Genomic DNA, 144,179 nt, shown 5'->3' on the forward strand with positions numbered 1-144,179 from the left:
TCACCGTCTGAGCCACCAGGGAAGCCCAAGAAAAGAGAAGGGAGATTCAATATGGTTTCAAGGGCCTGCGTGGGTGACTAGGAGAATGTTAATTCAAAAACAAGGGAGGATGAGTTTACTTTTGTACAAGAGGAATCAAAGGCATTTAAAGAGATACCCAACAGATCCCAGGAGAAAGACCTGAGTTTCTTATGTAGACTTGGGAGTCATCGTCATAGAGATGAGAAGTAAATCTGATAGGACTCAATGAGAATCAGAGTTTAGAATCTACAAAATAATTATAGGAAAGAGTCTTAATAAATGTAAACACATTTACACAGGACTAAAAGGACAGAGGTTGGCTAAATAAGTCTCTACCAGCAGTGGACTCAAAAAGACGTAACACTGTACAAAAATGAGAACCACTGTATCTACAAAAATCTTATTAGTTTACTACATTTGTCCTTTTTACATTAACCCTTAGAAATAAAAGCTAATAAAACCATCGGCTTCCTTCATGCATATAAATTAGGACTGGCCAAAACTCAGTGCTTCTCTGTTTATAATAGCTGGGACATGGAAGCAACATAGATGTCTATCGGCAGACGAATGGATAAGGATATTGTGGTACATATATACACAATGGAATATTACCCAGCTATAAAAAAGAAAGCATACGAGTCAGTTCTAATGAGGTGGATGAAACTAGAGCCTATTATACAGAGTGAAGTAAGTCAGAAAGAGAAACACCAATATGGAATTTAGAAAGACGGTAACAATGACCCTATATGCAAGACAACAAAAGAGACACAGATGTAAAGAACAGACTTTTGGACTGTAGGAGAAGACGAAGGCAGGATGATATGAGAGAATAGCATTGAAACACGTATATTACCATATGTAAAAGAGATGACCAGTGCAAGTTTGATGCATGAAGCAGGGCACTCAAAGCTGGTGCACTGGGACAACCCAGAGGGATGGGGTGGGGAGGGAGGTAGGAGAGGGGTCCAGGATGGGGGGACGCCTGTACATCCAAGGCTGACTCACATTGATGCATGGCAAAACCACCACAATATCATACAGTAATTAGCCTCCAATTAAAATAAATAAACTAATTAAAAAACTCAGTGCCTCTAAACTTCTGCTATGAAATTCAACAAAATCTTTTCATATCAATAAATATTCAAAGGCAACTAATTCAAAAATGTCAGTGTTTATTTACACATTGCATATTGCAAAAAGCTTGAAGAAAAAAAAAAAAGAAGTTTCAACAGGAAGTTAATTAGCAAATTCTGCCTGTTTCTAGCACTTGAGGGAGGTTGAATCTCGGCGTTATTAGAGACTGGAATCCTGATGGCAGACCTTCAGATGTTCTAATCACTTGCCAAGGAAGTGCCACACTTGATCTGCATTTAAAATGGGGGAAGCAGGGTGTTAGGGACGGGGTGAAGAGGGAGGGAGGAAAGAAAGGAGAAGACAAATTAAATTTAGACTTTTCAGAAATGTTTAGGCTAAAAACAATCAGAACTTAGGGTGACACATTTCTATACTTAAAGTCACTCACCTTTAAACTCTTGTTCTAAGTTCTCTCATTTGGCTCGGGTCTGATATTCTAGAGGCTCCCACTTTATTTCATACATCTTGCTGGGTTCTTTAGTCTTTACTGATTAATACTGAAGTTAAGTATCCTAGCTGCGGCATGAAAGGTCTAGGCAAACCCTGTACTGTAAAATGTGACTGCCTGTCAAACAGCCCAGATGGGATAGTATTGCAAAAACACAATCTGTTACTTCCCCCTATAAAGAATAGAGCTTGCCTCCCCATGAAATCATTATCTATAGATTTGCTCCTTTCTAAACATCTTAGAACTTGGACTCACAATAAATAGTTCTCATTTTTTCCTCCAAACTTGCAAGTTGAGTATTCTAATATTTTATATTAAAACAAAAAGACAAAAAGCCTTGCAATATTTTAAAAGACAAATGATACATACATATTTTGAAATTTTTACTACAGAACATTTTTATTTGTTTCTCACAACAGCTTTAAATAATGGTAATTTAAGAAGTCTATTTTTAATTCTACTTTAAATTTTGATTTTAACATCTTCAGTTAAAATGAGTGGGGACTTCCGTGGTGGTTCAGTGGTTAAGTATTCGCCTTCCAATGCAGGGAACACAGGTTCTACCCCTGGTCAGGACCAGGGGAACTGAGAGCCACATGCCACAGGGCAACCAGGCCCGCATGCTGCAATTAGAAGCCCAAGTACCACAGCAAAAACCCCGCGTGCCGCAACCAAGACCCGATGCAGCCAAATAAACCAACAGTGAGCATATAAAATGAGTGATTCATTAAAATAATGATAGGTCATAAATAAAACCTCGCCAATGCAGACACTACAAGTCTTAAAGTTTATCCGAACTAGCTGGAAACTTAGTACTTCACCGACAAAGTCACTGCACAAACTACTTTCCAGACGAAAAGTAATAAACATGTTCCTTATTTTCTGAAATTAGAAAATAACTGATTTTATCTGAAAGTTTTAATGACTATTTTAAAATGTACTTTACTTAGTTTATATCATTTTTAATCTACTGTATTTTTTTGGTCTCCACTACTATAAACAAATAAATGTACATATCTAGCTCCTTAAGAACCAACATATACCATACCTTCTTCATTACTTCCTTTATTCAATGAAAATGACACCTGAAAGATAAGAACAGAGTCTCTGTTATAACAAATATTTAGATGTGGAAACTAAATACTCAGAATGTTTTTTTTTTAAAAAAAACAAAACATAAAATTATAGAACAAAGTTTACACACAATGGTCCTCTAAGCTGAAAAAAGTGAATACTCCTCTTTACCTTTTTATTGTTACTGCCCATTCTTTTAAATAAACAAACCATAGGCTTAAGAGTCAAATAAGATAAAAACCATTCTTAAAAATATTTTCTCTCATTAACCCATGGGAACTACTGAGAATATGAAGAGACTTTTATTTTTCAGTTGCTTCCTTGGCTGGGTCTTTAGAATAAAAACCCAACACACACGTTCATAGACAGGCATGCAGAGGTGCAAAGAAGCACACACATTATTTAGCTGTCTCCTAGAGTACTTAAATTAATTTTTCTATTTTGATGACTGTGCCAAGATTCTTAGAATAGATATAATATAATCTGTGGTTCAGTTCAGTTCAGTTGCTCAGTTGTGTCCGACTCTTTGCGACCCCATGAATCGCAGCACGCCAGGCCTCCCTGTCCGTCACCAACTCCCGGAGTCTACCCAAACCCATGTCCATGGAGTCAGTGATGCCATCCAACCATCTCATCCTCTGTCGTCCCCTTCTCCTCCTGCCCCTAATCCTTCCCAGCATTAGGGTCTTTTCCAGTGAGTCAACTCTTCCCATGAGGTGGCCAAAGTATTGGAGTTTCAGCTTCAACATCAGCCCTTCAGTGAACACCCAGGACTGATCTCCTTTAGGATGGACTGGTTGGATCTCCTTGCAGTCCAAGAGACTCTCAAGAGTCTTCTGCAACACCACAGTTCAAAAGCATCAATTCTTTGGCTCTCAGCTTTCTTCACCATCCAACTCTCACATCCATACATGACCACTGGAAAAACCATAGCCTTGACTAGACGGACTTTTGTTGGCAAAGTAATGTCTCTGCTTTTCAATATGCTATTTAGGTTGGTCATAACCTTCCTTCCAAGGAGTAAGCGTCTTTTAATTTCATGGCTGCAATCACCATCAGCAGTGATTTTGGAGCCCAAAAAAATAAAGTCTGACACTGTTTCCACTGTTTCCCTATCTATTTGCCATGAAGTGATGGGACCAGATGTCATGATCTTAGTTTTCTGAACGTTGAGCTTTAAGCCAACTTTTTCACTCTCCTCTTTCACTTTCGTCAAGATCATAATCTGTGGTAGACAATATTGAAAGAAAAGTTTTTCTGGGATATAAGATTTTTTCCTAATTATGAATACATTTTTAAAGTTTTTTTTTTTTTTAAACTTTATTGGGAGATCTATTACCCACAGAGAAGAATGTAGAAAGCTCCATATTAGGATCAAATCTATGTAACCATCACCCAAGTCAAGAAATGGAACATGCTAGGCACTTCCCCAATCATAAGCTCTTCTCCCTGAGGAATAACCACCACCCTGATTTTTGTAACACACTTTTCAGATTTCAAATTTAATCATCAAGTTCTAATTCTCTCAATCTGCTCAGCCTTGGTAAGAGAGAGGCTGATATTTGAGTTTAGTGGCAAATGTACAAATGGAACCATGAACCACACACTGAGTATTCAATCTAAAAAGCATTACAGAAAAGAACAAACTATTCTAACTAAAACATTTATCATTACATTTAAAAAATAATTCTAAGAGCTTGTTATTTATTTACTCTTAAAATAAATTTCTTGGTTGGTAGAATATATTCAGAATGTATAAAGCCCCATTTTGTAAAAGAAAACAAACTATAACATTCAGAGATAGTAACTATGAAAGTATGGGAATAAAGTTTTTTCACATTTTTCTATAATAATATTAATCTATGCCAAAAGAGAGACCAACATTAAATTGATTCTTCAACATAACACTTACAGAAAATGGAAGAACAACAACAAAAATGCACAGAGCAACATTGTAAAGTGACCTAATCCCAACCCTCACTCTCAGGAGTCACCGTTACTACATTTTCCTTGTAAGAAATAAAGGGAGGATTTTCAGTTACTTCCTTCTCCTAATTTCTCTATAGGGGATGAATGTGGGCACCCTCCACTCATCGAAGATAAATTCTCCAGGAAAATGAATTACTTTATGAGTGAGTGAGTGAAAGCTGCTCAGTCGTGTCCAACTCTTTGCGACTCCATGACTATACAGTCCACGGAATTCTCTAGGCCGGAACACTGGATTGGGTAGCTTTTCCCTTCTCCAAGGGATCTTCCCAACCTAGGGAATGAACCCAGGTCTTCTGCATTGCAGGCAGATTCTTTACCAACTGAGCCACAATATACACTCATTCTAAACATGCGATCTCCTCTCCTTTCCCGCTCCAAAAATATTTCTCATGAATAATCATTTATTTAATTTCTTTCAAACAAATCTAGTGTTTTCATTACTGAAATATTACTCTTTTAATCAACCAAAGAAGGCTTACTCTGGCCTCTGTTCCTATTCATGTGTAAACTTTATGTTAAATTAATATAACTTTAATACAACTGCTTTGTACTCCTTCAGATAATCCCACCAGATCCCTGTGAAAGTATTTTCACTTGTAGGTTACATTTGTTCAAATTAATAAACAAACATGATACACTCAACCAACATAAAATCTTGCTTTACTATATGATATGAGGATTCATATTCTTTTACTTTATTGTAAGGATTCAAAACAAAAGAGAAAAAAGTTTCTGATTTTTCATTCAAGTGCAGTAGGGCTTCAGTTGAATTACATTACCTTGGGTATTCTCTCCCGGCATTATGTTTCCATGGCTCATAAAGCAATTACTCTATATTCATGTTTTTCTTCTTACAGTTTTATTGAGATATAACTGACATACAGCATTGTATAAGTTTAAGGTATACATCATAATGATTTAACTTATATATGAAATGACTACCACAATATGTTTAGTGAACATCCATCATTATCATATAGATACAAAATTAAAGAAAAAATATTTTCTCAGGATTTACTTTTTTTTAAGATTTTTTATACAGACCATTTTTAAAGTCTTTATTGAATTTATTACATTATTGCTTCTATTTTATTGTTTTGTTCCCTTTGGCCATGAGACATGTGGGATCTTAGCCCTCCAACCAGGGATCAAACCCATACGCCCTGCAACGGAAGGAGAAGTCTTAACCACTGAACTACCAAGGGAGTTCCCGGATTTACTCTCTTAACAACTTTCACATATAACAGATAGCAGTATTAACTATATTTATCATGCTTTACATTATATCTCTAGTACTTACTTATAACTGGAGGTTTGTACTTTGTGCTGCCTTCATTTAATTCTTCCTCCTCTCACTTTCCACCTCTGGCAGCCACAAATCTGATCTCTTTTTCTATGAGTGTATGAATGACCTACCACACTATGTTAGTTCCTGGCACATAATATAGTGATTTGGTATTTCTATACATTACAAAATAACCACCACAATTAATCTAGTTACCATCTGTCACCACACAAAGATAATACAATGATACTGACCATATTCCCCTTGTTGTACTCTTCATCCCATGATTTACCTATTTGGTAACTGGAAGTATATTCACTTTATTTTCACAATTTCTTTTCTGATTTACGAGTCAATAAAACATGACCAGTTCTTAGTTATCCGTAAACAAAATGTAAGAGTATTTTAAGTTTGTCTAAGTTTAATAAACATTCTCTTCCTTTCACGAACATATACAATTGGCTAAAATATTATTTTACTTTCACCTTCTTTGTTCATCTTTGAGTGGTAACGCAGTGAAGCTTTTAAGCAAAAAAGGAAAATGAAGGAGGAGATATAAGTTGACTAGAATTGGATCTGGACTTATCAAGAAAATACTTTAAAGTTTTTTTAATAGTGAACTGCCACAACGATGTTTATTTTCAGAATCACAAATAAGACAGATCTGTATGGCATGAATATTGTAGTGTGACCTCATTAGAAAAATCACACCCACAGAAAGTTTCCACTCTAAAGGGAAACACAGTCCTCTTTGATAGAGACATAAAGTGAATACCCAAGGAGGGAAGGTATCTTGCGGAGGCAGTCCAAGCAGTCCAGATAAGAGAACCTCCCAGTCAGACTGACTTCAGAACTTAGTTCTGAGTTGGCTTGATTTCAACAACCAGACTCCAAGGATGGTCATCTTGTTCTGAGATGTGCAAGGAAACTGTGGCTGTCGTCCTCAGCAGCTCTAAGCAGAGATGAAGTGCATGCCCAAGGGAAATCATTTGAGAAGCATGCAGCTAAAAGTCCTATCCAACAACTCTACTGAACTGCAACATTATTCTGCTGGTTATTACTTCTCATATTTGAAACTATTTAACAATATTCACTCACTGGTAATTTCCTATTAGGGCACAGAACCCCAAAATACACACTTCTAAACTACCTAGTCTATCGATTATCTTTGTTGTGGGCCTCTAGAAAAATGTAAATATGGCTTTGGTGTGAATTTTTTAAAAAAGACTCAGACTCACATGAGACACTGTTGATGACGGATTTAGCTATAAAGTCCTTCATCTGGATTCATCTTTGACTTAGTATGTAAATACAAACATGCATTTATAAGACTGCTGGTAAACTTTAGTGATGAGAGATGGCTAGCATATATACTGATGGCGTTAACTGCCACTGGAATTCCTTCTAAGGCCCTGGTCTCCTGAATGCACTGCTCTTTACAATTCAGCTAAGAAGTCTTGACATCAAATATAAAATGACCATCCAAAATTTCACACAGCGCTGTGGATATACTGATTTACTGAATAAATAAGATCTACCCAATGTAGTCAGAATAATACTTTTAATTAAACTTGAAATTTCTCCTCACTTTTTTCCTTCAAAGCACTCCTCTCCATGCATCCATGCACCATCAGTACTGTCATCTCCTAGCTTGCTGTGCTCCAGATTTGCACTCCGGAGACTGCTTGCAGTGGAAGTCTGGTCAGGCGAAGGCGAAAACAAGTCAGACTGAGACAGCCAAGACTTCCCTGGGAGGCATTCTATCCTCCCAGTTTTGGACGTCTTTCCCCTTTTGGGAAGTTTTCCATCACCACTGTGATCTAAAGGTGCACAGGATCACAGGACTGGATCCCTGCAACTAAGCAGGAGTGTGGTTACTTATTCTCCTTGGCCTGAACTGCAGATTCTAACAGCTTTAAATCTCTGCAGCTACCGGGCTGTGTAGGGTCTGAGGCTAGGCTAGGATTCCATTGCAATGAGTCTGGTTCTCTCTCTCAGTCCTGTGTGCACTGAGATTGTGTGAAGAATCTCACGAAGTTCAAACTTTGTTGTTGCTGTTTTCTTCTTCCAGTAAAATAACTATAATCAGCACATACTAAGTTCTTACCAAATAACCTAATTCAAACTTCTCCCAACTTTCCATGCTGCCCAGAGGGTGTCCATTTCCAGAGAGAGCAGAATACAAGGAAAGTACTTGAACAGAAAGAAGTGTGTGGGAGAATTTTAGGGCAAAAAATTCCCAGACAGGATAAATGGTTAAGTACTACACTGAGTTATTATGTTGTGGACACTAACTCACTCTTTCTCCTAATCCTTTCTGCTTCAGTCTCTAAAAAAGTACTACTTTTCATAGAATAATGTAAACTAGGTTGACTTTTCCACTGCCCATGCATTAATGGAACTGGATACCTCATGAAGAAGTGCTTTCTTCATCACTGGAAGTAGTCAAGAGGCTGGAATACCCAAAAAATATTCAAGAAGGGGCTTCTCTCTGTGGTCAAATTAGTTCAACAATACTATTAATACAATAGGGACAATAAAACCCAATATTTAATTAATACTTTCTAGCTGCTCTCCATTTTACCTGGACTATCTCATTCAGTTCTCCACAACAGCCCTCAGTACAAGGAAGATACTATTATTAGCTCCTTATTGTATAAATAAGGAAACCAAGGCATAAATAAGTTAAGCAATTTGCTTCCAACTATGAATAAGAGTTGGAATTTGATGCAGACAGTCTGATTCCAGAAAAAAAATTTTTTTTCCTTGAAGTTTTACTGGACCAAAACTGACATGGGACAAACTGCACACATTTATAGTGTACGGTTTGATAAGTTTTGATATATACACACATACACATACTCATGAAACCATTATCACTATTATGACAATAATCATAGTCACTGTCAATCCCAAGTTCCTTCCATCCCTGGAAGTGATTGTAATCCCTCCAACCAATCACCTGTTCTGTGTCAGTATACATTAGTGTCTGCATATTCTAAAATTGTAAACGGTATGATACATGTATATCTGCCTTTTTCTAGTCCATATAATTTTTTTTTAATTCAGCCATGTCATAGCATGTATCAATAATTCTTTTTATGGCTGAGTATTTCCTCATACGAATATACCACAATTTATTTCTATTGATAGAAATATGGTTTGTTTCCAATTTTTGTCTATTACAAATAAAGTCAACATAAATAAGTCTCTGTATGAACAAAGACTTCCGTTTCTATTGGGGAAATATCTAATTAAGAGTGAAGTGGCTAGATCATATGGTAGGTATATGTTCAACTTCCTAAGAAAATGCCAAACTGTTTCCCAAAGTAGTTTTACCATTTTGCATTCCAACAAGCAGGGTGTGGGAGCTCCAGTTTGGTTTTCAATTGCAGATATGCATCCTCCTAATGACTGGTAAAGTTGAGCATCATCTCCTGTTTTCAGTATATCTTCTTTGGCAAGGTAACCATTCAAATGTTTTGTAATTTCTGTAGTGGGAGGGTGATGTTTTGTTTTCTTAATATTCCATTATGAGAATTCTTTAAGCTCTAGATACAAGTCCCTTTATATAATTTTCAAATATTTTCTTGCAGCATGTAGCTTATTTTCATTCTCCTAAGAGTGTCATTTACAGAACAAAAATTAATTTTGATGAAGTTCAACTTAACATTTAAACAAAATAGATTGTGCTTTTAGCATTATATCTAAGAAATCTTGCCTAACTAACCCAAGGTCAAAATTAGTTTAGTTTTCTGTTTTAAATTTTGTCTTAGGATACACTTTAGAGAATTATAATATATAGTGCAAGGTATGGACTAAAGTGGGGTTTTTTTCCCCATATGGAATAATCAACTGTTCACGAACTATTTGTTGAAAAGATTATTGCTTCAAAAATCAGTTGTCCACATATATGTAGATCTATCTGTGGATTTGTTTTCACTGATCTCTTCTCTAGTTTAACACCATTACTACACTCTTTTCATTACTATAGTTCTGTAAAATGACTGTAGTCAGGTAGAATTAGTATTCTAACCTTGTTCTCCACAAAGTTGTTGAGTCTATTTCTAGGTCGTTAGTATTTACATACACGGTTTTGTTGATTTCTACAAAAAAGTGTATTGAAATCTGATTGATACTGCATTAAACCTATAGATCAATTAGAGAATTGACATCATAACAATATTGAGTCTTCCAACTCACGAACATGAAATATTTTCCCATTTATTTAGTTCTACATCTAGGGGCTAAATGTGATGGTTTTCAGGGTTCACGATCTTCACATATTTTTTTCCAGATTTATTCTGAAGTATTTCACATTTTTGAAGCCATTATAAATATTGTATTTATTTTTAGTTTCTAATTTTTGTTGCTAATACAGAAAAACACAACTGTTTACTGTGTACTGAACCTGTCTCCTACAACCTTGCTAAAATCACTTATTATAATAGCTTTCAGGTTTATTTTATTGAATATTGAATATAGACATTCATGTCATCTCCTTTTACAACCTGGATGCCTTTCCTTCTTTTTAATGCCTTACTGTAAGAACCTTACTGGCTCAAACCTTTGGTAAATGCTGAATAAAAGTAGCAGGAATCAAGGCCCTGAGTTGTGTTTACAGAAAGATATTTTAAGTGCAGATTTAATTTGTTTATACCTATTTCTTCTTCAGTGAGCTTTGGTATTTTATGTATTTCAAGGAATCTGTCCAGTTTCATCCAAACTCTGAAATTAACTGATGCAAAGTTTTTCACAATATTTCTCTGTTGTTCTCCTGTTATCACCCAAATCAGTAGTGATGTCGCTTGTCTCATTCCTGACATTAAAGATTTGTCTTCTCTTTTCTTTCCTGATCATTCTAGCTAAAGGTTTATCAATTTTGCTGGTCTTCACAAAGAATAAAGTTTTGGTTTCATGAATTTTATTTTTTTTCTGGGCATTCAAATTCTGTTAATTATGAAATACTACAAAAACACAGAAAATGTAAAGATTGTTATAACAAATATCTATTCTCTGGATTTTTTTTTAGAGTTAACATTTTGTTATTTCAGAAACTTTATAACTGAAGTCTCTTTTTCTCCCTATTCATCAAAAATAAAAACCTTATTTATTTTTATTCCTTCTCAGAAGTAACTTCTTGTAACCACTAGGAGAAACACTGGCTGAAACCAGTGTTTATTGTTCTTATTTATGTTTCAAAAATGTGAAAAACATGTCTGTTTATATTCACTAAAAATCTATGGTGCTACTTGGGGTGTTTTAAAATTTACTTCAACAATACACACAATGTTGTAAACATTTTTTTCATCCAACATTGCACTTTCAGATTTTATCCATGCAGAGTTATACAGTTTTAATTCACATATTTTACCTATGGTATATTATTCCACTGTATACTACAGTTTATTTACCCAGTTTTCTATTGACAGACATTTGTTCAGTTTCCAACTTGCCCATGTCTGATTATAAAAAGATAGGTATTAGGGTCTCTATAGAATGTATATCTAGAAAGGTAACTTCAGAGTAGTGGGTTATAAGCACCTTCAAAAATATTAGAAATTACTTAACTGCTTTTCAAGGTAGTTATACTAATTTATACTCCCGCAAGCACATCAACTAGTATGAGAAGTCTCCTCGCCAATGCTTAAAAACACTTAGTAAATGCTGGCCAATCTGATAACCATGAAATTGCACTGTCTTAAGTATGATTTCACTCATCACTGCAGAAATACAGCAAATCTTCACATGTTTTCTGCTAATATAAATACCCTCTCTCATGAGCTGCCCATTCATACTGCTTGCCCATATTTTCCCCCTACAGGGTTATTTTCTTGTTGATTTGAATAAACTGCTAATCCTTTTGTCACTTCATGCAAAGATCTCCCAATCAGTGGCATATCTTTTAACTTATTCTGTGGTATCTTTACTTGTTTACAGATTAAAAAAACTTTGTTTAAATTTATCAGTCTTCTTTAGGTTATCCCTGCCCTTTAATATTCCATATAAACTTTAGGATTATCTTACCAAGTTCAATGAAAATCCTATTGGAATTCTTATAAAAACAGATTGACTTCTTTAATTAACATGGGAGATACTGTCATTTTCATAACTAAGTATTCTCTTGAACTGCTGATAAGGCTAGTTGGGTTGTCTGTTTGTTCTTGATTTAACACTGTTATTTATATTTTAAACAAGACTGTCAATTCATCTATGTTTAGAAAGGTATTGCCAAAAGCAACTTAGAGTATTCCTTCTGATTACCTATATACTTCCTATGTCTGTAATGTCTTTGTTTTAATTTTGGATATTGTTATTTATGTCTTCTCTATTTCACGGTCCTTCATGTAATGGTGGTTTAGTCGCTAAGTTGTGTTCAACTCTTGCGACCCAGTGGACTGTAGCCCCCCAGGCTCCTCTGTCCATGAGATTCTCCAGGTAAGAATACTGGAATGGGTTACCATTTCCTTCTCCAGGGGATCTTCCCAACCCAGGGATTGAACTTGGGTCTCCTGCACTGCAGGCAGACTCCTTACCGACTGAGCTACAAGGGAATTAAGTTTGTCCATATTGTTAGCTCTATATGAAGAAAACCCAGCTTCTGTTTTAACAGATCCTTTCCATATCTCTTTGTTTTCTATTTCATTAAATATTTGCTCTACCCTATATAATTTTCTTTCCTATAATGTGAAAGACAGGAAAAAAACAGAAATTATTGAGTTGGACATTTAGCCTCTCAACTTTCTTTCTTCATTTCTGCTGTATATTTAATTTCTCTCAAAAACTGTTTTTGCAGCATCATGCAAGTTTTCACACAGAGTGATTTAGTTGTCATTCAATTTTAAATATTTTATAATTTGTTACAATTCATTTTTTTGGCATGACATATAGTAGTGTTTTTATTTTCCAAACAACAAAGATTTGGGATTTTTTCTTTCAATATTTTTTAACTGATTGGTAACTCTGTTATGCTACAGACAGAGAACTGGTTTGCATTACCTCAACTCCTTGGCATTTTTTTTCCAACTCTCTTTGTGGCCTAACATATACTTAATTTCTGGAAGTGTCCACATGTACTAAAAAAACAATGTATTCTCTAATTCTATATGTCTGTTAGATAAAGCTTATAAATACTGTTCCTATCTTCTCAACATATTTTCCAAATACTTTAAATATAGTAAAGGACCCTAAAATTAGCATCTTAGATCCCAGTCATCAAATCAACTGTCATTCAATATTAATATCAGATCTGAAAGGAAAACTACATAATGTGTATGCACAAATGCACACTCATGTGTGCACACGCATACACAAAGATATATTCTTTCTTCCCTATAAAGGCTCTGAACCTTGTTCCCTGAAATAAAACTCCAATTTCTAGTCACATAGTATTTAAAAATTGGGAAAGAGTTCTACACTTTTGGCTATAAAAAAAAAAATGACACTATCCAAAAAAAATATAATTGGGTGGTTCAGTTGGTAGCCAGTGGTCACACACAGTACCCTGGACACACAGAGTAACAATCTGTCTCTGTGGATCCCAAGTGTGTTCAGGTCTAGGTAACAAACCTTGTTTTGGACACAGCCATGACTTGCATGACTGTATATAATTCAAGCATGTATATTTATAAACAAAATTCACTAACCTTCCTGACCATTTAAACTCTCCTTATCGTCCTGAGATCAACTATCTTCCTTAAGATCTCTAACCTAAGTATGACAAATTACTTCTGTAGATATTTTCTGTTTTGTTTCTAAGATGCTTCCAAGTTATAGTCATCAGGTTGTCGGCTTTTATTTTTCTTGGTTATGGTAACACTATTTTTCTTAATTGATCTGTACATATTTTTGGGTGACTACTTAATGATTTTAGGGGGGTCTCAATGCTACTACACTTAACTGTGTTTTGATCAATACATGTTGAAAAGTATATGCTTTCTGTAACAGTTCTATTAATCACTCAAAAGCTTAGTCCATTTCTTTTCTTTTGGTGCTTTAAGAGAATTTGTTCATCAAAGCAATATTTTACCCTAAAATCTCACCTAATCAATAGACATGACTGAGCACACACACAGATAAATCTAGAAAGTGAAAACTTAATGCTATCTGGCTTCGTTTTAACCATTACTTCAGACTCATTTAACATCTACACATCTATCTTAAGATAATATTACCTAAGTTGATTAACTTGTAAGAATGAGTTCGCTTATTCTAAGCCCACTAATAAACCTTGGGGTTATAGTTTGTTTCCATATACGCCCAGGATTGATGTGGTCTGAATATGATCAAATTTGATGGATGACTGTGATGTCTTAAGTTATTCTGAGCAAGCAAAGGACAAATAAAAGTTGACAGTACTTTGAAGTCATTGCAACATTCAGGATACAGCAATAGAGAGATATGGGAATCTATACCTAAGCAATGCTGATTCAAACATCTCAATGTGGTTTTGAAGATATAAAGTGAAAGTCGCTCAGTCATGTCCAACTCTTTGCAACTCCATGGAATGTATAGTCCATGGAATTCTCCAGGCCAAAATACTGGAGAGGATAGCCGTTCCCTTCTCCAGGGGATCTTCCAAGCCAGGGATCAAACCCAGGTCTCCCACATTGAAGGCGGATTCTTTACCAGCTGAGCCACCACGGAAGCCCAAGAATACTGGAGTGGGCAGCCTATCCATTTTCCAGAGGATCTTTCCAACCCAGGAATCAAACCGGGTCTCCTGCATTGCAGGCGGATTCTTTACCAGTTGAGCTACCAGGGAGCCCTCAACCAGCTGAGCTACCAGGGAAGAGATAAAATGCCAAGTCAAAATGCTCTGAATACAAAAACTTTCATTATTACAAGCTGATAAAATCCTCATGACTAAGTGTTACCTAATCTGAGCTCCCAAATCACTAATGAGGCTGCTAAAAGAGCAATTTTTTGACTTACAAATTTTTAGTGGTGAAATGCCATGTACGGTAAGTTCCGCTAGAGCTGATGAATGACTGCTTTCTCTGCATTTTTATTTTCTACTACAGCTTTCTTGGTGAAAAATCAGCATAGCACCTTCTTCATCATTATGAAACAGAGCAAAGCTACCAAACCATATAATTAAATCTGGATGTTAATGTTTCTGAATTCTAATCTTATCCCCCAAATCTAACTACCTAGACCATATCCATGTTCTCCAATTTTTTAAGAGGACTTTTCCTACTATGTTAGGAAATATTTTTTTTAAAGATGTAAAACAGAAACTTTCATCTTGAAGCTAACTTTAAAACAAAAGTCTGTTATACCTATCATTTATAAATTCAAAACTAAAAAGGAATAGTCATTTTTTGGCTGCATGTGAGATCTAGTTCCCTGACCAGGGATCGAACTCTGGTCTCCTGCACTGGGAGTGTGGAGTCTTAGCCATTGGACCACCAGTGAAGTCCCATCAAGTGGAATGGTCTTAATCTAAGATTAATGGGAGACTACATGAATAAAGATAAAAAGTTATTAACTTGTTTTCCTCTATTTTTTTCTTAAAGAATAATAAATGAGAACTAAGTTCAGAATGTAATCGATACAGATACAAAACTGAAAATTTGGAGAAAATAAACTGACATCATAGTGTGCATGATTATCAGGGCTCCCCTGCACCTTCCTTGCCTCCCTGGAGCCCATTCTTGCCAACACAGCCAGAGTGATCTTGTTAAAATCTAAGTCAGATTACATCATCACATCATACTTTTGCTCAAAACCTTTCAATGGTTCCATCTTATTCAGAATAAGAAATGAAATTCTTAAAATAATCTTTACAGGGTGTTTTTCACAAGGTCTTTCATAATAATTTGCCTCCATTTTCACCCCAGATACAAATATTTTCAATCTCAGCTCCTCCTTTCTCCCCTAGACTCCCCTACTCCACAAGTTACTGTGGTTTCTTGGGTATTTCGTGAACACTTGCCCACAAGTACCCATTTGCCTCATGGCCTTCGGTCTGCGGTGTGGAATGCTCTTTGTTCAGACAGTCACATGGCATAGTCCCTTACTGTCTACAAATCTAGATTCGGGTCAGTTCTCGGTTCATGCGGCTGTCCCCCACTGCTTCCCAGTCACTACAGTGACCACTCCCCCAGGCACTGTACCCCCTCTTCCCTGGCTCATTTTTCATCATTGCATTTATCACATTCAGAAACACTTTATATTTCACTTGAGTATTTATTATCCATCACTGCAACTAGATTGTTAGCTATACAAGGACAGGTTTTTGTATCTTTTCTGTAATACTGCATTTCCAGTACCTAGACTCCAACCACACATAGCAGGCAATAATTAAACAGCTGATTAATTAGTGAAAAACAATTCAAAGCAGCCATTGTGAGTAAACATTTTTGTTGGTCCTGAAGTAAAGAGCTAAACTCGCTACTTTTCTATCAGATAATTAGTTTAAGAAAAAAAAAAAAAGAAACCTTTTAATTTATAAATGGGATTTCTAGCCTAAGATCACTGCTGAACATGCTTTACACAGCAATATTACTTGATTATCTGAATTTGAATTTTCTTATTTAGTAGTCTCCAAGTCAAGTATTACTTTACTAATAAATTCAGTTGCCTCAAGGCAGCATTATCACTAAGACCTGTAAAAATCTGAAGATATCCTCCTTAGAGAAGGAAAGTCTGTGAGGTAACCAAACTAACTGGAAAAAATAAAAGGAAAAGAAATGTATTTATTTTTTCTTGAGGCAAAATGCACCCGTGGCAGCAGCCAGTCACAATTTAGACACTGAGTGGTGGATAACTTGTGAGGACAGGTTAGTGTAGAGGAGTGCAAATGGATTTAAACAATAATACACTGGTGAAAAATAGTATCATATGAAATTAGTTAAATGGTTAAAGTACTTCAGAACACAGAACAACAATAAAAAGTTTTAAATCTAAATTCCTTGGATAAAAAATAATTTTAATGTTATTTTTTAATGTTATGCTCCCCAAAAGACATGATACATTTCACTGATAGATTTTTCAGAATTTCCGTTAGACTTCCCCATGACATTTATTAGAATAAAGGATGCTTTGGACATCTGTTGCTTACCGATTCAACTAATGATCTTGCTTCCTCTTGAGAGCAATGGAAAGGGCTATCACATACCTGCACATTTGTGCTGGAGAGGAAAAGAGAATATAACTGTTAAACAGGATAAAAAAGGAGCAATTACCAAAAATAAAACCAACTCTCAAACACTTTACATTTAAGTGTATGATCCCAGCCAATAGTTACAGAGTCTCCAGATCTCACTTGATAACATACACTCTCTCTCTCTCTCCCCTCTAATCCCACCTCAAAAGGAGACAAGGGATCTTCTGATGTAGAATGCTACAGCACTGTAGGAATGTGATTAAGATACCCTAAAAAAAGACCTGTGTGAATATAAATTAGGACGAATGAGAGTCTTGTACATTCCTTCAGGCAAAGTTATAGAGTGTTCCACAGCACTGCACTCTTGAGAACTTGAAAAAAAAAATCAAATGATAGTATACAATTTAAATACTCTTCTGGTATAGGTAAAAGGCTATTCCACTACCCTTCACCTTTACTGAAGAAAAGAAAAACCAAATTTGACCCACAGATTGAGGATCATAAGGAAGAATTTTCCTCTAAGTGAGGTGATAAACACTGTAGAGTCTCAGACAGGTATGAACGACTAAGCTCAGCGTGGTGAGAGGAAACCACATGAACAGCAAGACTGAGCTTCTGTACAAGTAAGGAAGTTCAGCACGGCGCAGACAGCAGCTCTCCCACGATCAGTAAAGGTTCTGTAAGTCCAGAGCCTTCAAACACAATGGGGACCATCCTACTCTCTCCACAAGTATGCCGCCCACGTCTTTCTTTCTTACTTCCTAGATGAAAGCATAGGCATTACTCCCCTCAAACTTTTTAAGTCTGATTTTTTTTAAAAATTTCATCAAAGAAATCAGATTAAAGTGGATACAGAATAAGGTAACAGAGAAAGGAGTTAAAACCAAATTAATTTTTTCAAAATTGAAGAAATAAATGATTAGCAGATCCCTAAAGGATATAATTAATAGATGAAACACACACACACACATACACATACTCACATATAGATGCTCCCCAAGTGGATCTTAGGGATACACATTATCAGATTTATTTTGGCAATGGCTTTGTGAAATATGCTGGGACATATATGATAAAAAGATCTATCTAGCTATTTATCTTTTGAATTACATCTGTCTATAATAAGATACTGGGTACACAGTGATTATGAAAGTGGTCATTTTGCTTCCTATTCAGACTCAATGTGGAATATGTTTTCATTCCTTGAATGAATGTTGATGTTTGATGAAAGCTGGCATTATCATCTTTAAGACTAAACTACTTTGAACTCTCTTCTCCACAGCCCTTGTTTAAGTAAGCTAAAAACTGAAAAAGGTAAGGTCTTATAAGTGAGATGCTTCTCTAAAGAAAATCTAAATTTAAAAAGAAGAAGGCAAAAAAACAGACACTGCAAAGTCTTAAGTGCTACTCCTCTGAAGAAAGCATGGTGTATAATAAATATGCTATACATAAGGTCTTACGTAGATACACATGGCATCCAGTCATATCACTTCATGGCATACACATGGGTAAAATGTGGAAACAGTGCCAGATTTCATTTTCTTGGGCTCCAAAATCAATGCAGACATTGACTGCAGCCACAAAATTAAAAGATGCTTACTCCTTGGAAGAATAGCTATGACCAACCTAGACAGTATATAAAAAAGCAGAGATATCACTTTGCCAACAAAGGTCTGTCTAGTCAAAGCTATGATTTTTCCAGTAGTCATGTGCAGGTGTGCGAGTTAGACCATAAAGAAGGCTGATCACCAAAAAATTGATGCTTTTGAACTGTGGTGTTGGAGAAGACTCTTGAGAGTCCCTTGGACAGAAAGGAGATCAAACCAGTCAATTCTAAAGGAAATCAATCCTGAATATTCACTGGAAAAACTGAAGCTCCAATACTTTGGCCATCTGATGCGAAGAGCTGATTCACTGCAAAAGACCCTGATGCTGGGAAAGATTGAAGGCAAGAGGAGAAGGAGGTGACAGAGAATGAGAGGGTTGGATGGCATCACTGACTCAATGGAAATGAGTCTGAGCAAATTCAGGGAGATAGTGAAGGACAGAGAAGCCTGGCATGCTGCAGTTCATGAGGTCGCAAAGAGTTGGGCACAACTTAGCAACTGAACAAAAGCAACACAAGGTTTTTAACATTATAACTACACCAAAGGGAAACATTCAGTAGGGATTCTGGGAAAATGATGATGAGAGAAAAGGGAGTCTTCTGTAAAAATGGTTGTCAGATAAAATACAGAAAATCCAGTTAAATTCAGATAAACAGCAAATTATTTTTTGTATAAATATGTCCCAAGTATCGCATAAGACATTTAGATTAAAGTGTTAAATTTAGATTTGAGTGGGTATCCTATATTTTTATCTGTTAAATCTGATAACCTATTTCTAAAGTAAACTTCTACTCCCACAACAAAGCAAAACCATCAACAGAAATGTTAGGCAAAAAAAAAATATTCAAGCCAGAACTGTAAATTTTAAAAACTGAGTAAGTTAAAAAATATCCCCAATAAAATATCTCGACAAGTAACCAGCAAAACCTAAGAAAGTCAATAGGCTTTGTCATTTTTCACCCTGGACAAATTATTAGCATGGCTGTTTTAGGAATGAAATGGAAGGTATATACAAATGGACTTAGGAGATTCTTGCATGATATATAACATACAAAAGAGGAGAGATAAGGAGTAACAAAGCCCCTTGTTATTATTGCTGCAATAGTAACCACAACAACAATAGCAACAACAATAATAATAGCATTTTATTGCTACAAATAGTGCCACCTTCCTCACTAACATCCTGCTAGTTAATGAAGAATATAACCTGGCATGCAATATGCTTTCCTCAGGATTTACTTTGGATGTCTGAAGGTGTGATAAAAGGCAAGTTATCAAGAAATATTTTTATTTCCTCTGAACTGGCCCTTATATAAAAATAATTTACACTGATTCATATTTCTTGATTCAAAAAATTATTCTTATACCAACGTGTTTAGGACATTTTTAAATGCTGGGGACACAATACTGAACCATGGAACCTCCCTGGACATTAAAATATTCAGAGTTCTTTCTAGCTATGTCTATGCCCTACAGGAGGAAAAGCAGTATAACCCCTTCAAGGAAAGATGACTAAACTGATGGTGCTTACTATAAATGAGATTAAAAATAAAGACTAGGGGGGACTTCCTTGGCAGTCCAGAGGCTAAGACTCCATGCTTCTTATGCAAGGGCAACATGTTTGACTGCTGGTTGAGAAACTAAGATCCCACAGGCTATGCAGTGCAGCCAAAAATCATCATCATCATCACAAGGAAGAATGTGCTGCTTTCCTTTTAATAGTAAGACATTCAATATTTTGCTCTAAATTTATAATCATTGTATAGCCTTTGCTGACTACATCATTTGCCGACCAAAACAAGCAGACGTACTAGACCAAAAGATCAACAACATCAAAATTTCTGTGCACAACAAACCAAATTTCACTTACAAATAATAAAAATATATATTAACAGATACATAATAAGGAAAAATTGGAGAAGGCAATGGCACCCCACTCCAGTACTCTTGCCTGGAAAATCCCATGGATGGAGGAGCCTGGTAGGCTACAGTCCACGGGGTCGCTGAGAGTCGGACATGACTGAGCGACTTCACTTTCACTTTTCACTTTCATGCACTGGAGAAGGAAATGGCAACCCACTCCAGTATTCTTGCCTGGAGAATCCCAGGGATGGCAGAGCCTGGTGGGCTGCCGTCTATGGGGTCGCACAGAGTCGGACACGACTGAAGTGACTTAGCAGCAGCAATAAGGAAAATTAGTGATTAAATAAAAAGAAACAGAAAGAGAAAGTTACCTGCAGGTAATAAAAAATATCTAAAAGATGAAACTTACAGGACCAGCATTATGGAATTTTAGTAAAGAGAAAATTATTTTCTTCAAGACAATCAAATCAGACAAAGGCCCAGACTGATGTGAATCCCCAAGGACAGTGTCCAAGGTTCAGACTGGTCAAGGCTTTTCTTTCTAAAGCAAAACAGTCAAGGACAAAGGAGAGAGAAAATTTAAAGAGATAAGAATGATGATGATTTGGGACCATAACCTCCAGAGTTCACTGAAGAAAACTAGCATTGATGTAAGTCTACATAAAGGTAAAAGAACTAGAGTTATATATGGACTAAATATATCTTTCTCTGGAAAGGTAGAAAGAAACAGCTTCAAGACTTAAATAATTTGGAACAATATACATATATATGAAAAAACAAATATATATATATGTTGAAAACTTCATATAAATGTTTATATAATTTTTTTCATTCAGTAAGCATGTTCAAACTACCTAGTATGTGCCAAGTCCTATCACTAGGGCTAAAATACAAACTCAATTTAGAGCATAAAAAAAGTAATAAAACACTCTAAGCTCTACCTAGAGGTGTGGAAAGCAGTGATATGAGAACACAGGTGAGGGTACAGTTAATGATGCCCCAAAGAAATGAAACGACTTTGCAGAAGTAATATCTAAACTGTTTTTTTGATGATGGGGCAGGCATTCATGGAGGAAAGATAATGAAAGAGGAGGAAAAGAACATGAGGCTGGAAAAGGAGGTTTAGACACACTGTTTAATACAGAGAAGAGTTGGATTAGATCCTATAATTGAAGAGAGTCACAAGAAGATTTGAAGCATAAAAATGACAATCACATCTGTATTTTTCAAAGATAAATCTAATGGTATGTCTTGTAAAGACCATGTTAAACAGAGTAGCTACAATATAAAACAATTAATGAGTAAAGAAATTAAAGCAGTTTTATAATTAGAAGGGCAGCTGAGAATCAGTCAAAACTTGAAAAATCTGGATCAGAATAATGATCAGTGACATAAACTGGTGAAATGAAGAGTACAGTCCTGATTTCTTAGAATAAGGTAGATATATAAATCATGATTAAAGAGAATCTGAGAAGAGTTGAAGAACAATAAAACCAAATGACAAAAAACTGTATTTTTCCTCCAGAGAATTTCAAGCTTTTTTCAGTAAAAACAGAAATAACTTAATTATCCCTGCTTAAAAAATATGCAGCTTCCAGAGTAAACAGTAAGCTGTGGTGAAAAAGAATAAAAATAACAACAATAAAACTTATTGGGAAAAAGAGAATTAAGTAATTTAGTAAACGCAGGGCTCCTGGAAACAGAAGAGTTACTACTGGACTTAAAACACAACATATATTTTTTGACTTTAAAATATTATCCAACAATCACTCCAACATGTATTTACCGAGTGGCTATTACATGTCAGGCATGTAGAATATAAATATGAATATTTATGAATATAAAGATGAATACAGCATCTTTATTCATCTACGTTTGAGGAAGTTATACTCTAGAGGAGACAAATTCATCAAACAAGCAGTTAATTAATAAACACAGTGATAAGACTACACGGGGGAGGGGCAAGGAATAGCACTTTAGCTAGGTATAATGGCACCTTGGTGAGCACAAGGCTAGGGTGAGGGAAAGTTTCCTAGAGAAAGCGAAGTCAAAACAAAGTCTTACCAGATGAGTAAGTCAGCCAGTTTAAGAAGTGAGAAGAAAATCACGGCAAAGGAGACAAAATGAGAAACGCCCCAGAGATCAATAAAAGCATGGTGTTTGTGAGGGGTGACAGGTAGTTCTAAGTTGCTGGAACATGAAATAAAAAGCAAGAAGTGATAGGAAACGAGGCTGGGTGGCAAAAAGGGGCCAATTGTTTGTTCTTTGAAAAATTTAGATTTTATGGTTCTTAAGCAAAACGGCTCATCAGAAGCCAGGGAGCTTCTAAAACATACTGATACTTAGATCCTTCTCCTCAAAGATCCTAATTCATCAGATTTAAAGAAGAGGACAACAAACTTGAACTTTCTAATGGTTTCCCTAGGTAACTGTGCTGTACTATATACACTGTTTGAGAGAACTACTTGAAAAATACTGCCTTCAGTTCAGACTTAAACCTATTTACATGGAGAGAACAGGTTAAAAAGGAAGGTGGGAAGGTTTGGTAATCAATAACAGGGTATACTAGAAGGAACTGAGAGAGAGAAGCAATTCATAGGTCAAGACAAAGGAAAGAAAAACTTAACTATAAATATATTTTATAGTGACAAAAAATAAAGAAAATATGATAAAAATGAGTTGAAATTCTGAAGATTTTGACTTTAAATTATCTAGATGCATAAAATTTACATCCAGGACTTATAAAAATTTTTAGCTAAAAAAATTAATTTTGCTGTATTCTTTGAAAACAGAGAAAGAATATAGCTATTAAGAGAATATGTTTAAAGTCTGGATTAAATCCATCACATAGAGACCATCAATAGGTCATAATCTCTATGTGACCTCAATTTCCTCATATGTAAAATGGGTACAAAAATTAATGTTCTGGTGAATATTAATTAGATGATACATATAGAGCTTACATAACCTGAAAAATAGCATACAGCTCAATAAATGTCAATTCTTATTGTTAATGTAATCCATATCATTACCTAGGAGGCTAGAGTAAAATGACTTCAGAGCATATAAATAAATTTACTCTCACAGTAAAGACAATTAGAATCAGCATAGAAGGAATGATATCAAGCTATAGAAAAACTAATCAGAGATGTTTGCTAAATGTGCAGCTCAAAAAACCTGGAAACCATATAAGCCCCATCTAAGACTGCAAAAGGTTTTCAGAAGTACCATTAGAAAGGAAATGAAAGCAAACAGCAAGCAAATACCTCTCTGAACAATCAGAAACCCCTCTTTTTAGAGGGTGCGTGTGTGTGTGTGTGCTCAGTCGTATTCGACTCTGCAAACCCACAGACTGTAGGCCGCCAGGCTCCTCTGTCCATGGGCTTCTCCAGGCAAGAATACTGGAATGGATTGCCATTTTCTCCTTCAGGGGATCTTCCCAACCTAGGGATTAAACTCATGTCTCTTGTGTCCCCTGCATTGGCAGGCAGACTCTTTACCACAAGCACCACCTGGGAGCCTATCAGATTAATATATGACTTAGAATATCTGACCAGAAAGAAGAATTCAGCCTATTAGTTACTAGGATAGCAACAGCTAGAAGACATTTAATTTATACCCAGTTTTCTTGTTAATAAACTGCAATGTTTATGTTAGAAACAAATAACTTTTAAAACTATGCTGAAAAAAAAGAGTGTTCTACAAAAGAAAAATGGGAGAAGATGAAGTCCACAGTGTCATGCTAGCCTGCAAGAGAAACAGAATCTGATGACACAGAAGCAACCTAAATATCCATCGCCAGAGGAATGGATAAAGATATGGTACATATACACAATGGAACACTACTCAGCCACAGAAAGGATGAAATAGTGTCATTTGTCATATTACGGATGGACCAATAGAGACTGTCATACTGAGTGGAGTGTCAGACAAGAAGAAATATCATATGATATTCCTTATATATGGAATTTAAAAAATGATAGAATTAAACTTATTTACAAAACAGAAACAGTCACAGATGTAGAAAACAAACTTCTGCTTACCAGCAGGGAAAGCAGGAGTTGAGGGGAGGGAGGGATAAACTGGGAGACTAGAATTGACATATACACACTACTATATATAAAATAGATAACTAGTTAAGGACCTACTGTAAAACATATAGAACTCTTCTCAATACTCTGTAATGACCTATAAGGGAAAACAATCTAAAAAAAGGAAGGGTATAATATATACATACAACTGATATATTCTGATGTATAGCAGAAACTAATGTAATATTGTAAATCATCTATACTCTAATTAAAATTTTTAAAAAAGAGAGCAATAGAATCTGAAGCTACAATGCCCAAGCATTTACAAGGTAAGCCTCTGAACTTGGATAAAACATTCCCTGAGACTGACTAATTCTTTATCCCATATTACTTTGGTCTAATGATTTCTTTTTTAATGATTTCTCTCTTGATTCCCAGACTCTGGGCTCCAAGAGCACAAGGACTATATTCACTGTACTCACAGCAGTAATCCTACTATCAGCACAGTACCTGGCAGGAGATCCTCAATCAGTCCTTACTGAAAGACTCAATGGCTTCCCATTTTCTCCTGATTTAGAGAGGACAATGAACTTGGGTAGGATTTTGCTTGCCAGAAAGACTGTATATTTGCTTGTTAGTTAGGCTTACCAAGAGTCAGTTGTTTTCATGTTCAAACCTTTTATGTCAGTGGCCTTTGTTATTATAATTTCATAATTTAAGCTATATGAATACTCACTGATGAAGGGAATGTGGAAACAGAATTATTTCTATGGACATCAAGTGGGCTCTAAAACTACTGAGGCTGTAAACACTATCGAGCCTCTGCTGTTGGTGTTTACTCACTAAGTCATGTCCGACTCTTTGTGACCCCATGGACTGTAGCCCACCAGACTCCTCTGTCCATGGGACTTTTCCGGGCAAGAATACTGGAGTGGGTTGCCATTTCCTTCTCCAGGGGATCTTCCTGACACAGAGACTGAATTCACATCTTGTGCATTGCCAGGCGGTTCTTTACCACTGAGTCACTATAAAAACTTGGGCGTTAAATTAGGTGTGGGTAAGACAACCCAGCTATAAGGGCTTCCCTCATAGCTCAGTCAGTAAAGAATCTGCCTGAAATGAAGGAGACCTGGGTTCAATTCCTGGGTCGGGAAGATCCCCTGGAGAAGGAAATGGCAATCCACTCCAGTATTCTTGTCTGGAAAATCCCATGGATAGAGGAGCCTGGTGGGCTACAGTCCATGGGGTTGCAAGAGTTGAACACAACTTAGCAACTAAACCATCACCAAGACAAGCATAAAAGGTTAGATAAAAAGAATCCTAAAAATTTACAAAGGCTCTTAAGTATAAGGAGTATAAAGATTGCAGGATCTGATCTTTATTCTCTATTATATAGTCTATTATATTATTCTATTAGTCTACGTGGAATCTCTACAGAAAAAGTCTTAGCCTTATATCCACAGATTGATAAATAAACATATATTTAAATTTTTTAAAGTAAAATAAAATGTTTGAGTTATACATCTTACGTTTGTTTGATTCCCCTTAATTAATTAGCTGGTGACCCAGATCATGTTGAATAAGAAGGCTTTTTTTACTCTTACCAAGAAATGATGATACATACAACATAAATTAAATAATCATATGTCTGCATGTTGAAAAATCACTGTTTTTTCCTCCACCTTTGCATATATCACAATTCATTGTAAGTAAATGCTTGTTTACTTGGCAATATTCCCTACTAAACTATAAATCCCCTGGGAAAAGTGATCATGTCAATTTCTAATTTCATAGTGCCCAGTACTTGGTAATACTTTCCAAATAGGTGCTCTTTAAACATTTTTTAAATGAAAAAAAAAAAATTGCAATTCTGTTTAAAAGAAACAAACAAACAAAAGATCTGAGTAGTATCATATGGCTCTTTAGTACCACTTAATAATAAAAATTAACACTACATAGAAAAGACAAATTCTTACCAATTTATAGCCCCGCCATCACACTTGTCCATAAGCAAGGCTTTCCAACATTCATGAGCAGATTTAATGACTTCAAGAGCAAAAGCCTGGTTAGAAACCAAAAAAAGATATAGCAATCACATCATTATACTATTAATAACTTGGAACTAGTCATAGTATGACAGTCAATTATTAAGAATATGAGCTCTGGAGCCAGACAAACCTAAGTATAAGTTCTCACATCCTTCTTTACCAGCTGTGTGACTCGGTGCAGATAATTCAATCTCTTTGTCCTAATTTCTTCTTAAGATGGAATGTAATAAAATCATCTGAATCAGGAGCTGGCACACTTGGGCCTTTGAGTCAAACCCAGCCTGCCACATGTTTTTGTAAATAAAGTTTTATTCAGCACAGTCATGTCCATCCATGCATTTGTGCACAGCTTCTGACTGCATTAGTGCTACAATGGAAGAGTTGAGTAGTTGTGACAGAGAACATATGGCCTGCAGGTCTAAAATATTTACTATCTGCTCTTACAGAAAAAGAAAAAGTTGCCAACCCCTGATTTAAATCATAGAGTTGATGAAAGAATAAATAAGATGGTTGTATGTAAACCAGTTAGCCTACTCTCTGGATTGTAAATAAGCACAAACTTAATAATTTCATCATCAATAATGCTGTAAGTAGTTTAAATGAATAATCATTTTAGACTATCCACTGTCTGAAGGTAATAAACGCCAACATTTTAAAAATCTTTTTCTTAGCGTGAATTCATATAGTATCTAAAAATGAAAACTCAACAATAGACACATACCTAGTAAGACCATTTAAGGAAAACTTGCTTTATTTTTTCAAAGAAAATTTTTATTTTTTCCCCCAAAATGTTGCTAAATTTCCTTAAAGCAGAGTTCTTATGTACTAAGTCATACTAGCTCCTCTCTTTTTCAGTGACAACTAAACACATTATGATATGAAGAAAATGATGGCAAATGTACTTCTGAAGAGAAAACGTTCCCTCAGGTCTGCTGTTGCCTGAGATGAAGGAGACGGCTTAATGCTTGGTGAGGTGGTATAAGGGAGACTCCTAAGGTATGGGACAAAAAGTCAATTCATTATTTGGAAAATACATGGAAAGATTTTTAACCATATTATTCAGATAATTTTGATTATTAAAACAGATTCCAGTACTTGCTTTAAGCAGTCGGCGTGAAAAAAAATAAAATCTAGATTACAGCCTAGAGCCATCTTTTCAACCATGTTGAAGAGATATAATTCAATTTTCCTGGGTTAAGCTCAATATATTAAACAGCAGTGATAAAAAGTAATGCATAAAATGATTTTTCTGAAGGGATGCATAAATGACCCAGTCTTCTTCATTCAGAAAAAAATTAATGTTTGTCGAAATCAAACCCCCAAAATTCCCAAACTACCTCATTCTTTTATAAATTCATGAAATGACTTGGTAGTCAACCCCAAAGCAATAAGGGGCCACAAAGGTACACGTAGGTTTGAAATGTGTATTGTTTCAAACATAAAATACAACATACATTTTAGAGGAAAAAGAAAAAAATAATTTATTTTATAAATTTTTAGTATTTAATTTTTATGTGAGAGATCACAGCCTAGTAGTTTTATATCCATATTTAATATATCCTAGACAAAGCCCTCAAGATCTTAAGGGTTAATATACCTTTTAAAAACACTGGGTTCAGCAATAAGCTCTTGTATAACAAAATACTTACTGTAATTTTGAAGTTTTTATGACTATGGCTTACTTTACTTACAAAACATTCTGTATTTATTAGTATCCACTTAAAGGCTGGTCTATAATGTGAAACTTATATAGTGGCAATACATTTAAAAGTAGTAAAAATAAATAAATAAATAAAAGAAGTAGTATAATAGTTTTAGACTTTAATTCTGGTCCATTTTCTCCATTTGTGTCATGTTAGAGCCACTTTTTGGTAACTTTGTGGTTTTCTAATATAAAAACTCTCTTGACAGTAAGACAATTCAAATGCTTTCTTAATTGTTAAGTAGCTGAATTCAGTCATGACAGAATGAACACTTAGGAGGGAAGCCCCTTTGGGTCTGCATTAATGGTAAGTAACTCCCTCCTTTCCAGAACAGTAAAATGAAAGATTTTTCTTCATTTACAATTTACAGAGTTAGACTGATCATGGAAATCTTTTATTTTCTGAGATGAAGGAGATATTGATAGATAAATGGATGGATACAGGTATTTATCAGCCTTACTGATTTACTTAGAGCTCCTAAACCTTTTTAAAAAATAAAAATAAAATAATGTCCTTAAACATGAAAGTCAGTAAACAGTTCTTTTATTATCATACTATCCACAAATATTCACAGAAGAAATCCCCCAAAGTGAAAGAAATGTGGCACAGGTATCACAGGCACATTTTAAAATAAAATGATCAAAATAAATAAATAAATAAATAAATAAAATAAAGATTATCAACTTCACCTTGTTCTTGAATTCTCCATTAAAAGCAAACTGGTTTTCCGGTTTTCCCTCTGGTATCTTATAAAATCTAAACCAATTAAGTGTAGCTTCCAAGTAACCAGGTTTGTACTTCTTAACATCCTCAATATCTGCAAGTGAAGAAACAAAAATACTTTTCATTAAAAATCGAAATCCACTCCTTTAAGTGGTAGAGCATTGGACTGAGGGAGTTAGCCTGACTCTGCTGCTCACTAGCAGCATAATCACCAACATGTATCATATCACCTCTGAACTTCTGTTTTATTCATATGTAAACTATCACAACTTTATTGTACAAACATTTCTTGAGCACCTTCAGATACCATGTTAGGTATAGGGGATAAGTTGGTGAAGGCAACAAAGATCTTTTCCTCAAGGAGATCAAAGTTTTAATTTAAAAAAAACAAATAACAGGCAGATAAACAGCAAATTGCATTAAAGTGATAGGACAGCTGTCATTCTGAAGACAATGCAGGGTTTAGAGTAGGAAGAGTTACAGCATCAGGATCTGTATTCTGTATGTACTAAGCTAAAGGACACCGAAGGTATACTGGAGAGGGCATATCCATAATAGAAAACACGACAGCTGCATGAGAGGGTTTCATGGACTCCTGCATCAAATATTTAGTAAGCTTCTCATTATATATCAGACACTGTTGTAAGCCATGAAACAGAGCAGTAATCAGAAACAAGTCCTTGCCACGAGATTACATAGAAGGAAGAGACAGATAACAAATAAAGAAACAAATACAAAATTTAAGGGGTGAAAAGTCTGATGAAGAAAAATAAACCAGAGTAAGAAAGACAGAGAATGTGGTCAGGGCAATTTTAAACAGAATGATACATGAATGGTTCAGAGTTTTTCATTTCAAATTAATAATGATTTATAGGGTTTATCTTCAAGTTCTATTACTATGTAAACAACTTAACCATTACATTTTGAGGACATTCATTTAAATATTAATATAATTGGAAATATTACTGCATTAGTAGTAGACCCTCCTCCCCCAAAAGAGGCCCCCAAGAAATGTATCGTTTCCAAAGATATAAGTTCAAAAAGCATGAGAGGCATATGCCCTCTCCCTCCTCCAGCGCTCCTTCTGTGCTTGTTCTGTGTGGACCTGGTACCTCTCTTGTGAGGCGGGGCTGAGGATGCTCCCGGCGCTTGCCATGGAGGACGAAAAACCCCAAGCATGAGTCAAGACTGAGAACAACGATTATATTAATTTGAAATTGGTGGGGCAGGTTGGTTCTGTGGTGCAGTTTAAAATTAAGAGGCATACACCACTTAGTAAACTAATGAAAGCCTATTGTGAACGACAGGGTTTGTCAAGGAGACAGATCAGATCCTGATTTAATGGGCATCCAACCAAGGAGATAGACAAACCTGCACAGTTGGAGATGGAAGATGCAGATACAATTGATGCATTTCAGCAGCAGACAGGAGGTATCTATCTACTAAAAAGGGAACTTTATACTTTACTGCTGGTAGCTCAGCTGGTAAAGAATCACGTGCAATGCAAGAGACCCCGTTTCTATTCCTGGGTCAGGAAGATCCTCTAGAGAAGGGATAGACTACCCACTCCAGTATTCATGGGCTTCTCTGGTGGTTCAGCTGGTAAAGAATCCACCTGCAATGCAGGAGACTTGGGTTCGATCCCTGGGTTGGGAATATCTCCTGGAGAACGGAAAGGCCACCCACTACAGTATTCTGGCCTGGAGAATTCCATGGCAGTCCATGGGTTCACAAAGAGTAGGACAGGACTGAGCAACTGACTTTCACACTTTACTGCAGAATTCTGTTCCTCCAGATCAAGACATTTTCAACTAGAAAACTGCAATTTGGTTCCACCACATTCTGACTACTACAATATAGTTTCTCTATTCTTTCATTTTCCCCTTCCCCATTCCTTTATTGTACATGAAGCAACCGGTGTACGTGCACAATTATATTGCATTTTTTTTAACTGAATGGCCAATGGTATGTTTTGATTGACATCAAATGTAGATGGGATGGGGAAAAAAATCAATTCTGTGAAAATACCCCTTTTTCTCCATTAGTGGCATGCTCATCAGCTCTTATTTTTATATTCCATAAGTTATTTTGCTCTGTTTAACAAAAAAAGAACAGCATAAAAATTCTTGCATACCCTGGGGAAAAAAAGTATGAGAAATATCTAGATAAAACTGGAAGTCTTTACCTCCACTAGAGTGTGGCTTAACATAAATTTAGCATAGTCCTTTATTCACAATATGTTATGGCAAATGACACACTAATAGCACTTGAAAAAATAGAAAGCTATAACTAAAACCAGGAGATGACACCATGCATAGGGATAATTTAACGATCACTCAGTTTCAGATCTGCTCATCCAAGCCTTGTGGGAACCCCCACTCACTAGGCATGACGGAAAAAGGTATGGGTTGAAGAGACAGAAATTATCCTTTTCCTTTTTATGCTTGCCTTGTACCTTTATGTAAAAATTGAGCAAGAGTGACATGTCTCTAAAGGCCAGATGTTTCACATAAATGAAATACGTGTAGTAAGGCAGAAACCATAGGAATGGCAGAGACTATGGCAAACGACTGAGTATGCTGCCTAAAGGCACTCAAATTTAAAATTCTAAAATATGTCAATGGGCCACATTATCTAAAATAATTCTGGAGCAAACTGCAGAAATGCTACAACTAACTAAGAGAAAAAAGAATCTCTTGAAACTGAACACAGACTACACCAGCTCTATTAATCAGAATGAGTACATATTAATTGACAGAAGATGTTTAAAACAGTAAATTTCAAAGATTAAGATCACATTGTTTTAGTATTGTACATTGTATACTAGGTCAAAGAGTTCTTTGTTATGCCCCCAACAGAACATTCAATAGATTTCACCTAATTAAATTCTGATTTTTTTTCCCTTTATCTTGTAAAAAAGTTTCCTGCCAAAGTAAGTGTGTATTGACCATTTTCCTACATTCTATCTCCATTTCTACAAAAAAAAAAAAAAAAATCTCTGTAAATTAACTGAGTTCCTCCAAATCACTGTTTTCTTACTGGCAGGAAAAAAATATCTTTTAGTCTATGGAAGGTGAGCAACCAGAAATGCACTTTGATCAATGTCCAAAATGAATCATTTTCTATTACTTAAATCTGATTTATGGTATCATTATACCTTACCCAATCTGCCATTTTTTGTCCCACTGCATAAACCTTTTTTTTTTTGATAACTGCATTTTAACACACTGACTTCAAATAAGAAAGGAAAAGTTAAGTTATTCAGTATCCATCTCAGTTTGCAAGGTTTTTCCCTTCAGAAGTTATAAAGGGGATCTGTTAAGAAACGCCATCAATAACAAAAAACCTTAACATTTAATAATGCCAATAAGAAGTATAACTCTCCAAATATAAGTCAAACTTTTCCATTCTCAATTAATTATACCCTGGAGGAAAAACAGCTGCATTTTCAAAAAAACCAAACATTTAAAATAAGTAATTTAAACATTTTAAAACCTCAATAGCAAATGCCTCCAGCCAAGACTTTACATACAATACTAAGTCAGTTCAGTGAATTACTCTTCCAAAAATATGAAAAATTCCACCCAAGTCTATAAACTGATTTACAGTTCCTTAAAGATTTTTATATAAATAACCTCACTTGTTCCTCATAAAACTCCTGAGAGTTGTGAAGAGTAAGTAAATTTGCATTAAACATAAGAAAACTACATCTAAGAAAATGTAAAATTTGGGTAAAATGCTTCCAACTCATTCATGGTAGAACTAGTACTATACAAATACAAGTCCTCTAATTCCACGAATCCTAGCTTTTCTTCTATATTGCACATTAATAATCTGTCACAGGTTTATTTATATTATTTTTAAGTATAGATGTATTTTTATTTTGGTTTTATTATGGCAAAATATCCATAACATAAAATTTACCATTTTTAAGTGTTTGTTTCAGTGGCATTAAGTACATCCACAGTGTTGCACAACCATCACTATCGGCCACCTTCAGAATTTTTTACAATATATGTTCATTATAAGAAAAGCAGCAATTCTCTACTGGTCATCTACTTCCACTCTTGGAATTAATTTCATATGAAAGTTTCTATTATAAATAATTATATAATTTATTTTCAAGATGAACTAATCCAAAAATTAAAGAATACTCTAGAAGTGCTCCTTTATATAATCAAGCTAAGCTTATTTCAGTTCTCTTTTTAACTACAAATCAAACTCTTTTAATTGAGATCTACTCAATCAATTCCCTGGACGATTAACAAAGACTCTCTACTTCTGTAGCATATTCTGCCTGATGCGGACAGTAGTCTGTCTGCTGAGTCTAGCAGACAACCCTAGAATGAAGCCTGCACTTTGCTCCCATGAATTAAATTTTAGCTTTGCCAAGCATCAGGTGTATTTACTTCCAAATATTCATGCCAACGATGTCTATTGTTATAATTATGAAATTTAATGAAATGTTATATAAGGCAGTGACTTTATCAGTACAAAAATGAGATTTTGTTTCTATAAAATTACTGTGAATGTTTTTGAAAGAAATCAATAAAAGAGACTGTTAAAAACATCTGCTGTCAAAGTAGGCCTGGGTAAGTTAAAGATGAGACAAAGACGCAAAAATCTAAATTATGTATGTCAGTCACTCTGCAAATGAGGTGGGGAAAGGATTTTAGATATGAGAGGTCAAGGACAGCTTCTAACAAAAAGTATTTTAGTACATTCTTAGATGAAGTGTGGTGGCAACTCATTCAAACATCCAGAAAAGGAGTCCTGGGAGGAAGACTAGGTGCCAATATTCTGAGGTATGAGTGTGCACTGAATGCTTGAAGAAGACAGTAAGAAAGCCCTGTATTTGGTGCAGAGTTAAGTAAGAGTGTTAGGAGATGAGATGAGAGAAGCAGTAATGTAGGACTCCAGGGGTCACACTATGGACCTGACTTTGGGATGATACACCATACAGGATTCTGGGCAGAGGAGTACGTGTTTTCAGGAAGAATTCTAATTGTCTTTTAGGGAAAAGATTGTGGAGAGGAAGAAGGGGAAGCAGGAAATCCAACATGAGGCTACTGAGTGTGCATGTAGGTGAAATATGATGAGGGAGGGCTTTGATAATTGTAACTGTAGGAAGGTGGTGACAAATGGTCAGTTTGGGGTTAATTTTAGAAAGCAGAACTGAGATGAATCACCAATGAAAGAAAAAACAAAAAATAACAAAACCCAGTAAAAATCAGACTTACATAATATCTAAAGAATCAAAGAGCTAAAATGGACTAGTCTGTAACATTAAGTAGCAATTCAAATTATAATACAACTAAAAGCAGTCACCTAAATAGGTATCACCCTGTTTTTAAAAATTTTCATAATAGGTGTCTTAAGTTCTGACAAATAGTGTACAGCCATGATTTATACTATAAACAAGCTGTTTCCCAATTTGAAAGTTTAATTAGAAAAGATTATATGGAATCTCCCTAATGGAATTTTTATATTAAAACTAAAAATATATGATTAACACCACCCTTATGGCAGAAAGTGACGAAGAACTAAAGAGCCTCTTGATGAAAGTGAAAGAGGAGAGTGAAAAAGTTGGCTTAAAGCTCAACGTTCAGAAAACTAAGATCATGGCATCTGGTCCCATCACTTTATGGCAAATAGATGGGGAAACAAGGGAAACACTGAGAGACTTTATTTTGGGGGGCTCCAAAATCACCACGGATGGTGACTGCAGCCATGAAATTAAAAGACACTTGGCTCCTTGGAAGAAAAGCTAGGACCAACCGAGACAGCATATTAACAAGCAGAGACATTCCTTCACCAACAAAGGTCTGTCTAGTCAAAGCTATGGTTTTTCCAGTAGTCTTGTATGGATGTGACAGCTGGACTATAAAGAAAGCTGGGAGCCAAAGAATTGATGCTTTTGAACTGTGGTGCTGGAGAAGGCTCTTAGAGAGCCCTTTGAACTGCAAGGAGATCCAACCAGTCAATCCTACAGGAAATCAGTCCTGAACGTTCACTGGAAGGACTGATACTGAAGCTGAAACTCCAATACTTTGGCCACCTGATGCAAAGAACCAACTCATTGGAAAAGACCCTGATGCTGGAAAAGACTGAAGGTGGGAGGAGAAGGGGACAACTGATGATGAGATGGTTGGATGGTATCACCAATGCGATGGACATGAGTTTGAGTAGGCTCCGGGAGTTGGTGATGGATAGGGAAGCCTGGCATGCTGCAGTCCATGGGGTCACAAAGAGTCAGACACGACTGAACTGAACTGATAGCTCTATATAAATTGATTGGAAATTTTGTAAATTTCTTTATTAAATGCTAGGTAAAAAGCGAAATAGAAATAATGATGCAAACTAACAAATTTTTAAGTTCAATTTGGTTTTTTAAAATCCAGAATTTTTCATTTTAATTTGGTTTGTCTTAACTACTTTTGATTTAGAAATTTATTAAAGCAAAGAAATTAAGCTAAAATATCTGTTAAAACCTACCACTTTTATTTCTATAGACATGAGAGGATCATAATACTTTTCACTTTTTAAAAGCAATCTTTATGACTTTATCTTATCCTTTATTTAGGGATATTGTATACCTTGCAACATGTAATCAAGTTTCTTTTCAGTAGAAACCAATTGATTTGTTTCTAAAATGTAACTGAATATCACAAACTGTGCTCTAAGAAAAAAAAAGGCTTGATAATTGACTCTCTTTCTAATCTTTATTATAAAAAATACATTCTCTTACAACAGGAGTAGCTTCTATACACATGTGTTTGTCAAGATTTCCATTTTACCCAGATTTCAGACTTAAACATACTTTAATGTTCTATTTTTGCAAATAAGCAAATAGCAGTGACATAAATGAGGTAAAAAATTGAATTGATAAGGTTCATTTTATACCTACAGCTCATGAACCATAAGAGAAAGACAGAGTGTGTGTGTAATGTCTAACCTATGAGATCTTTTTACTCTGTAGACATGAAGGACACAATGAACTTTAAAAGCAATTATTTACCAAAAACAAAAAAAATTAAGAAATTTTAATCATGAGAAAACCACAACACATTCTGTAATATCTAAACCATTTATTATTAAACAACATTTTAATTAATTAATTATTTTAAATTAATTTAAAGAGAAGGGAACGACAAAGGATGCGATGGTTGGATGGCACTACCAATTCAATGGACATGAGTTTGAGCAAACTCCAGGAGGTAGCGAAGGACAGGGAAGCTTGGCATGCGGCAGCCCCTGGGGTTGCAAAGACTGAACACCATTTAGTGACTGAATAACAACAACAACAATAACAATTTTAAAATAATTTAAATAACTCTCTTGACTACCAAAAAAGAGCCACACTCAGTCCCCCCAATATTTGATATAAATAATGAATATTCAAACAAAGAAACAATTACTTATTAATAAATAACTTTGGTACAAAAGAAAACCAAACTCTCACTTAGAATATTCAGAAAATAATGACACTAAGAATATTCAAAAGTTTACAAGAAGAAATAAGGTAAACTAGGAAAAACATTCTGTTTGGAATCAGAGAGTACTAAGTTCAAATTTTAGTTCTAGCACTCACAGCTTGTGTTATTTTGGAAAAATACATTAGTCTCTTCAAAAACAAAGTGGAGAAAAAGACATAAAGCTTGTGACGATTTTTAATAAATAATATATTAAAAAATATGGAATAATTCTTAACAAATATAAATTATTACCCCTGCGATCCCTTAAAACCTTGTCCATGGGATGCAGCCAAAGATATTCAAAGGGAAAGCTATAACTTAACATGCTTTTATCTCTGAAAAACAAATAAACAAATATGAATTAATGATTTTAAAAATTATTTAACTTTTTTGCTAATATAGTTATTTTACTTTTAGTGTACATAAGTTTATTGAAAAATCAATGTACTTAGACATTGCTGTTGTTGTTCAGTCACTCAGTTTTGTTCGACTTTTTGCGACCCCGTGGAATGCAGCATGCCATTGCTTCCCTGTCCTTCACTATCTTTCAGAGTTTGTTCAGACTTATGTCCATTGAATCAGTGATGTCATCCAACCATCTCATCCTTTGTAGTCCTCTTCTCCTCCTGCCTTCCATCTTTTCCACCATCAGTGTCTTTTAAAACAAGTTAACTCATTACATCACGTATCCAAAGTACTGGAGCTTCAGCTTCCCCATCAGTCCTTCCAAAGAGTATTCAGGGTTGATTTACTTAAGGATTGAGTGGTCTGATTTCCTTGCAGTCCAAAGAACTCTCAAGAGTCTTCTCAAACACCACAGTTCAAAAGCATCAATTCTTCAGCACTCAGAATTCTTTACGGTCCAACTCTCACATCTGTGCATGACTATTGGAAAAACTATAGCTTTGACTATGTGGACCTTTGTCAGCAAAGTGATGTCTCTGCTTTTTAACAGGCTGTCTAGCTTTGTCATAGCCTTTCTTCCAAGGAGCAAGCATCTTTTAATTTCACAGCTACAGTCACCATCCACAGTGATTTTGGAGCCCAAGAAAATAAAGTCCTCACTGTTTCCATTTTTTCCCCATCTATACGCCATGAAGTGATGGGACCGGATGCCATGATCTTAGTTTTCTGAATGTTGAGTTTTAAGGCAGCGTTTTCACTCTCTTCTTTCACCGTCATCAAGAGGCTCTTCAGTTCCTCTTTGCTTTCTGCCATAAGGGTGGTGACATCTGGATATCTGAGGTTATTGATACTTCTCCCAGTAATCTTGATTCCAGCTTGAGCTTCATCCAGCCCTGCATTTCACATGATATAGTCTCCATATAAGTTAAACAAGCAGGGTGACAATATACAACTTTAACATACTCTTAACCAATTTGGAATCAGTCTGTTGTTCTATGTCCAGTTCTAACTGTTGCTTCTTGACCTGCATACAGATTTCTCAGGAGGCAGGTAAAGCGGTCTGGTATTCCCATCTCTTTAAGAATTTTCCACAGTTTGTTGTGATCCACACAGTCAGAGGCTTTAGCATAGTCAATGAAACAGAAGTAGATATTTTTCTGGAGTTCCCTAGTGTTTTCTATAATCCAACAAACATTGGCAATTTGATTTCTGGTTCTTCTGTCTTTTCTAAATCCAGCTTGTACATCTGGAAGTTCTCAGTTCATGTACTGTTGAAGCCTATTTGAAGGATTTTGAGTATTACCTTGCTAGTACGTGAAATGAGTACAACTGTGCGGTAGTTTGAACATTCTTTGGCATTGTCCTTCTTTGGGACTGGAATGAAAACTGACCTTTTCCACTCCTGTGGCCACTGCTGAGTTTTCCAGATTTTCTGTCAACCTGAGTACAGCACTTTCACAGCATCATCTTTTATGATTTGAAATAGCTCAGCTGGAAGTCCATCACCTCCACTAGCTTTGTTCATAGTGATGCTTCCCAAGGCCTACTTGACTTCACATTCCAGGATGTCTGGCTCTAGGTGAGTGATCACACCATCGTGGTTATTTGAGTCATTAAGACCTTTTTTTGTACAGTTCTTCTGTGTATTCTTGACACTTCTTAATATCTTCTGCTTCTGTTAGGTCCATACGGTTTCTGTCCTTTACTGTGCCCATCTTTGCATGACATGTTCCCTTGATATCTCTAATTTTCTTGAAGAGATCTCTAGTCTTTCCCATTCTATTGTTTTCCTCTCTTTCTTTGCATTGTTCACTAAAGCAGGCTTTCTTATCTCTTCTTGTTATCCTTTGTAACTCTGCTTTCAGATGGGCATATCTTTCCTTTCTCCTTTGCCTTTCGATTTTCTTTTCTCAGCGATTTATAACATCTCCACAGACAATCATTTTGCCTTTATGCATTTTTTCCCCCTTGAGTATGGTTTGGATAACCACCTCCTGTGCAATGTTACAAACCTCCGTCCACAGTTCTTCTGGCACTCTATCAGATCTAATCCCTTGAATCTATTTGTTACTTCCACTGTGTAATCATAAGGGATTTTAGTAATACCTGAATGGCCCAGTGGTTTTCTCTACTTTCTTCAATTTAAGTCTTAATTTTGCAATAAGGAGTTCATGATCTGACCCACAGTCAGCTCCCAGTCTTGTTGTTGCTGCCTGTATAGAACTACTCCATCTTTGCTTGCAAAGAATATAATCAATCTGATTTCAGTATTGACCATCTGGTGATGTCCATATGTAGAGTCGTCTCTTGAGTTGTTGGACGAGGGTGTTTGCTATGACCAGTGCATTCTCTTTGCAAAACTCTGTTATTCTTTGCCCCACCTCATTTTGCACTCCAAGGCCAAACTTGCCTCTTACTCCATTCCAGTCCCCTATGATGAAAAGGACATCTTTTTTTGGTGTTAGTTCTAGAAGGTCTTGTAGGTCTTCATAGAACTGTTCAACTTCAGCTTCTTCAGCATTAGTGGTTGGAGCATAGACTTGGATTACTATGATACTGAATGGTTTGTCTTGGAAATGAACCAAGATCACTCTGTCATTTTTTAGATAATACCCAAGTACGGTATCAGACTCTTTGCCTATGAGGGCTATTCCATTCCTTCTAAGGGATTCTTGCCCACAGTAATAGATATAATGGTCACCTGAATTAATTTAGCCCATTTAAGTTCACTGATCCTAAAATGTCGATGTTCACTCTTGCCATCTCCTGTTTGACCACTTTCAATTTACCTTGATTCATGGACCTAACACTCCAGATTCCTATACAAATTGCTCTTTACAGCATTGGACTTTACTTTCACCAACAGATACATCCACAACTGGGTGTTGTTTCCACTTTGACTCAGGCTCTGCATTCTTTCTGGAGTGATTTCTCTGCTCTTTTGCAGTAGCATATTGGATACCTACTGACCTGGGGGTTCATCTTTCAGTATCCTATCTTTTAGCCTTTTCATACTGTTCATGGGGTTCTCAAGGCAAGAAGCTGAACTAGTTTGCCATTCCCTTCTCCACTTAGGGACTTCCCTTGTGGCTCAGCTGGTAAAGAATCCACCTGCAATATGGGAGACCTGGGTTCGATCCCTGAGTTGGGAAGATCCCCTGGAAAAGGGGAAGGCTACCCATTCCAGTATTCTGGCCTGGAGAATTTCATGGACTATATAATCCATGGGGTCACAAAGAGTTGGACACGACTCAGCAACTTTCACTTTTTCTACTTAGGCATAGACATGAATAATATAAATAAGCACTAAAAATAACATATTCATAAAGTTCTTCTATAAACATACTATTTTTCCTTATGGTAAAGACCAGTCCTCAAATGAATTTGTAACTAACTTCTTACTTAATTACAGTCATATTTACCTTTATTTCTAATATTATTGCAATTGAGTTTTTATAGTTTTTTTCTAGTATGTTTAAGTTAAAAAGTCAACTTTTTAACATTTAAAACAGAGCAATTAAAAACAATGCTCAACTTTCCAAAGCATTTTGCTTTACAAAAAACAGAAACATCTGACAAATATCAGGCAAAGAATTCATGTTTCAACACGTTCACTCAAGTTAACCCACAGCAAGACAGATAAATTATAAAAAAGGAAAACTCAAAATACTTAAAAACAAAAAAGCACCCTGCTGACTCAATATGGAACAAAAATATCTGTCAGATAAAAGCAGGATAATCATATGATTTATTGTATGTATTGGAATATCTGCTAGAGCTAATCAAGAGAAAAAGCAGTCAATCCTGAGAGGACTAATACAAACAAGGATTTTAACGTAGTTATTATGAATATGCTCCAGGACTTTTAGGAATATATGAAAGTTCACAATGCATGAACATGTGGAAATCTCAGATGAGGAATAAAAACTATTAATCTTTCAAAAAAAGAAGACAAATGACAGATTGTTGGAAATGAAAAATGATGAATTTCATAGCAGAACTTGGATATGTCAGAAAAATCAGGCAAGCAGAAGACAGAACGATGGAAATTATGAAGTCTGGAGAACAGTAAGCAGGAAAGACTGAAAAGACATGAAGAGAGTTTCAGTGACCTGTGAAAGAAAGAGTGGTCTAAATATAATAGATACAAAAATTAACTCAAAATCAATTAAAGATCTGAAACCATAATCTTCTTAGAAGAAAACACAGGCTGTAACCTCACTGACATTAGCCTTAATAATGTTTTTGTGGATCTGACTCCAAAGGCAAGGAAAACAAAAGCAGAAATAAACAAATGGGACTACGTCAACCTAAACAGCTTTTTTGAGCAGCAAAGGAAATCATCATTAAAATGAAAAGGCAACCTACTGAATGGGAGAAGATATTTGCTAGTTGTACATCTGATGATGGACTAACATCCAAAATATATCAAGAACTCATTATAATAACAATACAACAACAAAAAACCCCAATTCAAAAATGGGCAGAGGATGTGAATAGACATTTTTCCAAAGACATACAGATGCTCAACAGGCACATGAAAAGATGTTCAACATCACTATCAGGGAAGTGCAGATGAAAGCTACAATGAGTTACCACCTCACATCTGCTAAAATGGCTATTCTCAAAAAGACAAGGTATAACAAATGTTGGGGAGAGTGTAGAGAAAAGGGAGCCATTGCAAACTGGTGGGAGGACTGTAAATTGGTGCGGTCACTATGGAAAACTGTATGGAGACTTCTGAAAAATATGGAGGCCAGGGACATGTGTGGGGAGAAGTATACCATCAAATTTGGTTAGGTGATTTCATCTCCTAACTAAACATATATCAAAACTGTCATCAATTATTCTAGTTCCAAGACTGGATTATCTAGCCAGCAATGAAGAATAGATTAATAGAACGGTTTTCAACTAGAAAGAATCCATAAAATCACTCAGGGAGATTTATTAAACTATATATCATGCACATCTCTAACTTCCCACCCACATCCCCATATGGAGAACTAACTGTACTTCCATGAAAAAGATAAGAGAAAAGAAAATGGAAATGCTGTTTCTCTAGCATTATTTTCACAAACGACAACATGAAGTGAGGAAAGCATTATAATCAGATGAGGATTTTTGTTTCTATTTTTAGACAATACCAGTAACTTCAATGTAATGCCGTATCTCCTTACATTACTTAAAAAAAAAAGAAGATAATAGATAACATGCTTATGTTTGAAGCTCCTGCCCAAAGACAGTAAAAAAGAAAAGGAGTTTCCAATTCTATGAGATGCTACCAAAGGAAGTGACATAAACACACAAAGCTCTTGTTCCGTACTGTCGATGCTGCTTTCACAGACCTAAACATGTGCATGACCGGCCTCTAAACAAAGTCCATGGGAAGCAGAACATATGTTTTTAATGACATTTTATAAACATTCACAAGAAATAACAATTGCATCCTGTAATACTCACTGTATTTTCTGCATCAAAAATAGAGGTTCCAGCTCAGAGAACAGTTTTAATAGTTACATTTACTCAGGATCTCTCAAAGGTTCTCATGTTTTCCACACTGTTCTGCATATCTTATCAATGTCTGCACTAAAAATATATACTAACATCATGAAAAAAATGGAAATTAATACACTTTAAAATAAGTTAAAACAAATCATAGCATTTCTACATAGAAGACTATCTGTACTGTATCAAGAAACTCTCTTGGAAAAGACTTGGTAGATTTCTTTTCCAAAATATAAATATTCATTGTCATTTCATGAGAAATTTTACATGACCAACAAAATGAAAATCATCCGAGTACCTTGTATGTAGTAATCCAAATGGTTTTCTAATCTAATTTTAATTGGAAGCACATAATCCAGTGGCTAAAAGCTTAGACTTTGGGTTAGCCAGCCCTTCACTGAAGTTTCAGCTCTACCACTTAAAGCTTCCCTCAAGTACCTAAAAACGTGCCAATGTCCCCAAGAAATCTATCTCATGATCCTATAAGTGTTTTGTTAAGCATTAACTTTGAAGACAATTTAGGTCTAGATTCTATTTTAGAAGAAGACACACTAAAAAGAATGGACTGAAATATTCCTAAAACAACCAAAATTTAGAGAAGAAAAACTCTAGCGACCATTTACTGATGGAGGACTAACCCCACAACGTTAGAGATGAAGAACGCTTCAGGGGGTTATGTGACCTTTCTAAGGTCAGATAACTAATACATACAAGAGAGGGTTTTAGAATTAAGGTCTCCTCTACTCACCACATCATAGGAATATAACTGAAGCCTGAAAAAACACTGGGAGAGGTCAAGGTTCAAAAAAAGAGGCTAAATATTCCCAGTAATTTAATTCTATTCTTAATTATAGTACATTTTACTCAGTTTGTCCCTATTCCTCAACCACTTCCTCCCACATCCCATCCCTACCCACCCATGCCCTATTAAGCCATACCTATCAATGAAATCAAAAGAATGAAGATCAAAAGAGCCATCTCTTTTACTAGGACTTCTAATCATAATTATCCCACCGATGCTTCAATTAATTAAGAGCAAGTGGTCAGCACTCCCAACAAACCAAGGCCACAGATACTTTTCTGAGGGGCAATGCAATGCAGTGGTGAAGAGCATGGGCTCTGGAGTGCAACTGGATTCCAGTGGCTCCCATAAGCCTTTAGAGAAGTCACCAACCAACCCCTGCCCCCAACAATCAATGTCTCAGTTTCCTAATTTGAAAAAAAAAAAGAGAGAGAGAGAATACTAGCACATCTTGATTGAACTTAGGCAAACATTAAACAGATATTGCAAAAGAAGCATTCAGCATAGTTACCAGACATATAGTAATTGTTCCAGAAATGTTAGAGCTTTGAGGATGACAATGGTGACATGCCAGCCCCTGTCTGCACCAAGTACATGCCCAGGAAAGCAAACGGAACTCCATTCTTTCAGGTTACAAAGGTTAACATGAATATTTTCCCTTAAGATTACTATGTGGTGCCCTATTTTTTTCCTAAATGACAAGATTAACTTGTTTTTCAGGAATTAAGGAAATCAAATATCAGTTAATTTGGCTTATTTTTAAAATAATAATTGAAGGGGCACTAGAAGTATTTATTTAGCACATGAAAATTTAAGTCAAATAGATTTGGCCTTGAAAGAAAATGAGCTTCCCTGGTGGCTCAGAAGGTAAAGAATCTGCCTGCAATGCAGGAGACCCATTCAATCCCTGGGTTGGGAAGATCCCCGGGAGAAGGAAATGGCAACCCACTCCAGTGTTCTCGCCTGCAGAAGTCCATGGACAGAGGAGCCTGGCGGGCTACAGTTCATGGGACCGCAAAGAGTTGGACACAACTGAGAGACTAACAGTCTCTTTCTTTGAAAGAAAATAAAAGAAACTACATAGTTTGACTTTCAAATTTCTTTAAATGTAAGGTGAAATTATACAAATATGAAATAAAGATAAATTCTGATAATTTCAGGACAAGTGTAATGCTGGCCTTTGAAAAAGTCCCAACTGCCTCTTTTAAATAATTCCCTTATTACTCACATGCTTTATTCATCCCAGAATGTATCTACATCAATATAATCGTTCCACTTACCAACTTTTGAAAACTTTAACATCACTGCACAGGCAGTATTTATTACAGGACAACAGATAGCAGTTTTCATTTACACCAAAGAAAACAAATTTTTATTACTCTGCAAGTTGACATAGCTTCCAGGCTTAAAATACCTCCTCATGACATTACTTTACCTGACATAAGGTCCTTAGGCATCGTTGGCAGTTCTGAAGAGGCTCAAACATCTGTTTGGTGAGTATCTGAAGCTTGACATTATAGGAACTGCTTGCTTTAACCAAAGAAATGACATATGTCCTGGGATTACAATTTCAATCTTCTTAAAAAGCTCTGAACTTGGTTATTTCATAACCAAGCACTATTATCCCTAACAGCCAAGGCATTCTCTAGTAACAATTGAGCTGCCCTACATAAGGAGTCTTATTAACTCTTACAAATTAAGGTACCATTAGGAGCATTAGGGGTTGGAACCTAATTACAGGGCATTAAACAGTCTAAGTCCTGGTCAAGTGTTAATGAGCCAGTCAAAGTGCCCAATTTTCTACCGAAGAGTATAAGGAATTTGTTTTCAAATGTTCTTTAGACTTTTCTTAGATTTTCAAAGTGGCTACTCCAATTTCAGGAGGCAAAACTTGAAGATGTAAATAACAATGTTAAAATGACAAATGTGGCTAGGGACCAGTTTCTTTCTAATTGAAATGTGCTCTCTCATGCAACAACACTTTTAGTTCAGTCAAGTCAAAGTTTAAAAACCTATACACATTAAAACAGAATATTACAGTCTACTGAAGTCTGTACATGTTCATTAGGATCAAAGAAGTTATTACCTAACAAATAAAACACCACCAGAACTTCCTTGCAAAAACATAAATGTGTCCGGATTAGTATGGAAAAAAAAAAAGAGAGAGAGATAAAGCGCACTGTCTATAAATTGTCTTTGTTTTCAAAAAAGAAAAAGATAGGTACTGACCATGTAAAAAACAGCTTCTTTTCTTAAGGTAGTAGAAATAAATAGCAGGGACTTATTTTTTAAATGTCTAAGTAACAATTAAAATGTATAGGAAATAATAAAAAAATTTCTCTATACATTTCTACATTGCACACATCTTCAGAAAACTACTGATTTTTAAAAAATTTGCAGATAGCTACCCTTCCTTACATGGTTTTAACCCTTCTTCATACTGAATAAAAATTCCAAGTATAGATGACAATGTTTAAAACTGTTAAAAAAATCACTCCTTTGTGACAGAAATTTCAACTCATATACAGTAACTTATACTTAAGTTTACTGCATTAGATATTTTAAGATTATTTAAGTATAAGTTGACCAACAAAACAAAATAAGCTATTTCTGACACGTATAGACTCTGACATGTATGAGCTCAATTTCCCAGGCATCTTCTGTAAAAATTTTTGGAAAGGTACACAGCCAAAAATGAAAATAAAGAAGAGAATATGAAAGAATCTAAGAAAGAATAGGACTAATAACCCAGAAAGGCAATGAAAAGAAACCCCATGAGGACAGCTATGCAGCAGGCTTAAGAATACAGTCTGTCCAAAATCAGTCAGTCAATAAACAGCACGATAAACGAAGTGAATGATACTCATATAATACTGTAAATGCTATTCAGTAGTTTTCAACTATCAGATTTAAGAGAGAAAACATGATAAACAGCTATGGTGAAAGAACAGAACCTACACATTATAAATGTTGACGCTATAGAACTCATAGTATAGCTGAGGGAAGCTGGGAGGTAAGGGGCAGAGAAGGAAAGAAGTGTAGAAATCTCAATGTCCTGGTTTTACACTGGGCAGCCACGAGTTACTGTTCAAAATTAATGAAGCAATAAATATAGTTTGAAGTGTAATACCTAGAGCTATTAAGTAAAAGAAGAAGAAATATGGTAACAAAATTGAGAAATGTATAAGATGTTAAATTTCTAATCTTTCAAAGCCACAACTTGAAAGAAAAGAAACAGAGGTATGAGGCACATTGATTACAGAAGAGAAGCTACCAACTGAGAACTAAAAACATACGGGGAAGAAGATACCAGAAGTAAGACTGGGGGGTGGGGGTGGGAAAGAGAATATTACTTTTCATTTTATGTATCTTTTTTATACTTCTGAGATTTTATTTCAAAATACATGATTATTTTTATAATTAAAAAAAAAAGTCATCCAAAATTTTGTGTTTGTGATTTTAGAAGGTAGACATGAGAGGGACATACAATAAAATGTTTAAAAGTTACTTGGTTTAAGATTAAATACTGTTGATGTATTTTCAAAGATTCATAGTAGATAGAGAATAGCATCAAACTTTTAATATCTGTTAGCTAGTAAAGCAATGACACCCCACTCCAGTACTCTTGCCTGGAAAACCCCATGGATGGAGGAGCTTGGTAGGCTGCAGTCCATGGGGTCACGAAGAGTTGGACACGACTGAGCGACTTCACTTTCACTTTTCACTTTCATGCATTGGAGAAGGACATGGCAACCCACTCCAGTATTCTTGCCTGGAGAATCCCAGGGATGGCGGAGCCTGGTGGGCTGCCGTCTATGGGGTCGCACAGAGTCGGACACGACTGAAGCGACTCCGCAGCAGCAGCAGCAGTATTTATTTAATCATATGAATCCAAACATACATTCTTATGTTACTACATTAAAACCATGAGTTGTTACAAGAGACATTTCCCCTAACCAGAAAATCATGAAGTTGCTTCCTTTATTTCTGAGGTCCCCTCACCCTTGTCAAGGTTCTATTTTCAACCTATAACAGTATATAAAATAAGCCATGTACTTACTTAAACTCCTCCTGAATTATAAGTTACGTATCTTTAGAAGATGAATTATTATGATACAAGGTAGAGCTATTAAATACTGTGATCAAGTCATATAATCTGATTTTGTAAAAATTTCTTCACAAATTTAGGAAGCTTTCAAACCCTGAGTTAGAGAGCATTTCTTAGTTCTCATCCCCTCTGATTCTCCTCTTTAGAGGTGCTAATGAAAACACAGACAACACACCAGGCTAAGTAGTAAAGAAAAAAGTAAGGTTAGGAATGACCTCTGTCCATTAATATTTGCATTCTAACCTTTAGGAAACTCTAGGAGTAACATACTTATCCTATGTAATTTGGTTTCAACACTGCTAGTTACAAATACTGTAAAAATTACACAAACATGAACTGCTCAGTATGGTATGGTAGATGGATAGGAGACTTTATAATCAGACCAAAATGAGATCAAACCATGGTTCTACTACTTAGTAAAAGTGCAAACTTGGGCAAATTATTTAAATCCTTTGAGAGTCCTCTAAATTAAGAATAATAACCAGTGTTTGCATATGTTAGGGAATTTAAGATGTTAAATCACATCTCCAACAGTACTGGGTAGAGACTAGTTTCCTTAGACTCTCAGCCTCTCCAGTTTAAAGGGACATTCGTCAGCACAGTTTTGTGACTTTAGTGTGCCACATCATAAGTGAATTAGCTGAATGACTTGTTTTTGCTGTTTGTTTCATCATTATACTATCAGGTCTCATTACAGGAGAAGCCACTGTATTAAAAAAACTCTTAAGCTGGATATTTACTCTTGTTGCATATACATACACACATATATATGCATATGTATACCTATATATGAGAAATATGATAATAAAGAAACTCAGGGTAAAATAAATGGATAAGAAATATATGTGGTTTAATATGGGCTCATATTTTAGTTTTGTCCCTGAGGTTATATGTACTTCACCCTATCAGACCCCTTCCTTTCTCAATTGCAAGCAAGAATAGCATAAAATTTCTCTTGCTGCATGTTCAAGAAAAGATTTTAAATGCACATAAATTAAGAGAAAAAATGTGTTAATGAGTTTCAGTCAATTCAGAAATGGTTTTCCAATTTAGATAAGAATTGAGGTCTAGAAAAAAACAGGATCCTGAATAAGGATGAAACCAAAAGGAGAAAGGTTAGAAAAACAGGGGGGAAAATTGGTAGAAGAATAATAATAGTGGCCATATATTCAACACTTGATGTGACAGCCAGATGCTTTAAGTAAATCATCTCTTATACTGTCAACAACCTCACAAGTAGGTATAATTACCTCCACTGATAGATGAGCAAACTGAAATTCAGAAAGGTTAAATGATTTATCCAAAGTCACTTGGGTAGGAAGTAGCACAGCCAGAATGCAAACTGAAGTCTGTCTGACTCCAAGGGAAGTCAACTCTTCATCACACAAACTATTTTTGGAATTTAAATTTCCAGGACATCAAAATTTTGTTAGAGAGCAGTTATCTTTCCCTTCAATTGTACAAGAGAAAACAAAAACTAGGTATAAGAACAGTTTATGTCCTTGATGGCTTCCCTAGTGGCTTCCCTGGTGACTCAGATGGTAAAGAATCTGCCTGCAAAGTGGTACGGCAGGGTTCGATCCCTGCGTTGGGAAGATCCCCTGAGAAGGAAATGGCAACCCATTCCATGATTCATGCTTGGAGAATTCCATGGACAGAGGAGTCTGCTGAGCCATAGTTCATGTGGTAACAGACACGACTGAGTGACTAACACAACCAACAACATGTCCTTGATGAACACACCCCCATCAACTTTATTTTCTCCTGTTATTCAAATGAATAAAATAGAGATTTAAAAAAGGAGGAAGGGTGAGAGGGAAAGAGGTGCGGGGGAAGGAAAGCCATAGAATGTACTTTCTTAGTGTGAACTACCATCTGTTTGTCTGCTTCCTTTTCTTTCTCCTGTTCCTCCAGGCAGTATGACACAACTCAGATACAATCATATTGAACTGCCCTTCATAGTCCATGGAGAGAATTATAAAAAAACATACAAATTTAACTCCCAAATACATACATTGTGCTTTACACGAGCCCCTTTTAAATTCCAATGACACACTGATCTGTTTCTGGAGAGTTACAGACTTACCATGAAGTTTTGAGGCTTCAGGATCATTCACATTGATAGCAATTAATTTCCAATCTGTTTCACCCTGATCAATAAGAGCCAAAACTCCAAGGATCTTCACATGAACAACATCTCCACGAGAAAGAACCTTTAAAGGGAAAAGAAACTCAGAATTTGCAAGGCTTTGGAGAAGTTTACTCATATATTATAAAAATCCACATGAAAGATTAAAAGCACTACAGATTGAAACTTAATAAAGCTTCAATAATTAAAATTATTATAAACACAATCATAAAGCCTTTTATGATATACTTTTTAGAATAGATATCTTGATACCTTTTTAGAAACTGAAATTATGTATAGATCTTAAAATTTAATGTAGTAAGCCTAGAAACTCATACTAAGCTGGAAATAAAGCCACGTACGTCATGTTATAGTACAAATCTGGCTTCTGCTGCTTGGGGGTAAAAAAAGACATGAGAATTCTTTGAAACTGCTTAATAGTACCTTTTTTTTGGAAACTATATTTATCAGTTACTGGTGAAAAGTTAATTTTTATCATATCTGAATGAAGCCTTAAGATAATAAATGACAATCAAAAGAATTATGACTATGTTAAAGATACAAACAAAGCAGATTTCACAAAATGTGTTAAAAAGATTTTAAGAGAAATCAAGAAATAGCATGATGTTGAAGCAGATGTTCCTTGTGCTAAAGAAAGTTATTTCAGTGGTTGCTTCAAGTTGCCAATATCAAGTTTATATGCATGCATTCTTTCTATAGCCTTTTATTTTTAAAGGTTTATTTGGCTATAGAATTTCACTGTAAGCAGAAATCTGAACACATGCTTCAGAATAATTCCTTCAAGATTTAAAATGCAGCTTTACAACTGGAAATCAAGGTATGCAAATTAAAGTCACTGTTGTGGCTTGAAATTATTTGAGAGAAAAAAGCAGATCTTAAACCATAAAGTCAAATACATCTTTTCCCGAACATTTGCAAAATCAATCTAAAAATCTTAATATAACTGCATGAAGCTGAAATCAGTTTATCCAACAGATTAATGTGACTGTATAAACTAAACTGAAATACCACTTTTAAGGAAAACATACACAACTATACCGACCAGATTCTCACATGTTAAGGCTCTGTTAAGTACCTGAGCACTATATTAGACACTAGATATACAAAAAGAAAGCACCTCCTTTCTTAAAGGTTTACAATCATGTTGGAGAGACTTAACACACCTCGTGCCAGAAGGTCCTTTATAAAACAAAAATGTTCAAAGTTATCACATAACCATCAAGGAAAGGTTACAACACTGGCTAACTCAGTGATAAACTAGATCACCGGTTCTCAACCAGAGGCAATTTTGCTCTCTAGAGGACATTTGGCAATGTCTGGGACACTTTCAGTTGCCACAACTGGGTGGGTATTATTAGCATCTAGTGAGAAGAGGCCAGGGATGCTGCTCAGGATAGTCTCCTGTAACAGAAACATCCACCCCAACTGTCAATAACGCCGCAGCTGAAGGGCCTGCAGTAGACTCTGGGGGCAGGGGTGTCTATCAGAATTACTGGAAACCATATAGTTTTTAAAGGCACATTCTAAATTGTTTTATATTTATTCATAAAAATCAATTTACTTTGAAATTTCATATGATATAACTTTGAGACTTTTATGGTTACAAGGACAAGCAGGAAGCATGTCTGGGCATCATCAAGTTTCATCAGAATGATAAATGCCCTTTGATCTCACAAGCAACAGAAGGGGAGTACACAAAACACTTTCTTGCTATATATAACACATTTAAAATCTGAAAAGAAAATTCCCTCAATCAAAACAAAAACTCAGGATAAGATGCTTAAGGACAAATGGTAAAATTCTAATGAAGATTCCACAATTCAGTTCAACAAATTTTGCAGAACACACAACGTTAGACATCAAATGAATACTATTTCTCAAAGAACTTAACCTTAAAAATGTCTGTATCTGTGATTCTAAGTCTATTATCAACTTTCAGGACTCTGCTCCTTTTCCTTTGCCCATTTACAAATACGGTGTTAAAGAGGCTTTCTTTCTATGATGTTCCTTACAGGTGATTTAAGGACTAGCCAGGCACAGCCAGGCACAAGATAAAGGAGCACAGTCTCAATACCAGGTCCTCCCTGGTGGCTCAGATGGTAAAGAATCTGCCTGCAATGTAGGAGACCTGGGTTCGATTCCTGGATCAGGAAGATCCCCTGGAGAAGGGAATGGCAAAGCACTCCAGTATTCTTGCCTGGAGAATCCCATGTACAGAGAAGCCTGGTGGGCTACAGTCCATGAGGTTGCAAAGAGTTGGACATGACTGAAGCCACTTAGCACGCACACAGTCTCAACCAAGGTCCACTGTTTAGATGGTGATTAAGTAATTCATGTTTACTAAATATTATTTCAGGTCTCATTAACTAAAGGAATAAATTGCTTTGGGTATAAGATGAGACCTATTTTCTCAGTTCCATTATGAAACTCTCCATCTACTCTGCAAGGAAATTAATGTACACAGCAGATACTGTTACTAATTCCTTGGGAATCATACAGTTGACCTTGTTTCAAAAATGAGTTTACATTCTGCAACAAGAATACAGGTATGCCTCAAAATTTTACAAAGAACTAGACTAGGGTTATCATAGACTGTTCTAGCCATTACACAAAAATATTTCAAAAGATAGGATTTTTAAGTCACAAGTATGTGGGAGTAAATTCTTGCTCCACCATTCTTAGAGATCATTGAGGTCAATTACTTCACACAAGCCAAACACTATTTCAAGACTTGGTTTCTCAACAGTAAAGTGGAGATCATATCACATATTCTTTGATGTAAAGAAAAAGAGCAAAGGAAACAAAAGACATATGAACTATAACATAAGAGGTCTTTTACAAATGTTAATTTTCTCTCTGGGCTCTACACATATCTGCTCACACCTGTCAACTGCTAACTCCTGGGAATCTGGAATGAACAGAATATGACAGTGACCCACAATGAAACGTCTATGTGGATTTATAATATGAAGAATGAGGTAAAACTTCAACTGGACCCAATCAATATGAAAAACCACAGAAAGTAAAACTGCTTAAAACCTGTTATCCTGTGTATTAGGTATATACTTCAGTGTAACAAATTATTATAAATCTAAAGCCTTAAATAGTGTAAATTTATTATCTCACAGTTTCCATACATCATGAGTCCAGGCACAACATTGCTAGATTCTCTGGTTATATGCATATGTACATGCATAGACACATATAGTATATACTATATTTGATATATAATAACATATACATTGGACTGCAAGGAGATCAAACCAGTCAATCCTAAAGGAAATCAACCCTGAATATTCATTGGAAAGACTGATGTTGAAGCTGAAGCTCCAATACTTTGGCCACTGGATACAAAGAGCCGACTCACTGGAAAGACTCTGATGTTGGGAAAGATTGAAGGCAAAAGAAGAAGGGAGCCACAGAGGATGACAAGGTTAGATAGCATCACCAACTCAACAGACATAAATTTGAGCAAACTCCAGGAGATACTGAAGGACAGGAAGCCTGGTGTGTGGCCATCTAATGGGGTTGCAAAGAGTCTGACACAACCTAGCGACTGAACAACAACAGTCAACATATTTTTCAGTAGTAAGGAACTAAATACCTACTATGTACCAAGCATTCTACGTCAAATACAAAGGCATGCTTTCAAGATTAATTATGTATACTTTTAAAAAATAACATACATTTAAGACCTTTAATTTTATTTTAGATATTTAGTGACTTTGACAAGTTTATTTAAAAGCCTGTACATCAAGTTTTTTTAGATCCCTTTGTTTAGTTAATCATGAATTAGTGATAATTAGTCAAATCAATTTATCTGGTATATAGATTTTCATGATTTTCAGTTACCAATCTCATTAATTATAGGTTCACTGTCAAATTTTTACATAAGTGAAAATAAAATATTTTCATTTAATCTTTTCACTCACTAAATATCTGCATAGGAATTTAAATTAACAACCTGCATTTAATACCAGCCAAATGGCCCCAAGGATTATACCTTCAGAATAATAGTTTTCTAGGAAACCATCTACACTGTTGGTGGGAATGTAAATCGGTGCAGTCACTATGGAGGTTTAACAAAAAACTGAAAATAGATTTGCCATATAATCCGGCAATCCCAATCCTGGGCATATATCTAGATAAAACTATAATTCAAAAAAAAAAAAATACATGCATCCCTATATTCACAGCAGCATTATTCACAACAGCCAAGACATAAGAAAACCTAAATGTCTACTGATGGATGAATGGATAAAGAAGATGTGGTACCTATATACAATGGAATATTACTTAGCCATAAAAAGAATGAAATAATGCCATCTGCAATAACATGGATGGACATAGAGATGATCATACTAAGTAGGGTTAAGTCAGAAAGAGAAAGAAAATACCATACAACTTCTCCTATGTGGGCATGCGTGCTAAGTCACTTCAGTCATGTCAAGCTCTTTGCAACCCCACTGACTATAGCCCACCAGGCTTCTCTGTCCATAGGATTCTCCAGGCAAGATTACTAGAGTAGGCTGTCATGCCCTCCTCCAGGGGATCTTCCCTACCCAGTGATCAAACCCGAGTCTCCTACAGAGGAATTCTGGGATCAACAAATGCAAATTATTATATATACTATACAATGAATAAACAACAAGGTGCCACTATGTAGCATGCTGCTGCTGCTGCTGCTAAGTCGCTTCAGTCGTGTCTGACTCTGTGTGACCCCATAGACGGCAGCCCACCAGGCTCCACCGTCCCTGGGATTCTGCAGGCAAGAACACTGGAGTGGGTTGCCATGTCCTTCTCCAATGCATGAAAGTGAAAAGTGAAAGCGAAGTTGCTCAGTCGAGTCTGACTCTTAGCGACCCCATGGACTGTAGCCGACCAGGCTCCTCTGTCCATGGGATTTTCCAGGCAAGAGTACTGAAGTGGGTTGACATTTCCTTCTCCAACTATATAGCATAGGGAACTATATTCAATATCCTGTGAAAAACCATAAAGGAAAAGAATATGAAAAAGAATGTGTGTGTATAACATATATACATATGTATATATACAATACTGAATCACTTTGCTCCAAGAGGAAATTAACACAATACTATAAATCAACTATATCTCAATAAAATAAATTTTCAACAAAAGAAGAAGAGTTTTCTACTATATAACCTTTCCATCAATGTAATGTTACTTAATTTAGTGACTCTTCTTATCACAAAATAAGATACAGGAAAATGACCAAAGTAACATAACAGAGCATCTATTATAAGATAGAAGAGAGGAGGTACTCATTAAAATAGTTATATTCGTCCTTCTAATCTATGCATTTTATATATACTTTACTATCCCTCTGGAGAGAAAAAAATTTCCCTCTGTCTAATAAAACATCCCTCTGTCCAAAAAAATTTCTCAACTATAGCTTAATCTGAACTAAAGCAAACAATCTGGCCATTTTTCTGCTGGAGAGACAGACGAATTATAGAGTCACACACACACAAACAAACTCTAGTCCCTGTCTGTCCTTATCTGGGTATAAAACTAGAAATCAAAATTGGATGCAGCTCTCTCCTGCAGGAAAGGAGAAAGAGACAGGGGGAAGGACGAGAAGAGGGAGGGAGAGGGCAGGCAGAAGAGTATAAGGAAGAAAAAAAGAAGGGGAAAAACAGAAGAAGAAAAAGTGAAAGAAGGCACAGAAAATCTAAGAAGCGGATGAAGAGGACGAAAAGAGGAACAGGAGTAAGAAAGGAGAATAAAAAGAAGAGGAGAAAGAAAAAAGAGAATAACAAAGTACCACAGCAAATAAACAAGTAGCAAAGAATCAGAGGAAACTATTTACTAAAATAACATTCTGGAAGCCTAAAAGTGCTAATATGAATTTCCAGAGATAACTGATTTGATCTTAGCTAGAAGAATACAACTCAAGCAGTGACCACATTTGGTATATCTTTCATTAAGCACATGCTCTGTGTCGGACACTGAATTAAACACTGCAATGGCGTGTCTTCTCTTCGGAGAGCTCACAGACATCTGAGAGGAGACAATGAGGCAAACAACACAGACAGTTAGTACTAAGGAAGCACAAAGAGCTAGTATGTTAGTCTACGGCAGATAAAGGGAGACTTCCGAGAAGAAGTGATACTAGAACTGAGATCCAAAGGATGAGCAGGGGGATGTACAGTGAAAAGAAGGGGGAAGTAAAACCAAGTGAAGGAAGAAGAATGTTCCATTCTGCACAGAGGGAATAGTTTGTGTGAAGGCCTGTATTGAGTGAGGGCAGACACGTTACAGGAATTGAAAGTGTAGTACAGCTACAGGGCAGTGTGCAAACAAGGAGTGGTGGGAGAGAGTCAGAAAAGCAGGGGACAAGGCCTAAACAAGAACAAAGCAGGAAAACAGTCTGGTATGAATGATGGTAGGGAAAATAAGACTTAGCAAGGAAACTAGGCCGTGGTAGGAATAATTCAAGCGCAATATAATTGCTGCTGCTGCTGCTAAGTCGCTTCAGTCGTGTCCGACTCTGTGCGACCCCATAGACAGCAGCCCACCAGGCTCCGCCATCCCTGGGATTCTCCAGGCAAGAATACTGGAGTGGGTTGCCATTTCCTTCTCCAGTGCATGAAAGGGAAAAGTGAAAGTGAAGTCGCTCAGTCGTGTCCGACTCTTAGCGACCCCATGGGCTGCAGCCTACCCGGCTCCTCCGTCCACGGGATTTTCCAGGCAAGAATACTGGTGTGGGGTGCCATTGCCTTCTCCAGCAATATAATTGAGGACTAGACAAAGCTAGCTCCAGTGATAACGCAAAATAAAGAGATTTAAAGGCCGTTTAGGTCACAGAGTCAGTACTTCAAGACTAATCGGATAAACAGAAGCAAAGGATGATCTGTAAGATTTCTCAGTTCCTGTCTCAAGAATCTGGAGGCGAGGAGGGAAGGAAGACAGTGTCCTTCACTGAGAGGAGTATTATGGAGAGGAGGAAACAAGGAGTTCAGTTTTGGACACAAGTGTGAGATGCCTGGGAGACAGTCAAGTGTAAATGCAGATAGCTGAGAATGTGGGTCTGAGTTGGAGATAGTGATCTGAGAGCAAAACCACAAACGGTTGGGACTGGATCACGCAGGGAGTCCTCACATGAGAAGAAGAGCTGAACAATGGCACAACGCTCAAGCTAAGCAATGCTTAAGGAGCAGGCAGAAGAAAAGCAGCCTACAAAAGAAACCAAGGAGGAACCAGAATTAGAGGATATCCAGGTCACTCTGATACAACTGAAGTGAAGCAAAGAGACTGACAGAAGAAGGAAGATGAGGTCAAAGGCATAAAATTCCAAGGTAAATTCAAGTTATACAAAACATATGAAATGGGATGGTTGGATTTGGTTAAAAGAAAGCTACCAGTGATCTTTGTAAGAGCAGTTTCATTGAAATAATGGGGGGATGAAAACAATTTTAAACTGACTGAAGATTAAGTGGGAAGGAGGAGATAGAGATGAGTGTTTGCTCTTTTTACAAGTCTTCTTATGAAAGGGAATATGGAAGGAAGTCAATAAAGTGAAAGTGAAAGTCGCTTAGTTGTGTCCTACTCTTTGCGACCCCAGGGACTGTACAGTCCATGAAATTCTCCAGGCCAGAATACTGAAATGGGTAGCCTTTCCCTTCTCCAGGGGATCTTCCCAGGTCTCCCACATTGCAGGTGGATTCTTTACCAGCTGAGCCACAAGGGAAGCCCAAGAATACTGGAGTGGGTAGCCTATCTCTTCTCCAGTGGATCAGGATTCCCGACCCAGGAATCGAACCAGGGTCTCTTGTATTGCAGGCTGATTCTTTACCAACTGAGCTATCATGGAAGCCCCTAATAAAGAAAGGGCAGTTGTAAATACAGGACAGAGAAGAGTCAAGAAAACAGTGTCATTCAAATGGCAGGAAGGGACAGGATTGAGAGCACAGGGGAAGTCCTGGTCTCAATAACATAAGGAAGGGAAGGAGGAGTATTTGCAGGCACATCTGTTTGAGAGCCCAAGGGGAGAGTAAAGGGATCCTTATCTGCTGGTTTCTAGGAGCTCTACAAAATTAAAGACAACATGCTCTGCTGAGAGCGAGAACAAAGTACAAGGAGTTTAATAGAGAACAATAAATACTGGCAATAAATGCGGCAGAAAATAAGCGAAGGAATGTGAGCGAAGACACACAGAATTCTATAGGTAGTAGTAACCTATGAAAGTTTAAGTTTTGTCCCCAGTAAGCTGGAAGCAGGCACCAAAAAAAGTACCAGCTAGTTCTCATCAGTGTTGAACATCCTGCCTGGATAATGGGATGGGCAAGGACGATGAAGCAGGACTCAGCAAATTTATTGCATAAGAGGACAGAGAGCAAATACTTGAGACCTTGCAGACTGTACCATCTCTTCCAACCTCCTCAACTGCGGTGGTGGTGCAAAAGCAGCACAGACAATATGTAAATGAACGGCCAGAGCTGTGTTCTTTATAAAAACTGGTGGCAAGCTGGATTTGACTAGCCATGGGCTAGGATTTACCAACCCATAGTTTAAGAGAAGGAAGTAAAGACACAAAAAAGGACTGGTATGAGAGGGATAAACAGGCAAGAACTTTCAAGAGTTGAAGACTTGGTGCCTTCTGAAAAGAACTGAAATTTTATGGCATGACTAAAGTAGAGCATATGTTAGAACAACAGTCTATGAAACAAACCTTTGAGCCTATTTCACAAACATCAATAGGATCATTATCTCCACAGCAGTCTGTGCTCTTATCTTTTCGATGGGGATCTTCCCAAGTCTAAAAAACAGAAGTAGGGGTGGAATATAGGTTAATACTCTATATAATCTTTCCACATCATCATGAAGTTTTACAGATAGTCATAATCCAAGGAAAAAATTCTCAGAAATTAAATAGGCTCAATGCCAACATGGCAGTACATTCTTAAGCATCATAATAATTAAAACAGATTTATACTATTTCCTCCCATCTGTCTCTCATTTGTCTGTATAATCACATTTGAAAGTGGGTGGTATTTCCAAACACATCCTTCTTCCAAGTTTAGTCACTGTCTAAATTCATGCTCATTTTTATTTGGAGCTTCAGTTCAGATGTTCCTGTTGTCTGTGCCCTTGTTTCTACAAAATGTCTGAATTGCTGCTTCCATTTTTGCTTTCTTTGACATGGTAACAGCATTGGGTCTTGCTTTCCAGGTTTGAAAATAAACTTCCTATACTTTAAATGACTTCTAATAGAACAAACCCAGTTTTCCCTTCATAAAATAAAGAACAAGATAGTATCTACCAAAGAAAAGAAAAGTTCATTTTTGTCACATTTCATTCCATTTAAAAGATCCTCCACTTTTTCATCAAATCTCAAGAATTTGACAAAAACATTAAAAGATGTCAACTCTTTAGTTTACTGAAGAGATTATACCTTGTTGCATACAAACTATGTACATGGGGATTTTTATAAATGAACAGCATAACAGAAATTTATTATCAAGTTTAAAGATCCCTTATGCACCATCTTTCCTCAAAACCCTTATAATTAGCTGATTCTGAATAGAACTGTAGAAGTTCTCTAAAATTAATCCTCTCAGATTTATAAAATATGCAAAGAACATCATCTCAAGAATCTTACCTAGAATTTCAGATTATCTAAGCTTGTCTCTTCTAATTTTACATAGATAATTAAAAAGGAATGCTACATAGAGCTAAACCCTATAGATAAACTCTAATTTTTCTTTCTAACTATAGCATATTCAGGGATAAGCTAATTCACCATACCAAAAAAAAAAAACCCCACAGTAAATCTAACTACATTAAGTCTAATTACATTCACAGTAAGTCTAACTACATTTCATTACCCTCAAATACTAACATAATTAATATAAGAATAGTAAACACAGTTGTTAACCTTACATATTGGTTATAGGTGAGAGCTCAGCAAAGTGATACATACACACATATACACACATGTATACCAGGAAGAATGTGCCATCTATTAACCCCATTGTACAGATAAGTGAACTGAAGCACAGAGTTTAAATTTGTCCACACTCAGATTCTAAATGGTGGCAACAGGATGAGAACACTTGCTATTAATCATTATGTTACAAAGCCTAAATTTTAGTATGGTAACTCAATTGCAATTACTTTCAGATATAACTTTATTCATGATTCTCTTCCTTTAAATTCCTTCTCTTACTCTCAGAATCTCTTAAGTGTATTTTCTTACTGTTGCCCTTACTGCTTCTTATTTTCTATTCAGTTCAGTTCAGTCGCTTAGTCATGTCCGACTCTTTGCAACCCCATGAACCGCAGCACCCCAGGCCTCCCTGTCCATCACCAACTTCCTGAGTCCACCCAAACCCATGTCCATCGAGTCGGTGATGCCATCCAGCCTCTCATCCTCTATCGTCCCCTTCTCCTCCTGCCCTCAGTCTTTCACAGCATCAGGGTCTTTTCCAATGAGTCAGCTCTTCGCATCAGGTGGCCAAATTATTGGAGTTTCAGCTTCAACATCAGTCCTTCCAGTGAACACCCAGGACTGATCTCAGGCATCCATTCATTGAGTTAATATTTATCGATAATCTACTCTGGGCCAGGAGTTAGGAACAGAAATTAACAAGACATACTCAATACCCTAAAGAACACCATGTTAAAAAGTGGTGTAGCATCTGTTGCAAATGCTACAAAATTAATCTTAACGTGCTGGAGAAACCATGAAGGAAGTAAAGGGAAAGTGGAATTAGAAAACCCAGAGGCAGAATCAGAAAATATTTGGGAGGTTCCTTCTTTCTAAGGCAGGAATCTTTTCCTGAACCTTCCTTAACCTCATTCTCATTCTCAGAAGGGAGCAAATGTGATAAGCTAGAAGTCACTCTAGCCTGAAGGACAATACCTAGATTCTAGTCCTATTTTAGCCACAAACTACCTAGGCCAAAACATTCAGACCTCAGTATCCTCACCTATAAAAAGAAGGTCTTCAATAAGACAATTGCTAGATACATCCTATCTCTGAATTCTATGATTGTTAGTGGTCATTCATAATCTGCATAAATACTACCAGTAACCAGAAAGCTCACAAATTAATGAAATAACTTAGCCCACTGTGGTCAGAGTTAATTTTTCTACAAAAGTCCTTCTTCATATTGACACAAAAACTGTCTTCATTCTCTTCAGAAACTCCAACTGCATTTTTTACTTATCAATTTGGTTCTTTCTATTAAGGAAATAAATACATACAGCAAAATTCTTAACCTATAACAACGTTGTCAATTTTAGGGCCAGTTCTTCATGATCTCCCTCACCAGAAAAAATACCATACTAGTTCTTTCTATTTCTAGTTCTGCATTTAGTGCTCTATATCTTCAGGGCTTGGTTTTTTACTACAAAAAGAGAGTCATACTAAATGATTTCTAACTTAACTTGAAAATACAGTATAATTTCAAGCAATCACCAGAAGAAATCTTGACAAATTTAAAACTTTAATTACACCCTCTAGTGGAGTTTTAAGTGTCTAGGCTTAAAACTAGGCAGGGAAACAACTAGAAAAGCAATCAAGCTAGCAAAGAAATATCCAGAAGACGAAATTCCTAATCTTACTATTTGTTTCACAAAACTGACAAAGGCTAGCATTCAGACTTTAGAAATAACTTCTACAACTAAGTAAGAAAAAGCAACACAATACAAAATGGGTCAAAGTCAGGAACAGGTAATTCTAACAGGAAACATGAATGACTTATAAATATATGAAAAGATAACCAAAAGGATCAGAGAAATACAAATTAAAACCAAAATGAGTTGCTATTTCAAAAACTTAAAAAATCTGATAACATTAAATACTCATAATTATGTAAGAAGCCTGAAACGCTACTACTGGTAGGAGTGTATATTGTTACAACTTCTTTGGTAAACAATTTGGGAATACTAGTAAAATAAACAGGTATGTAACTCAGAACTTAGCAATCTGACTCATAGGCATGTACCTAGTAGTATATATGTATACATATTATGTACACAGAAAAATTTTAGCACAGCTTCATGAAAAGCTTTAAAAAAAGTTTAAAAATTGCTCAAGAGGAATACAAATAATGATAAACTAATACAAAACATAGCTATAAAGCTATGAAAAAAACTCAATATACACAGGTTACTGATCTAGCCTAAAACAAATCTACTCATCCTCATGTAGGTATCTGAGATCATTACCTTATAATCTTATAAATATTAACCAATACATCAGCAATCACCACACTCTGGTCCTTCAGTCTCTGCAAAATATCACTGAATGGTACAGACCTGAGTATACAGACTTCTTGAGTACTACTTCCTGATCAATCAGAACTCCTATCTCCAAGTCAAAGGAAGTAAGATCTGCTCAACCTCTACCTGTACTTCACCAGCTTCAATTTGGAGCAAAAGCTATTTCACTAGTAGCAGCTAATATCAGTGGCAACAGTGTCATCATTGAGATAATACCACCAAACACTCATTGAGGGGTTAACCTTGTTTTTGGTCCTCTCATTTGAATTCCACAATAACTTTGTGGGGTAGATGGCAGGATGACAAAGATGAACAAATAGGCTGGGTTAGATTTAGTCACTGGTTTCAGGTTATAAAGCTAAGAAGTAGTACTAAATGAAACTTGGGGTCAATGAACCAAATTATAATGAAGTTCAAAATAATAACACAATGATATCCCAGTAAGACTGAAGAAATTTTGAAGCTAGTGATTCTAGTCCTTTAACATTATTCAGATGAGTCTTCTAAATATTTACACAGCAAGTTACAACACTTGAATAATATGTGGGAAATATGAACAATTAGGGGAAGACAAACGAAGATGATTTTTGCCCAGTCCAAACTCAAACTTTGAGAAAGTCATCATTGCCAGTGCAGGAGAAGTTATTAGTAGGGTTACACAGTCTAGGGAGATGAAGGTCTGAAATAATGAGAGCACAATGACAACTCACAAGCTAAATGGAGAGGCTTCTACTTAAACAGTATTCTGCTGCTTAAATGTTCTTCCAAGCATGGACGGCTTGGTAAATGCTCTGAACAAATTTCCCACTGTTACAAGACGTATCACAAGACAATAGCAAAATCCAATTACCCACACATGCCTATGAACCATATGCAACACATACCATGCATTCATGGATTCATTTATCCCCCAAATATTTACTGATCACCTAACTCGGTACCAGACACTACACGGGACAGTTGAAAGACAACAGCAAACAAAACCAACAGAATCCCTGCCCTCATGAGACTATATTCTAACTAGAACACATTTAAAATAAACTTAACAACTAAATTATATATTGGAGAAGGAATGGCAACCCACTCCAGTATTCTTGCCTGGAGAATCCCATGGACAGAGGAGCCTGGCAGGTTACATACAGTCCGTGAGGTCTCAAGAGTCGGACACGACTTAGCAACTAAACCACCATAAATTACATAGCATGTCAGAAGTTTACAGGTGTAATGGAAAAGGAAAAAAAAAATAAAGTATGGAAGAACGATGGGAGTGCACGGGGTTCAACGGTAAAGGATGTTAGAGGCAAACATCATGAAGGAGGCAACTGATGAGCAAACACTGAAGGAAGGAGGGCGTGTGTACACTGGGAAAACATGTCACGAGCGGGGGACACAGTGAGTGTGAAAGCTTGAGGCAGGAGTGTGCCTACAGCCTCAGAGGAATCATGAGAAGGCCAGTGTTGGAGTGAGGAAGCAGGAGGAGAAGGAGAAGCTGGACGTGAGATCAAAAACATAAATGGGCCAGGGGCTGGCTTCAATTTAACAGGCTCACTCTGTCTTAACATTGACAACGAAGCACAAAAAAATATTGGGTACATTTGTTGTTATTTAGTCACTAAGTTGCGGAGAAGGCAATGGCACCCCACTCCAGTACTCTTGCCTGGAAAATCCTATGGACGGAGGAGCCTGGTAGGCTACAGCCCATGGGGTCGCTAAGAGTCGGACACGACTGAGCGACTTCACTTTCACTTTTCCCTTTCATGCACTGGAGAAGGAAATGGCAACCCACTTCAGTATTCTTGCCTGGAGAATCCCAGGGACGGCAGAGCCTGGTGGGCTGCCGTCTATGGGGTCACACAGAGTCGAACACAACTGAAGCGACTTAGCAGCAGCAGCAGTAGCAGTCACTAAGTTGTGTATGACTCTTTTGTGACAGTCTACCAGGCTCCTCTGTCCATGAAATTTCTATGAAATTTCAGAAAGAATACTACAGTGGGTTCCCATTTCCTTCTCCAGGGGCTCTTTGCCACCCAGGGATCAAACCTGCATCTCTTGCATTGGCAGGTGGGTTCTTTACCACTCAGACAGTTGGGTACATTACCTTGCCCATAAATAACTGGCCTAATTTCAACTTTATATAAACGTGAATCAATGTAGTTATTTTTGCTTGGTGTTTAACTTCTGTGCAATCTATGGTACATTTTTCTGCTGAGGACTCACACAAACACACACACACACATACACACCACCACCATCACCACCACCAACATCAGTTTGGGTTTAAAAAGAGAGTAAAGATCTCTGGTTAAAAATGGCAGAGAGAATACAGGTCTATTTCCTCTTCCTCACTTCCATCCTACCTACAGTGGCCTCCTTTCTGCTACTCAGACACATGAGCCCTCCTTCCACCTCTAGACTTTTATACATCATGTTTCTTGATGAGTTCCTCTAAATGGCCTGGGATGGCACTCACTTCCTAAGAAGCCACCCTCTCACTTTCTTCTGGTCTCCTTTCAGAAAATAGCTCCTCACTGAGGCCTTCCTCCCAACTGCAACAATTCCAACACACCCTAGACCCATTTCCTGTTTGATTATTCTCCAACACTATACATTTTTACTTCTTTTTTCGTCTCTCTGTCTCTTAGAATAAAAGTTCCACAAGAATTTTTGTCACTTTTATCACTGCTTTACCTCCAGTACTTAGAACATGATCTGGCAAACATCAGGTACTCAAAAAATGGGTCCTGAAGAAAAGAACAGCTCTGTGAAGGAAGGGCTGGTGTGAAAATGACAAGGGAAATTGGAGACACTGAAGACGCTGCTGTGGTGGGAGGGAAGTGAGGAGGACAAAGGCTGCAGAATAAGGCTGGAGAAGTAGGGCCAGATCATGAAGGGTTGAGGAGCTATGTTAGGAATGTTTCATTTTATCCTTTCAGCAATAGGAAACCATTAAAAGGTTCTCATATGGACAAAAATGGTATTTTTGGATACTAGGTGGAGGATGAAATTTCAGTAGGCAGTGGTGAATGCAGGGGACATTAAGAACCAACATTAAGAGTCTAATTCCACTCTAGCTGAAGAACTACTGCACCTTACAGACTAATATAATAGCATGTAAGAGCACCTTGAACATTCAAACGCGTCCAGAGGAATACAAAAAATGTGTCAGGACTTTAAATGGATGAACTACAAAAGATGAGTTAATTAGAATCTATTACGCTCCACTGTAGCCACTGATTTAGTTGTTGATCATCCCACTTTCAGGAGACTGTAAATGCTTAAAAAATAAAAAAAAAGACCATATAATAGTAAGAGTACCAGTGGTAACAATAATGTGATCACTATCCCTTAGGCATTATTCTAACATGAACATGCAATAACTCATTTAACCTCAACAGGACCACATGAAGTAAGTATCTTATCATCTCTCCATTACAGATGAAGAAAGTGAGATCCAGAAAAACAAAAGAACTTGCCTGAAGTCACATTACTTGTAGGTGGCAAGCTGGCTCTAAAATCAACATTCTTAGCCACTTATGCTGCACTGATCTTATATTTATATCTCATTTTTCTTTGTCTACCCAACACCTAAATATAGTCTAGCACATAAATCCTTAATAAACATTTAATGAAATAAACAAATAGATGAACTTTAGTTTATCCTCTGCCTACTCTACTTTTCCCCTGAAGAAGGAAATGGTAACCCATTCCAGTATTCCCTCCTGGGGAATCCCATGGACAGAGGAGCCTGGAGGGCTACAGTCTGTGAGGTCGCAAAGTGCTGGACACGACTGAGCGATCAAACAACAACTCCTCTACTTTTCAAAAGTCTCTTTATGTCTTCCTTTAATACAGTGGCTTGTTAGGCCCTCTCCTCATCTCTCCATCTTCTGCAGACAGTATCCCCTAAGCTTAACAAAAATGTTCGCACCCTTTTGCTGCCAGGTCAAACAGAATGTCTACTTAGGCACCTGGGAAGTCAGAAATCCTGTGGTCTTAGTTTCAACAAACATCCTCATTCTTAGCACACCATTTTAGAAGGGCCTGTTTTAACCAAGAATGTATCCATGTGGGTGGTCTAACTGCCATCAAAGGCAGTCTGACTCTTTAGAAAACAATTTTCTTTTTTCTTTTCCTGCAACTGTTTATTCTACATGGGCAGCTGGGGGGTTTTTTGAGTTACATAAAACAAGAACCCCTTTTCTCAGATATTTCCCAAAAAGGATCTTGGAATTTCACACAAAATATTAAAATTAATAAACAAAATTAAAACATAAAAATATCCAGATAGACAGATGCTCTAAAGGTTTTTATAAACATAAAGGCAGATGCTTCTCTACATCTCCAAACCTAGACTTCTGATTCTGCATATTCTGAGTTTTACTCATTAAATTATCTGGAAGGAGTTACCACTTCCTAGGAATGAGGAAACATGAGAAGAAAACAAAAAAGGAGAAAAAAGGAAGAAAATCAAATAGTAAGTGTTACTCTCTAATAGGAATGCTGCTTTACCTTAACTTAGCCAATTTTTAAACTGGTTCCTACTGAAAAATCATAAATTCTTAATAGTATATAATTAAGTTGCCTTATTCAATTCACAATGAGTTCTGAAAGAGGTAACAATTTAATAGGTTCATCTGTTAAAGTTTAAAAAATAAAATTCATGCTGTCATGTATGAATGTATATAAAAGCATTACTTGTAATATCCAAAAAAATGACTGCAGATAAAGGAGATAAAATATTTTCCACTGACTCTTATTAGCCAAGCCTAGAAAACGAAATGTGTTCAAAATGCCAAATATGAGTATTCTAAATACCTAACTCTGAGAATTTGAGTACAGACATATATACAGTTTGAAAGAAAATTTATTGATACAATAAAATTCCACATTAAAAAAATTTTAAATTTACAAATTTCTCACACTGACATGTCCTCAGAACCAATTTAAATTCAACTAGTTCACATGATTTACAAGGCAAGTTTTTCAGAAGACAGAGAAGTTTTACCATTATAACAAAAATGTTACCTGAGGGAGGGCACCATAATTCCATATATAACCCTTGTGAGGAAAGATATTTGCCACATAGCGAAGCTTGCCATCCTTTACATCTTGTTTAATAGGATTCAATGGTTCTTTCGTGGCAATCTAAGCAGATTGTGGGAGAAAGGGGTGTGGGACATAAGAAATGACAAACAGGATTTTTATATTCAAACAGGATTTTTAAATCTGCCATTATCAGACCAAATATTCATATTCCAACTTATTGATCAAAGATAACTTTAAAAATAAGTTAAGCTAGTTCTCATTTCTAATTTACTGTTTTGTATTAAACTGTCTGGAAAGGAAACATCAGATAATATATTAAGGCACTCTATTACTTATAAACTCATTATTTTTAACACAAATAATAAATATTATTGAAATGGCAAAAAGATAAGGATTAATTAACTTGCTTTTTGTTTACTACTTGGGTTTTCTACCATCAATCTTATGATAAAGATTTTTCACTAAGTGATTTCATTTCAAAGTTATCTTTCAATCAAACATATTCAAATTGCCATGCCAAAAAAGAAAAAAAAAACCTATCCTACAAAAGTAAACAAAAAATAATTGAAGCCATGTTTGAATGAATAAACACTGCTTAAATTAGGTAAGATCTCATAGGTTCTTGATCCTATACCCAAGTGAGGTAGAGAGTAGCCAAGAACAATAAAATATTGTACCAAAAGCAAGAAGAGCAAAAGAAGGATCTAATTACTTTTCCTATTAAAATATTAACCAAAAAACCTACTATTCTATATTTAGGGAAATAATTCTCCAAATACAGAATCTGCAAAGTATATACTGATAAAACTATCTTAACTTAAACATTTAAAATAATATTTACCTTCACATTCAAAGTTACAGAAGACTTAGGTAACTAAACAAAGTACCATAAATTAAATTTCACTCAGAAATAAGGACCTTACTTTACTAAAGATGAAACAATAAAATTCTGAAAAGCAAAAGGGAAGTTCTTGATAGGTTCACACTTATCAAGAAAAATCAAGAAAAAATTATTAATTTTAAAAACTAACCAGAAGAATAGCAGATGCTCTTAGAAAGTACTCAGAAATCAAGAGTTGGCCAGGAAAACACTTTCACTCCTCGTAGAGTAAAATTTAATCTAAAGGAGAATTAAGTCCTTAGGAACCAAAATTGTCATCAGCCCCAAATATGCTGCAATTGTGTCTATGAACAAAACACATCTCAGAACCTAGTAAAGAAAATCTTAAAAGTATTTGCTATTTTCAAAGACATAGGAGTCAAGGAAAATTAAATAAATATGTGTATAACAAAATAGAGAGGCAAAAAAGAATATATTCTTTTTAAAGTGTAAATTCAGCTTTGAATAATATTTTCTTTTTTTGAAAATAGATTCAAAGTAAGTTTACAAGAATGTTTTCCATTGTCTTCATTATAAAGAAGTTTGTCAACCATCCCAAATTCAAAATATTATGACAAACAACTTGAAACAAAATTTTATATCATTATTAATTATTCCATTTGATGTTAATAGGCTATTTCATACCTCCATTTTAGCATTTGTCCACCGAGGTACTTCCACAACCATATTAAACAAATTCTGCAATTTAAAAAAACAACAAAGAAAACATTTTTTTAATGTTGCATCTTTTTTCACTTATCTCCTGCATGAGAATGGTTATTTTTTTCCTACAAAAAAATGTAAAAAGTCTGCATCATATGTCTGCCTATGCCTTAAATTCCTACTAAAATATCAGAGAAGAAGTTGGTTAAAATATAATGAAATTTAAGCCTGATTGTGTTACTTGACCACTACTGCACGGTGTTAGAAGTTGCTACATTTCTGGAAATACCTTTGCAAGGTAAGGACAGAATCAGAATGGAGCCAAGAAACGTGTTTCAATTACTTTCCAACTAAAATAGAAGTGAGCGCTGAGTGTCTCACTTTTCCAGTCTACAAAGTAAGTGTGATAATCTCTGTCCTCATCCCACACAAGGTTGTGAAGATCAATTACGTGCTTTAAATGAAAATATACAGACAATTAAGAAGCAAAATATTTTGACAATCATAAAAAAATATTTAAATCCAAGTTATTTCTATCATAATGTAAAATTGAGGCCATCAGTATACATAGTTATAAATTATAAAGCTTACAAAGAGTTCCAAAGTTTACCTTACATTATCTAGTGATCTCTGATTCCCTAAAGTTACAAAAGAACCACTGCTTCTTTTTACCATTTCTGAACTTGTAGAGTACTTAACAAAGTAAACTCTAGATCAGTGGTGACTAAAAATAATTTTCTACAGTAATGGCCTTACAAAGAAAAAGCCTTAGGGATTCCCCAGTGGTTCAGTGGTAAAGAATCTTCCTGCCAATGCAGGAGACATGGGTTTGATCCCTAGGCTGGGAAGATCCCATATACTAAGGAGCAAATAAGCCCATGCACCACAACTACTGAACATGCTCTGGAGCCCAGGAACCACATCTACTGAAGCCCATGCACCCTAAAGCCTGTGCTCCACAACAAGAGGAGCCACCACAATGAGAAGCCTAAGCATCTCAACTAGAGAGGAGCCCCTGCTCGCTGCAGCTAGAGAAAGCCCAAGCAACAGCAGAAGACATAGAGCAGCCAAAAATAAACAAATAAAATTATTTTAAAAAAAGAGAGAGAGAGAGTCTATGTTTAAAGTTGGCTTGCTTCCCATTCTGATATCAGTAACTAACAACTTATCGAAGCAATGGTTTAAAACAGTCTTCGTCCAAGTGTGGTCATGGACCACGGCTAATCTGCAAGTTGACTGTTACCGGCTCCTTTAGAAACATTTATAACAATTTGACCAAGTAATTTTTATGACTGTCAAACCTATTAATAAGTATTTGGAACTTGAATTAAGTTTTTCTAATAGTTCGTTTTGATTGCAACTTTTTAAAGTATCAATATCCGTTCACAAAAGATTAGAAATAAGCAAACCAAAAAACTATCTTTCACCACAGATCATTTGAGAAGCAGTGATTAAATATAGTTATTCTCAACTATGCCACACAGTAAAATCACCTGGAGAGCTGGAATTGATTTTTTTTTTTTAAAAAAGAGATTTCTAGACCCCCATCTCCTACATATTTGAATTCAGTGGTTCTGTGGTGAAGCCAGGGCATTGCTTATTTTTAAAAGCTCTCTAAGCAATTTTAATATGCAGCCAGAGTTGAGAACCTCTGGTTTAAAGCATTGCTAAACAATATCTGGGGTTTTCTCAGTGAAACAGGAATGCTGTTAATTCAAAGAATGCCATTTACACAATTAAATATAAATCAAGCCACAGAAATGATGATGGTTTTTAAGTTCTTCTAGATGAGACTGAAGTTTACCATGACAAAACTGCATACTTATAATGAGATAAAGAACAAAGTTGAGAATGCATTCTCAACAACTGTTCCTTAGAAATATGTCTCATATCTATCTTAGCAACCTTATAAACAGGCCTGCTGTTATGTTTCATTTTCCATGCTCTTTCATGAGGTACCCCAGCACCTGTTTAAATATGTCTGAAGTAGCTGTTAAGAAGATAAACCTAAGTAAATGGCAGATGTTCACATAATTTATTCATCCCTGAAAGTCTGGCTATAGGAGAAGAAATGCATGCAGATGAATACTCAGAGGTGACAGAGAAGACAAAGCAAGTGCCAATCCTTTTACAGAACAACACCTACCAAAACCCCTCACAGAGACTTGAATTACACCAAGAGAACAATGGATCAGGTTTGAATTTTAAGCCTGCAAACTACACTCTTCCTCATCATTTGCTCCTGATCACCAGGAGTGTATTTCCAGTCTGCTTTCCTTCTCTCGGGCTAAAATGCACATGACCTGTAATTTTTTAAAGCCAATGTTAGTCTGTTTATTCTAAGATTAACGTTAATTACAAACCAAAAGTGGCCTGCTAAAATTTATTAGAAAATCACAAAGACACAAGAGGACACGTTTCAAATTCTGAAAGTTAGGTCAGAGACATTTACCTCTTCCTTCAGTTCTTTTTTCTATTTTTTTCCCTTCTATTTTTATTGCAGGGAAAAAAAAAAAGGATGAAAAAGCAGTCAGTAGATTTTATATGTGCGTGTGCTCAGTGCTGTGTAACTCTTTGCAACACCATGGACTGTAGCCCGCCAGGCTCCTCTGTCCATGGGAATTCCCAGGCAAGAATACTGGAGTGGGTTGCCATTTTCTTCTCCAGGGGATCTTCTTGGCCCCAGGAATGGAGTCCTTGTCTCTTGTATCTCCTGCATTGGCAGGCAGATTCTCTAACACTGCATTACCTATATTCTTGGGGTGTAAAAAGAAAGGAAATAACCCTTCTATCCTCTTTCTAACCCTTACAATATTAAATAAACTTGCATTTGACATTAAAGCAAAGGCAACAAAAGCAAAAACAAGTGGGAACATATTCAAGTAAAAAGCTCTGCACAGCAAAGGTAACAATTAACAAAATGAAAAAGCAACCTATGGAATGGAAGAAAACAGTTGCAACTCATATATCTGCTAAAGGGTTAATAAGCAAAATATATAAAGAAACCATGTAACTTAATAGCGAAAAACCAATCCAATTAAAAAAAAAAACAGACATAGGTCTTAAATACTTTTCCAAAGAAGACATACAGATGGCCAACATTACTTATCATCAAGGGAAAGAAAGCAAATTGAACTCATAATAAGATAGCAGGTCATGCCCGTTAGAATGATTATCATGAAAAAAGATAAGAAATAACAGAATTGGCAAGGATGTAGAAAAAAGGAACCCTTGTGCACTGTTGTTAGAAATGTAAATTGGTGCAACAACAATGGAAAATATTACGGAGGTTCCTCAAAAAATTGAAAATAGAACTACCACATAACCCAGCAATCCCACTTTTGCGTATAGATCCAAAAAAAGGAAAACAGGATACTGAAGAGATACTTACACTCCTATGCCCGTTATAGCATTACTCACAATAGCCAAGACACAGAAACAACCTAAGTGCCTATCAAAAAATGAATGAATACATTTTTTATATATACAAGGGAATAGTGTCCAAGTATGAGGAAGGACAACACCTTGCCCTTGGTTGACAGGATGGGTGACCTGGAAGGTATTATGAACACTGAACGAAGTCAGACAGAAAAGGACAAATACTGCATGGCACCACTTACAGGTAGAATCTTCAATTTAGTACAGTTCAGTTCAGTCGCTGAGTCGTGTCCGACTCTTTGCAACCCCATGAACCAAAGCACACCAGGCCTCCCTGTCCATCATCAACTCCCGGAGTCTACTCGAACCCACGTCCATTGAGTCGGTGATGCCATCCAACCATCTGATTCTCTGTCGTCCCCTACTCCTACTGCCTTCAATCTTTCCCAGTATCAGGGTCTTTTCAAATGGGTCATCTCTTCCCATCAGGTGGTCAAAGTGTTGGAGTTTCAGCTTCAGCATCAGTCCGAGCAATGAATATTCAGGACTGATTTCCTTTACGATGGATTCCTAGGTTGGATCTCCTTGCAGTCCAAGGGACTCTCAAGAGTCTTCTCCAACACCACAGTTCAAAAGCATCAATTCTTCAGCGCTCAGTTTTCTTTATATTCCAACTCTCACATCCATACACGACCACTGGAAAAACCACAGCCTTGACGAGACGGACTTTTGTTGAGAATGTCTCTGCTTTTCAATATGCTATCTAGGTTGGTCATAACTTTCCTTCCAAGGAGTTCAGTTCAGTTCAGTCGCTCAGTCATGTCCGACTCTTTGCGACCCCATGAATTGCAGGATGCCAGGCCTCTCTGTCCATCACCAACTCCCGGAGTCTACACAAACCCATGTCCATCGAGTCAGTGAAGCCATCCAACCATCTCATCCTCTGTCGTCCCCTTCTCCTCCTGCCCCCAATCCTTCCCAGCATTAGGGTCTTTTCCAATGATTCAACCCTTCGCATGAGGTGGCCAAAGTACTGGAGTTTCAGCTTCAATATCAGTACTTCCAATGAACACCCAGGATTGATCTCCTTTAGGATGGAGTGATTGGATCTCCTTGCAGTCCAAGAGACTCTCAAGAGTCTTCTCCAACACCACAGTTCAAAAGCATCAATTCAGCGGCGCTCAGCTTTCTTCACTGTCCAACTCTCACATCCATACATGACCACTGGAAAAACCATAGCCTTGACTAGACGGACTTTTGTTGGCAAAGTAATGTCTCTGCTTTTAAATATGCTATCTAGGTTGGCCATAACCTTCCTTCCAAGGAGTAAGCGTCTTTTAATTTCATGGCTGCAATCACCATCAGCAGTGATTTTGGAGCCCAAAAAAATAAAGTCTGACACTGTTTCCACTGTTTCCCCATCTATTTCCCATGAAGTGATGGGACCAGATGCCATGATCTTAGTTTTATGAACGTTGAGCTTTAAGCCAACTTTTTCACTTTTCTCTTTCACTTTCATCAAGAGGCTTGTTAGTTCTTCTTCATAAGGGTGGTGTCATCTGCATATCTGAGGTTATTGATATTTCTCCTGGCAATCTTGATTCCAGCTTGTGTTTCTTCCAGCCCTGCGTTTCTCATGATGTACTCTGCATATAAGTTAAATAAGCAGGGTGACAATATACAGCCTTGACGTACTCCTTTTCCTATTTGGAACCAGTCTGTTGTTCCATATCCAGTTCTAACTGTTGCTTCCTGACCTGCACACAGGGTTCTCAAGAGACAGGTCAGATGGTCTGGTATTCCCATCTCTTTAAGAATTTTGCACAGTTTATTGTGATCCACATAGTCAAAGGCTTTGGCATAGTCAATAAAGCAGAAATAGATGTTTTTCTGGAACTCTCTTGCTTTTTCGATGATCCAGTAGATGTTGGCAATTTGATCTCTGGTTCCTCTGCCTTTTCTAAAACCAGCTTGAACATCTGGAAGTTCACAGCTCACATATTGCTGAAGCCTGGCTTGGAGAATTTTGAGCATTACTTTACTAGCATGTTAGATGAGTGCAATTGTGCAGTAGTTTGAGCATTCTTTGGCATTGCCTTTCTTTGGGATTGGAACGAAGACTGACCTTTTCCAGTCCTGTGACCACTGCTGAGTTTTCCAAATTTGCTGCCATATTGAGTGCAGCACTTTCATAGCATCGCAGCTGAGAGGAGCTACCCCACGTCCAAGGTAAGGAGCAGAGGCTGCGCTTTGCTGGAGCAGCCGTGAAAACATACCCCTCGTCCAAGGTAAAAGAAACCCAAGTAAGACAGCAGGCACTGACAGAGGGCATCAGAGGGCAGAAAGACTGAAACCACAATCACAGACAACTAGCCAATCTGATCACACGGACCACAGCCTTGTCTAACTCAATGAAACTAAGCCATGCTGTGTGGGGCCACCCAAGATGGACGGGTCATAAGGGAGAGGTCTGACAGAATGTGGTCCACTGCAGAAGGGAATGGCAAAGCACTTCAGTATTCTTGCCTTGAGAATCCCATGAACAGTATGAAAAGGCAAAAAGATAGGACACTGAAAGATGAACTCCCCAGGTCAGTAGAATCTTAAAAGTATTAAAAAGCAAAATTCATAGAAAGAGAGTAGAAAAGTAGCTGCCAAGGCCTGAGGGGTGGGGGAAATGGAAAAGAATTTAAAAAAAAAGAAAAATCTCAAATGAAAAATCAGGTAGTCACGAACACACAAACTATGTTCTAAAAATTAAATTTTAAGTTGGTCTCCCTGGTGGCTCAGATGGTAAAGAATCTGCCTGCAATGCAGGAAACCTGGGGTCGATCCCCGGTTTGGGAAGATCCCTTGGAGGAAGGCATCGCAACCCACTCCAGTATTCTTGCCTGGAGAATCCCTCTGGGACAGAGGAGCCTGGCAGGCTACAGTCCATGGGGTCACAAAGATTCGGACAGAACTGACTGACTAAGCATTACTACCATATGTATTCAGTAAACGTTTTTCCCACTGAAACAACTGTTTTCAGGTTAAACTCGAAGTCTCTAGGAACCTATAAAGACTTGAGCCCCTGAATGTTTATTTATCCATTATGTAGAGCAATGGTTCTCAAACTTCAGAGTGTACAGGATGCCCTGGAATGCTTGTTTTGGGCTTTCCAGGCGGCACAGTGGTAAAGAATCCACTAGCCAGTGCAGGAGATGCAAGAGACAAGGGTTCGATTTCTGAGTCTGAAAGAGTCCCTGGAGAAAGAAATGGCAACCCACTCCAGTATTTTTGCCTCAGAAATTCCATGGACAGAGGCGCCTAGAGGGCTACAGTCCATGGGTCAAAAACAGTTGGACACAACTGAGTGACTGAGCACAGAACACTTGTTAAATGTGAAGACTAGCCAGTCCACATGAATTTAGTAGATATGGAATGGACCAGGAATCTGAAATATTAACAAGTGCCCTAGGCAGTTCCAATGCAGATGGTTTAGGACCATCCTAACAAATAGCAGTTTAGTAAAATACAAGACGGGGGGCAGGAAAAGCTGATAGGAATTAAACAGCCCCACAGCTATGCTTCGAAGTAGATTCAAAGGCTGGGGTCAAAAGTTCAGTCAGACAAGACTAGACAGCAATAAGGTTAGGAAGGGAAAAGAAGGCTAAGGAAGAGGGAGGAAATGCTTCCTGGAATCAGCAAGATAAAAAGGCATCAACAGAAAGAAATGGGAAGACAGACATCAGTCAAATGTTCTGGTCCTAAGTCAAGAACAATTAAAAGTTTGACAGTCATATATTTGAAAGATGGATTTAGAATGTATTTATTTTAGCATATAGTTGGAATATAGCATATATTCCTGGATCCTAGAATAGTCAGATTCATAAACAGAAAGTAGCACAGTGGTACCAGGGGCTGCATGGATGTGGAGTGGAGAGCTATTGCTAAATGGGTCCAGAGTTTCAGTTTGAGAAAATGAAAAAGTTCTGGAGATGGATAGCAGTGACGGTTGTATAACATGGTAAAGAATTTAATGTTACTGAACTGTACACTTAGAAAGTGTACAATAAATAATACAGTAAATGTCATGTTATATATATTTTACCATAAGGGAATAAAGTAAAATGGTAATATTGTCCCTAGCTGTCTTAAAGAGAGACTAGAAGAAAAATATCAGGATGCACTCATAAATTCTGCGAGGAAAAATAATTCAGCATCACTTTACAAATGCAGACTACCATCAAGGTCTTTAAAAGACAATATAAGTGATACACACAAGTAAAAACCTTTAGATATACCTCATATTCATCATTTCGTGCTCTTTTTGTAGGAATGCCATTTTCCTATAAAAGAAAAGATGGTTATTAGAGAAATGCAATTCAAAAATACAATGAGGTACCATCTCACACTGGTCAGAATGGCCATCATAATAAAGCCTACCAATAATAAATGCTGGAGAGGGTGTGGAGAAAAGGAATCCCTTTGACACTACTGGTGGGAATGGAAACTGGTGCAGCTATTATGGTGAACAGCATGGAGATTCCTTAAAAGAGCTACCAATGATCCAGCAATCCCATTCCTAGGCATATATTCAGGAAAGACAAAAACTCTAATTTGAAAAGATACTTGGACCCCAATGTTCATAGCAGCACTATTTTTATTAGTATTTATTTATTTATTTATTTATTTTATTTTATTTTTTAATAACTTTATTTATTTTAGTTGGGGGCTAATTACTTTACAATATTGTAGTGGTTTTTGCCATACATTGACATGAATCAGCCATGGGTTTACATGTGTTCCCCTTCCTGGACCCCCCACCCACCTCCCTCCCCATCCCATCCCTCTGGGTCATCCCATTGCCCCAGCCCTGAGCATTTGTCTCATGCACTGAACCTGGAATGGTGTTCTGTTTCACATGTGATAATATACATGTTTCAATGCTATTGTCCCAGAACGTCCCACCCTCATCTTCTCCCTCAGAGTCCTTAAGACTGTTCTATGCATCTGTGTCTCTTATTCTGTCTCACATACAGGGTTATCATTACCATCTTTCAAATACCATATATATGCATTAGTATACTGTATTGTTGTTTTTCTTTCTGGCTTACTTCACTCTGTATAATGGGCTCCAGTTTCATCCATCTCAATAGAATCGATTCAAATGTATTTTTTTTAATGGCTGAGTAATATTCCATTGTGTATATGTACCACAGCTTCCTTATCCGTTCGTCTGCTGATGGACATCTAGGTTGCTTCCATGTCCTGGCTATTGTAAACAGTGCTGCGATGAACATTGGGGTACACGCGTCTCTTTCAATTCTGGTTTCCTCGGTGTCTATGCCCAGCAGTGGGATTGCTGGGTCATATGGCAGTTCTATTCCCAGTTTTTTAAGGAATCTTCACACTGTTCTCCATAGTGGCTGTACTAGTTTGCATTCCCACCAACAGTGTAAGAGGGTTCCCTTTTCTCCACACCCTCTCCAGCATTTATTGCTTGTAGACTTTTGTATAGCAGCCATTCTGACTGGTGTGAAATGGTACCTCATTGTGGTTTTGATTTGCATTTCTCTAATAATGAGTGATGTTGAGCATCTTTTCATGTGTTTGTTAGCCATCTGTATGTCTTCTTTGGAGAAATGTCTGTTTAGTTCTTTGGCCCATTTTTTGATTGGGTCGTTTATTTTTCTGGAATTCAGCTGCAGGAGTTGCTTGTATATTTTTGAGATTAATTGTTTGTCTGTTGCTTCGTTTGCTATTATTTTCTCCCATTCTGAAGGCTGTCTTTTCACCTTGCTTATAGTGTCCTGTGTTGTGCAAAAGCTTTTAATTTTAATTAGGTCCCATTTGTTTATTTTTGCTTTTATTTCCAATATTCTGGGAGGTGGGTCAAGGAGGATCCTGCTGTGATTTATGTCGGAGAGTGTTTTGCCTATGTTTTCCTCTAGGAGTTTTATAGTTTCTGGTCTTACGTTTAGATCTTTAATCCATTTTGAGTTTATTTTTGTGTATGGTGTTAGAAAGTGTTCTAGTTTCATTCTTTTACAAGTGGTTGACCAGTTTTCCCAGCACCACTTGTTAAAGAGATTGTCTTTTCTCCATTGTATATTCTTGCCTCCTTTGTCGAAGATAAGGTGCCCATAGGTGTGTGGGTTTATCTCTGGGCTTTCTATTTTGTTCCATTGATCTATATTTCTATCTTTGAGCAGCACTATTTTTAATAGCCAAGACATGGAAGCAATCTAAATGTTCACTGACGGATGAATGGATAAAGAAGATGTTTTATTTTCATGTAATGGAATATTAGTCATAAAAAAGAACAAAATAATGTCATTTGCAGCAACATGGATAGAAATAGAGATTAACATGCTAAGTGAAGTATGATGGATAAAGACAAATATCATAAACTATCATTTATATGTGAAATCTAAAAAAATGATACAGAAGAACTTATTTATAAAAACAGAAATATTAATAGACTCACATGGAAAACAAACGTGATTAATAAAGCGGAAGGCAGGGAGGGATGAATTGGGAATTTGAGATTAACAGACACACACTACTGGATATAAAATAAACAGCGAGGACCTACTGTACAGCACAGGGAACTATATTCAATATCCTGTAATAACCTACAATGGTAAAGAACCTGAAAAGAATATGTGTGTGTGTGTATATATATATACACATATATGTATATGTGTATATATATATATAAAACTGAATCACTTTGCTATATACCTGAATCACTGTAAATGAACTATACTTCAATTTTTAAAAGATGGTATTTTTGACTCTAATATTTCATGAAAGAATACAGCAGATTGCAGCTGTACAGCAATAAAAATATGCCTATCGTATAAACATTCCACCAGAGGTTTCCAGAAACCTGATCCAACAGAGAATCCACCAAATGTCCAGTGCAGTTTTCTCTCAGCATTTGCATCCCCAGTGCATGAGCATCAAAGTGCTTCATAAAACAAATTATTAGAAAAGCTAAATCTCTTTCAAGTATATTTTCCTAGTTTTTATAAAATAAGCAAAGGCTCTGTTCAGTCTTTAAGGAAAGACTGGCAGTTTCCAGTAATCATGCTTAAAACAGTCATTTCATTGTTGAAATGAAACTCCAGGGAGTGTGACTAACAAGCCATGAAAGCACTCGGCTGCGCCTCCAGCCTGTGATTTCCACCAAGGTGTGATTACCAAGTCTCCATCAAGCACTTTTAAATTAAAAGAGCATTATGCGGCGGGTTGGGAAGAAAAATTACACCATTCACAAATGCTCACACGTTATATGTAACTTTTACACACAAAAACAGCTAATGAAGGAAACAAACAGAAAAACAATTATTCCAAGTCAGCCCTGATACATTACTTCTTTTCCTAAAATACCACCACCCAAAGTATAAGGTGCAAGAGTTCTAATCATTATGTCTGGGAACAAGGGAAACCTATTTACACAACCACTGTGTGTACCAATCTCCACAGGCCCAGAATTCATTCGCATCTGTTACACTTTGTTCTGCCATATCAATTTTTCATAAGCCCAAATCTCATGTTCCCCAAAATCCATCCTCCTAAGGCACAGTATTATTACTCAGTGGGATGTATGAAGCCCATTCTTTGTTCCACTTACATCCCAACCTACTACACAATTCCTCCCTATAATATTGTTACCACTGCTACTGCTATTAGGTATAGAGACTCTGCCACAGTTCACCGCCCCTCCCCACAGAAAGCAGCACCCACTAGTCCCTCCTACCTTCACTACTCTTCTAGATTTCTAGCACCTTACAGTATTTGATTGACTTGTTTATTTCTAGGTTGTTAGTCTCCTCTGGCCGAGAGGGAACTATATCCATCTTATTCACCTCTGCAACTCTAGAGCTTGGAATACTGTCTGACTCATAGTAACCATGCAAAAACTGTTTATCAAATGAATGAATGAATTAACAAATAAATAGATGAATGCACCCTCTTTAAGCCAAAATCAAAGAGAGTGGTTGGGAGATGTGAGATACCTAGGTTGGACAGCTCACTGGCCAAAACAAAACACATGGACACACACACACACACACACACACACTCAGAGATGCACACAGTACTGTAGAGTTCTTTATGCTCTCTCACTGGTTTCTTTCTCTCTCCAGATTACATGACTCCTTGTCCTGTAGCCAACTACTACTCAGAAGTAGTGAGCTAGAAGGATACACAAGAGCAGCTAAGATATAGACTTTGTAGAGGATGCTGCTGAATGTCCTCTTCCTTATATATCTCTGGGATAATTATTTATCGAAAATCTTATAGACATTATAGGAAATGACTATAGTTTCAAATGTGTAATAGTTTAGAATAAAATACCATTCCTTTTGCTTACTATATCAAGTCACCATTGTCTATTGTCTTCCTGACTTCACACCTGCTATTATTTAAAATAAAACCCGAAGAGACGTTAAAAAAAAAAAAATACAGTCTGTGGAGTTACAGCACCTACATTCAAATTTCATCTCCACAACAGATCAGATTTGTGACCATGGGCAAGGTACTTCACCTCATTAGCAAAATAAAAATGGTAACAGTAGCCCTGGACATACTGAAATAACGCAAGTCAAGCTCTGACCACAGTGCCTGGCTAAGCACTCGGAGCACTCAGTAACTCTTGGCTCTCGTTGCCCCCGTTGTCATTGTTATGGACAGGCCAACCCTGTGAAGACCTGGGAGGCAGCATAAATCCTATTCCCATGTTCCATAACCTTATTGTGACACCTGAGAGTCAGCTCCCGAGGAACACTGGAAAGGTCAAACCAGACTTGCGCTGCAGCAGCTTCCCACTTTTTCCCTGGCCTCTACTCAACACTGATCCCACCACGGTTCTGGAAAACCCAACCCCACTAACCAGCCCCACAGAATCTCATCCTGGAATGTAGTTCTGGTTACTGAAAACTGTGGTAATGAAATAAACCAGTTAACTACTCAGATCTTACTGAAAGAACTGCCAAGGTTGCCACTACCAATGATGCCATCTCACCAACTAGTCAGGAGAGCCCTAGGAATGCTCCAATATTCTGCTGCTGCTAAGTTGCTTCAGTCGTGTCCGACTCTGTGTGACCCCATAGACGGTAGCCCACCAGGCTCCCCCGTCCCTGGGATTCTCCAGGCAAGAACACTGGAGTGGGTTGCCATTTCCTTCTCCAATGCATGAAAGTGAAAAGTGAAAGTGAAGTTGCTCAGTCATGTCCGACCCTTCGCGACCCCATGGACTGCAGCCTACCAGGCTCCTCTGTCCATGGGAGTTTTCAGGCAAGAGTACTGGAGTGGGTTGCCATTTCCTTCTCCATCCAATATTCTGAGCCCCTCTTAGTTTCATCTTCAGCAGATTTCCCTCCAACCTGACTTACATACCTTCTACCCTCCCACCTCTCAAGTAATTTTAGGTTCTAAAAGAACAGCTATTCAAAGACTACCATTTTTCCAACTGTATCTTTCTAGCATCTGTCTCGTAGAGTTGTTAAAGAGCATGAACTCTGTGGTCAGAAATGCTAAATCAAAACCTTGTTCTGCCACTCACCAGCTATGTGACCGTAGACAGTCAAAGTGTCCAAGTCAAGGACACTTAAGCTCCAGCATCCTTGGAGATGATAATTGCAACTTATAAGGATTAAATAAAATGGCATATGTTGACATGGTGGCTAGCAAACAGAAGATAATCCACAAATGTTACTATCTTATTATTACTAATACCACTACTACTCTTATTAAAAATAAGCCTCTTGTTAACCTCCCAAATTCTTAACCTTAAATTTTTATTTGCTACCAAATTCTAACCATCATAGACTACTAACACTTCTTTCTTCCCAAGTCCTCCTGGAAGAAACCCATTCTTATCCAAATTCTAATGCATGAAGAAGGCTTATAATCCTGTTACTATGATAATTGATGCTAATTCTCCTCTGCCCTTCTCAACCACCAACCACAACATTTCTTTTTGAAATGCTTCCAAACAGCATCTTATGGTGATACTAGAAGTAAATATTTTCATGCCCCAAACAAGTTAAAACAATACCTCTTCAGAGTCCACCTTCAGAGGAATATCATGAAAGGGGGAAATGTAGTGACCAGCTACATTCTCTGCAAAGGAAAACAAACAAAAACACAATTAAAGCAATGAACTAGCTTATTCTTCAGAGCAATTATACTCTTACCCACTTTTAAATTTTGAACAAGCTGTTAATGTTTTTTCAAAATTAACTTTAACTCCCAGCTTAAGGTTTAAAACTTGCTCCAGTCTGATGACCAAAGAGAAAAATGGTAGTCCTCCCTTATCTTTGGGGGATGCCTTCCAAGACCTGAATGGATACCTGGAAGTGTTGACCGTACCAAACCGTACATAGGTTTTTTTTTTTTTTCTATACACACCTACATATGATAAAGTTTAATTTACAAATTAGGCACAGTAAGAGAATATCCAAATTGCCAGCATCATTACTCTTTGAAGCCATTATTTTAAGTAAAATAAGGGTTACCTGAACACAAGCTCTGTCTGGGCAGCTGGTCTGACAACCAAGACATCTACCTACTAAGGATGGACAAAGGAATGACTCATGTCCAGGAGAGGGACAAAGCAGGACAGCATCAGACTTCATCATGCTACTCAACACAGTGGCACACAATTTAACACTTAATCATGAAAAGCAAAACCACAAATAAGGGGGACTGCTGCACACACCAAATCAACTGTATCTGGGCTGCTGAAACCATTCACTTATTCCTGTGGCTTAAATATCCAAAGTAAAAAGTGTCTAAAATAGACTAAAACCCCAAATATGAAAAAATCTTACTTTCGAAAAGAGGCTCATAAATAAGTGAACTGGGATAAACTGATGTCAATTTTCCCAAGAGAAACCTAACAACATAATTCCTCATTTCTACCTATAACCCACATGAAACAAAAGATTAAAATTCCTACCAAATTAAAAGAAACAAGTCATCTGTTCCACTCAAAGTGATAAGGATGCTAATACTAAGGTAAGCTTAAAACAAAAACAAACTTCAATAACCGAAACTACTTTATCCTCACTGCATACTGAAATATATATATAAAATATCTTTAAAAGTATATATTATTTAAATAAAATATGAATGCATACTTTTATTAGAATGTGTGTTTCCAAAATCTGGGCTTAATATAGCCATATAAAATTTTCACTTTGTAATTTCCAAAGTCAAGGTATGTACTACTTCTGGCCTGCTACTTCTTTGGTATAATTTTCAAATTTAGACTTTAAAAATATTTTAATAAATAAAGTGAGGACTGGCTAACACTCCAGTAGCAACAAGTATACAGAGCACCCAAATCTTGGTTTTTAAATACCTCTCTCCAATGAAAAGAACTAGGGTTTCCTGAAGAAGAGGCTTATTCTACGGCTGGGGCAAAGAAAATACAAGATGAGCTTGGAATATCCTGGAGTACCAAAAGGGACCAAGTGCTCAAAAAAACAAAAAGTTATGGGTATGTCAATGGAGAAAGGAATGGCAACCCGCTCCAGTATTCTTGTCTGGAGACTTCCAGGGACAAAGGAGCCTGGCAGGCTACAGTCCATGGAATTGCAAAGAGTAAGACATGACTGAGCGACTATCACTCACTCACAGGCACATCAAAGGGAAAAGGAGCCAATCTGAAAGAGCTCCCAAAGGCAAAAGCTGGAGCAAGTTGAGCAACAAAATAAATAATGGTTACGGGCAAACCTTGGAGACACTGAGGGCTTGGTTCCAGACCACTGTTAGTAAGGCGAATATCTCAATGAGGAAAGTCACACAAAATTTTGGTTTCCTAATGTACATAAAAGTTATGTTTACACTACATTTATTCTATTAAGTGTGCAACAGCATTATATCTAAAAAAGCAATTTATACATTTAAAAAAATACTTTATTGCTAAAAAAAATAGCTACCATCATCTGAGTCTTCAATGAATCGTACTGGTAATGCCAAAGATCATCAATCACATATCACCAGAGCAAATATTATAATAATGAAAGTTTTAAATATTTTGAGAACTATCAAAATGTGACACAGAGACACCAAGTGAGCAAATGCTGCTGTGAAATTGGCACTGACAGACTTGCTTGACACAGTGCTGCCATAAAACTATTTGTAAAAAGTTCAGTATCTTCAAATTACAACAGAGCAAAGTACAATAAAATGAGGTATCCTGTAATGAATTATAACCCAAAGTATACAACAAATATACATGATCCATAGTAATACAAATAAATGATTGTATAAATAAATAAAAATGACAGAAGAGACTAATCCTCCTTTCAGAAAAATCCTAAACAATATATGTAGATGTTCCCCCCCCAGAAAAGTAAAGCTTACCCTATTCTCCAAGTGTGGACTAGACTTAGTGACTTGTTTCCAAAGAATAGAGCGTGGAAGGAGAAAAATATTTCCGTGGAGAAACTTGACGATCAGTATCCTTAACCAAGTGATCAAGGTTAATATCACCAGTGACAAGTCATGTTCATAGGATGGATCACCTGATATGCTGTGATAAAGGTACTTCACTTCTGCCATGTTCTTCCCCCAAACCCATAACTCCAGTCTCATCATGAAAAAGATATTGGACACACCCAAACTGAGGGACATTCTACAAAATACCTAACCAATACTCTTCAGAAGTCTCAAGGTCATCAAGAAACAAACCTATGAAAGGAATGACTGAGAAGTTGTCGGATTAGAGCAAGTTAAGGAAATATAATGTCTAAGAGGAATGTGGTACCCTGTGGATCCTGGGACAGAAAAATGACATTAGTGGAAAAATCAGTGACACCCAAATAAAATGTGGAATTAGTTAATAATATGTATCAATGTTGGTTTCTTAGCTGTGACAAATGCACGGTGGTAATAAAAGATGCTAATATTAGGGAACATGGTAAGATATATACTGAAATTCTGTATGACTGCTGCAACCTTGTCCAATCTAAAATTATTCCAAAATAAAGTTTATTTAAACAAATGAACAAAAACAAACAATGGCTTCAGTCCAACCAAATTAGAAATATATAACTTAACAACGGCCTACACTCCACCAAAATTTTATTTCCTCTTCTCATGCTGTGTGGGTTTTCCTTACCACTTATCACTAAAGTTGCTAAAGAAAGAAGACTTTTTGTTGTTGTGTTTCTGTTTGTTCTATTAGGCTCTCTACTGGATCCTCAGAACCCAGAAAAGTTCCCAGCACTTAGCAGGCATTCAGTTAATATATGCTGAGCAAATGTCTCTATTACTATTTCATTTTTCTGTACAAGTTGCTAATTTAATTTACCTTTTCCCACCCTAGCAACAAAGTGACTTATATATGACTCAATGGACAAGCTATGATAAAGATAAGAAAAAGCACACAAATGGCAAAGGATATAAAACTCTCCCTGAACTGAACTGACGATCTATAAAGCTCTTTTACATCAGTTAAAAAGGATGCACCTTAAAAAAAAACTTCTCTTTCACATACCGCATGAAATTTCAAATTCTCTGCCTGATTTTAAAGACGTCTATGAGCAACACAAAGAACAGAAAACAATACCTATGGTTGATTCATGTTGAGGTTTGACAGAAAACAACAAAATTCTATAAAGCAATTATCCTTCAATAAAAACAATTAAAAAAAAGAAGAGAAAACAAAATTATCAGTTTGCTGCAAGATTACTTACTTTTCTATAAATAACAAAGTTACTTAAGTGGGTCACATTTACATATTTTCTATTAAAATAAAATATAGTGGTGAGGAGTTGAACACAGTACAGCAACTTCAGAAAATAGTTTGACAGTTTCTTATAAACATATGATCCAGAAATTCTACTATTAAGTACTTAAATAGGAAAAATGAAAACTTATGCTCAAACAAAAACTTCTAAGTGTATGTTTATGGTGGCTTTACTCAATAATCACAAAAACTGGAGGCAACTCAAATATCCAACTGGCAAACGGATAAACAAACTATTAAACCCACACAATGGCATTTTACTCAATCATCCATTAGTCCATAATAAAAAATGAACTATTGATACACATAGGAAAATGAAAAAAATCTATAATGCAATTATGCTAAGTGAAAGAAGCTAGATTCAAACAATTCCACTAAGATAACATTCTGGAAAAGGCAAAACTATAGGGATAAAAACCAGACCAGAGGTTGCCAGAGGTTGAGGGGAGAGGGTGGAGTTGACTTAAAAGAGAAGCCAGGAGGAAATCTGGGGGAGTGATAGACTGTTCTGTACCATCATTGTGATGGTGTTTAAATGAGTCTGTATTTCTACTAAAGCTCAGAACTGCTCACAAAAAAAAGAAGGCAGTTTAGAAAAATTTAGTACATTTTAATGTATAAATAAGAGCACTTACTCCAAATAACAATCACCCATCTGCGATTCTTTTCTCTAAGTCATAAAGATAAGGTAGAATTCTGAACAAAAGAAAGATCAGCACATTACTACGTTTGCAACCTATCACTGATGGAAATTAACAACCACAGCTCTAAGAATTCAGGAAGTCCTACAAACCAGGAAAGTTTGTTACTAAACTTAATGAAGTATAGGAAATTCAAAAGAATAGCTGGGCTACCTGGAATTAAGACTAAATGATACCTCTAGCACACTGACTTGGTGTTAAGTTTCCCTAAAGCTCTTGTTAACTGGGGACAAGTCTCAACAAATATTAAGATGTAAGAGAAGTACGTGCTACTCAAGTATGAGGGAAAATAGGAGTAGACTGTGATCACTAAAAGCTAAAGATCTGTGAGAAGTGTTCTTTGACATCTATCACTTCAAACTGGGATCTAAATATACTCAAACACTAAGGCAGTACCAATACATACATTAAAATAATTTTCTAATTGCCATTCTGGAAGGCAAAAAGAATATAAAGGTAAATGAATGGTTTGACTCATATAACCAAACCTACTAGAAGCCTTTTGGGTCACGAAATAGTTTAAATAAAAACATAATAAAGAAAAAAGAAAGAAAAATGTCTGGGAAAATAAAATAGGGCCTTAGATCTCTGATAATTCTAATGCTTTGATGGGCATAATACCAATAAATTTGTACAGGAGCAATGAATACAGAGGGTAAGAGTCTGCCTTATAGTTGCTGAGTTTGATAGTCACTCGATTTCTCTGACAATTTTCTCAATTTCCTTTAATTAAGTAATATACAATTTAGTATGCAAAAGGCAATGTATTAGATGTCAGAATGCAAAAGTGCTAAAATGTGAGCAATGCCTACAGCTAAGTTAGGGCGCACTACACACTATCAGGATCAGCATCATCCTATAAACTGAAAGAAAAAGAAGTCCTCTTGGCACAATTAGAGAGCTAATCACCGACCTAACATACAAAGGAAGGATAAGAATCCATCAGAAGTGTTCCAGAGTCAGTACTGTAAGTATGATATTAGGCTTCACTTAAAGGCATTCAGTTCAGTTCAGTTCAGTTCAGTCACTCAGTCATATCCGACTCTTGTGACCCCATGGACTGCAGCACACCAGGCTTTCCTGTCCATCACCAACTTCCAGAACCTACTCAAACTCATGTCCATCCAGCCAATGATGCCATCCAATCATCTCATCCTCTGTTGTCCCCTTCTTCTCCTGCCTTCAATCTTTCCCAGGATCAGGGTCTTTTCAAATGAGTCAGTTCTTCGCATCAAGTGGCCAAAGTATTGGAGTTTCAGCTTCAGCATCAGTCCTTCCAATGAATATTCCAGACTGATTTCCTTTAGGATTGACTGGCTTGATCTCCTTGCAGTCCAAGGGACTCTCAGGAGTCTTCTCCAACACGACAGTTCAAAAGCATCAATTCTTCTACACTCAGCTTTCTTTAAAGTCCAACTCTCACATCCATACATGACTACTGGAAAAACCGTAGCTTTGACTAGATGGACCTTTGTTGGCAAACTAATCTCTCTGCTTTTTAATATGCGGTCTAGGTTGGTCATTGCTTTTCTTCCAAGGAGCAAGCATCTTAATTTCATGGCTGCAATCACCATCTGCAGTGATTCTGGAGCCCAAGAAAATAAAGTCTCTCACTGTTTCCACTGTTTCCCCATGTATTTGCCATGAAGTGATGGGACCAGGTGCCATGATCTTAGTTTTCTGAATGTTGAGTTCTAAGCAACATTAAATGCATTAAGATTCTTAAAAGCATTAAGATTCTCTAAAGGTGGGTTTAAAGATAGGTTCTGGTATCCCCTGCTTTTCAGAAGTTTGGTTTAAGCCACTTCACTTTTATAAAAGACCTATATTAGTGCCTGTTTTTGCTAACAACAGCAACAAAAAGATCCAAAGAGGATTTTCACTTTCACAAAAAAAAAGAAATGAAAGTAGCATTCAGCGTGTTTTCAGCAGCTGTTAATGAAGGCATCAAGCAGCCCTGAGCAGTGAGAGAGTGGCCAGGCAAGCTCCTTTCCTGGGAACTACACTCAGCATCTCAGCAGCAAGTTGCCTGAGCTCTGAACTATGTCCGAGAGCACCTGTGCTTTCTCTCCATTTATCTCGTGCATTCGTTAGCAAGAGGTCTCCTAAGGTATTGCTTCTTTAAAACATTTAGGCTGATGGATAATTTCATAGGACCACTCCACTTCTAGATAGAGAAACCTGTGCTACCTATCCTAATCCTGTCTAAAATGAACGGGGTAATCCATACTATACCTATGAGCCATGGACGGACTTGGTACATGAAGCAAGCACTGTGGCAGCGTATGCCACCTTTTAAAGATAGAACTGAAGCACACATCAGAAGCAGCCCTTTCTTAGAGCCTCAGAATAAAGTAGTGATAACCTTAGGTTAGAACTTCCTTATCTGTAGCTCAGACTGGTTGTTTCTTTAGAATTAAAACCAAGTTGTTGCCAACTTACTTTTTCAAATACTGTAATACATTCATATAGTTTTTAATTTACAATATTAGAATATTATCTACTGATTTCAGCTCTGAAAGGTAAGTTTAGTTCATCTGACTGCAACCTAATCCCTTTAAATTCTCTATTGGCCAATACTTTACAGCTTTACTCCTTGCTTCATCAAAACATACACAGCATTTCTTGACTCAACTAACAGGCTTTTTCTCTCTCCATTCTTTTTCCTAATTTTTTATCTTCTGCACTTACATTTTTTTCACTTCAAAGCTGATAAAATGTTCTATAATCCTATTTTTTCCATGCTTTTTCTATTAGTGTATTTCCTAAAGATTAGAAAAACCTGGACTGCTTGTTAAGCGGATCTCATATCTGCTGCTGCTGCTGCTAAGTACCTTCAATCGTGTCTGACTCTGTGCGACCCCATACACGGCAGCCCACCAGGCTCCCCCGTCCCTGGGATTCTCCAGGCAAGAACACTGGAGTGGGTTGCCATTTCCTTCTCCAGTGCATGAAAGGGAAAAGTGAAAGTGAAGTCGCTCAGTCGTGTCCGACTCTTAGTGACTCCATGGACTGTAGCTTACCAGGCTCCTCCGTCCATGGGATTTTCCAGGCAAGAGTATTGAAGTGGGGTGCCACTGCCTTCTCCGAGATCTCATATCTAGTTAATCAGAATCATAAGGAGAGAAATCTGGGTATCTATATTATTAGCAAGCATACCCAAATTATTCTTAGAGTCAGGCAAGTTTAAGAAGCATTGTCTACATGTTGATTTTTGGCCAAGTAGAATCTTACAGATAATTTCCTTTTCTGTTCAACTTCCATTTTGAGTTGTGTTTCTAATTTTCTTCCTTCCTTAGTCAGTCATAATCATATCTATCAATTATTCAAATGTCTCACAGCTTCCACAGAAACTATGGAATTCTCTAGCCAAATAGCTCCCTTTGGAAATCTCATACTTTCTGTTGCAATCTGGATTGGATGCTTTCTTGGCACCTTGAGACTCTGCTTTGTTGGTTTCCGGCTTAGATCTGTTTTCTGGATTCCATGCCTTCACCTTTTTTTGTTTTACCTGTTTTGCAAGAGCACATTCCTAACTTGTGTAGTGTACGAAAATAGGCACGGGAGGTAAGTCTCCAAAGTCCTTAAATGCCTGAAATGTCTTGATTCAGCCTACACCCTGGATTAATGGTTGCCAGGGTAAATCCTAGAAGGAAAACGATCTCAGAATTTTGAAAGCGTTACTTCAGTCTCTAAGCTTCCAAGGCTGCTAGTAAGTCAGATACCAGTTTGTTCTCGGTCCTCTGCAGGTGACATGTTCTCCCTCCTTCGCCTACTCCCAACCCCAGGGACTTTTAGGGTCTTCTTTATAAAAGCCTGTTTTCTGAGTTTTCACAGTAAAGAGTCAGGGACTCAGAACTCTCGGGTATTTAAATTCTTAGATCTCTTTCACTATTCCTTTGAAAATTCTTCATTTTGTCTGTTGTTTCCCTCTGGAACTCATAGTATCCAGATGTTAAGACTTCCTAGAGTAAATCTCGATGTCTCTGCTACCTTTTTTTTTTTCCCTGCTGTCTCTTTGACATTTTGTTCTACTTTCCGGTAGATTTCTTTACCTTATATGTTCTAACTTCTCTGTATCAGCTCTCTAGGACTGCAGTAACAAATTATCACACAGTTGGTGGCTTAAAATAACAGAACACCAATTGACCCACTACCCCTTCTATCGACTTTTGTGTCTTAATCAGATTTTAATCTCCAAAAGCTCTCGTTCTTTGACTGCCTTTTCTTCATAGCCTCCTCTTCCTTCTTAATGGGTGCAATCACTTCTGAAATCTCAGTGGATACCTGTGTGACTCTGAAAAATTCTGGTGCTCTTTTCTTTTTTCCCATTTAGTTTATAAGGTTTTCTTAAAACCATTCATTCAGTAAATACTTACTGAACACATACAGTATACTAAGCACTGTTTTAGGTACTAGATATACAAATTCCTTGCTTTTGTGGAATTTATATTCTGGTTGAGGGTTGGTGCATAGAAGCAATGAATATATTTTTAACTTGATGAGGTATAGGGCAAGAAAAGAATAGTGGGAGGAGATAATATTTTGTATGGAAATGCCAGGGAAGCTGAATGAAGTGAGGAAGAGGGTCAAGCAGACATCTAGGGAGGCACACTGCACAGGGAGCAAGCACAGAGGTGCTGAGGCAAGAAAATGCAGGGCATGCTGCAGAAACCCAGAAGGCCAGGACGGCTGGGGCACAATGATCAAAGGGAGAACGGTAAGCAGATTCCAGTGACAAAGCCCAGGATCAGGTCACACAGGACCTTGTAACAATAAGAGCAGAACCTGGCATGATCACACTTACATCTCATGACTTCTGGTGGAAAGCAGACTTCAGGGGACAGTGGTGGAGCAGGGTGAAGCACCAGGAGGCCCCTGCAATCGGTCAAGTGAAAGATGTTGGTGACATGGATACAGGAGCACGGGTGGGAGTGGAGATGAGTAACTGTCTTCTGGAAACATTTCAAAAGCTGGACTGAAGGGAGAGACTAGTAACTAGATATGGGGTAAGAGTGGCCACAATAATGGTTCCTAAGTTACCGGCCATTGGTGTGAAAGAAATAGTTGGGTAGGGGTGGGGGACAGGAAGTTCTGTTTTCTACACATTAACTTTAGGTTAACTTCTGGGACATTTCAGTGGAAATACAGAGTACATTTACCACATGTGTAAATCTTGAGCTCAAGAAGAAACTAGGGCTGACATTACAAATCTGGGAGGCAGAGATATCTCGATGGATGGGATCATCTACAGCAAAAGCAACAACAGAAACTCTGGCCCATAGGCCAAATCCAGCACAAGGGCTGTCCTTACTTTTATCAACAGCCTTTTGCTGGAACATAGCCATACCCATACCTTCACTCGCTGGTTGCCTTTGCCCTACAACACTGAGTTAAGTAGTTTGTGAGAGACCACAGGTCTTGCAAAACCTAAACTATTTACTATTTGGCCCTTTTCAGAAACTGGCCAACCCCTACCTTAGAGAGAGAAAAGATATGTGCAAAGTACTGAGTCCTGGGCCATTTCAAAGGTTAGAGTTCAGATCAGAGAATCCAGCAAAGGAAACTGCCGATGGAGAAGCCATCAAAAGAAGATAAAAGAAAGTGTTGTCCCAGGAGGGGGAAAAATAAAAATTTCAAGGCGGAAAGGGGGTTAGACTGCGAAAATACTGTTGAGAACTCACCTGAGAGGAGAATTTTCAGTTGATCATTAAATTTGCCACATGAAGGTCACCTTCTGACAAAGCAGTTTGGTAGATAAGAGTAGCAGTGAGGAAAACCTCTCTGAAGGTGACCGCTGACAAGTTAGTCTGTAGTTAAGAATAAAAGACCAGGAAAGGCTGATGTGTGTGGGAGGGGCTTGGTGAAGGGCCAGCTTCCTGCCAAGATGTGTGGTTACGAAGCCGCTGTGACACTGGCACATCCCCGAGTCAGAGGGACAGCAACACCATCAGGTTGTCCTACTGATCTCCAAACACGTCCTTCAACTGCTGTGGAAGGAATCAGTCCATGGCCTAAGCCCCAGGCCTGCACAGTAAACATCCATGTGCCTGCCATTCCATAATACAACTTAAATGGCTCCTCCTGTGTCAAGCTCCACATCTCTCTCACCCTCTCTCTCATATGACATCAACATGTCCTCAGACCCTGAGGTTCGGCAAAGCAGCTCAGCTTCCTCTGAAACTACAGACCCTCAGCACACAGACTTAAGTTGGAACTTCCTCTGTGCCTCTTCACCAATAACCACACCTCCATCTGCTTTTCTTCCTTTATAAATATTCTGAAATCACCAGCTCTAATAGCTCCTTCTTATTTGTTGTATCAGTGTTATCTTTTTTTAATCCACCTACTATCACTTTTGGATATTTATGAGGAGAGAGAAAAACAATGGTAGTCACCCTACCACCTTATTGTGGTATTATTTCACTTTGTCAAAAATCAGACTACATACCCACTAGACATAAGCTAACAAATTCTATCAGGCCCATCAACATATATTAGATGTTGCCAAACAATGTCAAAATTTTACCTTCAACTGGACTGAAATGAGATTTCATTCTATCACTTTGTAAGTTATCTACATGTTTTTCTCTTAGAATAGCAAGTTGTTTCAGAATGAAAGTTCACTTAAATCAGCAAGTGAGAAAATCAAATGGACTGTAAAATCTGTATCTGATTATATGTATTATATACATCAAATAGCTACATGTAAGCTAAGTACCAACATACTATCACATATGATTACTAAAACCATTTACAGAGATTCTTACTTGAAGCTGTAGCAATGACAAAAACCAAATAAATATAATTAATGTTTCTATATCCACAAAATAACCACTATGTTCTATTATGTTAATTCAAGTTCTAGGATATAGGCAAAATTAAAAAAAAAAAGGTTATAAGAACTCATTTATTTAAGGCTCAAAACACACCTTTTGTGCAGTACTCATAAATTTTATTAAGTCCAGATGTGTGGTATATTCAATGGTAGATTGCTCCTACTGTTCAAATGATGTACTTAAAAACGAAAACATACAATAATTTCAACATAAACATATGCTTACTGTAAATGATAAAACAAATTCATTGTTTAAAAAACTGCATGATTCATTCTCATGCTAAATAAAAGCAACTGGAATTATCTATAGCATTATTTCTCTAAGTGAACCAGTCACCTACCCTACAGTAACAAAAATCCAAATTATGGAAAGTGTAGTTTCTCCTCATCCTTTCAGAAAACTTAAAAAATTAAAAATAATGAATTATAAGTTATGAACAAAACAAACACATGCAGACTACCAAACGAATACTGGCATACAATGTTATGTCTCTAGTCCTATATGAACAAGCTCACTTCATTATGATTTCACAACAATTCAAAAGATTGTAGGTCATCAGTACCCATTAAAACTCCTGAGACTTGGAATTAATAAATTGGGACATAGTCAAAGTATCCAATTCTATCCATATCCCACTGTTCTCATCCTTCATAAAATATAACAAGAATTTTGGTCTAGTGTCTTAAAGTCCAAAGGGAAAAAGAAATAATACATATTAAACATTAACCATGTGCCACACGTGAGACACTGATAATCTTTACATATATGGTATCATTTAGCTGCCACAGCAATTCTATAAAATCATCAGTGCTATTCCCATTTTACAGATGGAGAAATTGAGCTAAAGGAAATCAAGTGATGCCCAAGGTAGTCAAGCCAAGCCTACAACCTAATTTTTTTCCATTTTTTAAAATTTTTGATTAAAGGATAATTACTTTACAATATTGTGATGGTTTCTGCCATAAATCAACATGAACTGGCCATCGGAATACATATGGTCCCCTCCCTCTTGAACCTCCCTCCCGTCTCCCTCCCCATCCCACCCCTCTACAACCCAAGTGTTTTGACTATTAATCTAGAACTCAGTGCTTCCCAGATAGAATTCTATGAAACTCTAGAGTTACTAAAATGTCAACAAATGTCCTGAGAAACGGGGGCTTTGGGATTCAAAAGTTTGGGACAAGTTATGTTACATAAAAATTTCCAAGAACTTTAATATACACACTGTGACTCCCCAAGGTAATAAAATGGGAAGCAGTTTGCTATTTTAATAAACCATGAAGCTCTTCCTTGAAAGAAAATCTAGTAACACACCATGGGATGCTTGTGCTCAACTAAGCAGTTTGGAAAATGACTGATTCCGATCTCCTCTTTCTATGGTTCAATAAAATGAGGTAGTGAGAGATTCAATTACTCACACAAGCCCCCACAAAAAGTTAATTACAGGGCCAAGAGGCCTCATTACCACCAGGATGCTCTTCCCCGTCACCTTGTCTCACTTCAATACTATTCCTACAAGGTCTAACACCAATTAAAAGGGAAAAACCAAGTACTGCATCTATCATTTATTCTAATTCTTCTGAATGGTGGTAAAGAGAACCATTTACAGAAATGAAATTCAAAAAAGCCTACCTCCCAATTTCACTAGTATTACAGAGGCTTGGGAAATATTTGGAAATGTGGGAAATGATTTCACTGCTGAACAATACTAAACAACACTTTTCAAAAAAAGTGGTATACTCATGCTTTTCTTTGGAGAGAACTGCACCATACTACTGCTCATAGATACTGCCAGAGTACAAATACCCAATTTATTTATTTTTATAAAGAGTAAATTGCTCACTGTTTCACGCATACCCCCTAACACTGAAGGGGCTTCCTTTCACTTTGTCCTACCCCTTCCAGCAAACCGTAGTCCTGCATCAAGGACGCCATCTGGCGTTTAATTGAGGAATTGTTCAACCCAACAAGCTCGATGACTATCTCACCACCTCGCCTCTCCTTCAGACTACTTTACTTCCTTCCAATTTTTGCCCATCAACCTCAGTAAAATCTTTTTTCTTCTTTTCTGTCAATTATTTCAACTGAGTGAGATATAAATATAATATTTTATATTTATATAAAATATATTTTATTTGTGGCATTCCTGTTATAGAAAAGTCATGAGTCTGAAACACTGCAGCTAAAAAAACCACACCACAGCAAGAGGTCAAGAGAGCCTCAGAAACGCCTAACAGATAATGTTATGAGTATCTCTTAGTCATCCGATGCCTCCAGGGAATACCGGCACTGAGGGCCTTTGAAGATCACTGGTAGGTCGACTGCTTTCTTTCACAGCTACAGACACTGGCCATGTAAGAGATAACATGGCCAACACCACATAGAGAGTTATTATAGAGCCAGAATCAAGGCCTAGGACTCTCCATTCCAAAGTCAGTGCTCAGCAGGCTACACCACATGCTCCAGGATCCTCAAGGCTGTTTTTTTCTCAGCCAACATTCAAATAAAATATTTTTTAGTGTTTTTATATTTTCCTTAACTAATTATATTGATATTATGAACCTCTTGGGCCCATAACTAAAATTTTCTCAGTGCCACATCTAACAGGTCCAGCACACACTTCATAAATATTCATTGACTTTTTGGCCTATAATTTATTACTGTATTTATAACAAATCTAAAATACTTTCCCCATTTTAGGAGTTAGACAGCTTCTATCTACTTTGAAATCTGCCCATCTGTAACACTGTTACTATGGAAAGCTACTCCTCAAACCATCATTTTGCAACAATCCATCAGAAATTTGGGTCTTCCTGTTAATGGTTCCTCTCTACTTCATTAGCCTTGACCAAATAAGGATGGAAAAGAATATGGAGAAAATTTTAAAGAAAACGGGAATTTTAGTATCAGCTGCATTATAACCACGTGCCTGTGGGCTCAGCTGCTCAGTCGTGTCTGACTCTTTGCGATTCCATAGACTGTACTCACCAGGCTCCTCTGTCCATGGGATTCTCCAGGTAAGAACACTGGAGTGGGTTGCCATTTCCTGCTCCAGGGCATCTTCCAACCCAAAGATAGTAACCACAAAACTATGCAAATTGAGTCTTCTCTCCTATAAAATATGCCTGCACCCTAGGCTCAAGTAGGAAACGTTGTAAACATTTTGTAAATTACAGGTATCAAAAATGATCACAAGTATTAACAACAGAATTTATATTCTAGACCCTATGACTAATCTCTTTGCATACACTATGCTATGTAATTCTTACAGCCCTATTTTACATATGAGAAAAACCAAGCCTCAGCAAGTATGGAAACGTCCAGGATCACAGAGTTAAGAGCTAAAGAATCCAGATTCGAGCTGAGACCCAAAGTCTCTAGAGCTGGCATTCCTAATTGGTGGGCGGTAAGGCAAGGCCAACTTTACAAAAAAAAAAAGGTACTACTCCCCTTGGGGCTCTCTGATCAGTGAGGGATGACAGCAACTCAACCAACCTCGCTACTTCACATCATAGCTAACCTGCACAGTGAAACATACAGGTGCAAAAAAAAGAGAGAGCCTAAGGGAGACCTGGGTCTTTCCCATTTTAGCTGGCCAGGTCAAGGTCCTAAGTCGCTTTGCCCTCTGGATTTGCTCAATTTGGGGAGGAGAAGGGGTTACTTTGGAACCAACAAGGTCCTTGATCGTGGATCACATTCTAGGTGCAAACTCGCGAGTATAAATTCATGCTGCTGAGAGAGCCTTCATCAGAGCCCCTCCCCATAAAAGAACAGCTGGACCAAGCATCTCCGAAGTCCCGCCTGCCTCTCCAATCGCCAGCGGCCCTAGCGGGAGAACGCTTTGTTACGCCCACCCAGGGGGCGGGCTGGCTCGGGAACTCCGTTCACCACAGTTGAATCCAGAACGCCGGCGGGGGCCGGGCTAACGGCTGCCGGCCCGGGCAGGTGACGGCGGCCCTGCTCAGGGTGACCTGGCGCGGCCCCGCCTGCCGCCCCGCCTGCGTCTCTGCGCTCCGTGACCGGGGACTTGGCGGCTCCCTTCGCTGGCAGCTCCCGCGGGTCGGCGCGGGCCCCCACGTGCGGGAATGTGGCCTGGACCGCGCGGCGACCGCGGTGCGCCCGCCGGACGGAGGGATGGAGGCCACGCTCCCATCCCGAACCTCCGGTGCGACGCGCGGCGGGCCTCCAGCGGACTACTTACTGAAAAAGAGGCGGTAATCGGGAGAGTGGGACTGGCCGCGCTCCTCCGTGCGGTACAGGGCCATGCTCCGACGCTGCCCGGGCCCTGCGCTCGCTCCCCGCGGCAAGCGGGCGGCGGCGGCGGCGGCGCCCACGGGCCAGGCCCAGCCGGTGCGCAGCAGCGGCAGCAGCGCGCGCATGGCGTAGACACTGGTCCGGCTTCGCGCGGGTGGTGCCGGGGGACCCGCCCGGCCGCGCACCGGCGCCCCCTACCGCCCGGAGTGGGCACTCCCAGGCGGAGGTTCGGAACCCCGCCCCCGCCACGCTGGCGGTGGAGACTGCTCCCAGAAATTAGAGCGCCTGGCAAATTGGCAGGATTGCACAAGGGTACCCGCAGCGAGCCCGAGGTTCAAGGCCCACCACCCTTGAGGAGCTCACTGCCACTTATTAATGTATACATGCATACACTCCTTTACTCACTCATCCAGACAGTATTTACCATCATACTTATCATGCGTGCGTGCTAAGTCACTTCAGTCGTGTCCAACTCTTTGCGACCCCATGGACTGTAGCCCGCCAGGCTCTCTGTCCATGGGATTTTCCAGGCAAGAATATTGGAGTGGGTTCCCGTTTCCTTCTCCGGGGGATCTTCCCGACAGGGATCGAACCTGTGTCTCTTATGTCTCCTACATTGGCAGGCAGGTTCTTTACCACTAGTGGCCACCCAGCCATAGTGACTTAATATTGACTAATTGCTCTGTCCCAAGCACCCTCGGTATCCTGTCCAATGTAGAAGACAAGCATGCACACACATGAAAACATCGCTGTGAGACATAATCAGGCCTCCTTGTGAAGACTTGACATGACTTACAGAGCCCCAAACGGTAACTTCCTCAAATGCCTTCTCCATGAAGCCCTTCCAGCTTAACCTAAGTAGAGGTGATTTATCATTCCTTTTTCTTACATTTTCTTTCCTACAGTGGCACCTGGTGCTGTGCCTCTCTGTTTGTTAACTTACCATCTTCTCCATTTCATCCTGATCTGCCCACTGGATTGTCTACATGCCAAGCACTTAAGATTTGAGATTTAGTACTTTTGAAGAATGGAGCATCCATCGTGCCTTACATAGATAATGGCTCCTTTATTGTTGAGTTAAATTGTTCCTGGAACTCCTTCTCTACCAAACCTCTGTCATGAGCATATGAAATTCTAAGCTTAAGAGCATATGAAATTATCTGCTTTTCAGAAAAATTTATGGAAATATCATCTATAGGTACCATCTCTTCTCTTGCATATTCTTCCCTCATCTCAGTCCAAATGGGTTCCTTCCTCCACCTTCACCACGTAATCAGTGACTTGTCCAATATAAAGGTCAATTCCCATAATAAATCAGAATGAGAGAATCCAGAAGAGAACACTAAATAAGATACTTTTCCATTAGAAATTAAAACTTTTAAAGAAAATTAAATATTTCAGTTATTTAGTCTATAAAAGTGAAGAGTAGTAATTTTATGTTCAACATAAACATAATATTGAAATAATATTGTACATCAGCTATACCTCAATACATTTTTAGTTAAAAATAAAAAGAGAGAAGAGTAACAATTTTACAAGAGGCAAAAAAGTTCACTTACAATCTTTGCAAAAACTAAGTGAAATAGTTTTAATTAAAAGAGAAGCCATTTTTAAAATAACCTCTTAAACTACTATAATAAAAATTAGCTAATAAATGAAATGTTAAGTACAATGAATACATAAATTCATGAAAAATATAATTCTAACTTAAAATCCTGGCTCTTGCAAGATAAGACAAACTTTTATGTAGATTTTGTTAATTAATTTCTAGTAATTAACTCACAAGTACAGATATGATTCAATTCAAACTAGTTAACCACTCTCTGTTCCATGGCTACAAACTACATCTTCTGGCTCTTAATGTTAACAAGATAAAATAAGATGTTTAAAAACTGGTGCAAACAAGCTTTTACTCACAAAAATTTGAACTCAGAAATCCTACCAAAATAAAGGGGATAGTACTTACATCTAGGCAGTAGTCAGGATTTTGATCAACATCAATATCTGGAGGTAAGTGATACAGGGCTCTCCTATATCAGGGAGCCACATTATTTCTATCCTGTTAAACTGATGTGTTCCATCTCCAGTCCTAAGGTAACCCATGTAGTTCAAAATGACTGCCACAGCTCCAAGCATCACATTTTCATTCTACCTAGCAAGAAAGAAGAAAAACAAAAAAAAAACAAGTAGGATGTGCTCTTTCCTTAACAACACATCCCAGATATTGCATATACATACCACATGTATTTGCATCCCATTGAGCAGCACCTAGTTGACTGCCCATAACTGACTATATAAATTAGCAGTCCTTTTTCTGGATGATCAAAAGCCCAGATAAAAATTAGGAACCATACTACTATGGAAAAAAGGAAATTGGAGAACAACCAGTAGTCTTCCACAAATGTCATTTTCTTTTCATATAGTTCAATTTTCCTTAGGTCTATAAGAAGTTTTACATATTTCTACTCCAGCTGTGAACAAGGTTCACATTCTTGGGTACCTGAGTTCTTTCAGCATATTTCATGACAGCTAAAATTAGGAGACTGATCTACCCAAGTTCCCAAAAAGATCTCTAGGAGATACTGTCAATAGACAGACTCCCTACTTAGGTCGTAGATCCTAAAATGTTTCTGTCAACAGTAGTTGCTTTGTAATATGTCGTCTTGATTAGGTGAAAAACTATATGGTGGACTCTCTCATTAAAAAAGAGGGAAATTTCTTTTACATCAGAGTGGCAGTATAATTTTATTGTTTCCTTATACAGGCAAAAAGTGTAATTGTTCCATCAACCTTTGAAGTTCAGGTGTTTCAACAAGACAAAATCCTATTGAGATAAAGTTGTGGGCTATTTTCTAATGATCTAGATACTCTTAGAATAAGATCAAACATTCCAGGTGTGTGATTCTTAGACATTATTGTTCTGTGGCATTCAAAATGATGGCCTTTTTTTAAAATTGAGGTATAGTTGACGTACAATGTTATATAACTTTCAGGTACAACATAATGAGTCACAATTTTTAAAGGTTATATTCCATTTGTAGTCATTATAAATTATTGGCTATATACACTGTATTGTGCAATATATCCTTGCACTTATTTATTTTACACATAGTAGTTTGTACCTCTAAATCCCCTACCCCTCTCCTGCCATCCCTTCCTTCCCCCTCCCCATTGGTAACCGCATATTTGTTCTCTGTATCTGTGGATCTGTTTCTTTTATTCTACATTCACTAGTTTGTTGTATTCCTTTAGGTTCTAAATATAAGTGATATATAGTATTTGTCTTTGTCTGATTCATTTCACTTAGCATAATGCCCTCAAGTCTACTCATGATGTTACAAATGACAAAATTTCATTCTTTTTTTATGACTGAATAGAATTAAACAATGGCTTTCTTTTGAAAATGGCAAAAAGAATTTTCCCCAGAGAATTCTTCCTTAAATTAACACCATAAAGTTTCCTAATAGCAAAAACACCAAAAAGTCTCCTAGAAGCCCTACCCCAGAAAGTATTATCTTGTATCCTTCATTGCTCTCAAATTTCCCTTCAGACATTCATTTAGATACAAAATCTGTTTTTCCCCCAAATTATCTCAGTTTAAAAACTAATGTCATTTTGTATATGACACAAAGTATTTTGGCATGTTTAATATGCTCATGATATTTGAGTCTCTAATACTGTATCAGTCTCTACCTACAACTCAATTCATTGTGATTCTCTGCATGAGTGCAAACATACAACTACTTCATAGATCACAAGGGCTGGTGCCTGAGTGTTTGAATATTGAAATATGTATGATTTTATTACAAACTATTTTCCTTTTACATATGTTTTATATGAAAGGCATTACATTGACTTTTTTTAAAATTATCAGTGTAGTAGGTTTTATTATTTGTCAATTCTATTTCAAGAAAGTAAAGATGTTGCTACAAAAGCTTTCTTATTAAAAAGGAAGTTTATCCATTCACCCATTAATAGTCATTTGGATTATTTCCATCTTTTGGCTGTTATAATACTGCTATAAATATTCATATGTACGTTTCTGTGTAGACATGTTTTCATTTTTCCTGGGTCACAAGGCAATTCTATGTTTAACTTTGAGAAACCACCAAACTGTTTTCCAAAGCAACTATCAGTTCAGTTCAGTTCAGTCTCTCAGTCGTGTCCGACTGTTTGTGACCCCATGAATCGCAGCACGCCAGGCCTCTCTGTCCATCACCAACTCCCGGACTTTACCCAAACCCATGTCCATCGAGTCAGTGATGCCATCCAACCATCTCACCCTCTGTCGTCCCCTTCTCCTCCTGCCCCCAATCCTTCCCAGCGTTAGGGTCTTTTCCAATGAGTCAACCCTTCGCATGAGGTGGCCAAAGTATTGGAGTTTCAGCTTCAACATCAGACCTTCCAATGAACACCCAGGACTTATTTCCTTTAGGATGGCTTGATTGGATCTCCTTGCAGTCCAAGGGACTCTCAAGAGTCTTCTCCAACACCACAGTTCAAAAGCATCAATTCTTCGGCGCTCAGCTTTCTTCACCGTCCAACTCTCACATCCATACATGACCACTGGAAAAACCATAGCCTTGACTAGATGGACCTTGTTGGCAAAGTAATGTCTCTGCTTTTAAATATGCTATCAAGGTTGGCCGTAACCGTCCTTCCAAGGAGTCAGCGTCTTTTAATTTCATGGCTGCAATCACCATCAGCAGTGATTTTGGAGCCCAAGAAAATAAAGTCTGACACTGTTTCCACTGTTTCCCCATCTATTCCCCATGAAGTGATGGGACCAGATGCCGTGATCTTAGTTTTCTGAATGCTGAGCTTTAAGCCAACTTTTTCACTCTCCTCTCTCACTTTCATCAAGAGGCTCTTTAGTTCTTCTTCACTTTTCTGCCATAAGGGTGGTATCATCTGCATATCTGAGGTTAGTGATATTTCTCCCAGCAATCTTGATTCCAGCTTGTGTGCTTATACCATTTTACATTCCCACAGCAATGTACAATTTTTCTACATCCTTGTCATAATTATTTCCTTTTTTAAAAATTATTATAGCCATCCTATTGGGTGTATAGTAGTATCTCATTCTGGTTTTTATTTGTATTTCTTTAATGACCAAAGAACATCTTTTCCTGTGTGGTTCTTTTTTGGGCTATTTGTATATCTTCTTTGGAAAAATGTCTGTTCAAGTTCATTATCCATTGTTTAATTACATCATTTGTCTTTTTGTTGTTGAGTTGGATAAACAAGTTGAGGTATACACACACAATGGATATCATTCAGCCATGAAAAGGAATGAAGTTCTGAAACATTCTACAACTTGGATAGGCATCAGAATCATCAAGGTTAGGTGAAAGACATCAGATACAAAAGGTCATGTGTTGTATGATTCCTTACATATGATATATCCGAATAGGTAAATCCTTAGAGATATTTTGAAAAAAGATTAGTAGTTTTCAGGAGATGGGGAGAGGGAAGAACAGGGAGTGAATACTTAAAGGGTGAGTGGTGTTCTTCTGAGGTATTAAAAACATTTGAAACTAGAGAGGTGGCTGGTTACACAATATTTTGAGTGCAGGAAATGCCACTGAATTTTATGCTTTAAAAAGTTTACTATATATTATGTGAATTTCACCTGAATTTTTAAAAAGAGAAAAAGTTAGGTCTTGGAAGTTTGAAAATAAATGTTTTGTAAATGCCTGATCATTATTGTTCTATATACCCCATTAGCTGACTGTAAGGCCTATAAAACTCCTCAAAACAGTGTTTGTAAATGTATAAAATAAAACACATAGCTAAAAAGTAGACCAGTTACATTGAAATATATTTACAAAAATACTTTAGAAAAAATATTGTGAACTAAAAATAGACATGCTTCTTCACTGAAGCATTAAGTGAAATGGAACTAACTACCATAATTTTGAAGTAATGATGGGTATAAATGATTTTCAGAGACATCTACAATATCAGGAAAATAATTTAACAATTATGTACCATTTCTATTGGAAAAAAAAATCATAGATAGTACTAACATTACTATAGGGCTTGTTGCCTACATTCATAAAGGCTAAATTTTAATCAAAGTAAGTGAAAATGAAGGCATAATCCTTATTTTTAATCCAAGCTCACTGACCCCCAAAATTCTACCTCAGAATCCCCAGTGGCAGTTAAGGGAAGGGGCATCTGTTATTTTCCCTTTGCTCTTAGGAGTAATTTGGGAGAAGTGATTAAGAAGAGCTGAATAGAAGAATAGAGGGCAAAGGAAAAAAGTATGTTGGTGAACTGGATTCCTCTTTAAGGTCACTATAACTGAAGAGCAGATAAGACATCTGTGTGTCCTCTATTTTTTTTCTATCCTATTTTATAAAAGATATTGATCCAAGATTTGATGAAACAAATGGCCCAAGAAGCAAACTCACCCAGCAAGTAGAGAGGTAATTGGTTGAAAGATGAGAAATTAGTTTTATTCCCCTTTGTCTGAAAAAAGAAAAAAAAAAGGATGTTGTTAGCATGTGGAAATCCTTTTCTGAATGATTGTATATATGTGAAAATAAGTCTGTGTCCTGAGGCCCATATACCTCTTAAAAATAGGAGATAATCAAGTTGTTTTTAACCAAGTCCTAGTGATACGCAGAATATACTTGATATTAAGCTTTTGGTCTTTCTGGCTATCTACTAAATTGGATGTAATAAAATTTATCCATCATACAAGAATCATATGTGATTTAACTATACATTGTTAAATGGCATGAAAAAAATAGAAAGTTTTGCTTGATTAAGTATTGTTACTGCTTCTAGGCTAAAATAATCATGAGAAATTTCAGCCTCAAATGACACATTATAAATTCCTCATAATATTATACATCTAGTAATCATAGTAATACTCTAATCCAATTCAGGGGTGAGCTGCTAAATTGGTAATAATAGGTCCTGAACAAAATCTAATGAGACAACCCATTTTCTCTGTCCCTTTTCTAGATTTTCCCTTTAGGCCTTGAGCTGTGGGAATTAATTCTGTTTTTAAATGGCTTAACCATAGAACTTCCTTTTTTCCCTCTTTTATACTGTTCTAATTATGTGGAATAAAGATTTTCCAATTGGATTCAGAAGAACCCTGGGTTCCAAAGGCAATTCTTTGGAATAAGTTTAAAGTAACCCATTGCAAAAAAAATATGGACAGGATTAGTTTATATCAAACTAATGCTCATACCATAAAAGAATCTCAGGGTCCAATAAAAGAATGCAGAATGGTTTCACAATTTCAGCTGGTGATGCTTGTATTAGAAACTCAGTACCTGGAAAGTTTTCCATATTTGAGAAAGTTTTTAGAAAGAGAACTCATTCTTTCCCTCCCTCCTTTTTTCATCCCTTCTTTCATTTAACTAATATTTATTAAAGATGTTTCATGTGTCAGGAACTATGATAGTAACTGGATATATAATGATGAAAAATAGGAAAATTCTTATCCATACGGTGTTTAGCATCTGATGAAGAATTTGGGCATAAGCAAATAATCACATAAACTTATTGATAGGATTAAAAGCTGAGATAAGCGCTATGAAGGAAAACATAGGAAGCTATGACAGAAAATAATAGGGAAAGTTGAACTAGGCTGAAGAGCAGGGAAGACCTCAGTAAGGATATGACATTTCAGTTGATACCTAAAGAAGAGGAAGGAGATAGTCAGGGTAAAGTGATATAGGAAGAGAATGTGCAAAGGTCCTAAGGCAACATGTGCCTGAGAAATATTTTCTGAGAAAACATTTGCCACAACTTATGAAATATATGTATTTTTGGCAGGACAGATTCTCCAGGAAGCAGAACCTGAGACAGAATATTTGTTAGGAAGTACTTTTGGATGAATCCCTGTGAGTGCAGGGGAAGGATTTAGGATTTGGCCAAGGGAGAAGTTCACTGCAACACTGACCCAAAGAACAACTCTGGTTGACACCGCAGGGAGTTCTAGAGGTAAAATGGCCTGTCAGGATTGTATCCTATTGGGCCAGAATGGCTGGACCTTTAAACCTTTCATTCATCATGTCAGTCTTTGGCTATCAGTCACTGTGGTGAGGATGTGACTTTGGACTACATGGCTTTTCACTTATGACACCATCCCAGAAGGACATGATAGCTGAAGGCTCTCTGCTAATAGTACTCCCTGCAGCTGAGACAACAAGCTCCTCCTTAAAAGGGGGGTCTGGGCGACATATGTCCGCATCCATCCCAATAGTCAATATTATGACAAACTTTTACAAATCAATACGAGACAAATAACCCAATACCCAACAGAGTAGAAGACAAAAGTAGGCAATTCACAGAAAAATCATGTTATCAACAAATGTATAAAAACAAGCTCAACCCCATTGTTAGCAACAAGAAAAATGCAAAAGAATAAGAAGCCTTTGTGTTTTGTTGTGCATTGCATTGGAAAGAGTTTAACGATGATAAAACCAATAATAGACGAAGGTGTAGTTAGTCTCACTGCTGCTCATTCTGGAATTTCTAAACAAAGGTATCTCTCAATGTGATACAGTTTCCTCCAGTGAAGGAGCAAGCAACTCTGTTACATAGTATACTGGAGTTTGCAGGTACCAAGCTGAATTTCCACACTGGGTTAGGGAGTGGGCAGAAATTAAACTGTTAAATGGACTGATACATGTAACTGTCCCCACAGTCCACAGGAAAAGCAAGCAGAAAATTTTATAGGGGTTCATCTTAAAAGCATCTCTATTTCTAGCCTTCTGTTCTTAGGTTCAGCTATTTTGGGGTGAGATGTTCTCATTTGTGTTTGCCTAAAAAAGAACTTACCTGTGTTTCGTGTTGTTCAGTGGCTCAGTTGTGTCCAACTCTTTGAGACCCCATGGACTGCAGCATACCAGGCTTCCCTGTCCTTCACCATCTGCCTGTGTTTATGTATATATACACTAATAAATGCAGAGAAAACTCTGGAAAGACATCTCTGAAGTTTACTTCTGAGTGGTTATGTTGTTCTTGTTGTTACAACAGCATGTATTATTTTAGTATTTTTCAAAAGCTTCAGATGATCTTACAGAAAAAGTGATGCCTTCCACTATAGTATTTTCTGAGCTCTCCAGTAGCTAACCATTTTCAGAGCTTCATTCAACCCTCATGTGGACAGTCGCTTTTCTTTTTTATAAGCCTAAGACACTTATGAAGAATCACCACTACTCTGACCATCTCCCTTTTCAAAAAAATTTAGGCAGAATGAGAAGAAGACAGGACAAAAATCAGTCCACACTGGATGGATCACAGTGGTTAACAGAGGAAAATAGTAGATAGATTATGTAGAACCTTATGGGTCATTTTAAGAATTTTGAAATTTATCTTAAATACATTGGAAACCCAGTAAGGGATTTTTTTGTGTGTGTAACCTGACTTTCTTCTTCTTTTTTTTTAAATTAGCTTATTTTCTATTTTTTAACTTTACAATATTGTATTTGTTTTGCCATACATTGACATGAATCCACCATGGGTGTACATGTGTTCCCCTTCCAGAACCCCCCTTTCACCTCCCTCCCCATCCCATCCCTCCGGGTCATCCTGGTGCACCAGCCCCGAGCACCCTGTATCATGCATTGAACCTGGACTGGCGATTCATTTCACATATGATAATTTACATGCTTCCATGCCATTCTCCCATATCATCCCGCCCTCACCCTCTCCCATAGAGTCCATAATACTGTTCTATTTATCTGTGTCTCTTTTGATGTCTCGCATACAGGGTTATCTTTACCGATTGACTAAGGGATTTTAAGCAGGGGATACTGTGATTCAATTTTTGTAGGTATCACCTTGGTTGGAGTGTTCATTAGAGAGGTGCAAGTATACATCTAGGGGTCTGATTAAGAGGCTACTGGAAGACTCCAAGAAAGATACAATGGGAGCAGTGGGAGTGGAAACAAAAATGGCGGGAAACACGAGGCGTTCCTGTGGTCATGGAGTTAATAGGAAAGGTAGAGAAGCTGATACACGGAAAAAATTTCCAGGGTGGAGGAGAAAGAATAAATTCAGCACACAGAAAGAACAGTCTGCGAGAAAGATGATTGGACATGGAGGGGAAGGAAGGAACTAAGAGCTGTGGAGCTGAGGAAGACTGAATTAAGGGTAAAATGAAAAAAAAAAAGTTAGGAAAGTGAGTGGAGCTATAATTTGGAGGGCAAAAAATAGGAGTGGTGGTGGTTTAGTCGCTAAGTCTTGTCCGACTCTTGTGACCCCATGTAGCCCACCAGACTCCTCTGTCCATGGGATTCTCCAGGCAAGAATACTGGAGTGGGTTGCCATTTTCTTCTCCAGGGAATCTTCCCAACCTAGGAATCTAACCCAGGTCTCCTGCACTGCAGGCAGATTCTTTACCAACTGAGCTACAAGGTGTGACCTGTATCTTTGAGCATCAGTTAAGAAAAGATAAAATGACTGTGCACTTTTTAAAAAACTAAATGTTATATCTTTAAAATTTTTGTATTAGGAAAACCAATATCTGCTATTATGTCTAAGCAGGTTTCAGTTTTTCCTATTATTGAAAAATATCTCTTCTGTTACAAAATATAAAAATTATGTTAACATCTGCTCAGTGATACCTGGTGTAATACAGCACATTTGAACAGACATGTAGTTGTGGAAGATGCTTCTGAAGCTAGTTGATTGTATATTTCTTACCTTCTAAGCTAAATTCTAAAATATATTTTCTTCTCATAAAGACACTTAATATTGTATTCTTTAAGAATACTGCAATCAAGATAAATAGTAATACCTCTAACACAAAGTAGAATTACTTAATTAACTCAATTTTAATCAAGAGGAGTTATAAATTTTGTGGAATAAGTTACTCTCAGCCCCATCTGGATCTCAGGTTAGAAGCCCCTCAAGGAGAGATGGTCCTTGAGTTTAGGATCTGAACTCTCTAAGGACCTGGAACAAGGCAGCAGCAATTATACATCCTATTCGTGCTATGGAAACCAGCATCATTTATCAGAGCCATGCAGGAATTCTACATTCCCCAGCCCTTTTCATGAGACCAATCAGGGCTCATAACTTCCTGTCAGGCTAATGTCAAAAATACCCCCTTCTCGGCTGGACCAGCCAGTGGCTTAATCAGCAATGGCCTGTGGGCTGTCTGAACTGTCTAGGACTGAGTTTGATCTTATCTGAAGGAGGGCAAAGGGAAGTGGGGAAGTGAAGTTAAGTGGAGGCCTTCCCCATAAAGTCAAGCAGAACATAAGCCACCAAAAAAATCTATGACAGCTGCTCACTACTTTCATGTTTGAGAAGAAATGAGTATGCAGTGGTCTTTGGAGAACATTTTAGGTGAGTATGCTATTAGCTAGACTGTTAGTCTGGTGCATGATTCTAGTATATATACCTTTTAAAAACTCTCACCTAATTTTAGTATGTATACTTATAAAACATATCCATCCTATTATAACATATATGTAAATTATGTGGAATAAAATTTAATTATACAAAATTTTATTTCAAAATCTTTTTCTTAAAAAAAAAAAATAAAACAAAGACAGTTTAAAATTTCACACTTTGTGGAGGTGTTACAGATTTTCACTTTGGGAAAATGACTTTGTTGTCGGCTTTGGCCTTTAGATATATGTGCTGCTGTAATTTGTCTTCATGTGCTTCTGGTAGACTTCTCTCCGTTCACACTAAGAACCAGTGTGAAATAATCACTAGAAAAATTCACACTGGTCATGAATAAAATAATGCATATTGTTCAATGTCACTATTACAAATGATTTTTGTGTTTCCATTTACACTATTATCATTATACTTTATATATTGAAACCTGTATTTAGAACTATAGTAGTAACTGAATAAATTAACCAATGGCAAAAAAAAAAAAAAAAAAACCTTTGTATGTGAAAATAATATCAAAATTACCTAAGTAGTCTCAACAGACTCTTCTTGGATGAATTTGGTATCACAGTGCCATCCACTTTATCACAAACACATGAGGTTTCTCTAGAGAAAACTAACTATTACCATATGTCTTTAAGAAAGAAAATGCCAGTAACTGATTAGCCCCATTTGCTGAAATCATTTTCCTTTTTATTCATTTTTACTTCAGTGACTAAGAAATAATTTATTTTTTGTAAGTAGAAAAGAAAAACCCACATAAGTAGTACTTAAAAATAAATTCCCATTCACCATCTTTAAGACTGCAAAAAGGAAAGAACACAGATAAATAAAAAGTGACAAAGTAATTTAACCTTAAAATGATGATTATGGAGGTGACTAAACTAAGATGCCTTTTGAATAACTTTTGGAAATCTACAGCTGATTCTTACCTGTAAATTCAGTTATTTTACTTAATTCCTATTGGCTTTCATTTTCAGCTCATCATAATAAAAGACAAATTTCTCCATCTTAAAAATGACGCTTGAGTCTTTCTCCAGATACTAGACAAAAGAGATGATGAGGAAGCATTAATCCTATTTTTAAGCAAATATTCAAATGAACATTTTCCCTTACTTGCAGCCATCATACAGTTATTTCAATTTCCCTGCCTTTGCTTGAAGTATTCTCTGTAATCTTTGCTTAGAAATGTCATTTAGACCAGGTTACCAGTCAATTTAAAAATATTAGTCTCATCATATCATAATGATATCTCATTTTAGACCCCAAAATGTTATTACTCAGTGAAATCATAAGTCCTTTCCCTGCTTCAAATAACTCTCAGCTCTTACAAAAGCCAAATTATTTAGGACAAAATAATTGTCTTTATTGAGAATATTGCAAAGAGAATGTTTTAGGCACTGAAGAAAACAGACAAACATACACATAGATAATTGTCCTTTCAAACTTTCAAAACATCTTCAAGTCTTTCATCTCTTTTATTCTTTATGACTTTCTTTAGCTATTATTAATCCCATATAGAGGAAGAAACTGAATTCTGAAGAAGCCATTCAGTCACTCATTTGATAAATATTACGTGATGTCTATTACTGACCAACACTGGTAGATGAGAGAATATATCTAAAGTTACACATTCATTGTTGTTGTTGTTGTTGTTCAGTTGCCCAGTCGTGTCCAACTCTTTGTGACCCCATGGATTGCAGCACGCCAGGCCTCCCTGTCCCTCACCATCTCCCGGAGTTTTCCCAAGTTCACGTCCATTGCATCAGTGATGCCCTCCAGCCATCTCCTCTGACACCCTCTTCTCCTTCTGCCCTCAATCTTTCCCAGCATCAGGGATTTTCCAATGAGTCAACTGTTTGCATCAGATGACCAAAATACTGGAGCTTCAGCTTCAGCATCAGTCCTTCCAGTGAATATTCAGGGTTGATCTCCCTTAAGATTGACTGGTTTGATCTCCTTTCTGTCCAAGGGACTTTCAGGAGTCTTCTCCAGCACAGCTCGAAGGCATCAATTCTTTGGTGTTCTGCCATCCTTATGGTCCAGCTCTCACAACCATATGTGACCACTGGGAAGACCATAGCCTTGACAACACAGACCTTTGTCGGCAGAGTAATGTCTCTGCTTTTCAACACTCTGTCTAGATTTGCCATTGCTTTCCTGTCAAGAAGCAATCATCTTCTGACTTCATGGCTGCAGTCACCATCCACAGTGATTTTGGAGCCCAGGAAGAAGAAATCTGTTTCTACTTCCACCTTTTCCCCTTCTATTTGCCATGCAGTAATGGGGCTAGATGCCATGATCTTAGTTTTTCCAAGTTAGTCTTCAGCTGGCTCTTTCACTCTCCCTCTTCACCCTTATCAAAAGGCTCTTTAGTTCCTCTTCACTTTCTGCCATTAGAGTGGTGGTATCTGCATATCTGAGGTTGTTGTTTCTCCTGCCTATCTTGATTCCAGCTTGTAACTCATCCAGCCCAGCCTTTCTCATGATGTGCTCAGCCTGCAGGTTAAACAAACATGGTGACAACAGACAGCCCTGTTGTACTCCTTTCTTGATCTTGAACCAATCAGTTGTTCCATACAGGGTTCTAACTGTTGCTTCTTGACCCACATACAGATTTCTCAGGAGACAGGTAAGATGGTCAGGTATTCCCATCTCTCTAAGAGCTTTCCACAGTTTGTCATGATCCACACAGTCAAAGGCTTTAGTGTAGTCAATGAAACAGAGACAGATGCTTTTCTGAAATTCCCTTGCTTTCTCTATAATCCAGCAAATGTTGGCAATTTGATCTCTAGTTCCTCTTCCTTTGGGCTCCCCTTGTGGCTCAGCTGGTAAAGAATCCACTTGCAATGCAGGAGACCTGGGTTCGATACCTGGGTTGGGAAGATCCCCTGGAGAAGGGAAAGGCTACCCACTCCAGTTTTCTGGCCTAGAGAATTCCATGGACTGTATAGTCCACGGGGTCGGAAAGAGTCGGACATGATTGAGCGACTTTCATGTCACTTCACTTCCTCTTCCTTTTCTAAACCCAGCTTGGACATCTGGAATTTCTTAGTTCCCATAATGCTGAAGCCTAGCATGCAAGATTTTAAGCATGACCTTACTAGTATGGGAGATGTGTGCAGTTGTCCAATGGTTAGCACATTCTTTGGTACTACCCTTCTTGGGAATTGGGATGAGGGTTGACCTTTTCCAGTTTTGTGGCCACTGCTGGGTCTTCCAGATTTGCTGACATAATGAATGCAAAATCTTGATGGCATCATCCTTTAGGGATGTGAATAGTTCTGCTGGAATTTCATTGCATTCACTAACTTTATTAACAGCAGTTCTTCTTAAGGTCCACTAGACTTCCCACTCCAGAATGTCTGGCTCTAGGTGACTAACCACTCCATTGTAGTAATCCTGTTCATTAAGATCTTTTTTTATACAGTTCTTCTGTGTATTCTTTCCATCTCATCTTGATCCCTTCAGCGTCTACTAGGTCTCTACCATTTTTATCCTATATTGTGCCCATCTTTAGGTTGAATGCTCCTTTGATGTTTATTAAGAGCAAATATTCTAGCTTATGAAGTTAGACTTGGAAGGCAGTGTAACTTCACTTTTGCCATTGTATTCTATTAGTTACAATTACATTACAGCTGGTCCATATTCAAAAGAAGGATAATTCTCTATTTCAACTTCACTTCTTGACAGGGAAGTAGGAAGCTTCTAGAGCATGTGGGGTAAGAGATGTTGGTGAGTTTTATATTTTGGAATATGTCATCTGCCACAGGCATTATGATAAAGCAGAAAATTGGACTTGTGTTGTAGTTCTGGTTTGGCACTTACTATGAATGTGTATCCACTTCTGCAATGGATACACATTCATAGTAATGTGTATCATAGCTTGCTACCCTCCTGTCAAGAAGTGAAGTTGAGATAGAGGATTATCCTTCCTTTGAATATGGACCAGCTGTGATGTACTTGTAACTAATAGAATACAGTGGCAAAAGTGAAGTTACTTTGCCTTTCAATGATAACTTCATGAGCTAGAATATTTGTTCTTCAAGTCTTTTGTTTAAAGTAAGCAGTCCACAAGGCCTGAGACTATGCTATAAGGAACCCAAACTAACTCTTATAGAAAGACTCCATGGTCAGGCCATGAGGGCAAGATATCCAGCTAGCTGCCATCAGCTTCATCACTCCCTCTGTCCAACCCTAGTCATCATATGACTGAAACTGCACAGGACACCTTGAGCCGGAATCATTTAGGTGAGCCTTTTCTGGGTTGCTGATCCAGAGTAATAGTTAACCAGAATCTTATCACTTGAAAATCGAAAATAGTTGTGTTAATTGTCTGCATGGTAGATTGCATGAAATCTTCCAAATTCTTTACCCTACTCTGTGTCCATGCCTTCTCCCACGTGTCTTTGCAGTTTCTCGAAGCAGACTATATTTGACCTCTCCTTAATGGTGGCTTCAGCTACATCAGTATCTCCAACCTTTTTGGCACCAGGGACCAGTTTCATGGAAGACAATTTTTTCCATGAACTGGTTGGGGAGGGGGTGATTTCAGGATTATTGAAGCACATCACATTTATTGTGCATTTTATTTCTATTACTCAGCTCCACCTCAGATCATCAGGCATTAGATCTCAAAGGTCAGAAATCCCTGAGTTACATGACTTCTTTTGGTTGAAAGGATATTAACAGATGTAACACAAATAGAGGCATACAATGAGATTATGTGTCTAGGTTTGCTTACTGTGTCTCTTTCATGTCCATGAGAAGACTATCCCTTGGTTACAACCAGTCCACTGGTCCAAGGAAAATGAGTGAACGTGGACTAAAGCTAACCCAACTGAGCTCAACCTAGATCAGCTGGCCCTCTGTCTACCTGCAGAAGCATGAAAAATAAGGTACTGTTGTTTTAAGTCATGGAGTTTTCTGGTGATTTGTTTTGCAGTGATGGTTAACTGATATACCAACCTTCTTTGGAAAATGTATATCCTTTTAAGACAAGCAAAAAAGAAAGATACATATTAATATGTTCCTATTCTAATTTGTTCTTTGGAAAAACCAACCTTCTTAGACCCACTTCTAAAACAGTCCTGTGTTTTAGGAGAAGACAAACATGGGCTCATGACACAAGCAGGCCAATTAGAGTCCTTCCTTGAGATTGTTAAAATGGGAGTAGTAAGTAATAAATATGTGAGTACACAGCCATATCCCTTCATAGGGCACAATATGAAGAAACGTGTCTGCAACAGTGAATAGCAGAAATAGCAAGAGGCAAAGAATCAGTCTTTATGGCATTTGAGTCCTTCATTCTAGTTATTGAAATTCCTAGAGCTGGTCTAATCCCTGCCTTTCTAAAATGTTCAATCTTGTATTGGCTCTAGGAGTTTCACTGGTACCTTGCCATTATATCCTCTTTATTACTCTAGTTTTAGTTACATTTCTGTTACTTGCAATAAGTAGCTGTCTGATTCAAACAAGCAATGTGAGGGTTCAGAGTGTCCACACACCCAAACTTTGCCCCCTGTCACACTTCTATTAGCCTCAGTGAAGTCAGAAATCATGCCCACATATCTAACCACCTGCACTGTCTAATCTAACATGAATCCTAAGGCCCCTTGTCTATAATCAGCTCCTTATCTCAGAAACGGGGAATGATTTGCCTTCTGAGTTGGCTTTTCCCCCGATAGTGCTGAAGTCATTCTTCATTTCAACACTTTCACCACTTCATTTTTTCGGGACTTTAATTTTTTGAAAGAGTTCTCAAGATGATGTATAGTCTTCCAAAAGCTTATGTTCACTGTGGTCCAAATTTTTGTGTCTCCCCTAAATTTGTATGTTGAAAACCTAATGCCTGATATGATGATATTAGGAAGTGGGGCCTTTGGGAGGTGATTAGGTCATGAGTGTGCAGCCCTCATGAATGGGATTAATGCCTTAATAAAACGACTCTGGAGAGCTCCCTGTCCCCTCCCACCACGTGAAGACACATTGAGAAGGCGCTGGCTATGAACCAGGAAGAGGACCCTCACTTGCTGTGCCTTGGTCTTGGACTTCCCCACCTTCAGAACTATGACAGACAAATGTCTGTTGTTTATCAGCCACCCAGGCTGTGGTATTTTGCTACACAGCCCAAACAGACTAAGACACCAATCATCACCAAAAACACAACTGATAGAAAGCATCTTTCTCCTCAAAGATCTGAGGAATTGTTTGATTTTTGTTTCTCAGCCAGGAGTGCCTTGAGAAGAAAATAAATGTTTATATCCTCTTTCCAGAGCCCCAAGCCTGTCTGAGGAATCCACCGACCAAGGATAAAGGAAATTATTTGTCCTCAGTCTCTGCAACTCTGCATGTAGGGCATTTGACTTATTTTGTAGAAAAGGGTGGAGGATGAAGGAGGTAGAGAAAGATAGAGAATTACATCTGTATCAGATTTAATTGCCCAGATAGGAACTGGTTGGTGCCTTCCAACAGCTCTTTTTTTTTTTTTTCCAATCCGAAAGATGGGGATGTTATCTCCCTTATTGATTTCTACTAATCAGGAAAATTCTGGAGGCAGGGAGAGGAAGGTACCAATATTTATTAACATTAGGTCTCTTCATTCTAGCTACTTAGGGCTGAGTAAGTAGCCATAATTCATGAGTGATTAATAACATTTCTCCAAAAGAGACTGATTTTTCAAACTATGTTCCATAAAGCCTTGTTTTATATTTCCCTGCAGGAGTCTCTCAACTTGTTGCACATTTATAATGATCTTTTCTCCTTTCTGTTGATGTGCAATTAAGAACCTGATGTGCATCTTTCAGCATCTCCCCACATTATTGAAAATCAGCCCCTTTGTTGTAGAGCTTACTATCCCCAGAGGAGACATTTAGGCACCAGATTCTTGGTGCTTCAAACAGCGTCTGAAACATGGTAGACTTAATTAAAAAAAAAAGCAATGAATGAATTTAATGTTTTAAAACCATATATGGTCCTTAATGTCATAAGAAGCCCAAAGGAGAGAATGCAGGGGTGTCTATGGCTTGTTTTAGAGTCAGTAGTAATAGCTTACAGGGAACAGTGTCGGATTCATTATCTCTAAAGAAGAAGATTTAATTTTGGGACCAGGGACCAGGCTTGATCACTCAAGAGCTTTTGTAGAGCAGAGTTTTATTAAAGTATAAAAAAGGACAGAGAGCTTCTGACATAGACATCAGAAGGGGGACCGAGAGTGTCCCCCTGCTAGTCTTAAGCAAGCTGTTTTATGTCTGTTAGAAAGCTATTAATCAGATAAGAGACACACCTCAAGGCTGACGGAGTTTCACCAGGCCCCTCTCCCACAACAGTCGTTTTTGAGATAGGATGGTACGAGGTGTGTCATCCCCCAGCCATAAAACAATTGATATGAATACTGGTTTGTTGAGCTATTATCAGCCCAAGGTTTGAGAAAAGAAAACAAGTTAGTCTTAGGTGGAACCATTTTGAAGAAAGGCAAATTCCAAAGCAAATAAATAGGTTCATTAATATAGCTTAAGAAAAACATTTCCGTAGAAAAACTTCCTTTTAATTTTGTATGGAGAAGAAAAAAAAAAATCTGACACTTGTAGTTTGTTTCTTCCTGCCGCTTAAGGGAGAGATAAAAAAAAAGACAGAAAGCAAAGAACTAAAGAGCCTCTTGATGAAAGTGAAAGAGGAGAGTGAAAAAATTGGCTTAAAACCGAACATTCAGAAAACTAAGAACATGGCATCTGGTCCCATCATTTCACGGCAAATAGGTGGGGCAACAGTGGATACAAGGACAGACTTCATTTTTCTGGGCTCCAAAATCACTGCAGATGGTGACTGCAGCCATGAAATTAAAAGACACTTACTCCTTGGAAGAAAAGTTATGACCAACCTAGACAGCATATTAAAAATCAGAGACGTTACTTTCCCAACAAAGGTCTGTCTAGTCAAGGTTATGGTTTTCCCAGTAGTCGTGTATGGATATGATAGTTGGACTACAAAGAAAGCTGAGCACTGAAGAATTGATGCTTTTGAACTGTGGTGTTGGAGAAGACTCTTGAGAGTCCCTTGGACTGCAAGGAGATCCAACCAGTCCATCCTAAAGGAAATCAGTCCTGAATATTCATTGGAAGGACTGATGTTGAAGCTGAAACTTCAATTCTTTGGCCACCTGATGCGAAGAACTGACTCATTTGAAAATCTTCCCCTAATGCTGGGAAAGATTGAAGGCAGAAGGAGAATGGAATGACAGAAGATGAGATGGCTGGATGGCATCACCGACTCAATGGACATGAGTTTGAGTAAACTCCGGGAGTTGGTGATGGACAGGGAGGCCTGGCGTGCTGCAGTCCATGCGGTCGCAGAGAGTCAGCCATGACTGAGTGACTGAACTGAACTGAATTGAAAAAATGTCTGACACTTGAAGCCTATTTCCTCCATTTGGAGACCCCTGGCCTTCCTGCCTGTTACCCTCTCAATAGGATTCATTTTCTTGAGTCACAGACCCATTTCAAAATCTGGTGAAAACTATAGGCCGTTTTCCCCCACCAAGCACACCATATACAGTTTGCTTAAAATTTTGGGTTGTCCACTGACCTGTGTGTGTGGCCTTTGTGTTAAGACTTTCTGTTAAAGTAGAATACTACATATTATAGAAAAATATTCATAATCATTGGGGAATGACTTTGTGGCTAATCTGTGCTCAGATAACATCATCAATTCTTCAGAGTTTATTGTCATGATTTAATTGAACTAAGTACTCTTTGAACAGTCATTTAAAAAAGGAAAAGTCTTCTGTATTGGGCACTGAGTGAAAAAGAGGATGTAGAAAGGTTATAATAACTCCTCCCTATGTATTTTCATCCTCTGTTACAATTTAGATGATTTTTAGCATATCCATATCCTCAGGACAGATATGGTCATCAACATATATATGTTAATGACCTTCTGGTAACATAACTTTACCATCTGACTCTGAACATTTATATGGACTGTGCCCTTTATTATTTTAAGGGTAGGATGAGATGAAGAGAACAAGATATTTCATAGAGGAAAATCCCTAATATACCCCCTGACATCTGCTTTGCCTTTCTTTATTTAAAGTTCAATAAGCCTAATCAATACATACAAATTTTTAGGGCTTCCCTGGTGGCTCAGTGGTAAATAATCTGCCTGCCATTGCAGGAGACCTGGGTTCAATCCCTGATTCAGGAAGATCCCACATACCACAGAGCAACTAAACCAGTACGCCGCAACTATTGACCCTCTGCTCTAGAGCCTGCAGAATGCAACTACTGAGCCTACACCACAGATACTGAAGCCTGTGCATCCCAGAGGCTGTGTGCCACAAAAAGAGAAGCCACCACAATGAGTAGACTGTGCACATCAACTACAGAGTAGCCCCTGCTCTCTGCAACTAGAGAAAGCTTGCGCTGCAAAGAAGACCCAGCACAGCCAAAAATAATACATAAAATTACATTTAAAAAATCTTCTTTAGCTTCATGCTTTGGAATGTCTCTGTCTCCTGAGAACCAGGAAGGAAATAAGATGATCTAGAATTACAGTCACAAAAGTTTAAAACTCAAGTGTATAAGTTATCTAACCTGATACTTTGGCTTCACAAGTGAAAAAAGTAAGACACAGAGAGGTTAAAGTAACCTTTCCAAGATTTCTATAACTTTTCCAAATTCTCCATAACAGATTCTTTACTCTCTCCTTGTTAGAAAATTATTCATTCATGTAACATTATCAGGTGTCTTTGTAACTCCTCACAATAGAGTGGATGAGAGTATATTTTTTCCACCTCATTGATGTTGACCTTGGCCATGTGACTTACCAATAAAATATTAGTATTAACTTAAACTTTAAATATGTTTGTCTAATTTGGTTTGTCTTCTTGCACTCTTGGCATTTCATCATTAGAAATTGATAGGCAGCTGCTGAACCCATATAATGACAACATGTGGCGCACAGATGGAGTGCAGAGTCCAATCAAGCCAAGCCAAAAGCATCATCATGTCTAAGATCAGATGAATAGCAGCCAGCAAGAGAGTGTGTGCATGCTCAGTCATGTCCAACTCTTTACAACCCATAAGGACTGTAGCCCACCAGGCTCCTCTGTCCATGGAATTTTCCAGGCAAGACTACTGCAGTGGGTTGCCATTTCCTACTCCACAGGACCTTCCTGGCACAGGGACTGAACCTGCATTTCTTGCATTGGTAAGCAGATTCTTTACCACTGCGCCACCTGGGAAGCCAAAAGCCAACATGCAGATTCATTCGCAAGAACTGTCTTTGTTATTTTAAGCCCCTGAGAAGTGGAGGACTGTATGTTATGCAGTACTATCACAATGAAAAAGCAGGTTAATAGTCTCATAAAAGATTAGCCAAAGTACAATATTCAAATATTTTTTTCAAATTGTGTTAGTTGTAATTTAATTTGCATGCATATAATAGAAAAACTCAAATAACAATGGCTTAATCAAAATTGAATTTTACTTCTCTCAGTTAATGCAGTCTAGAGTCAGGCAATTCACACTAATAGTTCAGTGATTTTCTGAGGCCTTTAGGCTCTTTCCTGTGCATGGCTCTGCCATCCTTAGGATATGGTCCTTGTCTTAATGCCCAAAATTGCTAGGAGAGCTTCTGCATCAAAGACTCAGGAAGAAGAATAGAAATAAAAGGAACAATACATGTTCACTCAAAATAGAGAACTAAAGGAGAACTCCTAGAATTTCCACAAAAATCTCTGCTGAGATTTTATTGGCCAGAACTAAGTCAAATGACCATACCTGGATGCAAAGGAGATTGAAATATAGACTTTTAGCTAAACAGCAATGTACCAAGCAAAAATTACAGGATTCTATTACCAAAAGGGAAGGGAGAATAGATACTTTGAGGCAACTAACAGTATCTGTCATAGTGGACAAATATTTATTGCCCTACAGGAAGTGTCCAATAAATGTTGGTGGATGACTGACTAAAATGTTAATTAACTTTCATGACCTAAATTACCAAAAGGGAAAAAATAATTCAGATTTGATTATGTACTTCATTTAAAATTTGTTTTCTTGTAAACATGATGTTTTTCTATGCATTATCAAAGTTTGCAATACCATTCAGTCAATAGTGCTGGGGACTACAACATGAAAATCATTGTGCTTGGAACTGTTGGAATCCAGACAAGAAGAAGACACAATCCCAAGCTGCATGAAAGCCAGACTTTAGAGGAAGGTATTGTGGGAGAGCCATTGAGTTTACAAGCAGTATGGGACACTTTCCTACAATAAAACAGTTTTCTATCTCAGGGGTCTTCTCTTGGCTTCACTTTCTGAGGACTTTCTCCAGTGTCACTGAAGCCTATTCAGCTCATTAGTAGGATAACCCAGAATGTCCTGGAATTTAATTCTTTGTGTTTGTAAGGGGTTGTTTTGTGCATTGCAGGGTTATTCTGTTTATCACTATGTTTAACCAAAGAGATTGAGTTATTCAAAAGCCTTCACTTTATAATAGATATTCTAAAGTTAAAAATTAATGGAAGTGCAGGCACATGAAAAGATGCTCAACATTGCTAACTATTAGAGAAATGCAAATCAAAACAACAGTGAAATATCACCTCACACCCATCAGAATAGCTATCAGCAAAAAGTCTACACATAATAAATATTGATGAAGATATGCAGAAAAGGGAACACTTGTATACTATTGGTGGGAATGCAAACTGGTACAACCACTGTGGGAAACAGTATAGAGGTTCCTTGAAAAACTAAAAACAGAACTACCATACAATCCAGCAATTTCACTCCTGGGTATATATCTGAAAAAAAATTAAAAACACGAATGCAAAAAGATACATACACCTCCAATATTCATAGCAGCATAATTTACATAGCTAAGATATGCAAACAAGCCAAGTATCCATCAACAGATAAATGGATAAAGAAGATGTGCTGAGTAATGGACTATTACTCAGCCATTAAAAAGAATGAAATTCAGCCATCTACAACAGCATGAATGGATCTAGAGAGTATTATATCAATACTTAGTAAAATAAGTCAGAGAAAGATAAACACTGTATGTTATCACTTATACATGGAATCTAAAAAATAAAACAAATGAATGTGTACAACAAAATAGAAACAGACTCACAGGTTTAGGAAACAAACTAGTGGACACCAGTGGGGGAAGAGGAGAGGAGAAGGGCAAGAGAGGAGTAGGGGACTAAGAGAAACAAACTACTATGTATAAAATTGAAGAAGGAAGTGTTTAACCACTCCAGTATTCTTGCCCGGAGAATCCCATGGACAGAGGAGCCTGGAGGACTACAGTCCATGGGTCACAAAGAGTCAGACATGACTGAAGTGACTTAGCATGTATGCTTGCATGTATAAAACAGATAAGCACCAAGGATATACTTATACTATACAACACAGGGAAATATAGCCATTATTTTATATCTTTAAATGCATATAACCTTTAAAACTATTGACTAAGTTGTACACTCAGAACTAACATTGTAAATCAACTATACTTCAAGAAACAATTTAAAAATAAAAAATTAATTGAAGTGTATGATAAAAGTCATAAAAATTTTGCATATAAAGAGCTATTTTTAATTTTGTTCATTTAAATAGAGAATGTTAATATATAGATGTTAGATGTTTATCTCCCCTGAATGTAGGGCCATAACATAGTAACCTGGACCAGATTTACCAGGCCACAACAAATATTAATAACTAGAAAAGTGGAAAAAATTTAAGAAAAAGTGTTTTCAGGTTTGAGATAACAGGAAGTGTAGAACTACTATCTCTGATATAGATGAGAAACAAATGAGATGAGGGCTACACAACCTTGGCTTTTTGCCTAAAGGCATTATACTCTCTGGTACTGATAGGAGGACCCCAAACAAAGCACAGTGATCTCACTGAGCTAAGAAAAGTTTCTCAACCTGATAAAGAGCATCTGTGAAGATTCAACACTTTCTCTTGAAGATCAAGAACATAACAAGGACGTCTCTGCTTTCTCTACTCCTTTTCAATATTTACTGGAGATTGCTAGTCAGTGCACAAAGCAAGAAAAGAAAGAAAAACCACAGAGATTTCAAAGAGAGAAATAAAAACCCTATTTACAAGCAAACAGATCATATATATACAAAATCTTAAAGAATCTAAAAAAAATTACTTGTTAATGAGTGACTTTAGCAAGGTCCCCAAATCTGAGCTAACATGCAAAAATCAACTGCATTTCTATATACTGACAACAAATAGTTGGAAAATAAATTATAAAGCATTTTCATTACAATAGTATCAAAAACCATGACATTTTAAGGGGTAAATATAATAAAATATGTGCTTGCATATATGTTTATTGAAAACCATATAACATTGCAGAAACAAATTTTAAAAGACCTGAATCAGTGGAGGAATATATGATTTCATGGGTTGAAAGATCCAACACTGCTAAAATGGCAATTTTCCCAGTATCTAGATTCATTTACAAAGTAATCCAAATCAAATCCCAACAAATTTTCGCAGCAACTGACATGCTGATTATATAATGTATAAGGAAATGTGAAGGACCTAGAACAATCAAGTAATTTTGGAAAGGAAGAACAAAGTAAGAAGATATATACCACTGGACTCTAAGATCTATTACAAAAAAATTAACTAAGAATGAGCTATTGGTGAAAGAATAGACATACAGATCAATGGAACAGAACGTAGAGTTCAAAGAAAGACCCACATATAAATGGCCATTTGGCTTCTAACAAAGATATTAAGGGTAATACCTTTAATTACAAAGGTAATTCAGTGGGGGAAAGGACAATCTTTAAAAAATGATGCTCAAACAATTGGATATACATATGAAAGAAACAAGCCTGGATCCTTACTTCATACCAAGAAACAAAATTAGAATTAAATGTAGACTTATACTTAAGAAATAAAACTTAAAATTTCAGTAGAAAACATAGGAACAAATGTTTTTTACTCTGGGATGGCGCAAGTCACAAAAAATTGATTAAGGTGTTCACTAAAAAAATATGTTGGTTCTTTGATAAACATTGTCAGGAAAATGAAAATGTAAGCCACAGAGTGAAGAATATATTCATGTTACATGTATTTGACAAAAGAAGTGAATTTGAAATAAAGAACTTTTGCAATTTATTAATAATAATATGAACAGCAGCCCAATAAACATGGATGAATATAAAAGAAAACATATGAATAACTAATGAGCATGTGAAAAGACACTTAATATCATTAGACATCAGGAAAATGCAAATGAAACTGCAATTAAATACCATTACAATGCTCAGCAAATGGCCTGACAACCTTAAGTATTGAAGAACATTGAGTAAAAATTCTCATACATTGCTGCAGGAAATGTAAAATGCTACAATCACTTTAGCAAGTAATTTGTTAATTTTTACATTGTCCATAAAAAGTACTGTATCCATAACAAGGAGAACTAATTAGCCCTCATAGCCACATGTAGTATCAAGCAGAAAATGGTTCTATTAGTAATGAGCACATTTAAAAGTATTTGAAATAGCAAAATGTCTTAAAGAGAAATGTGTGGTCTTGTTTTTGCATCTCTTTGGAGATGAAATTGTTATGTGGCTCTACAAATGTTAGTGAAAGTTGTTCTGTCGTGTCCAACTCTTTGCAACCCTATGGACTATACAGTTCATGGAATTGTCTAGGCCAGAATACTGGAGCAGGTAGCCTTTTCCTTCTCCAGGGGATCTTCCCAACCCAGGGATCAAACCTAGGTCTCCCACTTGGCAGGCGGGTTCTTTATCAGGTGAGCCACAAGGAAAGCCGTAAGATACTAATTAAGGAATAAAAAATGTTGTAATAATGCTAACAGACCAGGTCAATATATTATGATGACAAGACATAGAGGAAACTATTAATTTTCAAAATATATCATTTTAAGAGAGACAAATGGTTGCAAAACAACCATAAAAAGAAATGGCCTAATAATAATTATCATGATTTTTAATCTACAGCTAAATTCTATACCCACTCCATCCAATAATCAACTGTTTGATAACAGAGGTCCTGTGACCTTGGTTAGTTTGAAAAAGTCTGTTTTCTTTTCTTAAATCTCCCTTAGAAATACTATTAAAACAGTATTACCAAAACCTTAGGAACACATCAAATTAAGTATAGTAAAAATATTATACAACAATACAAGGAATATTGATGATATTAACCAAATTTACAACGCTAATATTTTAGAATACAAGTAAAGATATATGTGATGTAAAAGTTGTACAGTTCTTGTATTTGTTTTATCTGCTGTTTTAGGTGTTCAGTCATGCTAAATGTGGAATTGCTGTTTATCTTTTTAAAGTAAATTTAGTTAACCAACCCATCAATGTGAATATATGAGTTTAGTAAGTAAAATTATGAATTCAGTAAGCTTTCCAGGTGTCTCAGTGGTAAGGAATCCTTCTACCAATGCAGGAGCCACAGGAGATGCAGGTTTGATCCCTGGATCAAGAAGATCCCCTGGAGAAGGAAATGGCAACCCACTCCAGTATTTTTGCCTGGGAAATCCCATGGACAGAGGAGCCTATCAGGCTACAGTCCATGGGGTCACAAAGAGTTGGACACAACAGAGTGACTAAACAACAACAACAACAAAGCTGAAAATCAAATGAAGTACAAACATTTTTAGTTGTTCCTCTCCATACACAAAACTCAAGGGCATCAAGAGACATATAATCAGCTAGAAATATATGGGGCGCTTATCAATACATAAAGCTCAAGGTTAAATACTTTGATCCTAGCACAGAGCCCGACACAGTAAGAATCTGGTAAATATTTGTTAAATAAATAACACAAGATAAACTGTGAAGAGGGAATTGAATTACAAACAGACTTCTAGGTTTACAAGCCATGACATGTTTCATAAATGTGTATTTTCTAATGGCTCCACAGAGCATGATGGATAGCAAAGGGAAGCCAAGCTAGAATGTTAATTTTTTTTAATAAATGAAGCACAATGTGACTAGCTTATATTCAGCAAATTACAAATTAATTGTGATAAAAATTAAGAGACAGTGAGTTTCCTTGAAGAACAGATGTAAGATTCCCAGTTCCAAATCTAACCCTTGCTGGACTATATTAGAATATACATTTATCACTTCATTCAAAAGATAGTCACCATGATGGTATTAACATATACATTTCAATGAAAAATTCTGTTTACATTTTTCACATTGTTCCAAATTTTTTTCTTAGTTTGGAAAACAACTGCGTATATTACAATGCATTTAAAGGTGGGAACTTTTTTTCTTATACAATGACTTTCAGAGCAATGTTCTGTTAGTAACTAATTCAGCCATGAGGGTTTTGGAAAGAAAAATATCTTGCAAATACGTACAAGTATATTGTCCATAAAATGCACACAGCTTTCAGAGATACAGTTTTATAATCTCAAGGAATATAAAACCTCAAAGAGAGAAGAATTTCTGTACTTTCTAAGACTAATAAAAAAACATAAGATCCTGGAAAATGTTTTGTGTTAAAGTTTGAGAGGCAAAATTAAATTGTTACTCTTCCTAAGATTTGGCTTATTGAGGAAGCTTATATCCCACAGGTTTAGACCTTTGATATATCAACAGTTTTAATGTTTATCAGTAACACTGAACTTTGCCTCCTGTTGAGTGGCATGCTTTGCTAAAAAGGGTGTGTGTGATGATAATAATTCAACAGTTCTAAGTATTGTTGCAACCCCATGGACTGCAGCACACCAGGATTCCCTGTCCTTCACCATCTCCACGTTGGCTCAAACTCATGTCCATTGAGTTGGTGATGTCATCCAACCATCTCATCCTGTCACCCCCTTCTCCTCTTACCCTCAATCATTCTTAGCATCAGGGTCTTTTCCAATGAGTCGGCTCTTTACATCCGGTGGCCAAATTATTGGAGCTTCAGCTTCAGCAACAGTCCTTCCAATGAATATTCAGGGTTGATTTCATTTAGGATTGACTGGTTTGATCTCCTTGCTATCTAAGGGATTCTCAAGAGTCTTCTCCAGTTTGAAAGCATCAGTTCTTCGGTGCTCAGCCTTCTTAATGGACCAACTCTCATATCCATGTGTGATTACTGGAAAAACCATAGCTTGGACTATATGGGCCTTTTTCAGCAAAGTAATGTCTAAGTATAGTGATTGCTTTATTTTCAGGAGGCTATTTAGGTCAGTGGAAACTCTGCAGCGATGTCATTTAATGTGGCTCCAGAATCACTCAACATTACCAAAGTTGCAGAAGTGGAAATTGCCAGTATTCTTTTGTTTTCTAGCTTCTTTTCAGACTTAAGTACATTTCCCTTTTCTTACTTATATTCTATAAAAGGCCTCAAAAAGTAGCTGTTAGAGAGTTGTGTATTCAGATAAATAACATTTCGTTAGATCAAAGGAGCATGAATAAAATATTGTCAAATGAAGAGAATTTTAAGGAGGGACTTCCCTGGCTACCCAAGGTTAAGACTCCATGCTTCCACTGTAGGGGGCACAGGTTTGATTCCTGGTAGGAGAACTAAGATCCCATAAGCCTTGTGGAGCAGTGGGGGCACAGGGGAGAGGATGTTAAGGAGGCTCATCCCATCATTAGCATCTCATCTTGTTCATTTCTCACACTATCTATCACCACTTCCCCCTTCCCTCATCCCCTTCTCAGTTCTTTATTCCTTGTTACCTATTCTATTTTCTGGATTATTTTACCAGAGCATAGGCTTGTAGATGCTTGTAATTACCTATACAATACCATTTTCTGCTTCTTCCTTAAGGATAAAACCCTCAGAGCCACAATACGCCCAGCTAGAAATATCATTTCCCAGCCTTGCTTGTAGCTGGGCAGAGCCACATGATGAAGTTTGGCCAAAGAGATGGAAACAAAAGTGTTGGAGGAGACTGGCTAGAAGGCTTCTTGAAGATTCTGAGAAGTGGACCCCTTTTGCCCTCCTTCCTGCTGGCTTCCCTGGTGGCTCAGATGGTAAAGAATCTGCCTGCAGTGTGGGAGACCCGGGTTCAGTCTCTGGGTCAGGAAGATCCCCTGGAGAAGGGAATGGCAACTCATCCCAGTATTCTTGCCTGGAGAAGCTCACTGACAGAGAAGCCTGGTAGGCTACAGTCCATGGGGTCACAAAGAATCGGACATGACCGAGTGACTAACACTTTCCTTTTCACTGCTGACTATAGGGTAGAAGTAACAGGCAGTGTTTCCACAGGCATATGGGAGCAGCGCTAGTGTGTGAAGAATTATGGAGCCAAGATACAAGATGACCACAAAACCACCACACTGGCCCTGGAATGCCCACTTCTGTGACTTCTTTTGAAAGAAAAGTAATATACCAAGTTTTAAATACCACGATTGGACTGTACTCTGTGGCACACAGTCACAGTTTTTGTGGCAAATGAATAGCAGGCTTGAATATGGTAACTGGGGACAGTTTGGGCTTCCCCAGTGGCTCAGAGGTAAAGAATCCACCAGCAGTACAGGAGATGTGGAGGAGGAAATGGCAACTCACTCCAGTATTCTTGTCTGAAGAATCCCATGGACAGAGGAGCCTGGTGGGCTACAGTCCATGGGGTTGAAAAGTGTTGGACACAACTGAGAGGACAGCACACACGCACACAGGAGGACAGTTCAGTGAGAGGACTTTTTACAAGCGTGTGAGCAGGACTAAAAAAAATTAACACGTTTACCAACTTCAGAGAAGCCTGTTTGGCCTCTAGGCCTAAGGAATCAAGGAAGCAGACATGCCCAGCAGGGAGTGAGTGACTCAGGATAACAGTCACCCTGGTCTCACCCTCCACCTGCTCTTTTCTTCTGCTGTGTCTCCTATTGGCCAAATTAACCGTAAATTAGAGAGTAAAGGTAGTCTGTTGAAATAGTCTATAAAAGTCAGCCTCCAAAGGCACAAGGAAGGTCGGAGAAGGACAGGGAACGAACCTGGAGGGGCAAAGAGGAACCATTCAGCACAAGGGCTTCATTACTTTTCTTCTTTCAACTCCATTCCCTCACCTGCCCCCAGTTTATCCCACATTCCACTATGAGGCTAATATTATCTCTTTGCTTAAAATTCTGCAGAGTATCCTAGTTGACTAGCAAGTCAAGTCCAAAGTCCACTGTGCACACAAGGCCATCACCCTCTGGCTCCACCCCACTTTCCCAAACCTATTTTTCCACACATTCCTACATGTGTTGCAACCAAACCATAATGATCACCATTCCAAGTAATAGCCCCTGCTTTCACATTTCGTGTGCCTTTTCTCTCTGTTCTTAAGAAACAGAATATGCTTCTTTCTACTCTATGAAAGCCTTATCAATATATTAAGGCATAGCTTAAGAGTATGTGCCCTATGGCCCCTTCCTGAACCTTTGGGCAGAGTCTCTACCTCCTTGTAAATATTAGCACTTTGTTTCTCTCCCCCATATGGACTGCCAACTATCAACTCCCTCCTTTACTCCCTGTGTGTTCTTTCTCAGTGAATGGCCTGCTGGTTGCCCAAGACAATTCTTTGGAATCATCTTTGACACCTCTTTTCCCTCTCATTTCTCATATTCAATCCTCCAGCAAATCCTAGTGCTTGTATCTCCAACACATATACGTAATTCAACCCCTTGTCACTACCTACCCGGGTCCACCACCCAGTTCCTGCTGTATTGTTATAATAGACTCCTTTACATCAGTCCTTATCTACCACCACTCCCTTAACAGCAGAGCAGCGAGAGTCATCCCTCTAAAAGCTAAATGAGACAAATCACTCTTCTCTTCAACACTGTCCACAGGCTTCTCATCTCACTCAGAGGAAAAGCCAAAGGTCTTCCAATGAACTACAAAGTACTAAGTGATATAATCCCCACTCCCTGACACACACACACACACACACACAAAACCTCTTACTTCATTAGCTCTTTTTCTTCATAATTCCTGTCTCACTTACTTCGTTCCAGTGATGTTTGTGTCTTGCTATTACTAGAGTCATCAAGCCTATGTTCTCAACCTTTTGCACCACTCTGACTTAAATGTTATCGTCCTCCCTACTCCCCGTCCCACATGGTTTATTGTGAAGTCTTGAAGTTTTCTGTCCAAGTATCATCTTTCCAATGAGGCCATTCCTAGCAACACTACGGAAAATAGAAACGGCTCTGCTCCCCTCACTGCCAGCATGTCCTCTTCTCTTTACCACAGCACTTATCCACACCCCAGTGAGTGGCTAGAAAAGAATGGAGGGATGAATTCAGGAAGAAGTGCAGAGAGGCCTGTCTCTGCGGTGGTGACGTCAGGTCAGAGAGATGAGAAGCACTATAGGGTTTCCTGGAGAAGGAAAGGGCAACCCACTCCAGTATTCTTGCCTGGAGAATCCTGTGGACAGAGGAGCCTGGTGGGCTGCTGTCCGTAGGGTCGCACAGAGTCAGACACAACTGAAGCGACTTAGCATGCATCCATGCATTGGAGAAGGAAATGGCAACCCAGTCCAGTGTTCTTGCCTGGAGAATCGCAGGGACTGGGGAGCCTGGTAGGCTGCCATCTGTGGGGTTGCACAGAGTCGGACACAAGTGAAGCGACTTAGCAGCAGCAGCAGCAGTAGGGTTTCCTGGTCTAAAGTTCCCAGTGGAACACCAGTGAAGTGTTTTTTTCTCTTCTGGTATCAGAAAAGGCTAATGGTACTCATCAGTGGCCTGATGAGCAATCACAGAACTTTGTTCAAAATTGCAAGTTACTTTGTGGTCTCCTCAAAGCAAATTCACAGTTTGTCATTCAATTGAATTAGAATGACGAAACAATGGGAGAGAGCAGACTGGTCAAATTTATCTCTAATACTAAGCTTTTAGTATTTTATAGAAAGCTTTTTACTCACTGTTTAACCAAGAAGAATGTCATGGCCATGGCAGAGGAGATGCAGGGTACTTTTCCCTATAATTCTTTCAGAAGACTTGGCAAAGAAATCAATATTGGCAAAAGAAATAATATTCCAATAATAATACTATTTGAAATAATAAAATTTGAAGGGATAAGAAAATTTTACTATTTTGCCTATTCAGTATGCTACCCACGGATTTTCTAAATATGGTATGGTGGGAGGGAAAAGGAACAAAGACAAGCACACTGTTATTTAGCTAGTATGGTTTTTGCCATTTACTCCATCAAAAAGTTGATGATTTCTCTCATTAGGGCTTCTGTTGGGGTCAACTCACCTTCCCAGGAGGTCATCTTGGGGGTTCCCTTTCAAGATAGCCCAAGGGATCCACACTTGGTCCATGTGACATCTACATGCACCCTGTCCTAACAAATTGTCCCGTCAGAGTCATGCCTTTTTCTTTAGTCATCAAAGCTACCTTCAACCTGCCTCTCCTTTAGACATTTGTGGGAATTGGATAGCATGTCAGCCCCTGAGCCTTTGACTATAAGTAAGGGGGAAGCACCCTGTTCTGTTCCCTAGGTAGCTGCTGCTGCTCCTGCTAAGTCGCTTCAGTCGTGTCCGATTCTGTGCGACCCCATAGACGGCCACCCACCAGGCTCCTCTGTCCATGAGATTCTCCAGGCAAGAACACTGGAGTGGGTCGCCATTTCCTTCTCCAATGCATGAAAGTGAAAAGCAAAAGTGAAGTCGCTCAGTCGTGTCCGACTCCCAGCGACCCCATGGACTGCAGCTTACCAGGCTCCTCTGTCCCTGGGATTTTCCAGGCAAGAGTACTGGAGTGGGGTGCCATTGCCTTCTCCTCCCTAGATAGAGAGGAGGAGAAATGTCATAGCACTCTGAAAATAAAGACCACGTTGATGAAAATGGAGGCTATTTGTTCAGAGCCTATTGTAGTAAGGAAGTCAGTAGCACCACTTGAGTTTGGCAGAGAATCAAAGGCAGGCAGAGGAGTAGGAAAGCTCCAGAGTATGGGAAGATGAGTGCCTTCAGGTATGCTCTGATTGGAGACGGCTGGTGTGGGGAAGAGCCAAAGGAGACCTAACTAGAAGCAGGGTATCTTTTTTTTTAATTAATTTATTTTTAGTTGAAGGATAACTGCTTTACAGTATTATGTTGGTTTCTGCCAAACATAAACGTGAATCAGCCATAGGTATACCTATTTCCCCTCTCCTGAACATCTCTCCCACCTCCCTCCCCATCCCACCCATCTAGGTTGTCACAGAGCTGAAGCAGAGCATCTTTATGTGATCGGTTTGAGGTGCATATTTGGATTTTTCTGACTAGTTCTGAGTTGAAAGTGAGGTAAAAAATAGGAAGCTGGCAGGCATGGACCAGGTCCTAATTATTCTGGCTGATTGTTACAGAGGTTGTGCTTTGGCTTTCCCGGCTGGTTACAGCAGAGCATGTGGGTGAGTTTTCTTTTGATATATACAATCTAGTCATTGTTCATTTGCATGTTTAGTCTCTCATAATTCTCCCCCTAGGGAAGTTCTACTTACTCATTTCCATTAATTTCCAAGCTTCTCCTTAAAGTGTCTTTAAGGTAAGCTAAGAATGCATCACCTCATTAATTTTCAAACTGTCTCTTTTTCAGTGATTTAGTCGCTAAGCATGTCCGACTCTTGTGATCCCATGGACTGTATGTAGCCCACCAAGCTCCTTTGTCCATGGGATTTCCTAGGCAAGAATACTGGAGCGGGTTGCTACTTCCTTCTCCAGGAAGGACCCTTTTTTAGTCATCTGTTTTTATAATTTGTCAGTAGTTGGACATTTTGTTCTCAAGTTTAGAACCTCACCTAAAGCTGAGAAAATAATCACCATCCTACTTTCATATCCTGTTATATAGGTCTCAGTACAGAGGACTCATCTGAGAAGATCGGCAGCAAAAAAAGGAAGAGATATTAAATGCAACTTAGAATGCACAATCAGGCAAACGAATCCTTTTTCTTTCTCTTCTTCTCCTTTTCTTTTCTAAACCATAAGCCCTCACAATAAAGTTCAAACTCCTCAGCATGGCTAGATCCTTTGGCCTCAAGACTTGGTCCAGCCTTGCTCCTCTGGTCTCTTTTCCTACCACTTCCAAACACCACCTTGTGTGTCCACTACCAGAAGTGAAACTGAGCAGGACCCTGAGGGGCCTTCCCAGGGACAGACCCCTGTCCAGTGTCCCCTGCCTCTTGTTTGTAGAAAATCTGCAGGCTCCTAGGCCTTTCCTGAGTTCCAAAGAGAAAATTTAATCAGAAAAGTGAGAAAATAGAGAAATAAAGGAAAATAGTCAAGTGAGACAGGATAATTTTAGTTTAGGCATAAAACAAAGTGAAGGATTTTTAGTTCCCCATCAAGGGCTATAAAGAATATTTTGAATTGTTTTGCAGATATTAAAACCCTCACCAGGTGGAAGAAGTTAACTGGATACTAAACACCCTCACATAGACCCCAGGCCACTTGGAACTCAGAAGACTGATGATGTTGACCCCTGAACTATGGCTGGGTTACCTCCCATCAACCAAGAATGTGAATGAGCTGATCACTCACCCTGCAACCATTTCCTTTACCTTGCCTTTAAAATTGCTTCTCTGAAAGCCATTTGGGAGTTCATGTTTTCTGAGCACAAGCTGCCATTCTCTTTCCTTCGCCCCACAATGGGTGCCTTGCAATAAATGCTGTACTTTCCTTCACCACAATCTGGTATCAGTAGATTGCTTTGCTGTGCATTGGGTAGGCAGACTCAAGTTTGCAGAGTTCCAAAGAATATCAAGGAGAGATAAGAAAGTCCTCCTCAGTGATCAATGCAAACGAATAGAGGAAAACAATAGAACAGGAAAGACTAGAGATCTCTTCAAGAAAATTAGAGCTATCAAGGGAACATTTAATGCAAAGATGGGCACAATAAAGGACAGAAATAGTATGGACCTAACAGAAGCAAAAGATATTAAGAAGAGGTGGCAAGAATACACAGAAGAACTACACAAAAAAAATCTTCATAACTCAGATAACCACAATGGTGTGATCACTCACCTAGAGCCAAACATCCTGGAATGGGAAGTCAAGTGTGCCTTAGGAGGCACCACTATGAACAAAGCTAGTGGAGGTGATGGAATTCCAGTTGAGCTATTTCAAATCTTAAAAGATGATGCTGTGAAAATGCTGCACTCAATATGCCAGCAAATTTGGAAAACTCAGCAATGGCCACAGGACTAGAAAAGGTCAGTTTTCATTCCAAACCCAAAGAAGGGCAATGCCAAAAAATGTTCAAATTACTGCACAATTGCACTCATCTCACACATGTCCAAAGTAATGCTCAAAATTCTCCAAGCCAGGCTTCAATAGTATGTGAACTGAGAACTTCCAGATGTTCAAGCTGGATTTAGAAAAAGGCAGAAGAACCAGAGATCAAATTGCCAACATACGTTGGATCATAGAAAAGCAAGAGAGTTCCAGAAAAACATCTATTTCTGCTTTGTTGACTATGCCAAAGCCTTTGACTGTGTGGATCACAACACACTGTGGAAAATTCTTAAAGAGATGGGAATATGAGAACACCTTACCTGTCTCCTGAGAAATCTATATGCAGGTCAAGAAGCAACAGTTAGAGCTGGACATGGAACAAATTGGTTTCGTGTCCAGACTGGTTCCAAATTGGGAAAGGAGTATGTCAGGGCTGTGTATTGTTACCCTGTTTATTTAACTTTCATGCAGAGTACATCATCATGTGAAATGCCAGGCTGAATGAAGCACAAGCTGAAATCAAGATTGCTGGGAGAAATATCAATAACCTCAGATATGCAGATGACACCACCGTTGTGGCAGAATGTGAAGAAGAACTAAAGAGCCTCTGATGAAAGTGAAAGAGGAGAGTGAAAAGGCTGGCTTAAAACTCAACATTCAGAAAAAGAAGATCATGGCATCCTGTCCCATCACTCCGTGGCAAATAGATGCGGAAACAATAGAAACAGTGACAGACTTTATTTTCTTGGGCTCCAAAAGCACTGCAGATGGTGACTGCAGCCACAAAATTAAAAGATGCTTGCTCCTTGGAAGAAAAGGTGTGACCAACGTAGACAGCATATTAAAAACCAGAGACATTACTTTACCGACTTGGTCCATCTAGTCAAGACTATGGTTTTTCCAGTAGTCATGTGTGGATGTGAGAGTTGGACTATAAAGAAAGCTGAGCATCGCAGAATGATGCTTTTGAGCCGGTGTTGGAGTTGGTGCTGGCAGTGAGGTGGTGTTAGAGAAGACTTTTGAGAGTCCCTTGGACTGCAAGGAGATTCAACCAGTCCATCCTAAAGGAAATCAGGCTTGAATATTCATTGGAAGGACTGATGCTGAAGCTGAAACTCCAATACTTTGGCCACCTGATGTGAAGAACTGACTCATTGGAAAAGACTCTGATGCTGGGAAAGATTGAAGGCAGGAGGAGAAGGGGACGACAGAGGAATAGATGGTTGGATGGCATCACCGACTCAATGGACATGAGTTTGAGTAGGCTCCGGAAGTTGATGATGGACAGGGAGGCCTGGTGTGCTGCAGTCCATGGGGTCGCAAAGAGTCAGACACGACTGAGAGACTAAACAACAACAACAGAACACTACATAAACTTACTTGATAAAGCAGCATTAGGGATTCCTGAGGACTGACTCTAGGTTTGAGAGAAATTCTACTGTAGATAAAATGTTATCAAATAGCATTGCAAGCTACAGAGAAATCATTCATGAAAAGAAGTCAATCAGTGTGGCAACCTTCATCACTGTTTTATTTTGAGAAATTTCCACAGCCATCCAACCTTTAGCAATTATACTCTGATCAGCCAGCAGCCATCAACAATGAAAAAGACTGTCCTCTGGCAAAAACATTATGACTTGCTGAAGTTTCAAATGATGGTTAACATGTTTTAGCAATAAAGTATTTTTAAAATAAGATATGCACCTTGTTTATTTAGACATAATGCTATTTCTCATTTAATAGGATACAATATATTATAACCATAACTTTTATGTGTACTAGGAAACCAAAAGATTCATGTGACTCCCTTTATTATGATATTTGGTTTATAGCAGTGGTATGGAACCAAACTTGTAATATGTCCGCATGCCTGTATTTAGAAAGACAATGTTCTATAGTTTCCCTAATTTGTAGATCTTTTCTGAAAGGCTACCTTAGGGTGCAAATAGTCCATTAATTCAGTCAACCAACCAACAACCAAAATAGCAAACATACACAGGACCATTCTAGGTTTGAAATACTAAAGTGTGTGAAACATAGTCTATGTCTTCAGTGAGGTTTTAATTACTTGGCATTTTAAGGTGTGATAGCACTAAGAAGATACAATGTGGAAAAGCCATTCAGACTGAGTGACGGGGCTGCTTTAACTAAGGTAGTCACTTATTTGCTGTTACATTTTGATTGATACTTGAGTGATGAGTAGGAGGCAGACATGTGGTTAAGGAAGAACAGACGTCAAAATCCTGAGATGGTAAGGAGCCGACTGTTTAAGAGGCAGAAAAAGCAGCATGGCTGGGAGTGGGAAACAAAGGGGAGACAGGGGAATGAGCAGGGGAATGAGCATGTGGGCACTGCAAGAATGGTGGGTGTTTTTTTTCTGGTTATAAAGAGAAGGCACTGGGTGATTTTAAACCAAGGTATGGCAGGGTTTGTATCATCCTTTAGAAAGCTCACTTTGGCTTCTGTGTACAGGATGAACTATTAAGGAGGCAAGAGTTCTCAGAAGCACGTGATTTCCCTACTTAAGATTTGTTCTGCTAGAAGACCAATTTAGAGGCTGTTGCCATAGTTTGGACAAAAAAATGGTAGTTTTGCAGTATTAATGGCAGAATATATGTGAGGGATAGAACTTATAGATTCTACTGATGTGTGTGTGTGTTAATCACTCAGTCATGTCCGATTCTTTGCAACCCTGTGGATTGTAGCCCACCAGTCTCCTCTGTACATGGGATTCTCTAGGTAAGAATACTGGAGTAGGTAGCCATTCCCTTCTCCAGGGGATCTTCCCAACCCAAAGATCAAACCTGGGTCTCTTGCACCCAGGTGGACTCTTTACAATCTGAGCCACCAGGGAAGCCCAGATCCTACTGATGAATTAGAAGAATTAGAAAAAATCAAGTACTTGGTCTGCCTAATTGTTGTACTATGTACAGTAGTATCTTTTTGAGCCCTCTATTAAAAAAAATCGGAAACTCCAGTTATCCTGAGTATTCATCCTAATTTGATAAGCAAGGGATAATCATATTAGGTGTTTTGTCACAGAATAAAGATGTATCTAAAAGTGACATGTAATCTCCACCCTTAAATACAGGGAGGCCAGCTTTTTTTTTAAGCACTCCTAACCCACAGAATCGTATTTACAGTTTTAACCAACACTTATTTCAATGTACTAGAACAATTTTTCCATTTCTTTTTCATTTGTTTGGCTTCTCATTTGGAGTTCAAGTTCCTATGAAAGCACATCCACATATTATTTAACCCTGGATTCTCAGCCCCAGTTCAGTTCATTTCAGATAAGTCACTCAGAAATGTCTGACTCATTGCGACCTCATGGACTGCAGGACACCAGGCTTCCCTGTTTATTACCGACTCCCAAGTTTACTCAAACTCATGTCCATCAAGTCGGTGATGCCATCCAACCATCTCATCCTCTGTCATCCCATTCTCCTCCCACCTTCAATCTTTCCCAACATCAGGGTCTTTTCAAGTGAGTCAGCTTTTTGCATCAGGTGGCCAAAGTACTGGAGTTTCAGCTTCAGCATCAGTCCTTCCAATGAATATTCAGGACTGATGTTCTTCAGGATTGACTGGTGGGATCTCCTTGCAGTCCAAGGGACTCTCAAGAGTCTTCTCCAACACCACAGTTCAAAAGCATCAATTCTTCAATGCTCAGCTTTCTTTATAGTCCAACTCTCACATCCATACATGACTACTGGAAAAACTATAGCCTTGACTAGTCAGAACTTTGTTGTCTCTGCTGTTTAATATGCTGTCTAGGTTGGTCATAACTTGCCTTCCAAGGAGCAAGTGTCTTTTAATTTCATGGCTGCAGTCACGATCTGCAGTGATTTTAGAGCCCAGAAAGATAAAGTCTGACACTGTTTCCACTGTTTCCCCATCTATTTGCCATGAAGTGATGGGACCAGATGCCATGATCTTAGTTTTCTGAATGTTGAGCTTTAAGCCAAATTTTTCACTCTCTTCTTTCACTTTCACCAAGAGGCTCTTTAGTTCTTCGAGTTCTGCCATAAGGGTGGTGTCATCTGCATATCTGAGGTGATTGATATTTCTCCCAGCAATCTTGATTCCAGCTTGTGCTTCATCCAGCCCAGCATTTCTCATGATGTACTCGGCATATAAGTTAAACGAGCAGGGTGACAATATACAGCCTTGATATACTCCTTGTCCTATTTAGAACCAGTCTGTTTTTCCATGTCCAGTTCTAACTGTTGCTTCCTGACATGCATACAGGTTTCTCAAGAGGCAGGTCAGGTGGTCTGGTATTCCCATCTCTTTCAGAATTTTCCACACTTTATTGTGATCCACACAGTCAAAGGCTTTGGCATAGTCAATAAAGAGAAATAGATGTTTTTCTGGAACTCTCTTACTTTTTTGATGATCCAGCAGATGTTGGCAATATGATCTCTGGTTCCTCTGCCTTTTCTAAATCCAACTAGAACATCTGGAAGTTCATGGTTCACGTATTGTTGAAGCCTGGCCTGGAGAATTTTGAGCATTACTTTACTAGCATGTGAGATCAGTATAATTGTGCAGTAGTCTGAGCATTCTTTGGCATTGCCTTTGTTTGGGATTGGAATAAAAACTGACCTTTTCCACCAGTGACCAGTTCTGTGGCCACTGCTGAGTTTTCGAAATTTGCTGACATATTGAGTGCAGCACTTTCACAGCACCATCTTTCAGGATTTGAAATAGCTCAACTGGAATTTCATCAACTCCACTAGCTTTGTTCCTAGTGATGCTTTCTAAGGCCCACTTGACTTCACATTCCTGGATGTCTGGCTCTAGGTGGGTGATCACACACTGTGATTATCTGGGTCATGGAGATCTTTTTTGTGTAGTTCTTCTGTGTATTCTTGCCACCTCTTCTTAATATCTTCTGCTTCTGTTAAGTCCATACCATTTCTGTCATTTATTGAGCCCATCTTTGCATGAAATGTTCCCTTGATATCTCTAATTTTCTTGAAGAGATCTCTAGTCTTTCCCATTCTACTATTTTCCTCTATTTCTTTGTACTGATCACTGAGGAAGGCTTTCTTATCTCCCCTTGTTACTCTTTGGAAGTCTGCTTTCAAATGAGTATATCTTCCCTTTTCTCCTTTGCTTTTTCACTTCTCTTCTTTTCTCAGCTATTTGTAAGGCCTCCTCAGACAGCCATTTTGCTTTTTTGCATTTCTTTTTCTTGGGGATGGTATTGATCCCTGACTCCTGTACAATGTCATGAACCTCCATCCATAGTTCTTCAGGCACTCTATCTATCAGATGTAGTCCCTTAAATCTATTTCTCACTGCCACTATATAATTGTAAGTGATTTGATTTAGGTCATACCTGGATGGTCCAGTGGTTTTCCCTACTTTCTTCAATTTAAGTCTGAATTTGGCAATAAGGAGTTCATGATCTGAGCCACAGTCAGCTCCCGGTCTTGTTTTTGCTGACTGTATAGAGCTTCTCCATCTTTGGCTGCAAAGAATATAATGAATCTGATTTTGGTGTTGACCATCAGGTGATGTCCATGTGTAGAGTCTTCTCTTGTGTTGTTGGAATAGGGTGTTTGCTATGACCAGTGGGTTTTCTTGGCAAAACTCTATTAGCCTTTGCCCTGCTTCATTTGTACTCCAAGGCCAAATCTGCCTGTTACTTCAGGTGTTTCTTGACTTCCTACTTTTGCATTCCAGTCCCCTATAATAAAAAGGACATCTTTTGGGGGTGTTAGTTCTAGGTCTTTTAGGTCTTCATAGAACCATTCAACTTCAGCTTCTTCAGCATTACTGGTCAGGGCATAGACTTGGATTGCCATGATATTGAATGGTTTGCCTTGGAAACGAACAGAGGTCATTCTGTCATTATTGAGATTGCATCCAAGTACTGCATTTCAGACTCTTTTGTTGACTATGAAGGCTACTCCATTTCTTCTAAGGGATTCTTGCCCACAGTGGTAGATATAATGGTCATCTGAGTTAAATTCACCCATTCCAGTCCATTTTAGTTTGCTGATTCCTAAAATGTTGCTGTTCACTCTTGCCATCTCCTGTTTGACCACTGCCAATTTGCCTTGATTCATGGACCTAACATTTCAGGTTCCTATGCAGTATTGCTCTTTACAACATTGAACTTTGCTTCTATCATCAGTCACATCCACAACTGGATATTATATTTGCTTTGCCTCCACTGAGTTTTCAGTGGAGAAATAACTCAGCCCCAGACAGATTATCAAAAATTGGTAAAAGAGAAGAGGAAGAAAGGTGATTTTTGAGGTGAATTACCTAGGTGGTTTTGATTTATGGCTATACCCATTACTAAATGGAACATCTTTTCTTATTTGACACAAGAAATATGGGTCACTTGACCAGAGAGAAACATAGAACTTGATTGGTGCTAATTTTTTAAATATACTTTTGGGGAATCATCAGTAAAGAAAACTGGGTCTACTGAGTACTGATATTACAAAGTATCTTGACTGTCATATTCTCCACATTCTTTAGCCATTCAACTTTCCCAAATAATCACCATCTTCAATATTCTATTTTTATTGCCTTCATTCCCCTCATTTAGAAGTTTCTACTCTTGTCTACTAATATTTCCTACATTGTTTACTAATACACCATCCTACTAATAACTTGAAATGAATATTTTAAAAATTTTGAGTTACTCTGTTAGCTGTCAATGAAGTGTCAGGTAAATATAGTAATAAGAGTTATTCAACAGCATTAACAGTATTAATTTCTTGCTTAAAAATTTTGTGTTATATATTTTAAACAAATAAAATGATAAATTTAAAATATGTAAAATTGTATATATATAATATTTAGGTACAAAAGTGTTACATGCCCACTGTAAAATATCTAAGCAATATTGAATGTATAAGATTAAGAATGTTATTTTTCCACAATTCCACCCTCAAGAGACAATCACAGGTTTTCCTTTGAGACACATTCTTCTGGATTTCTTAAATATATGTTTAAACATCTATATCATGGATTTCATAAAAATGTGATCAAATTATACATAATCTGTCAGTTTAAAAAATCATTTTTGTACTTATTTTTATCTTTTCTTGTCACTAAGTATAGATACATTATTTTAGGAATTGTGTTATATTCCATAGATGACTAATATATATGTTTTTTAACTTGATCTCAAGTGATGGCCAATTAAGTGGTTTCCATTCTTTTTTTTAAACAAAGTTGCAATGAATACCTATGTACATACACTTTTCTACATTTATTTCTTCTACATTTATTTCTTATTTCTTTCTACAACTATTTCTTCAGGAAGAATTCTTGCAGTTTCTGAATCTAAAATTATCAATATCTAAATTTTGAGTTTGATTTTACTTTAAATAGATTGTTCCAAACTGCTTTTGATGAAGTTGATAAAGTACTAATTTATACTCCCATCTCCTAAAATGGTCTGTCATCGCTAAGATATCACTTATTTTAATCTTTTCCAAGAAAAAATATCTTATTGTTTGAATTCACATTTCTTTCATTAGTAGTCAGATGGAGCATCTTTCATATGTTTAGTGGTTATTTGCACTCTTTCTTTGTATTTTTTTTCTGAATTTTGCCTTTTCCTTATTTTATTTGGTTATTTGATATCAATTTGTAGTAGTTATTGTAATTTATGATAATTAACCTGTCAATCATATATGTTAAAATATTAATTCTGAGTTCATTGTATCTACTTCTACCTTCTTTAGGGTATTTTTATATGCAGTTATTTTAATTTTAGGTAGTCAATTTATCTCTTTAATAGTTTTTGATTTTTATGTTATGGCTAGGTAGAATTTTGTCAACTAAGTTATAAAATTATTTAACCATATTTCTCCCTAGCATCTTATTCTTTCATTTTTCATTTAATTATGAGTTTACATTTAAAAATAATCTTGTTTATATACTTACTGCTTGTAAATCGCTATAAATTTCCAAGTAACATAATAGCAGAATATACAATTTGTGATTATAACTTTCAAAATAGAGAAATACTTAAAAAGCATCATTTGAGAACTAATGAAAATACTTCTAGTAAAAAAGGTGGAAATTTAGAAAACAAGTGAATAAATTATTTGCTAAAATTTATAAAAGTAAAAGTATTTTGTTCCTTATAAATACTGAGTTTTTGATACCCTGCTGAGTGTTTTGTGAATTTAGTATTTGTGGAGATCCAGGTCAGTTGAACAGTTTTAACTGAGGTCCTCCACTTTACCTGGTGCTGGGGATACAGCAGTACAAAGGCCCTGTGATAAAGAGATTTCTGGAGGCTTCTGAAGAAAGAAGAGTTCTTATCTCTTACAGAAGGGCTTCTGTGTCTCTCCCTGGTCATGAACTGGAGAAACACTGAACCTGGAGATTTGGTAGCCATGTGGCACCTCAAGGGGGAGCCAACAGCGGAGTGAAGCTGAACTGACCCCGGGGAGGACTGCAGAATGAGGAAGAGAAACTTGTGGTTTGATGTTTTTTAGTTGCTGAATCAAACCTATCCTGATCCATCTTTAAACTTGCCAGTTATTTAAACCAATACATCCCTGTAATTGTGTAAGCTATTTTCTGTTCCTTACATCTAAGACATCATAACTAACACAAGGGCCGGTCCTCTCACATACCTACATTAGCACTGTGTACTTCTCTATGTCCGCACACTTCTCATGGTATTGTGAATATCAATTTACTTGTCTGAATATTGTATACTAATCCATACACATGGAATCTAGAAAAATGGTACTGATGAACCTATTTGTAGGGCAGGAATAGAGACACGGGTATAGAGAACGGACTTGTGAACATAGTGGGGGAAGGAGTAGAGGGACAAATTTAGAGAATACCACTGACGTATGTACACTACCATGTGTAAAACAGATAGCTAGTGGGAAGCAGCTGTATAGCCCAGGGAGCTCAACTTGGTGCTCTGTGACAACCCAGAAGGGTAGGATGGGGGTGTGGGGAGGAGGCTCAAGAGGGAGGGGATATGTGTATACTTTTATAGCTGATTCACATTGTTGTACAGCAGAAACCAACACATCATAAAGCAATTATCCTCCAATTACAAAAAATTACTTGTCTGTATCCTTTTAAAATTTTAAGCAGCAGTTGTATCTATCTTGTATACTGATTTCTACTCACTCAGTTAAGTGCTAACCAGGTCTAGACACCTCAGGTATTTGTCAAATGTGTAAGAAGAAATTGTGCTATCAAGAGATCTTATGTTATCTGATTTCTTAACGTCCACTTATTATGCACTGTTTTCCTTTGTTCACTTATTCTTTTTTATAGTCAAAAATACAGAAAATCACACAAATCCATTTATATTTGTGTTGCATGCATTGCATAATCCCTAATTTTCTCTGTTTTTATCCAGAAAAAAAAATTAGCATTGTCTGCCAGTTTAGGCAGTTCAAGCTTTTAGGATAGTATTCTTTCGTATATCTTAAAAAGGCATACAAAAAGAATTATACTCTATATAATTTTAGGCAACCTATTTTTTGGTAGCTCATTCATTTTAACTGCTGCATAGTTTCCTCATCACAGGAAGATACCATATCTTCTTTATGCTGTCATCTATTAGTGGAGATTTGCATTGGTTCCAGTTTTCACTATTAAACAATATTTCAATGAATGACTCTGTTCATGTCTTCTGTGAGAGCTTTTCTATGATAGTAGGCCTAAACAAGAAACTGATGGTCAAAGGGTACCCACATTTTAAAGTGGACTGGATACTGGATATTGCCAAACTCTTTTCTTTACAAAATGGCTGAAAACTTTCAAATTTTTATGTATTTTAAAATTGCTTTCCAAAGTAGTTGTACCAATGTATACTTTCACCAATAACCTGAAAGGGTAATCATTCATCCACATCACTGCTAAAACTTGGAATTGTTAGAAGTTTTATAGTTTTGCTAATCTGATGGATGTGAAATCATTATTATTGTTTTAATATTTTTGCCCAAATTACTAGTAACAATGCCATCTTTTTATGTATTTAATCATCAGTATGTTTCTACTACTTCAAGGACTAACTTGCTCAAATCCATTGCCTATTGCCAACTCTGGATTGGAAGGGGCTGGATTTTTAAATCTTTTTTCTACTTTATATGTAATAATTTATTATATATGTTTGATTTTGTATGAATCCTTTATTTTTTGTGTTGTGACTATATTCTCCTTGTCTGATAATTATCTTTTCAGTCAGTCAATCAGTTCACTTGCTCAGTCGTGTCCAACTCTTTGCGACCCCATGGACTGCAGCACACCAGGCCTCCCTGTCCATCATCAACTCCCAGAGTTTACTCAAACTCATGTTGATTGAGTCGGTGATGCCATCCAACCATCTCAACCCAAGTTGTTCAACATGTGGTTTATAAATACAAAACTTATTAATAGAAACAACTACCATTATGTATACATCTGGGGAATGATTAGATGTAAAACACCATATAGGATAAGAACAGCCAATCAAAATGTTGTTCATGAAATATTTGGTGACATGAGAAATTGGATATGCTTTAGCACTAATTATTTTACATATATATATTTTACATATATATATATATATATATATACATACATATATAGAACAAGCTCCAGGAGTTGGTGATGGATAGGGAAGCTGGCGCGCTGCAGTCCATGGGGTTGCAAAGAGTCGGGCATGACTGAGCGACTGAAATGACTGACTTGATATATACATAGAAAATATGTATGAAATAGCATATCAATGAAAATTTATATAATGATAATAGATGTATAACGATAACCATGATTTTTAAAATGATGCCAAAATTAAGAAATAGCTTCTGGGCAAATATCAAATCCAACCACTTTCAGTAAAACATGTTCTAAAGATAAAGTTGAAAGTGTGACTGTAAAGTCTTTTGGTAAAACCTCAGAAAACCCTAAGGGGAATATTTTTGTTGAACATAGGCTTTTAAGAAGCACATAGTATTATTCTTAGGCCGTCTTAGCAGAAGTCTAACGTAGAGAAGGATTTATCTCAAAAAGATTTGTGTGTGTGACTTTTGTTTAATGAGCTAAATTTCAATGAGATTCATGAAAGACACAAAATTTTTAAGAGACATTGCAGAAACACCACCTGTTTGGATGACAAAGCTTAGAAATAACACAAAATGAAAACAGGCCCTTACGTTATCTCAGATTTATAGAGAAATGTAGTATCTCATGCATTGTTGTTGTTCAGTCACCAAGTCATGTCTGACTCTTCGCAACTCCTTGGGCTACAGCCCACCAGGCTTCCCTGTCCCTCACAATATCTCATACATATTAAAATGCAAAGAGATTCTATAAAAGGTGATGAAATGAATTCTCTCAAATAGCACTATTGTTTCTGAATGTTGGGACCTTGGGATAACGTCTTCTATCTCCCTCCTTCTAC

The 144,179-nt window shown here is 37.4% G+C and overlaps 1 protein-coding gene, 1 long non-coding RNA gene and 1 pseudogene across 7 annotated transcripts; 1 reads left to right on the forward strand and 2 right to left on the reverse strand.

Moving 5' to 3' along the window:
- Positions 1 to 1,176: 1,176 nt before the first annotated feature.
- On the reverse strand, positions 1,177 to 97,385 carry PPA2 (inorganic pyrophosphatase 2). Of its 6 annotated transcripts, none has more exons than XM_081484263.1 (12): positions 97,191 to 97,385; positions 81,748 to 81,812; positions 75,983 to 76,027; positions 68,301 to 68,354; positions 66,755 to 66,874; positions 58,173 to 58,259; positions 49,418 to 49,544; positions 29,003 to 29,130; positions 26,539 to 26,624; positions 17,017 to 17,086; positions 2,652 to 2,688; positions 1,177 to 1,385 (listed from the first exon to the last, which is right to left on the reverse strand). In XM_081484263.1, the coding sequence occupies exons 1-12, from the start codon at positions 97,366 to 97,368 to the stop codon at positions 1,357 to 1,359; spliced, it is 1,026 nt and encodes a 341-aa protein (XP_081340389.1). In that variant the 5' UTR covers positions 97,369 to 97,385; the 3' UTR covers positions 1,177 to 1,356. The 6 variants fall into 6 exon arrangements, with proteins under 6 accessions (XP_081340389.1, XP_081340401.1, XP_081340394.1 ...); XM_081484275.1 differs by lacking the exon at positions 97,191 to 97,385 and adding an exon at positions 95,978 to 97,109; XM_081484268.1 differs by lacking the exon at positions 75,983 to 76,027.
- LOC145538774 (small ubiquitin-related modifier 2 pseudogene) lies at positions 30,191 to 34,100 on the forward strand (annotated as a pseudogene).
- On the reverse strand, positions 38,817 to 44,753 carry LOC145503859 (uncharacterized). The gene is made up of 2 exons (XR_014051853.1): positions 42,377 to 44,753; positions 38,817 to 40,998 (listed from the first exon to the last, which is right to left on the reverse strand). It is a non-coding gene; the product is annotated as an uncharacterized LOC145503859 (long non-coding RNA).
- Positions 97,386 to 144,179: the final 46,794 nt, after the last annotated feature.

The sequence above is a fragment of the Giraffa tippelskirchi genome, chromosome 1 (assembly GCF_054371585.1).
Source record: "Giraffa tippelskirchi isolate mGirTip1 chromosome 1, T2T-mGirTip1v1.2.pri, whole genome shotgun sequence".
NCBI lineage: Eukaryota > Metazoa > Chordata > Mammalia > Artiodactyla > Giraffidae > Giraffa > Giraffa tippelskirchi.

What these genes read in the sequence shown, in the direction of transcription:
- PPA2 (XM_081484263.1), bottom strand. Translation starts at nt 97,368, where the DNA reads ATGCGCGCGCTGCTGCCGCTGCTGCGCACCGGCTGGGCCTGGCCCGTG. An exon ending in ATGGAGAATTCAAGAACAAG is followed by an intron (nt 26,625 to 29,002) that starts GTGAAGTTGATA and finishes GTTTCTAACCAG; the next exon opens with GCTTTTGCTCTTGAAGTCAT. An exon ending in GATGGCGGGGCTATAAATTG is followed by an intron (nt 17,087 to 26,538) that starts GTAAGAATTTGT and finishes TTTCCTCTCCAG; the next exon opens with CACAAATGTGCAGGTATGTG.